This window comes from Gymnodraco acuticeps, unplaced genomic scaffold (assembly GCF_902827175.1).
Source record: "Gymnodraco acuticeps unplaced genomic scaffold, fGymAcu1.1, whole genome shotgun sequence".
NCBI classification, from domain to species: domain Eukaryota; kingdom Metazoa; phylum Chordata; class Actinopteri; order Perciformes; family Bathydraconidae; genus Gymnodraco; species Gymnodraco acuticeps.
In genome coordinates, this window is record NW_022990946.1 from 1 (window position 1) to 109,098 (window position 109,098).

The 109,098-nt window shown below is 43.7% G+C and overlaps 1 protein-coding gene across 1 annotated transcript; it reads right to left on the minus strand.

The window, feature by feature from the left end:
• Nucleotides 1-3,496: 3,496 nt before the first annotated feature.
• LOC117558541 (NACHT, LRR and PYD domains-containing protein 14-like) lies at nt 3,497-98,061 on the minus strand (the record flags this gene model as incomplete). The annotated part of the gene is made up of 17 exons (XM_034234789.1): nt 98,034-98,061; nt 97,602-97,739; nt 96,480-96,540; nt 96,035-96,254; nt 65,994-67,866; nt 59,250-59,423; nt 52,251-52,424; nt 38,411-38,584; nt 28,225-28,398; nt 23,500-23,673; nt 22,857-23,030; nt 11,172-11,345; nt 10,529-10,702; nt 5,186-5,229; nt 4,952-4,992; nt 4,063-4,109; nt 3,497-3,714 (listed from the first exon to the last, which is right to left on the minus strand). Coding segments are annotated over exons 2-17 (4,024 nt in total), but the record flags the coding sequence as incomplete, so codon positions are not given.
• Between the last annotated feature and the right edge of the window lie 11,037 nt (nt 98,062-109,098).

Here is a 109,098-nt window from a genome sequence, read left to right on the forward strand (position 1 = left end):
TGGGTGCAGAAGAGACAGAGAGTGAGCACAAATGTGGGTGTGGTTAACAGGTGAGACAGGTGAATGGAAAACTACTGGTGAAAGATGGAGCAGGCTGTGACATTAGGAATCCAAACTATAACATATAATAAGTACCCTGTATCAAGATTGATCCAAAACAAGTGAAAGTTGATCTTTTGGGTCATTAGGGTATATTTGCCATATCTCTGGAACCTGTTGGGGTCTCCATATTAAGTTGAATAATTAAACAAAAGTTAATATAATCAAATATAATCAAATATATTCTTTTACAACCCACAATGAAAATGCATTATATTTCACTTCAATAATCACAGTATTTACAAACACAAGTGGTTTGTTAAATTGAGTTTAGGCCTATTATAGTTTCACTATGTTATATTAAGTTTTGTCAGAAGAATTTAAAAGGTACATTTTAAATGTCACACCTGAAGTGGGCCAGTTGAGGTTAGAATTGAAATGTCACGACTGAAGTGGGCCAGTTGATGTTAGAATGTAAATGTCACAACTTAAGTGGGCCAGTTGAGGTTATAATTTAAATGTCACAACTGAAGTGGGCCAGTTTGAGGTTAGAATTGAAATGTCACAACTGAAGTGGGCCAGTTGAGGTTAGAATGTAAATGTCACAACTGAAGTGGGCCAGTTGAAGTTAGAATGTAATGTAAGAAATGTAAAACTGTGAATTAAGGTTTTATATTAGAAAAGGTTTACAGCATGATACATTTTGTATGATTGTCACATTGTAACGAGAGAAGGTAAAAGTGTGGACCATTTTCTTCAAATAAAATTATCCCACCTTTTTGGATTGGGACAACTTAAAGAGGGGAGACGGTTGTCTTCCCTCGCAGCAGGCTGTGCACAGGAGGCCCCTGGCTCAATGGAAAAGTACTGGAGCCCCAAAATGTGTTTAGGCCATACCATAGGAGAATATTTCTGGACATGTCCAGTCATGCACACCTGAGGTCATGACCTTTCCTCACATCTATGGGTTTGAAGGTGGTGTCTTTGGTTTTTCTGTCCCTGTGTGCAGCATTAAAGCACTGGCTGAGAGGGAGAAAGCTCCAGAGCGGGGTTTTCCTTGGTAAGTTCTCTCAACTTGACTTTGATTTTGAATGTTTGTTGAATGAAAAGTTTTAATGTGTCTTTTAACACCGACCATTTAAGAGGATATTCCTCTAAAGTCGGAAGAATTTAAACGGTACAATGTAAATGTCACAACTGAAGTGGGCCAGTTTTAACCCTTGTATGGTATTCAGGTCTGTGGGACCCGTTTTCATTATTTAGCTAAAGAAAAATGATATGATAAATCATTTCAAACTCAATGGCCTTGGCACATTTTCTCTGAAGAACATATATCAGAACACATTTTCTATGACCACCCACTGTACCCAACATATTACAAATCGCTTGAAAATGCTATAAACAAGTGGCAACATGTGTGATGAAGGTGTTGCGCTGGCTATATCATGCAATTTAAAGTGAAACTTAAGCTCGCTCCATTAGGGAGATATTCCCGCGAGAGTGCGGAAAACTTAAATGTATTTATTTATTTCAAATGTGAAATGTTACCAATGGGACTAGAGTAGGGACTTGAGAAGGGACTAGAGAAGTGACTAGAGGTGGGACTATAGATGGGACTAGGGAATTGACTAGAGGAGGGACTTGAGAAGGGAATTCAGTAGGGACTAGAGATGGGACTAGAGAAGGGACTAGAAAAGGGACTAGAGAAGGGACTTGGGAAGGGACCAGAGGAGGGACTAGAGAAGTGACTAGAGAAGTGACTAGAGATGGAACTCGAGATGGAACTCGAGAGGTGACTCGAGAGGGGACTTGAGAGGGAACTCGAGAGGAGACTTGAGAGGGAACTCGAGAGGTGACTCAAGAGGTGACTTGAAAGGAGGCTTGAGAGGGGACTCGAGAGGTGACTTGAGAGTGGACTCGAGAGGTGACTGAGAGTGGACTCGAGAGGTGACTTGAGAGTGGACTCGAAGGATAACCCTCCTGCATGGATCACAATGGAATCCCTGTCACTTGTTGTGCCCATAAACCTTTATATTTACTCAGCAAATAAAATAAAAATAAATTAAAGAGACAAGGAGCCCCTTTCTCAAAAACACGATTTTGGTTTGGCACAGTGTTCTGAAATAATTTGGTGGGATACAGAACCTATCCCAATTCTCACCAATTGTTGGTAATGATGGATTTCAGCCAGGCAGGGCAGATCCAGACTTTAACATCTGGTCTACCAAAGGTATTGTTAAATAAGCTACATGTATGTCATTTAAAGAGCTCAGAACCACATATGGAATTCCTGCAAAGCACTTTTTCAAATATCTCCAACTCTGGAGTTTTATAAGGTCCTGCCAGGGCAGCTTAGAACTTCCCCTCAGTCCACTTTAGAAAACATAGTTTTGAGACATCAAGAAGCCAGGGGTCAAGTATCCTTATTATACAATCCTTTTGCAAATGAATGTAAATAATCCTCAAACAATATATTGCAGGCCTGGAGGAAATTGGACTTAAAACTAATTATAACACAGGAGGAATGGTCAAAGGCTTGCTCCGTGGCTCAAACAACGAACACACACTCCAAATTACTACAGTATAAATGGCTAACCAGACAGACAGTACATTACTCCAGCTAGGTTGCACCACTTTAATCCTAATATCCCTGATACATGCATTAAATGTAACAACGTGAAGGGGTCGCTCTTTCACTGTATGTGGGAGGGCCAACAAATCATCTCCTTTTGGAAAAGGGTGTTGGAGCTGATTAGTGTGTTTATTGGTAAAGAGGTACCTCTCGATCCTAAATTGTGTATCCTGAATATATACCCTCATGACTTTGTAACTTCCAAGAATGTAACGTTTCTGCTCAATGCTTGCTTTTTGGAGGCTAAACAGTGCGTAGCTCGCACATGGAAGGAGCCATCGACCTGTGAACTTTCTCAACGGCTGAAAGGGATAACTTTATACCTTGCTCTTGAAAGGATACGGCTTTTCCTTAAAAACAAACTGGATAGGTTTTGGGAAATCTGGAAAACCTTTTCGACTTCCTGGAGCATAATGGTCTACAACATGATCGGGAGAATGAAGACACTTGAATATTATTTGGGCTGTGTTTCTATTTTATTTTCTTCTTTATTTATTTTTCAGTTTTTTCTGTTTTGCTGATAGAAAGTCTCTCTTGTTTGTGTCATTTCTATGCATACAAACTAATAAAGAGATGTTTGAAATTCTTTTCAATAATGTCATGCAACACATCGACTAAATTGACGTTTTCATAATGTAAATTCTTTACATGTCTTCTTTTGGGGACAAAACTATTTTAATGTAAATAATACATTTGGTGTCTGAATTATACTGTTGTTAACTATTTTAATAAAGCTGCTTCATAACCTTTGAGCGGTAGTGGATATGAAATGGTGCCACAGAAACATTATACAAGTGTATATTTGTTAACAATAGAGGTCTTTACCATCCTCTGTCTCACTGTGTGGCAAGTGGAGCTGGCAGACGGCAGCTTCATCAGAACTCTTCACCTCGAACAGCGGCCCTGCTGCCTGCTTGCCAGCTGATTGGAGGAGACTCTCCTCCCAAGGGACCGTCCTGTACAGAAGCTCCGCCTCCTGAGCCATGACGAACACCAGGCCAGTCAAATCACACTGGAACACACCTGGACCAGGACACCTGAACCTGTAGACACACAGGGGACAAGTTACTACAACAAGCCTTCACTGGCCTGTGTTCTGACTGACAGGTGTTCATCCAGCTGGAGTCTGACCTGCAGGAGGGTTTGTTGAAAGATCTGAAACACCTGATGATTACAGCAACATCACTGAAGATGTGTTCACATGCATCAGAATGTGTGTGCATGTGTGCAAAAACAAAACAATCCTACACACAGAAGCATTATTTTATTGATGTCTGTTAGAAAGAGATTGGATGCAATACCTCATGGTGAAAGACATGAAATTAAACACAATAAAATAAACCTATATTTTGAATGTGTTTAAATAATGTTTGGTCATGTTATAGCATTACCTGTATGGAGATCCAGTTGTGTGTTCAGGTGAGAAGGATTCAGGAGCCTGGAGCAAACAAAGTTATTTATGTATTATTTGAAAAATGCAAATTAGTCTGGATCATATGAGTTCATTGTCAATTTCAAACGGTCAAAACACAGTATTGCCAGCCAATCACAGCACATAATTACCAACCAATCACAGCACAGTATTACCAGCCAATCACAGCACATAATTACCAACCAATCACAGCACAGTATTACCAGCCAATCACAGCACATAATTACCAACCAATCACAGCACAGTATTACCAGCCAATCACAGCACAGTATTACCAGCCAATCACAGCACATCATTACCAACCAATCACAGCACAGTATTACCAGCCAATCACAGCACAGTATTACCAGCCAATCACAGCACATTATTACCAACCAATCACAGCACAGTATTACCAGCCAATCACAGCACAGTATTACCAGCCAATCACAGCACAGTATTACCAGCCAATCACAGCACATTATTACCAGCCAATCACAGCACATTATTACCAACCAATCACAGCACAGTATTACCAGCCAATCACAGCACAGTATTACCAGCCAATCACAGAACGGAAGTCCAGTATAGGAATATTTCCCATTTCGTCTGGGATCCAGATATTTCAATGTATCATATACATGTATTGCATCAACTTGGTGATATGTAATCCTCTTAGACACACCTCCCATTAAAAAAAAGAAACAAACACTAATTAAATAGAAATATTCTTAACTCATAATCGAATACCTGAATCATTTCGATCAATTGCGAGCTTTATAGCGTTTAAATTGACAGCCCTAACAATTATATTTGAATTCAGTGGTGAAATAAATACATTTCTCTCGGTTCAACTGCTCCTCTCTCACCTTTCTGTCTGTCTTCGCTTCCTGTTCCACATCAGAGTCACCTGATGGAGAGAAGAGGTGACACAGAAATAATCATTAAACTTCAACAAAGAGAACATTTAGCAGCCAAAATGACTGAATAGAGCTGTAACAAAATGGAATTAAAATATATTGTTATTGTACTATAAAGACCTTTGAAGATCAGATTTAATGTAGAATATCTTGATGAATGGAGGATATGGCTTCAGTACTCACAGGTCTTCTGGATCTTTGCTCTGATCGTCTCATAATCTCTTATCCTGTAGGGATGAACACAATCCAACAGTTTTAGGGTGCGTTCACACCTGCCTTGTATAGTCCGGTTGAATCGAACCCTGGTGCGTTTAGCCGCTTGGTGCGGTTCATTTGGGTCGGTGTGAACACAATCCGAGACCTCTTAAGTGAACTAAACAACCGGACTCTGGTCCGCTAAAATAGGTGGTCTCGGAGCGCTTGCTTGCGAACTCTGGAGCGGGTCATTGCTGGTGTGAACGCAGTCTGCACCAAAACATAGGAAGCGTAGTATTTACGTGTCACAAGAAGGCGGATATCTTCAAAAATCTTTAGCGAAAGAGTCTTTCAAGACATCCGCGGTTGTTTAGTTAAAGAGTGAAGCAGAATGAAGTGTTGAACAGTGTTGTGTATAGTAAAAATTCTCAGCAGCAGCCTAATCTCTGGGGATGTTCGTCACCCAGGAGAGTTTGAGGTAGACATGAAGACTGCCTCCGCGTCTTTGTGGGTAGAGAAGCGTTGTTGTGTGCCATCAACAACAACGCAGAGGGTGCACGAGTAGAGGAGAAAGTACTTCATGTTGAGTTCACGGAGCTTGCGTTTGACTGGATCGAAGCTCCGGCGTCTTCTGGTAAGCTCGGGACTGAAATCGGGATATATGCTGATGTGTTTCCCGTTGTAGTCCAGAGACTTTTTCTCCCTGGCAAGACGAAGGATTTTCACTTTGTCCTGGAAGTTCAGCAGCTCAATCATGATGGCCCGGGCTGGGTAGGGAAGGCATCTGGCCCCAGGAGCTGCGGGATGAGCCGAGTCAGGGAATTGTGTATCCTGCTCAAGGTACTTTTAATGGGATCCATTTTTGAGTCAATGTGAGTCGGCATGTCGGTCTTGATTTGCTGAATCGCATCCCACAAAGTTAGCAGAGACATGTTTCCCTCCATAGTTGCAATTGCAAAAAATACAATAATCCAGAGACCGTAGTGAGCCTTTACTATGTATTTTATATTCAAATGTTCATGGGTTCAGATCATGTGGATCAATGACATAAGCTTTAAAGAGCTAAGTTAACAGCGACAAACATACGAGCTTGAGATGCGCTTACTCACGCTGCGACCATCTTGGATAGAACCTGATTGAATCCTGGGTATACATTTTTTAAATAGATACCTCCAGGGCTCATCACCGCACTTTACAAGCCAGGGAAGGTGCCTGAATCCTGGGTAAACATTGTTTAATTGTTTAAGTGTTTTTAAATGTATGGAACAGTGTTTTGTCAGTTTCAAAACTCTCCCGTAATTGGCCGGAGAAATTGGGTCGATTTTGTATTCAATCTGACCGTTAATATTCCAGTCAGACGAAGTACGTAACATGGCCGGAGAGATCCCATGTTCATTTTGTAACAAAACCGGGGCATTCCCTCACCTCGCCGCCTTCTTGCCCGACCTTGTGCCCGGCCTCCTGAGATCCCCAGCAGCTTTCGACCTCGAGCCCGGCCCCCTGACTCTTCCAGCCGCTGCCTTCGCCCTCATGCCCGGCCCCCTGACTCTTCCAGCCGCTGCCTTCGCCCTCGAGCCCGGGCCCCCTGACTCTTCCAGCCGCTGCCTTCGCCCTCATGCCCGGCCCCCTGACTCTTCCAGCCGCTGCCTTCGCCCTCGAGCCCGGCCCCCTGACTCTTCCAGCCGCTGCCTTCGCCCTCATGCCCGGCCCCCTGAGTTCGCCCGCTGTGGCCTTCGTCCCTTTTTTAACTCTGCCTTGGCCCCAGGCTGTCTGCCCGAGACCCCCTCCTCGAAATCTGCCTTGCCCCCGGGCCTTCTGCCCGAGACCCCCTCTATGAACTCTGCCTTGCCCCCGGGCCGTCCGCCCGAGACCACCTTCTGTTCCTCTGCCTTGCTTCTGGGCTGTCGACCCAGACCCACCCCTCCGGACCCCCTCCACCCACCCTTTTGGAAATGTTGGACTTTGTTTTGGACATCTGGAATCCGTCCCTTGAGGGGGGGTTTCTGTCACGATCTTGGTGTTAGTGTGCATCTAGACCGGGTGACGACACTACCTATTGACGCAGCAACCACTGTAAGTTATATTCTTGTTTAATTAGACTTCTCTGTTTCATTTATTCTACTCTGTATAATTGTTCTGTAGTTATTGTAGCTAAAACGGCGCTTTTGAGAGATTTTAAATCTCAGATCTGCTCAAGTGAACCTGTTACACAGGTGTCAGTGGGGCACTCAAGCCTGCATTACAATATAGGCAGAGACACTCTGCTGTCGCCCATCAGCTGTAGAGAGTTAACTAATTAAAGGGGCGTGGCCCCACAGCTTTGAGAACTCAGCAATCAGGCGTCCATTTTAGGTAGCACTTTCCTGGAGCGTCAGCTTAAGCGTCAGACAGCCGAAGACTGACAAAGACATTGGAGTCCTGCGGGAGTAAGACTGACAAAGACATTGGAGTCCTGCAGGAGTCACGAGGGTGGCAAAGAGGAGGCAACTCCTACTCTGATTGATCTAATTACCGCTGGTGTTTTATTTTCTTTAGTTTTCTAGCCCCTCATGCTATAATCATGTGTATTTTCTCCATTCCTGTTCATGTGTCTTCTCGCAATTATCACTGGCCCCGTGTATCTCCTAATCGCTATAACCGGCCTGCTCTCGTCTATCCCACATGCTCCACTGAGATCCAACATCTAGTTTCTGGTGGCCTGTGGAACTGCCAGTCAGCTGTTCCTAAGGCTGACTTCATCTCTGGCTACGCCTCCCTGCAGTCTCTGGATTTCCTTGCTCTCACTGAGACCTGGATTACTCCATCCAACACATCCACCCCAGCAGCTCTCTCCACTGCATATTCCTTCTCCCATACACCCAGACCCACTGGCAGAGGAGGTGGCACTGGTCTCCTGCTCTCTCCCATATGGAGCTGTTCCCTCTTCAAGCTACCTAACTTCACTCCTTCCACCTTTGAATTCCATGCCGTCACAGTAACCCATCCTATACAGTTAACCATTGTTGTTCTCTACCGTCCACCAGGCGCCTTGGGGGACTTCTTGGAGGAATTAGATAATCTCCTCTCACACATCCCTGAAACTGGCCCTCCCGCTGTACTTCTCGGACACTTCAACCTCCAGACAGGGAAGATAGACAAACTAACATCTCTGTTAACCGCCTTTGCTTTCTCACTGTCTCCGTCCCCACCGACTCATAAAGCTGGCAATGTCCTTGATCTCTAAAGGAACTGTACTACTTGATATTCGCTCTTCTTTTTCTGACTCACCTTTACTCACCGCTGGGTCACCAGACCCTCCTTCCACCAACACACTAACCTCCTTTTCCCCTCTCTCTCCAAGTGATGTTCTTACCCTCATTACCTCTGCCCGCCCTACCACCTGTCCTCTGGACCCTATCCCTTCAAACCTCCTTCAGACTATCGCTCCTGATATTCTACCGTTTCTCACCCATTTCATCAACACTTCTCTAACTTCTGGTCACTTTCCAAACAGTCTCAAGGAGGCAAGAGTAAACCCTCTCCTAAAGAAACCCACTCTCAACCCGTCTGATGTTATAAACTACAGGCCTGTCTCTCTCCTCCCGTTCCTGTCTAAAACACTTGAACGCGCTGTCTTTAAACAACTCTCCTGTTATCTCCATGAGAACAACCTTCTGGATCTGCACCAGTCTGGTTTCAAGGCAGGTCACTCCACAGAAACTGCCCTCCTTGCTGTCACTGAGGAACTGCACACTGCTAAAGCAGCCTCCCTCTCCTCTGTCATCATCCTGTTGGACCTGTCTGCTGCATTTGACACGGTGAATCATCAGATCCTCCTTCACACTCTCCAAGAACTTGGAGTTTCAGGCTCTGCACTTTCCCTCCTCACCTCATACCTCAAAGACCGCACCTACAGGGTTACTTGGAGAGGGTCGGAGTCCGACCCTTGTCAATTAACTACGGGGGTCCCTCAGGGCTCTGTTCTTGGTCCCCTCCTCTTCTCCCTGTACACAAACTCGCTCGGATCAGTCATTAGCCCGCATGGTTTTTCTTACCACTGCTACGCTGACGACACCCAATTAATTCTGTCCTTTCCCCGCTCAGAGACCCAGGTCGTCGCACGCATCTCTGCTTGTCTAGCTGACATCTCTCAGTGGATGTCTGCTCACCACCTCAAGCTCAACCTTGACAAGACTGAGCTGCTCTTCCTCCCGGGAAAAGATTGTCCCACTCTTGACCTAACAATCAACATCGGCACCTCTGTTGTTTCCTCGACTCAGACTGCAAGGAATCTGGGTGTGACCCTAGATAACAACCTGTCCTTCACTGCAAACATCGCTGCTACAACCCGTTGTTGCAGATACACGCTTTACAACATCAGGAAGATACGTCCCCAGCTGACCCAGAAAGCGACTCAGGTTCTGTTCCAGGCTCTCGTCATCTCACGCCTAGACTACTGCAACTCCCTCCTGGCTGGTCTACCTGCATGTGCCATCCGACCTCTGCAGCTCATCCAGAATGCAGCGGCTCGTCTGGTCTTCAACCTTCCTAAATGTTCCCACACCACTCCGGTCCTCCGCTCCCTCCACTGGCTTCCGGTAACTGCTAGAATCCACTTCAAGACACTGGTACTTGCTTACCATGCTGCGAATGGATCTGGCCCTTCGTACATCCAGGACATGGTTAAACCGTACACCCCAGCGCGTGCACTCCGCTCTGCATCAACCAAACGGCTCGCTGCGCCCTCGCTGCGAGGGGGACCCAAGTTCCCATCGGCAGAAACACGTGGGTTTGCTATCCTGGCTCCAAGATGGTGGAATGAGCTCCCCATTGACATCAGGACGGCAGATAGCTTGCACATCTTCCGGCGCAGATTGAAAACTCATCTCTTTCGACTCCACTTCGAGCGATAGAACTATTAACGAAGCACTTTTATACTAATAAAGGACTGGCTTATCTAAAGCCAGTTGAGTAGCACTTGAAATGTTTGGCTCTATGAAACCTGATGTACTTTATGATTCTGTTTTCTTCAAGGTTGTGTCTTCCTGGTCGAATGTACTTATTGTAAGTCGCTTTGGATAAAAGCGTCAGCTAAATGCAATGTAATGTCACGGTTTTAGTGTTGTCTGTCTGGTAATGGGTTTTGTTTTGCTGTTCTGTTCTCCCTGTGTCTGATTGTCTCATTGTGTTCACCTGTTGCCCTTGTGTTTCTGCCTCCCTTACCCAGCTGTTTCTCGTCCCGTGATTACCCCTCTCTGTATTTAGTCTTTCCCTGTGTTTTGATGAAGAATCAGGTTGAATAACTAATGAAACATGAGATCTCCAGCAGTAACAGAGAGTCAGTGAACTGACCTGAGCGTCTCCAGTCTGCAGTCTGGACTCTCCAGAAGATCTCTCAGCAGGTCCCCTCCTGAATCCTGCAGATCGTTCTCACTCAGGTCCAGCTCTCTCAGAAGGGAGGGGTTGGACTTCAGAGCTGAGACCAGAACAGAACAGCTGATCTCTGACAAACTGCATCGCCTCAGTCTGAATAAAGAAATCATGATGAGGATTAAAATCAGTTTATAATCCAGTCTGATGTTCAGGTCTGACATGTGTAGCTCAACATTACTGCGTCCTAATCAATGATCTTTTCCCTGAATTTCAGTGACTTTCATTCTGTTATTGTGGATCATCATTATATCAGCCTTCTGTGTATGATCTGGGAAAACACGTCTAAATGATGGGAACATAAACATTTCTATGTCAGAAAGTAAACTTTAGGTAAAACTAATATTAGTTCAGAGGACCTTCTTTATTCAGACCATTTACTAAAGAAAACATACATTTCTTTTAACAACCAACAGTGGAAGAATAATAGTTTCTTTAGGAAACAATCAACTGTTACGACAACATTTACAAACGTATGGATGTAATATAGGTATGATGAAGCATCAGGTTGAACAACTAATGAAACATGAGATCTCCAGCAGTAACAGAGAGTCAGTGAACTGACCTGAGGGTCTCCAGTCTGCAGTCTGGACTCTCCAGAAGATCTTTCAGCAGCTTCACTCCTGAATCCTTCAGATTGTTGTGACTCAGGTCCAGGTCTCTCAGATGGGAGGGGTTGGACTTCAGAGCTGAGACCAGAACAGAACAGCTGATCTCTGACAAACTGCAGTCCCACAGTCTGAATAAAGAAATCATGATGTAACTTTAGAAAACATGGTTCCTGTTTAAAATAACTCCAGGTTTAATAAACTGATCAGAGCTGAAGAAGTTTAGAAAGTAGAAACTCCAGTTGAACATTTTTCCAACCCTAAATTCAAAATGGCCGACTTCTTGTACGTTTTTTACACACCTCCAAGGCGTTTTGGTTTAGTCTCCGCACTTTTGATATGCACATTAAAATAAGAATCACAATAATAATAATAATCCTATCGATATCAGTAATGTAGCGAGCTATCTGCCGTCATGATTTCGGACTCTTTTGTGTGTGTTTGGCAGGGTCAATAGGGTCTTCACCGACCTCTGCTCTCAGACCCTAATAAGTCATCTCAAGAAAAACACTCTTATTCTAGGTTAATAAATCATACATTCACGATCAGAATCGTGCATTTGTACCTGAGTAGAGATGCAGGTAATGAATAGGTAGGCTAAGATGAACTCTTTCTGCCAGGTTAGATGCATCCCGTGCCTCTAAGCAGGACACAGAACAAAGATGAGATGCAGGTGGTTGATGGTCAGCAGGTGTGTGTTAAACAGGTAACACCCTGCTGCTGCTTCATGATAACTGAGAGCATTATATTAGTATGAGCAGAGTGCACATGTGAGCAAACTGTCCAAAGTGTGTAGAGCTGTTAAAGCTGACAGCTGATCAGCTGAAGCAGACGTGGCTTCAGTGACGCTTCAGAGGAAAGCCCTCATCCCTCCTCTAGTCTGATGTGCTCTGAGAGAACATTAAGGACTGTCTCAATGAGCCCTTCACTTCCTCTCGTGTGATTACAAAGATACCTGAACATATTTATCTAGCATCAAGTGTCTTTCACCAGACCTGGGGCCTCATTTATACGTACGCTCAAAATATGGCCTACTCCAATTTCTAAGCAATCTTTGCGATATATAAAAAACACACTCTGACAAATGCATACGCGGTACGCCCAAAAACGGGAGGGATTTTATCCAAAGCGACTTACAATAAATGCATTCGACCAAGAAGATACAAACTTGAAGAAAACAGAATCATAAAAGTACATTATGTTTCATAGAGCCAAACCATTTTCAGTGCTACTCAATAGGCTTTAGATAAGCCACTCCTTTAGTGCTTTGTTAGTATGTAAGTGTTTAGCTGGTATATAAGTGCTTTTTATTTTTTTAATTTAATTTTATGATGAAGAATTCATTTGCAAAAATCGATTAAAGCCAATCTTAAAATGATTAAACAAATGCCTGTTTGCGACTCCTCAGTGCACACAAAAACATAACTTGGATAAATAAATAAATACGGATATGTTATTGAAAACCACCTCAAATATGTTGTCTTAATGTTATGAAATGTTTTCTCATAAATGATGCAGAAAATTACGGATTACGTCTAAACTGACCGTTCGCCCAAACTTGACAAGGTGCTCATAAAACACAGGAGGTATGGAAACTAAGAACACCATATTTGGTCAATTGTGCAGCTTATTTAACACAACATATTTGTTTTATTTCCTTTAACTGGTTGATAGATTTGCTGCTGGGGGGTTGAGACGCACAGCTGATTAATTATTTTAAATAAAGAAATACATGTTCAAATAAGTATAGAAACCAAGTCAAATTTGTCAAATGTATGGAACTGGTGATCACAGTTTGAACAGTTGACAGCTATAGGCCTACAGCTTTCATGCTTAAAACATAACTTGTTTTTTAAATTAAAGGGGGATCAAACACGAACAACATAACGGGTGAGGGAATGCTCCAGTTTTGGGACAAAATTAACATGGGATCCCTCCGGTCATTGTACGTACTTCGTCTCACTGGAATATTAACGGTCAGATTGAATACAACAGACCCAATTTCTCCTGTCAATGACGGGAGAGTTTTGAAAGTGACAAAACACTGTTTTCACACATTTAAAAACACTTAAACAATTAAACAATGTTTACCCAGGATTCAGGCACCTTCCCTGGCTTGTAAAGTGCTGTGAAGCAGCCTGTTCTTTGGGTGCAGTCTGGGTGCAAGAGCCATGTGCTGCAAGGAGCTCTCTGGGTGCGCTCTGCTTCTATTCACAGCACTTTCCCCCAGGTTTCAAATACTTATTGCTGGGTAGAAAAGCCATGTGCATCACCCTGGATCTCTGCATATGTGCCTGTGAGTCTGAGACCCTAACAACAGTGAATCTGCTGTTTTTACCTTCTTGTACATTTCACGAGTCGAATGTGGACGCAATGGACAGTTTCCTGTACATTTCACGAGTCGAATGTGGACGCAATGGACAGTTTCCTGTCCATATCACCGGCTGTTTAAGCAGTCAAATGCACATTTGAATTAAAACAGTTTAATGCACTTTTAACACTCATGTACCCACGATTTGAGCTCCTTTCCTGGGTTATAAAGTGAGATGAAGCAGCCTGTCTTCTGGGTGCGCTCTGTGGGTCTCACAGCCTGCTTCTCCGGGGTGCTGGAGAGTCATTTTCAGGCTCCTCTCCACAATTGTCCCCCTAAAAATGATTTTTAATCATATTTTTTGCATTTAAATGAATTATTTTATCATTAATGTGGTTCCCTAACACAATGTGCATAGTCTGGAGCTCACTGGGGTCCTGCATATGCTTTAATCAGGCGTTTTAACACTTTTTTTTCCCATGAAAATGATTTGTATTCACTATCATGGGGCTATATAAATCAAATTCCGGGTAATTCGGAGCACTATTGTACCTTTTACTATTTAAATGTATTTGTATTATATATGTTTGGGCTATAAAAGTGAAATTGCTGGGTGACTTTGTCAGTTTATGGAGCTTATCCCACAAATCCTGGAGGTTCCAAGCCGAATTTGGGAGCTCATAGGCGGCCTGCCATGCGCCCCCACCCGTGGAAAGAAGAAACAATTAAAGAAAACTGTCAATTATATCTTAAAATAATCAAAAATTAAGTAAGTGCCAACGGAGAAGGGGCTCAACAAAGCTCAACCCTTCGGCGCTTCGGGCCGAAGCCCCGGACACTTTTCCACTCCCCCGTTGTAACTTACAACGGAGAGGGAAAACCAAGTCTCCCCTTCTCCGTCGAACAAATTAATTCATCAATTTCAGACTACTGTCTGCACGAAATTGGAGACCCGGTTTTTGAGAAGACTCAGAAAAAAAACGGCTGTGTCACTTCATGGAAGAATGTATCCGCTCCATCTGTCCTCTGGCTCGGATACATGTGTTGCCCGGAGACCCCCCATCATGGTTCTTACCAAACTTTAAGTTTTTGAACTGGTCTCTGGAGGAATGCAAGGGGAGTTTGAGGGGACTCTACCCGCATTATGAGGCACTATTTTCGGATACATTTTTTATCACTTTTAGCCCTTTTTTATGGTTCTCCAAAAAGTGAACTCAGACTTTTTCTGAGTCTGGAGGAATGTAAGGGGAGTCGACAGGGGACTCTACCCGCATTATGAGTCACTATTTTCGGATACTTTTTTTCATTTTCAACCCTTTTCTATGGATCTCCAAAAAGTGAACTCAGACTTTTTCTGACTGTGGAGGAATGCAAGGGAAGTTGACAGGGGACTCTTGCAGGCTCATGATGCACTATTTTCGGATACTTTTTTTCATTTTCAGCCCTTTTCCATGGATGAATTGAAACTTTTTCTTTTAACATTTTGGTCAATTTGACCCAGTTCTGGTACCGCATTGCCTGGAGGATAGGACCGAGAGATGACAAACTCTCTGGCCGCCTCACAAGTCACTATTGTCGGACACTTTCTTTGCTTTACCCCGGTTCTATCACTCTTTCCTCCTTTGACCATAAAACGTGTTTCCTGCTGGGGTACTGCCTGGATCCGGGGCACCCCAAACCCTCTCATGGTCGGGGCACCATGAATTGATGTATCGAACCCAATGTTGCCATCACCAGCACAGAGGAGGTGCGGAGGTGGGACCATTTAACCCGGTGGTAACCCAAGTCCTCCCTTGGTCCGTGTACCATGCATTGAAGCATCGGACCCATGGTTGCAATCACCGGTTACGCTAACGCATATAAACGGAGAAACAGAAAATAATTTAAATAGAATTCACTGTGTCTGTTTCAGTAAGGATGTCGTCCGAATGCCCGGTGTGCAGACTCTTCTATCTGGCGTTGAACAAGCACCTTAAGCACAAACATGCAGTGCGGAACTTGGAGTAAAGAGGCATCATTCTTAAAATGGCCAGTGGCAGAATAAATGTTTGGACCAAACCCTGTCCCATCACAGGGTGGTCGTATGCTGGGAAGAAACTGCACCGTCATGTCACTCATGGCCACCCTGAGTTATCCCGAGATGAAGCACATCAGGTCCTGGCAAGGCTGAAGCATAGTGTGGCCCTGCAGTTGCTCCATGACCTCAGAGAGGCTAATCCCATCATTGGAATGGCTACATCATTGGATATCAGATTTCAGATTTCAAACCTTTATTTATCCAGATAAATCCCATTGAGATCATTGAACTCTTTTACAAGGGAGACCTGCTCAAGTAGGTTCCACATGAAACATACAAACATTAACAGAACAACAAAAGGACATCTTACATCATCATCACAGGGATTACAATTTACATAACTATCCACATGTACAGGTATAGACAATGAGGAGGAATACCCGGTGCACCCTCCACCCTTCTCCCCACATACTGAGTGTAACGAAGAGGACTGCAGGCAGGTGATGCTGGAACATTTGGTATTGAGGGCTCAGAAGGATGCCCTCATTGATGAGGTGAAGACCCTGCGCTCCAGGCTGAAAAAGGGGCTAAAACCCAGGAAGCAGAGTGCCACTGCTGCTGTGCTTGAGGAAGAGGAAGAATGTATACGATTTAAGGGCCTGGCAATCTCAAGTACCTCCGGCATAAACACAGTAGCCTCCGGCAGCAATACCCCTCTCAAGACCCCGGTCAAGACTCTCATGATGTCCCCAGAAGCCTCCAGTGGTGAGACCCCTCTCAAGACCCAGGTCAAGACTGTCATGCATTCACCAGCAGCCTCCAGCAGCAATACCCCTCTCAAGACCCCGGTCAAGACTCTCATGATGTCCCCAGAAGCCTCCAGTGGTGAGACCCCTCTCAAGACCCAGGTCAAGACTGTCATGCGGTCCCCAGAAGCCTCCGGTAGTGAGACCCCTGTATGCCAGAAGACCAGTGCGTCTGTCTACAATAAGCTGAAAGCTAATCTGGCTAAGGACTGGCCCTCTCCTCACTGGTCCACTGGGAAGGGACGGGGGAATACCATGCGTGAAATCACGTTGCCTCAAAGCATGGAGACGTACATTCAGACATACAGGGATCATTGTGAGGGTGTCGCACCGACAGTAAAACGGAAAGAAAATTGTCTGTCCAATGTCAGCCGGATAAAGAACTTCCTCGTATTCATGGCCCATGGTGTTAACCGGCTGTCAGATTGGCTGTTTCTAAAAGACACGGAGAGGGTCCGTGGCTGGAGCGAGTATATTGCAAAGTCGGGCCGGGCAGTCACAACATCGCTGTTGTTCCTGAAGAATGTGAACCATTTCCTGAGGTACTTGTCTGAGTCAAAGCTCCGGGGGTTCAGGCTCACCCAGTCTTATATGACCCACATTAGAGAGGTGAAAGCCAACATGAACGATTTGACAAAGTCTGTCACTGTCCACCAGTTCAAGGTGAAGAGGAACAAGCTGGATCGTCTGCCGAGCCAGGCGAAGCTTCTCTCCGCCATGGCGGCCGCTGAGAAGCGCATCCCTGATCTCCTTGACCTGATGGCTTGCAATCTGACCTCAATCACCCAGTACCTGCTATATGGCTATCCAACCCTTCATTTGAGCCTACTGTATGGCCACCGTCCGGGTGTGTACGCAAACATGACCAACACTGAGGTCTTGGAGGCGGACAGAAGGGGCACTGCCGAGAGCTACATCATCCACGTGCAGGATCACAAGACTGCCAAGACATTTGGCGAAGCACAGCTGGTGCTTACAGTAAAGGAGTTTAGCTGGGTCATGCGGTGGATGGGGATAAAAGAGGGCTTGTCGGCTCCTCAGAATGAATTCTTCCTTTTCACAACGGGGAAGCATGCCTCCAAGAACCTGAACGCTCACTTGAAGAGGGCTTGGGCTGATGCTGGGCTAGAAACAGCCGTCACCTTCACAATCCTGCGCACTGCCCTGGCTGACAATATCAAGCATCACCAAGATCCAGAAAGCAGGTCGATTCTCGCCAGGTTTATGTGTCACGACGTAAGCACTGCAGACCGGTTCTACGCGAATACGCCTGGAATAAAGGAGGGATTGAAGATCCGCTCCATGTTCAGGGCGGCAGCAGCTGCAGCAGCATCATCGGAAGGAGTTCTACCGCCGTCAGATACCTCCGAAGCGGACTCAGGGGCGGAGAGCAGCGATACCTCTTCTTCAGGGCCGGTTGATACTCCTGACGAGGGGGCATGGGCCGTGGACTCAGCCTGTTTCCCTTGGTGCACCATACAAGTTAGATGAATAATATGGCATCATGTTTTTATTATGTATATTATATATATTGTGTATACTATTTTTGTAAAAATCATGTAATAATTCAATAAATAATAAAACATTTATATAGATTTTAAATCTCAGATCTGCTCCGGCGAAACCTGCTACACAGGTCTCAGCACTCAAGCCTGCATTACAATATAGGCAGGGCCAGTCTGCTGTCGCCCATCAGCTGTAGATAGTTAACTAATTCGAGGGCCGTGGCCCTACAGCTGTGAGAACTCAGCAATCAGGCGTCCATTTTAGGTAGCTCTTTCCTGGAGCGTCAGCTTCAGCGTCAGACAGCCGAAGACTGACAAAGACATTGGAGTCCTGCGGGAGTAAGACTGACAAAGACATTGGAGTCCTGCGGGAGTAAGACTGACAAAGACATTGGAGTCCTGCGGGAGTAAGACTGACAAAGACATTGGAGTCCTGCGGGAGTCACGAGGGAGGCAAAGAGGAGGCAAATCCTACTCTGATTGAGCTGGTGTCTTATTTCTCTTTTCTTTAGTTTTCTAGCCCCTCATGCTATAATCATGTGTATTTTCTCCATTCCTGTTCATGTGTCTTCTCGCAATTATCACTGGCCCCGTGTATCTCGTAATCGATATAACCGGCCTGCTCTCGTCTATCCCACATGCTCCACTGAGATCCAACATCTAGTTTCAGGTGGCCTGTGGAACTGCCAGTCAGCTGTTCCTAAGGCTGACTTCATCTCTGGCTACGCCTCCCTGCAGTCTCTGGATTTCCTTGCTCTCACTGAGACCTGGATTACTCCATCCAACACATCCACCCCAGCAGCTCTCTCCACTGCATATTCCTTCTCCCATACACCCAGACCCACTGGCAGAGGAGGTGGCACTGGTCTCCTGCTCTCTCCCAAATGGAGCTTTTCCCTCTTCAAGCTACCTAACTTCACTCCTTCCACCTTTGAATTCCATGCCGTCACAGTAACCCATCCTATACAGTTAACCATTGTTGTTCTCTACCGTCCACCAGGCGCCTTGGGGGACTTCTTGGAGGAATTAGATAATCTCCTCTCACTCATCCCTGAAACTGGCCCTCCCGCTGTACTTCTCGGAGACTTCAACCTCCAGACAGGGAAGATAGACGAACTAACATCCCTGTTAACCGCCTTTGCTTTCTCACTGTCTCCGTCCCCACCGACTCATAAAGCTTGCAATGTCCTTGATCTCATATTCTCAAGGAACTGCGCTACTTCTAACCTCTCTGTAAACCCGCTCCACACATCCGATCACTTCTTCATTTCATTCTCTCTACCCCTTTCCAAACATAACGAACTAATCTCTTCTCATCCTGCACTTGTCCGCCGTAACCTTCGCTCCCTCTCCCCCTCTACCTTTGCCTCGTCGGTGCTCTCATCCCTCCCTTCCTCTGACTCGTTCCAACTCCTGCCTTCAAACTCTGCTGCAGAAACTCTCCTCTCTACTCTCTCATCCTCTCTGGACTCTCTCTGTCCTCTCACATCTCGGCAGGCTCGTCAGTCCCCTCCTGCTCCCTGGTTAAATGATGCACTGTGTGCTAATAGAACCGTCCTTCGGGCAGCAGAGCGGAAACGGTGGAAATCCAAACACCGTGACGACCTCCTAACCTATCAGGCTCTCCTCTCCTCTTTCTCTGCTTCGATCTCTCAGGCAAAAAGCACTTTCTTTCAAGATAAGATCCAATCTTCCTATTCCAATCCCCAAAAACTATTTTCCATCTTCTCCACCCTCCTGGACCCCCCCAAAGCCCCTCCCCCCTCCACCCTCCTGGACCCTCCCAACGCCCCTCCCCCCTCCTCACTTCTGTCAAGCGACTTTGTTACCCACTTTGAAAACAAGGTTGACTCACCTTTACTCACCGCTGGGTCACCAGACCCTCCTTCCACCCACACACTGACCTCCTTTTCCCCTCTCTCTCCAAGTGAGGTTCTTACCCTCATTACCTCTGCCCGCCCTACCACCTGTCCTCTGGACCCTATCCCTTCAAACCTCCTTCAGACTATCGCTCCTGATATTCTACCATTTCTCACCCATTTCATCAACACTTCTCTAACTTCTGGTCACTTTCCAAACAGTCTCAAGGAGGCAAGAGTAAACCCTCTCCTAAAGAAACCCACTCTCAACCCGTCTGATGTTATAAACTACAGGCCTGTCTCTCTCCTCCCGTTCCTGTCTAAATCACTTGAACGCGCTGTCTTTAAACAACTCTCCTGTTATCTCAATCAGAACAACCTTCTGGATCCGCACCAGTCTGGTTTCAAGGCAGGTCACTCCACAGAAACTGCTCTCATTACTGTCACTGAGGAACTGCACACTGCCAAAACTGCATCCCTCTCCTCTGTCATCATCCTGTTGGACCTGTCTGCTGCATTCGACACGGTGAATCATCAGATCCTCCTTCGCACTCTCCAAAAACTTGGAGTTTCAGGCTCTACACTTTCCCTCCTCACCTCATACCTGAAAGACCGTACCTACAGGGTCACTTGGAGAGGGTCTGAGTCCGACCCTTGTCAATTAACTACGGGGGTCCCTCAGGGCTCTGTTCTTGGTCCCCTCCTCTTCTCCCTGTACACAAACTCACTCGGATCAGTCATTAGCCCGCATGGTTTTTCATACCACTGCTACGCTGATGACACCCAATTAATTCTGTCCTTACCCCGCTCAGAGACCCAGGTCGTCGCACGCATCTCTGCTTGTCTAGCTGACATCTCTCAGTGGATGTCTGCTCACCACCTCAAGCTCAACCTTGACAAGACTGAGCTGCTCTACCTCCCGGGAAAAGATTGTCCCACTCTTGACCTGACAATCAACATCGGCACCTCAGTTGTTTCCCCGACTCAGACTGCAAGGTATCTGGGTGTGACCCTAGACCCTTCACTGCAAACATCGCTGCTACAACCCGTTGCTGCAGATACACGCTTTACAACATCAGGAGGATACGTCCCCAGCTGACCCAGAAAGCCACGCAGGTTCTGGTCCAGGCTCTCGTCATCTCACGCCTAGACTACTGCAACTCCCTCCTGGCTGGTCTACCTGCATGTGCCATCCGACCTCTGCAGCTCACCCAGAATGCAGCGGCTCGCCTGGTCTTCAACCTTCCTAAATGTTCCCACACCACTCCGCTCCTCCGCTCCCTTCACTGGCTTCCGGTAACTGCTAGAATCCACTTCAAGACACTGGTACTTGCTTACCATGCTGCGAATGGATCTGGCCCTTCCTACATCCAGGACATGGTTAAACCGTACACCCCAGCGCGTGCACTACGCTCTGCATCAACCAAACGACTCGCTGCACCATCGCTGCGAGGGGGACCCAAGTTCCCATCGGCAGAAACACGTGGGTTTGCTATCCTGGCTCCAAGATGGTGGAATGAGCTCCCCATTGACATCAGGACAGCAGATAGCTTGCACATCTTCCGGCGCAGACTGAAAACTGATCTCTTTCGACTCCACTTTGAGCGTTAGAACTATTAACAAAGCACTTATATACTAATAAAGGACTGGATTACCTAAAGCCAGTTGAGTAGCACTTGAAATGTTTGGCTCTATGAAACCTGATGTACTTATATGATTCTGTTTTCTTCAAGGTTGTGTCTTCCTGGTCGAATGTACTTATTGTAAGTCGCTTTGGATAAAAGCGTTAGCTAAATGCAATGTAATGTAATGTAATAACCTTGAAGATTCTCAGGGGTTGATACAGTGCCAGGTATCAGACTATTTAAACAATGTTTACCCAGGATTCAGACACTTTCCCTGTCTTTTAACATGCAGTGATGCGCCCTGGAGGTATCAGACTATTTTAAACAACTTTTCCCCGCCTTTCAAACACTTATTCCTGGGTTTTAGCCTGTCATTTTGCACGATATGATTTAACATTGAACCTCTCCTGAAAATGCACATATCCTGTGCTTATTCATTGATTTTGGTGACGATCCGACCTCCATGCTGCTACTCTGGTTCAAAACTGCATCCACCAAACAATATGATTTATCTCGACCTCCCCAAAATAACCAAATTCTGACACGGTGTGAGATGTCTGTTTTAGCTGATTTGTCATCATTTCCTGCGATCTCCTTCCTGCAGTCAGTCAGAATGAATGAATGAATGAATGAATGGGCGTTTCTTTGACTATTTATAGGCAAATATGGGCGTTACGTGAAGCCCGCAAAAGCTGCACCGCATTTCGAGTTGATTGTGATTTATAAAGGGAAACCGGCGTAGGAAGTGCGTGTGCAGTGTTTTATAAATCGGAATACTTTTGTGCGTATTTATTTGCTTTGTCCTACGTACGCCACCTTCCCATGTGAATCTTATGCAAAGCTTTATTAATGAGCGGGCTTTTTTTCGAAAGGATTTCAGAGAGTTGCCCCCCCCCCCCCCCCCCGCCCCTCGATACTGCAACACATACTTCTCATAAATATTAAACACAACGTGCTTCTACTTCACATCTGAAACTCTGCTCCATCTGCACTAACTCATGATGTGCAGCCAGACAAACACAAACCCTCAGAAACTGATTCAACTCAAGATAATAACATTTACAAATAGGAAAAATAGGATGAATTTCAAATGTGAAAAGAACATCCAGAAGAGTGGATTCATCAAATCACAGCTTCTTCAGTGTAAACTATTCAGTCAGTAAAGCATCGTGTAGCTTCAGAAACATGTTGGAAACAGCAACAACTGAAAATACTTGTAAGTGTTTGATAGTTTTAATAAACATATTTAATTATTGTATTTCAAATAATTTGTTAAAATCATGATGGAGAAAATAGGATGTGATTCATGTGGGAATTATACAGTGAAGGTGTTTTTTGTTATATTTAAATGTAAAGATCAACATGGCGCTGCCACAGTCAGTGAACTAAACCACAGAAGAAGAATGTAGAGCATTAAGATGCTCAGTGAGGATCAGAGTGATATCAGCCTGATGTCTGCAGCTCAGAGTCAACACAACTCTCTTCACCTTAAAAAGCAAGTTGGAGATGGAGAACTGACCTGAGAGCCTCCAGTCTGCAGTCTGGACTCTCCAGAAGATCTCTCAGCAGCTTCACTCCTGAATCCTGCAGATCGTTGCGACTCAGGTCCAGATCTCTCAGATGGGAGGGGTTGGACTTCAGAGCTGAGATCAGATCAGAACAGCTGATCTCTGAAAAACTGCAGCTCCTCAGTCTGAATAAAGAAATCATGATGAGGATTAAAATCAGTTTATAATCCAGTCTGATGTTCAGGTCTGAAATGTGTAGCTCAACATTACTGCGTTCTAATCAATGATCTTTTCCCTGAATTTCAGTGACTTTCATTCTGTTATTGTGGATCATCATTATATCAGCCTTCTGTGTATGATCTGGGAAAACACGTCTAAATGATGGGAACATAAACATTTCTATGTCAGAAAGTAAACTTTAAGTACAACTACATTTAGTTCAGAGGACCTTCTTTATTCAGACCATTTACTAAATAAATCATACATTTACTTGAACAAATGACAGTTGAATAATAATAGTTTATTTAGGAAACAATCAACTGTTACGACAACATTTACAAACGTATGGATGTAATATAGGTATGATGAAGCATCAGGTTGAATAACTAATGAAACATGAGATCTCCAGCAGTAACAGAGAGTCAGAGAACTGACCTGAGAGTCTCCAGTCTGCAGTCTGGACTCTCCAGAAGATCTCTCAGCAGCTCCACTCCTGAATCCTGCAGATCGTTCTCACTCAGGTCCAGCTCTCTCAGATGGGAGGGGTTGGACTTCAGAGCTGAGACCAGAACAGAACAGCTGATCTCTGACAAACTGCAGCCCCTCAGTCTGAATAAAGAAATCATGATGTAACTTTAGAAAACATGGTTCCTGTTTAAAATAACTCCAGGTTTAATAAACTGATCGGAGCTGAAGAAGTTTAGAAAATGGAAACTCCAAACAGGTTAAAAACTGTAAGACAGAAAAAGTGAAATTGAGCTGATAGTCCGTGTTTTTTTTATTTCAATAGTTTTATTTGTTAAACCAGTAAACAGAGAGGAGACTGCAGGCTCTTTAGTTTCTGCTCTTAGTCTTACTAAATGATCAAATGATCTTTGGGGAGAGGGATGGGACTCTCAGAAGATAATGAAGAACTAAAGTCCTCGCTCAATAACGTGTGGGGAGGCTTTATAAAGAATAACATCATCAAAGCATGTATATTAATATTTCAGTGAGAAATGTCAGCCTATAGCCACGAGGCGCTGTCTGTGGTGAGGTCTGTGCTGAAGCGTTCCTCTGACGCTGCTGTGGCTCCTTTGAAAGGAAATCCAACCACTGTTAATAAACTATGGCCAGTCAGATTCAGCAGGAGAGTCAGTAAACGTCCGGTCAGCAGAGCGCTGCAGTGCTGTCTCTGCTGTATAACTACTCTATGTGACAGTGGAAGAGAGACGATGAACACTTCATATTCATAAAGTACCGCCAGTTACATATATTCAAACTTTCCCACCAAACCAACCACACTTGAATGGACAGTAAGTTCCTGAAGTTAAATCATGCTCCATCTGTTTTATTATTTTTACCCTCAGAGCAGCCGTGTTGCATTCTGGGAGCTTGTTCATCACAGCAGTGGATTTAAGCAGCAGAAAGCCGGCACGTGTACAGCCTCTAAAGCGAGCTGCAAACATCGCTCCGGTGCTCGAGCGGCACTTTGATATATACATATTGATCTCAGCACAGAAGTTAAAGATGGAGAACTGACCTGAGGGTCTCCAGTCTGCAGTCTGGACTCTCCAGAAGATCTCTCAGCAGCTTCACTCCTGAATCCTTCAGATCGTTGAATCTAAGGTCCAGATGTCTCAGATGGGAGGGGTTGGACTTCAGAGCTGAGATCAGAGTAGCCCAGCTGATCTCTGACAACCTGCAGCCCTCCAGACTAAATAAAGAAAACATGATGTAACTTTAGAAAACAATGTTCCTGTTTGAAATAACTCCAGGTTTAATAATCTGTTCAGAGTTAAACAGGGTTTTAATGTCAGAGATGATTTAGAAACAATCCATTGATAATCTGGAACTTTAACTTTGATCAGATGTTTATCAACTCCTTCATCTCCCTGACAGCTCATCAGTACTGACAGCATCTCCACTGACTCCTGGAGCACAGGGTGAGTCTGTGGAAGCTCAAACACTCTCCCTCACACATTCACCTTCTCTCTGTTACTATGATCAATATTCAGTCATTAGCAAAAGTGAGAAAAATAATTAAAATGTATTTGTTCATAGGAAAATTCAGAAAGTGATACATAAAAACAGATCTGTATGAACTGCAGTCAGTGAACTGACCTGAGAGACTCCAGTCTGCAGTTTGGACTCTTCAGTCCAGAACTCAGCAGCTCCACTCGTGAATCCTTCAGATCATTGTGACTCAGGTCCAGATCTCTCAGATGGGAGGGGTCAGACTTCAGAGCTGAGGCCAAGACTTCACATTCAGTCTCTGAGAGTCCGCAGCCAGAAAGTCTATAATAACACATAGATTACAACATGTGTTAAAAAAGAGGAAACATTATATTAAACTCAAGCATTAGATTAAAACATATTTGACATGTTCTGATAGACATTTTCTGTTATTCCATGTAATATTATATATAATAATGTATTATAATAGAGTTGAATGTGTTGTCAGTGTGATCTGATCACATGTCTGTCCTCATGCTGTCAGTGCCTGTTACCAAAGAAACAGAAATCAAATAAATCATTTGAAAATATTAGAGATGTACATATGTAAATGTTTATTAATATTTGGATTTCATGGGTGAAGGATGTTTTGGCTTCTCTGAGCATCTGAAAATGTATTGCAAACATAAATAACAAACCAATAAAGTTTCAATATTTTCAACTGAATACCATCAGATGTTCCCAGTGTATCAGCATTAAGACATAACTCTGTTATTGGTGGGAAATGATATAGATCTTACTTTAAACTCTAATACATTGTGATAAAAACGTGTCTGTTTAATGATAAATAAACTTCTACAAAGTAATAATAACAGCTTTCTCTGATAACTGGAAGTCCTGCTGTGTGGTGTGATCACATGCTGAGAAACCTCTAAAGTCCTTCATGTCTTTGACATGTCGCCTCCATCACTCAATATGAAGAGAGAAATGGTTCAATTTAAATATTATTATAAATAAATAGAAGAATATTGTTGGTTTTATTTTGCTCTCAGTATTCAAACAGCAGAAACGTGTTAGTGTTTAAACTTCTGATCCATATTAGTTTATAAAGTTAATCACATCTGGACATACACAGCCTTCCTGCAGTTCCTCACAGCTGGAATCAGTCTCTGTCGTCCCTCATCTCAAAATAAATATATATTTTGATTGTGTGTAAATAATGTTTGGTCATGTTATAGCATTACCTGTATGAAGATCTAGTTGTGTGTTCAGGCGACAACGAATCAGGAGCCTTGAACAGACAAAGTTATGTATTTATTATTTGAAAAATGCAAATTAGTCTGGATTATCTGAGTTCATTGTCAATTTCAAACGGTCAAAACACAGTATTACCAGCAAATCACAGCACAGTATTACCAGCCAATCATAGAAAGTATTACCAGCAAATCACAGCACAGTAATAGCAGCCAATCACAGCACAGTATTACCAGCCAATCACAGAAGAGAAGTCCCAGACAATCACAGTACAGTATTACCAGCCAATCACAGTAGAGTTTTACCAGCCAATCACAGCACAGTAATAACAGACAATCACAGTACAGTATTACCAGCCAATCACAGTAGAGTATAACCAGCCAATCACAGTAGAGTATTACCAGCCAATCACAGCACAGTAATAACAGACAATCACAGCACAGTATTACCAGCCAATCACAGCACAGTATTACCAGCCAATCACAGCACAGTATTACCAGACAATCACAGCACGCTATTACCAGACAATCACAGCACAGTAATAGCAGCCAATCACAGCACAGTAATACCAGCCAATCAAAGTACGGTATTACCAGCCAATCACAGTAGAGTATTACCAGACAATCACAGCACATTAATACCAGACAATCACAGCACAGTAATACCAGCCAATCACAGCACATTATTACCAGCCAATCACAGTAGAGTATTACCAGCCAATCACAGCACAGTAATAACAGACAATCACAGCACAGTATTACCAGCCAATCACAGAAGAGAAGTCCCAGACAATCACAGTACAGTATTACCAGCCAATCACAGTAGAGTATAACCAGCCAATCACAGCACAGTAATAACAGACAATCACAGCGCAGTATTACCAGCCAATCACAGTACAGTATTACCAGCCAATCACAGAAGAGAAGTACCAGCCAATCACAGCACAGTATTACCAGCCAATCAGAGAAGAGAAGTACCAGCCAGTAGGAATATTTCCCATTTCATCGGGATCCTGATATTTTAAATGGCATCTTCATATACATTTATTATGTTATATACAACTTGGTGATATGTAATCCTCTTAGACACACCTCCCATTAAAAAAAAGAAACAAACACTAATTAATTAGAATGATTCTTAACTCATAATCGAATACCTGAATATTTTCGATCAATTGCGAGCGTTATAGCGTTTAAATTGACAGCCCTAACAATTATATTTGAATTCAGTGGTGAAATAAATACACTTCTCTCTGTTCAACTGCTCCTCTCTCACCTTTCTGTCTGTCTTCGCTTCCTGTTCCACATCGGAGTCACCTGATGGAGAGAAGAGGTGACACAGAAATAATCATTAAACTTCAACAAAGAGAACATTTAGCAGCCAAAATGACTGAATAGAGCTGTAACAAAATGGAATTAAAATCTATTGTTGTTGTACTATAAAGACCTTTGAAGATCAGATTTAATGTAGAATATCTTGATGAATGGAGGACATGGCTTCAGTACTCACAGGTCTTCTGGATCTTTGCTCTGATCGTCTCATCATATCTGATCCTGTAGGGATGAACACAATCCAACAGTTTTAGATTCAGTTTAAATAAGTGTTTGTTCTTTGAGTCGGCTTCAGAGTCCTGATCTCATGCTTTACATCCCATCATATCTTCTCTGCAAACACTACGACTGACTGCCACAGCTCTCTGCTGCATCACAGGAAGTAACCAGTCATTAGAAACAAGAAACATCCCATACAAAACAGACTACCTTTTCTTCTGTAAAATCCCTTATGTCTGTTAGAGAGTTGATTATTAAAGGGTGGTTTTGCATTTTCAGCTGACCTTCTATAGTTGATGGATGAATGAGAGAGCATGCAGTCAGTGGGTAACATCACTGATCTGTTGTGATTCCCCAGTGAGAGAAACACCTCCCTGTGTTTAATACAATACTGCTGAACTAGCAGAGACCCCTTTCTGACCTGAGAGTCTCCAGTCTGCAGTCTGGACTCTCCAGAAGATCTCTCAGCAGCTTCACTCCTGAATCCTGCAGCTTGTTGTGACTCAGGTCCAGCTCTCTCAGATGGGAGGGGTTGGACTTCAGAGCTGAGATCAGAGCAGAACAGCTGATCTCTGACAACCTGCAGCGCCTCAGTCTGAATAAAGAAATTATGATGAGGAGAAAAATCAGTTTATAATCCAGTCTGATGTTCAGGTCTGAAATGTGTAGCTCAACATTACTGCGTTCTAATCAATGATATTTTCCCTGAATTACAGAGACTTTCATTCTGTTATTGTGGATCATCATTATATCAGCCTTCTGTGTATGATCTGGGAAAACACGTCTAAATGATGGGAACATAAACATTTCTATGTCAGAAAGTAAACTTTATGTAAAACTAATATTAGTTCAGAGGACCTTCTTTATTCAGACCATTTATTAAAGCAAACATACATTTACTTTTACAACCAACAGTGGAAGAATAATAGTTTCTTTAGGAAACAATCAACTGTTACGACAACATTTACAAACGTATGGATGTAATATAGGTATGATGAAGCATCAGGTTGAATAACTAATGCAATGCAAGGCAAGGCAAGGCAAGTTTATTTATATAGCACCTTGCAACACAAGGCAATTCAAAGTGCTTTACAAAAAATGAAAGACATTCAGAAAAAGGCATTTAAAATCAGTCATTAAAAAGAAAAGCTAATAAATTAAACATGAAAAGAAAAAGTACATGGATCAAAGTTACAGTGCAGTTTAAGATGTGAATAGTTCAATTAAAAGCAGCGACAAAAAGAAAAGTCTTCAGCCTGGATTTAAAAGTAGTCAGAGTTGCAGCGGACCTGCAGGTTTCTGGGAGTTTGTTCCAGATATTTGGAGCATAATAACTGAACGCTGCTTCTCCATGTTTAGTTCTGACTCTGGGGACAGAAAGCTGACCAGTCCCTGAAGACCTGAGAGATCTGGATGGTTCATCATTTAGCAGGAGGTCAGAAATGTATTTTGGGCCTAAACCATTCAGTGCTTTATAAACCAGCAGCAGTATTTAGAAATCTATTCTTTGACACACAGGAAGCCAGTGTAAAGACTTCAGAACTGGAGTGATGTGATCCACTTTCTTAGTGTTAGTGAGGACTCGAGCAGCGGCGTTCTGAATCAGCTGCAGCTTTCTAATAGATGTTTTAGTGAGACCTGTGAAGACACCATTGCAGTAGTCGAGTCTACTGAAGATAAAAGCATGGACAAGTTTTTCCAAATCCTGCTGTGACATTAGTCTTTTAATCCTAGATATATTCTTTAGGTGATAGTAGGCTGATTTAGTAACAGTTTTAATGTGACTGTTGAAACTCAGGTCAGAGTCCATGACTACACCTAGATTTCTGGCTTTATCTGTTGTTTTGAAAATTGCAGACTGAAGCTCAGCGCTAACTTTTATACGTTCTGCCTTGGCTCCAAAAACCATTACCTCAGTTTTATCTTTGTTTAATTGGAGAAAGTTCTGACACATCCAGTCATTGATTTGTTCAATGCACTTACTCAGTGTTTGAATTGGAGCATAGTCTCCTGGTGAAATTGTTACGTAAATTTGTGTGTCATCTGCATAGCTATGGTAACTTATGTTGTTGTTCTTCATTATCTGAGCCAGTGGTAGCATGTAGACGTTAAAGAGAAGAGGCCCTAAGATGGAGCCTTGAGGTACCCCACATGTCATATTTGTCAACTCAGATGTGTATTTACCTATAGAAACAAAGTTGTTTCTGTCCTTTAAGTAGGATTCAAACCAATTCAGAACTGTTTCCGAAAGTCCCACCCAGTTTTCCAGTCGGTCTAGTAATATGCTGTGGTCAACAGTGTCAAACGCAGCACTGAGATCTAATAATACTAACACTGAAGTTCCGCCACTGTCTGTGTTTAAGTGGATGTCATTAAAGACCTTTACAAGAGCAGTCTCAGTGCTGTGGTTTGGACGAAAGCCTGACTGGAACACATCAAAACAGTTATTTAAATGCAAGAAATTACTCAACTGTTGAAAAACAACTTTTTCAATGATTTTACCTAGAAATGGCAGGTTTGATATGGGCCTGTAATTGTTCATTACTGAAGCATCTAGATTATTCTTTTTTAAGAGCGGTTTAATGACTGCAGTTTTCAGGGCCTGTGGAAAAATACCTGAGTGAAGAGATTTGTTTACTATATGAAGTAGATCTGAGGCCATGCAAGGAAAAACATCTTTGAACAATCCTGTTGGAATAATATCAAGGCAGCAAGAGGAGGATTTCAGAAGTTGAATAATGTCCTCTAGGTTTTTATCATTAATCTGATGGAATTGTGTCATGATGTCTGAATTGATGTTAAGTGGAGATAGGGACAACACATTTGCTGTTCCTGATGCAGAGGCACTGACTGCTTGTCTGATGTTCTGAATGTTGTCAGTGAAGAAGGCAAAATCATTGCACGCCCTGGTGGATAGAAATTCAGAGGCTACTGACACTGGGGGGTTAGTTAGTCTGTCGACGGTAGCAAACAAGGCACGTGCGTTGTTTTTGTTTTTGGTAATGATGTCAGAGAAGAACGATTGTCGTGCGTTTTTCAATTCCAAATTATAAAGGCCTATATGTCACGCCCTGGCTCAAGGACGGACAAAGGAAGGAGACCACACATGATTCTTCCAATTGAAGTGCATTTATTTAAAGAAACTAAATTAACTATGAAGTCAGTTAATCAGTAATGTGTGTAGTGTGTGGATGTGTGAACATGCATCAGTATATAACGAAAGAACAAACCAACCAAGGTCCAGTAGAGCCAAGCAACCCAAGAGGAGAGAGAGACTGACTGCTCAGGCACCCATACTTGTAGCTGAGCAGTCAACCCAAATCAGGTGTCAGCAATCTCTCCTGATTTGGGGAGTGGCTAACCAGGGACCTGAGTCTAAGGCCTAGGGGCCGTCACACTTCCCCCCTTAAGAATGAGGTAGCACCTCAGATCCTGAAACAAAACAAGAACATTAGACACAACATTTTCTTCCAATTCATAAATCCGAGTAACACGTCTCAGAGCACATAAAAACTGCATTATAAGCCTATCAAAAGTGATACTAGGCAAAGAAGGAACTATGACAAATAGTACATGAGGTGACTACCGAAATTTGCACAAAACCCGCAATCATTACAGCCTAACCCCAGGAAAAGCAACTACTGCTGCTTAGTGGACGAAACAGGGAATGCCTGTACGGCCAAAACTTCAAGAAGAATGGGACGAAGCTCCCCTTGCCTGCACCATCTTACCCAAAGAGGTTACTGTAGCTCTCTTTCACATACTTCCGTGTGTTACAAATGTTGCACTCTGACCTTCTAGCCCAATTGACATTGCCACATGTTTTGCACTTCCAATCATTTACACTGAAGAGACCCCTGCTCCTCCCAGCCAGAGTTTTCCAACTATCTGTTCCTCCAGCTTTCATCATCTGTGCCCTCATGGTTTTCTTCTTGCCACATCTGTAACAACTGCTTCTTCTAGCAAAGTTCATTATTCCACACTTATCCGGACAAAACCAGTCCTCGCCTCTAACTTGAAAACTCTTTCCTGCAATGTTTATTTTGTTACCCCTGAATGGCTTTGCATGATCTGGCCAAACACGACCACCTGCCAGGTCATTTCCCAAAATGATGTCCACTCCAGTCACGGGCAACTCTGAACGAACACCAACCTCCACTTCTCTCTGGACCAAATCACAGGACAGAAACAGTTTATGCTCAGGCACAGAAATGGTTTGCAGACCAATCCCTCTAACTGGAACACAGCGCCCCATGTCTGAATCTGGAGAAAAAGGCAAGATGGCCTCCCTCACAAAAGTATTCAAAGCGCCTGAGTCCCTCAAAATCCTGACTTGAACTTTCTTGTCACTCCCAACTAGAGTTACAAAACCGTCAGAGATAAACGAAGCATAACCCGACTCAACCTCTGAGATATCAATTGACTTGACTTCTGTTTCACCAACTCTGGGATTATGAATAGTTGTAGCCAAACCAACTGACTTCACATGAACATGCTTTTCCCCTCGAGCAAAGGACATTCTTTTTTCCAATGACCCTGTTGATGGCAATAATGACACACATTTGCATTGCTGGTGCCATTAGGATGCTGTGCAAACTTTGGGGACAAAGATCCTGCTTTCTGAGATTCATTCCTTTCATAACGCTCACCAAAGATGCGCCTGTGCGTCAACACATACTCCTCAGCCAGTACTGCTGCCTCCCTAGGACATGTGACTTTATGTTCATTAATATAGGTTGCAATGTTCTCAGGGACAGACTGTTTCAACTGCTCCAGAATGATTAAATCACATAACTGATCCAATGTTTTTATCCCAGAAGAAGAGTACCAGCGCTTGAAATGCAAGATCAAATCAAGTGCAAATTCCACATGTGTTTTGTTACCACTCTTTCGCCAGTATCTAAAACGTTGGCGGTACGCTTCAGGCACCAACTCATAAGCCTTCAAAATAGACGATTTCACCGTGTCATAATCTTTACAGGCGTCAGAAGATAAAGCGGAGTAGGCTTCTTGTGCTTTACCTGTAAACACACACTGCAACATTAAAGTTCTGTCCTCATCAGGCCAGCCCCTTGAATCAGCAACACGCTCAAACAAACAAAAAAAAGTGTCTATATCATTTTCATTAAACTTTGGCAACAACAGTAAATTACCTGCAACATCAAAGCGTGAACTTACAAGTTCCTCATTCAATGCCGATGCAGACATTCTACCTGCCCTAATCAAAGCCAATTTGTGCAGTTCCAAATCCAGTTTCATTTGTTCTAACCTCAAAATCAACAATTCTTTCTGTTGTTCAAAAGTCAAGCCAGACACATAATTAGTGACAATGCTCTTACCTCCCCTGTCCGTCAGTACCGCACAGTCTAGCAAATGAGCCTTTAAAACACTTTTCAGGCTTTCCTTTGTTTGCTTGGAATCAAAAACAGAGTAATAATGAGCAATCTTCACCAACTGCTCCTTTGTACATTGCTCCAACAACTCATCCGAGGAACACTGAACAAAATCTTCCACAATGTTAGCCATATCAAACCACAAAAATCTAGCAACCTAGATAACCAAATTGAGGTAACATACACCACCTTTACACTATGCAACTAGTGGCAACAACAACTGGTGACTCCCCATGCTCAAACTAATTAGAGTATGTCCCTTATCTGACTAAACTCGTACCTAGTCTTCGTACAGATACTTGTGGCGGGTATTTATTCACTGAAACCCAGTGGTACTGGAAGGCAACTGTATACACAGCGATCCCACAAGAAACCATGGACGTGATCCCGAGACAACTGCTCTAGCCACTTTCTCTGTCACACTAAACCCAACCCCCGACAACAGACTCTCTATTAGAACCTGCTGCTTGGCCTCACAGTGGAGAACACCAGTCACATGCCACACCAAACATTTAGCATATTTACCTCAAAGAAAACTGGCCCAAACTAGATTATAATAAAGCTCTCCAAAACAACTACATCCATGTGTGATACTCCAACCTAAATTAGCACAGAAAATTCATACCAACAAAATGTATGTCAAAATTTGACTTTTGACTTTAGACGAGCCCCCATGTCACGCCCTGGCTCAAGGACGGACAAAGGAAGGAGACCACACATGATTCTTCCAATTGAAGTGCATTTATTTAAAGAAACTAAATTAACTATGAAGTCAGTTAATCAGTAATGTGTGTAGTGTGTGGGTGTGTGAACATGCATCAGTATATAACGAAAGAACAAACCAACCAAGAGGAGAGAAAGACTGACTGCTCAGGCACCCATACTTGTAGCTGAGCAGTCAACCCAAATCAGGTGTCAGCAATCTCTCCTGATTTGGGGAGTGGCTAACCAGGGACCTGAGTCTAAGGCCTAGGGGCCGTCACACTTTATAGATTTCAAAGTGAACCTGGAGATTTGTTTTTCGCCACCTGCGTTCAGCTTTTTGACATTCTCTTTTCTCTGTTCTCACGCTCATGGCCTTTCTCCATGGAGATATTTTCTTGCCAGACACTTCCTTTACCTTAGTTGGAGCAATGGCATCTATAACATTTTAAATTTTTGAATTAAAATGATCTACTAGCTCATTTACTGAGATGTTGGCAGGGGCAAGTGTGGAAGAAACATCCTGAGTAAACATTTCCCTAGTATTTTCAGTTAAACATCGCTTTGTGGTTACCTCTTTTTGAACATTCTTGTGAACAGAAATAGAGCTCTCAAAGAAAACACAGGAATGGTCAGAGAGTGCAACATCAGTCACCACAACCTTAGAGATATTCACACCCTTTGAGATAATTAAGTCCAGAGTGTGCCCCTTATTGTGCGTGGGCTCCGTCACATGCTGAGTCAGTCCATAGCTATCAAGAACACAAAACAGTTCTTTAGCCCCTCTGTCCTGGGGGTTGTCAACATGGATGTTAAAATCACCAACAATGACTAGACGGTCAAAGTCAATACACACTATAGACAGCAGTTCAGTAAAGTCATCAAAAAGCTTGCACAGTATTTGGGTGGTCTATAGATATTTAGGAACAGAGCTCGAGAGGAGCATTTCAGCCGAAGGGCCACATATTCAAAAGAATCAAAGTTTCCATAAGATGTCTTCCTGCATTGAAGGGAATCATTGAACAGAATAGCAACTCCACCCCCTTTCTTATGCATTCTTTCCTGACTCATAAAACTAAAGTTGGGAGGGGTTGATTCGATAAGAACAGCTGCATTGTTATTTTGTTCAATCCAAGTTTCTGTTAAAAACATAACATCGAGATTGTGCTCAGTGATAAAATCATTGATTAAAAATGTTTTTCCTGCCAAAGACCTGACATTTAATAAAGCTAGTTTAAGTTTGTTAAACACACTATCAGTCATGTTTTTTGTAACAAGCTGTGGCTGACATGGAATCACTGCTAAATTAGATACACTCACACAAACGTTTGAGTGCTTCCTGTATCTAAGCTGATTCACCGCTTTTAATCTATTACCTATCAACACAGATATCGGCAAAGCTACTGGCAGGCAGGGCCCCGACATGTCCTGGAGAGAGTTGAGAGTGCCTGGACCCAGCAGATATCAGTTAGAGTTTGTTGCATTTTGTACACACTAGGGCTGTGCATCTTCACTGGTCTCACGATTTGATTACGATTATCCTGTCAACGATTCAATTCGATATCCCGATGCATCCCGATTCATACCAATGCGTTGCATCCTCAATTTTCTATATTACTGAACATGGCTTATTTTTCATCAATGCATACATGCAGTAAATACATATGAACTCCCTTTTTATTATTTAGAAAGTGCTTCAGAAATCAATAACATAAATGTCTTGACATTCATTTATAAACCAAAATAAATGAATTGTAGGTCTAGCCTCTATAAATAATGCTTCTGCAGTCTAGCTGCAGCTTCTAGCAACGGCCTTCTGTTAAAGAAAGGACACTGAATGTCCTGTGGCATTACACACAGGACTTGAGTCTGAACACAGCAGACAACAGGAGTATTTACAACAGCATACAAACTAAAATACTGCATGTGGGTGCACACTTACATTCTCTGTCTTACTGTTACATAAATCCCATGAATGTATGAGAGTAAGTTAGCTTCATTAAATCTCAGTGATTAAGTGAATAATAAAGTTTCTATCGGGTCACTATCAGCCTGTCACTCATTATTTTCAGGGAGGGGGCGGGGCTTAGAGGAACAGAGGAGACGGTGATCGCGGAAGCTTTTTTCCTCCTGCCTTCACAAACTTTACACACGACACGTATATATCGTCTGAAAATTGCTAGAGGGCATTCATACTCTGCAATCCAAGACTTAATTAAATCCACCAAAAACCGGACATGATTGTAACGCGATTATTTTTGAAAAACATAAATCCCTGTGTCTCTGAGCCGCAGCGACACGGAGTGATTCAGAGCGGGTCCTGCTGCTGTTGGTTCTGGACTGGTGTTCTTGTGTTGGTGGATAAAGCAGACTGCTCCGTGTTTGGTGTTGCTGTGCCGCTGTCACGTCTGTTCCCTGATCTCTGCGTCACCGACCGATTTGATATTAAAGTGACAGAAAAAATAAACGTTATAGTAAAGCCGCGGCCGGAAAATCAGGAAGCAACGTTACTACGCTATAACCGATTATCTTCCGTCACTGCATCGAGACCGAATCGTCCACGTCCGTATCGCAATGCATCGTAGAAACGATTATTTTCAACACCCCTAGTACACACACATCCTTATCAGGCTTCGGAGACTGCAGATGCTTTCTTGATAAAGACGGGGGAGGTGGTGCGCGTCTCTGCTTCAGTGATTTTGGTGGGCGTCGTTGAGGAGCGGGGGTAAAGGACATGCTGCCAGCCCTGCGTATCGCCTTAGTTTGGTTATTGAACTCCAGGAAGGAATCGGTGCCAACCCTCTGTATCTCCTTCATGTGTTCAACGATCCCCAGGAGGGTGGGCGAGGGTGAAAGGGTGAATGGAGTATCCTCAAAGGCGTTGACAGGGGGGGGGGGGGGCAGTGGAGACTCCTCCATGTGTCTCATAGGTCTCCCATAATCAGAACATTCCTCAGGCGGGTGCAGTGATAATTCTTCAGGGTTTTCTGCGTGATGTGTTGTGTCTTTCTCCTGTTTTGATTCCTCTTGCCGCTTGTCCTTGGCAGAGGGAACAGATTGAGGACGCAGGCAGTTGAATATGTTAGAGATAAACAATTTCACTCCTGACTTGTTCAGGCAAACTCCATTTGCCTTGAAAAGATGTCTGCGATCCCAGAAAAAGTTAAAATTGTCAATAAAATGAACAGAATGGTCAGTACAGGCCGTCGAAAGCCAGGTGTTCAGTGCAAACGATCTGCTGAATCTCTCCACTCCTCTTCTGACTGGCGGTAGAGGGCCACTGATGAACACCTCTGCATTTAGAGAGCTGGCAGTTTCCAACGGACATTTTAAAGTCTTTTTTCAGCACTTCTGACTGTTGTTTCACAACATCATTTGTTCCAATGTGCAGTACCACATTCTTCACAGTCGGATGTTCAGCCCCAATATGCAGGATCTTCTCAGCCAAGTCAGAGACCACATCCTTGGGAAAACAGAGTACTTTGGTGTTGTTCTTATTACACAGACCTTTTACATCTCTTACAGCAGAGTCACCCACAATCAGAGTTTCAGGCCCAGTCGTTAGCTTTCCCTCTAGCCTTTTACTTTTGGAGTAGCTATTGGTCCTTACCCTGCTGCGTGAAGAGGACAGGTTATCCAGGTCATCAGATCTCCGGTTCTCGGTCAGCGGAGCGTATCTGTTCTGGATTGGCACACTTGGTGGTTTAGGAGGATTGTTTGTAGTTCTCCCTTTAGCAGCTGTCCACTGCTGTTTCCTAGTATGAATAGGGGTTGAAGAGGCGCTCTTCCTGGGTGATAACAATGCAGGCCAGCCGGTCGCATCACAGATTTCGGAGCGCTGGGCTCTGCCTGTTATCCGTCCTCCCAAATCCCATGGAAATGATTTACTCTTAGGCTTTGCACCCAGAGAGTTCCAGGGAGGACTACCACTTGTAGATGTATTACCCGGTACACAGCCCTCCTGTTCCTTGGAATCCTTGTAGCTGCTAACTAGCTTTGAGTTAGCATGCCTTTGTCCATTATTTTGCAACACTGGTGAAGTGGTGTCATTCCCACGACATAGTCCATTCACTTCCACGTTAACTTCCAACCGTTGCATTTTCATTTCCAACACAGCTATCTTCTCTATAAGTTTGTGGAAGTCATCTGTAGAGAACGGAGGCATTTTGCTACCAACTAGCTTAAGCTAAATAGCATGCAGTAGCCTACCAGGCTTTAGCTGTTGCTAGGCCACGCTACTGTAAGACTGAGGTCGTCGTAAACATGTTGAAATATGGCTGAAACCCTCCGTCTATTTACGAAGATGAACTGTCCCAGTGATAAGTTAATGTCCAGGAGCCGCTGCTCGAAGTTTTCAGAGAATAAGAATAGGAAAATCAGCATAAGAAGTAAGCAGAGGCAAGAGCAAGCAGAAAAGCGTCTGCACTGTAAGAAAGTTAAGGAAGAGCTGGAAGATAAGGAAGAGCTCATGAAACATGAGATCTCCAGCAGTAACAGAGTCAGTGAACTGACCTGAGAGTCTCCAGTCTGCAGTCTGGACTCTCCAGAAGATCTCTCAGCAGCTTCACTCCTGAATCCTGCAGAGCGTTGTGACTCAGGTCCAGCTCTCTCAGGTGGGAGGGGTTGGACTTCAGAGCTGAGACCAGAGCAGAACAGCTGATCTCTGACAACCTGCAGCTCCTCAGTCTGAATACAGAAAACATGATGTAACTTTAGAAAACATGGTTCCTGTTTGAAATACCTCCAGGTTTAATAATCAGCTCAGAGCTGAAGGAGTTCAGAAAGTGGAAACTCCAGTTGAACATTTTTCCAACGGCAAATTCAAAATGGCTGACTTCTAGTACGTATTTGTATACACCTCCAAAGGCTTTTTGGTTCTTCTCCGCACTTTTGATATGTACATTAAAATAATAATTATCCTATCGATATCAGTAATGTAGCGAGCTATCTGCCGTCATGATTTCGGACTCTTTTTGTGTGCTTTTTGTGTGTGTTTGGCAGGGTCAATAGGGTCTTCACCGACCTCTGCTCTCAGACCCTAATAAGTCATCTCAAGAAAAACACTCTTATTCTAGGTTAATAAATCATACATTCACGATCAGAATATCCCTCAGTAGAGATTCAGGTAATGAATAGGTAGGCTAAGATGAACTCTTTCTGCCAGGTTAGATGCATCCCGTGCCTCTAAGCAGGACACAGAACAAAGATGAGATGCAGGTGGTTGATGGTCAGCAGGTGTGTGTTAAACAGGTAACACCCTGCTGCTGCTTCATGATAACTGAGAGCATTATATTAGCATGAGCAGAGTGCACATGTGAGCAAACTGTCCAAAGTGTGTAGAGCTGTTAAAGCTGACAGCTGATCAGCTGAAGCAGACGTGGCTTCAGTAGGGCTTCAGAAGGACTCGCTACTATGATCATTTGAGCTTTTAGTCACATAAAAAAATACCCTTCAGTCACTTTTCTATTTAATAGTTTTGGAAGGAGAGTGCATTAAAGTGAAGGTACACAGACTTCTCATTCATATTAAACACAACGTGCTTCTACTTCACATCTGAAACTCTGCTCCATCTACACAAACCCTCAGAAACTCATTCAACTCAAGTTCACAACGTTTACAAAGAGCATAAGTCAGAATGACTTTTTACTAATGCCAAATAAAATGTGACAAAGACAACTATATTACTCATGAAATATTTCAGAAATTAATTTGAAACTTTATCAAATTAGGCTTCATCAAAGCAGCAACACACTCATTTAAACCAGACAGGTCACACAATTAACATTTCAGCAATCAGCATTGAAACATGCCGACTTACAAATTAGTGAGATACATGTGCCTGTCGGGGAGCGCAGAATTTGTTAATCCTTGGTGGCACTGAGGAGAGGGCCACTCGCAAGTCCTGTTCAACAGAGAGCCGTGAGTCCCGTGACCTCCTGTTGTTCTTCATGTAAATCAGAGTAAAGAACGCCAACTCCAGAGATGGGGTCGTTACTAAAAAAATGTAAAATATTACATATTACTTTAAAAAAAGTAATATATTACACTACTTCGTTACTATCTACATAAAGTAACTTGTTACTTTACTCGTTACTTTACTCGCCGAGCACGTACGAACTTGCGCATGCGTGAGTGGCAATAACTTTCCTTACCAGCAGTCGGCGGTAGTGTGTATTTGTCATTCAAAACAGGCAACAAGGAGCAACTTTGCATTTGTATGCGGACGATACCGTTATGTACTGTGCAGGTCCCTCGATTAACGAGGCTGTTGTTAAATTACAGGCTGTTTTTAACATTATTCAGGCTCAGCTCTCTGAGCTTAAGCTTCTTTTAAATGTGGTTAAAACCAAGGTAATGCACTTTTCTAAAGCTAAAGCTAAAAAGACACCAGAGACTGCTTTGGATATTGTAACTACGCAAGGAATACAACTTGAAGTGGTTACCTGTTACAAATACTTGGGTATCTGGCTTGATGACTGTCTTACTTTTAAACTTCATGTCAATAACCTGCTTAAAAAGCTGAGGGTTAGGCTAGGTTTCTTCTACAGGAACAAGTCCTGTTTCTCGCTTGAGGCCAGGAAAAGGCTAGTCACTGTCCCCTTTTGACCTGTGCTGGATTATGGTGATTTGTTATATATGAATGCACCTGCCTATTGCCTGAGCAAGTTAGATGCTGCGTATCACAGTGCACTGAGATTTTTGACAAATTGTAAAGCACTTACGCATCACTGTACCCTGTATACCAAGGCGGTTATGCCATCACTTACTGTACGGAGGCTCAGTCACTGGTACTTTTTCATTTACAAAGCCATGTTGGATAAACTACCATCTTATATCTGCTCCCTGATCTCTCTGCCAATTGAAAGTACTTATTGCCTGAGATCGCATGCTGTGGTTTTATTAAATGTGCCAAGTGCTAGGACTGTCTTAGGGAAGAAAGCTTTTAGATGTGCAGCTCCACTAACATGGAACAGTCTGCAAAAAGAATGGAACATTACCAAGCTAGTACCACTACATGTTTTTAAAGCTCGGTTGGATGCTACTCAATCAGATGCTGTTGGTACCTGTACATGTGGTTAAATATGTAAATTGTAATCCCTGTACATTTTGCTGTATGATGTCCTTTTGTTGTTCTGTTGTTTATGTCTTCTTGTGGAACCTACTGCTGCAGGTCTCCCTTGAAAAAGAGATCATTGATCTCAATGGGATTTTACCTGATAAATAAAGGTTTTGAATTTAACAGAATTGAACAACCGGAAGACAGAGAAGAAGAACAGACTACGTGATATAAACAAACAACAAATAGCGTGTGCGGTAGCTTCACCTTAGCATGTGTTCTTTGCAGGTGTTTGTTGAGGTTTGACCACGTGGTGTTTCCAGCAGTGGATAACAGCTTCTGGCCTGGACACAGTTTGCACCTCACCGTCACATTCCTGTCTATTCTTCGGACAAACTCAAAATAATGGGCAGACCTCCACCCCTCGAGAGTTATCGCTGACTCAGCCATGTTTATGCAGCACTGCACGTGGAGATGTGGACGTGCAAGATACGCAGATTACGTACATATAAACCTACAAAGTACTGATATAGTCAATTAAAAAGTAATTATTTTTGTGTAGTTGTATATTGCAATAATAACGTATGGTTGTCACAAAATCCCACGGCACACCCGGACTTGCCTCACGGCACACCGTTTGGGAACCACTGGCCTAGATAACATGTAAAAGTAAAAGTGTGTTAGGTCTAACTCTTAGTGTGTGTTTCGCTCCGTCACATTTTGGCGAGCTTGTTTTGCCGCGCACAGAGAAAAGTGTCATGTATTTTACGTCATCATTTTACGTCATGCGATCGGCTCTCGCGATCGGCATTTTTAGAGCGCCCGATCGATCGGTAGAGAGAGTATCGGCTGATATCGATCGCCACGCAAAAACTACTGCATTGTTACAGCTCCTTATGGGTACGACAATTTGTGAAGTGCTTTCCTCCATGGTGAAATGATCAGCACCACGGAGGAAAGCGGCAGAAAGTCACCTGGAGATAAAGAGAGCGGGGCTGCGTTGCGTGCATGGCTTCCTTCTGCAGGTAACGGGGAAACGCGCTCTGGCGGCGGTCTCGTTCAGGATCCGAAAATACAATTTTTATATTTTGCACACTTATTCCACTTATTGCTAGTGTGCCACTGGTTACGGTGCCGCGTGCCAATGGTGGCACGTGTGCCAGGGGTTGCCTGGTGTAAACTATTCAGTCAGTAAAGCATCGTGTAGCTTCAGAGACATGTTGGAAACAGCAACAACTGAAAATACTTGTTAGTGTTTTATGGTTTTAATAAACATATTTAATTATTGTATTTCAAATCACTTGTTAAAATCATTATGGGGAAAATAAGATGTGATTCAGGTGTTTAAAGGTTTAGACTCTATATTTTAGAGGGAATTATGCAGTGAAGGAAGTGATATTTATATTTAAAGTTCAACATGGCTCTGCCACAGTCAGTGAACTAAACCACAGAAGAAGAAAGTAGACTTTAGCATTAAGATGCTCAGTGAGGATCAGAGTGATATCAACCTGATGTCTGCAGCTCAGAGTCAACACAACTCTCTTCATCTCAGAAAGCAAGTTGTGTTCGGTGTGAAGACAGATTTCTGCACTTCCCACTTATTCCTGTATATATGCCTTGCTACCATATTGAACTGCGCACACTCGCGCAGACTATTTTATACTCTATGAGACCTGTGTCTATATTTTATTGTATCTAATGTTTATTTGAAGCTTCAAATAAACATCACCAGAAAGACAACTCTGTCTGATTCACCATTTATTTGTTTTGATCACTCTGACTTGTACTCTACAGTATTGGGGTTTTTAGATTTCCATAAAAATTGGCGCTGCGAGCAGGGTCTCTGCAAGTTCGATTGGGGACACCTACGGACGCTGGTGGTGGCATGCTCCAGGATCCGCGGATCCTCCTCTACCCCGACAGAAACCGTATGGGACGAGAGGACCAGCGCCGGGGGTGGAACTGATTGACTTCACGAGATCCAACGGACTTAAAAAGGCTTTTCAATACTGGGTAAGAAGTGCAGTGTCTAAATTGTTTAAAGTTAAATGTAATTAAAACTCCATGACATTTATGAGAGGGACTGCTCGAAGATAGGGTTTATCCCGTCGTAGATCGTGGGTTTACGATCAGTTTTTGCGTGATTTGTACTGAGAAACTAATATCACATCATCGACGGATGAAAAAAAAAGAAAGGTGTTTAAACACCCCTTGATTTTTCAGGGGTGGTTTGGTAACATCTAGAGACTTTGTCATGGGAGCAAAGCAGAGGGGACGAGTACACTGTCCTGAGGGTTCGATTGTAGATGTCATGCGAGCAGAAATGGTGAAAACAGTCTGTCTAAATTAAATATATGGACGGAAATGTTCGGATTTCCAAAGGGAGGTTTTTGAGTAAATTAAAAATCAAGAACCTAAAGAATAAATTACAAGAACATAAAGATGGAATAAAGGGTAAAAAAAATAAAGTTAAAGTAAAATACTTATATAGAAAACTGGACACTCACAGAAAGTGTACTCACAGAAAGTGTTAATAATAAATACTGGGAGGATTAAGCAGAATGCCGTGAAAGAAGGCAGTTGGCCTTGGGCATTAAAGAAAATATTAAGGTTGAAGATGAATGTGAAGAAAAGAAGGAAAATAAATTATTTCCAAAACCATGTAAACCCCAGACATCTCTGCGTCCTTCCATTGCAGGCTGGGTGACCTTTCCTCGACTGGGTATCCTTTCCCTCCCCCGGGGTACAACCCTGGCAATCCGGCTGGCCCACCTCAACCACCTCCACCGCCACTACAAGTCCCAGCCATGCAGTCAACAGACCCGTAAGCTCGTCCACCCCCATCAGCCCCAAGTAGAAAGGGATAAACAAACCCAAGCCCAAGCAGGTGTTTGGGCAACACACCACAGTAATGCCTTTCTCAACGGACTCACAGACACAGCGCAAGCAGGTGTTTGGGCAACACACCTCAGTAATGCCTTTCTCAACGGACTCACAGACACAGCGCAAGCTACGCAGAATGCTGGCCGGTCACAATACCGAGGGAGAGGCAGAAGAGGTTTTCCGAGGCAGAAGACGAGAAGCAAGACCTTCATTTGACGAAAGATTTTTCAAGTGTGGCAGTGTTGAACATTGGATTATGGGACTGCTCACAGAACACTGGCGAGTGGAGGCAGAGAGGGGGACAGCAAGGACGGGGCCATTCACAATCAGACTGACCTACACCAGATGGGGAGGAAGGGGCCCGATCGAGCGAGACGGAAATTCAGCCAGCAGCATCTAACCAGGGAAGTGACACACACACACACACATCATGCTATTGAAAATTGGAAAATGTAGAAGACATGCCTGTGGTTAAAGAGGGTATATATTTGAAATATGACAGTGAAACAGCATTTGAGAAATGTCCCACACTGACTTTGGCTGTCATGGGTGTTGATGTTATATTTTTTTTGGTTGATTCTTGGGCTACACATTCTATAGTAAAAAGGGCAGATTTGCCTGATTGCAAATTTAGTGGTAGATTTATTCACTCAATAGGAGCGGCTGGGGTGACTGTAAAGGAGAAGTTTTTGTATCACTTCAGAGTGGAGATAACGGTGATGATCGTCAATCCATTTCCCACATCAGTAAAAAACAGTTTATTTTATCCTCCGTCTGCCTAATACATTCACTGGGCAGAGATCTGAAACTCCGGTTCGGCTTAGGCCTCATTTATTCCACAAATGAGGGGTTTAAAGTCCGGCAGCCATCTCCTACGATGGTTCAAAAACTGGCATTTGATGATAAAGAACTGTGTGAATGTGTATCTAATGGCTGCTGACATATCCTGATTCTCAGGTGTTGTTGCGGTTTGACTGATCAACGTGTTTTCCACCTGCGGTGTTCATGGAAGCTTCTTTTTGCATTGTACTAACGTTGTTGATGATCCGTGTAAAATGCTATAAAGAGAGTTTTCTGTTAGAATGTGTGAATGAGGAGCTCATGCTTAAAACTAAGCTTGGAGTTTGCTGCGCAGCTGGTTCCTGTTGCACTCACACCCACACAAACTGTGTCAAATCCCAGGGGCGGTCCACACATTTCACTAGCCAGGGGCCCCACTGAGAGATAGAGGGATTTGGATCTAATCGTTAAAGATTTGGAGTCAGTCACTGATTGGACACCTACACACACAGAATATGTCATGTACACATGTACATGTGTCACGTGACGTGTATCAAATGAAAATGTGCACGAACGTAGCCGTTCTGCGCACATTGCTGTTGGTTGAGGATGATGAGGTCATTCTCATATCTCTGAGCTTCCTGCCGCGCTCTCAGATGTGCCATACTCACTCTGTGCAGCTCACAGATATGACGTATGTTTAATGTCCACGTTCCGTTCAAATCAACCCCCGTACCCATTGAAACGTGAAGTTGTTGATGGCATTCGGCCAGTGTTTACCTCTCTGCTTAAACAAGGGGTCATTATTCCGTGTAACGATTCCGGTACGCACTCCAGTGTTTCCTGTCAAAAAGATCAGAGACAAAACCTCCTGACGAGTGGAGATTTGTCCAGGATTTACAGTAAATGCAGCTGTGCATGCCCGCTCGTCCTAAATCCTTATCTGATTCTTTCCCAAGTTCCAGCCTCTGCAACATTTTTTACTGTCATAAGATCTCTCAAATGCATTTTTCAGTGTTCCTGTACACAAAGACAGTCAATTTTGGTTCGCATTTGAATATAATTCACACGTTTGTATCAAGGCTACTGTATACAACCAGGCATTGTGTGAAAGGTTCGCCTCTCTCCAGAACAGTGTGGAGCTGATACCATTTCCTTGTTAAAATACCTCGCAGCCGAAGGCCAGAAGGCTAGTTTGTCTAAACTCCAATATGTACAAAGAACAGTTACATTTTTGGGTCATGTCATTTCAGGAGAGGGGAAAACGCTTTCAGATAAGCGTCAGTGGCTGCTCTGTCAAAACCTGTCACTAAGCGACAGATGATGTCATTCTTGCGTATGTGTTCATAACACACGGCTGTTGTTATGCTTGCTGTGATGTTACATTAGTCCGTTCTCTGCTTGTAATTATGCCGTTACAAGTTTAATATTCTGAAAGCCAATACTTTGTTTATTCGAAAACAGATGAAAACAAACTGTCTTTTATACAAAATTGAAATATTATACAAGTAAAACTACATGTTGCTTTAATCCCATGTAATTGTAGAATGAACACAGTCTTCCTTTGTATAAGTCAGGTGTCTTGAGTAGTCAAAATTACCTACAAATCATTGGACACATTTGTAAATATTATTTTCCACTTGTTACCATTGTGAGGTTATTTGTATGCAGCGCTGCGTGATTTTGTAGCTAGAATTCAGACTAATATGCTACTAGAGGTGGAACAAGTACTCAGATCTTTTAGTGAAATTATAGGTGCTCAGGTATTGTACTTGAGTAAAAGTAGAAGTACTCAGATCTTGTACTTGAGTAAAAGTAGAAGTACTCAGATCTTGTACTTGAGTAAAAGTAGAAGTACTCAGATCTTGTACTTGAGTAAAAGTAGAAGTACTCAGATCTTGTACTTGAGTAAAAGTAGAAGTACCAGAGTGTAGGAATACTCTGTTACAGTAAAAGTCCTGCATTCAAAATGTTCCTCAAGTGAAAGTAGAAAAGTATTCTCATCAAAATATAGTGAAAGTAGCGACAGTAAAAGTATTCATTGTGCAGATTGGTCCATTTCAGAATAATATATATGATATGTTTTATAATGATTGATCATGAAAGTGTTCTCAAAGCTGGTGAAGGTGCAGCTAGTTTGAATGACTTTGTATACTGCAGGGTAGCTGGTGGATTTACTCCAGGTGGAACTAAAGTCTGATTCAACACTTGGTTAGATTTCACATCATTCATCCACATCTGTGAAGTAACTAAAGGGATTAAATACATGCAGTGGAGGAAAAGTACACCATGTACCTCTGACTTATGTTCACTGCCAACCTAAAAGTACCTAAAAGAATAGTAATCAATAATGTTTTGAGAAGTTATTTGGCTGATTGTTTTTATATCGGCTCAGCCAGGTTATATGGGAGGCCCAGTCTACGTACACTCTAAAAACAAATGCTTGGCTTAACAAAGAGAATCAAGGCAATAGGTTGCATCGATGGTTATTGAGTTAAGACAACTTCTAATGACATTTTGTTAAAGCAACAAAGTTATTTGAGTTAGGGGAAAAGGCTTTTCCTCTACAATCAGGTGTTTTCAATTACCACTTACTTAATCATTGGTAGCATAAACACAAGTTTTTAAGTTGATTACTCCGAACGTTCCAACTTGTTTTACCGTATGATTTAAATGTAATCTTAAGTTGTATGTACTTAATTACCACATGTTGAACATGAACACATGTTTTTAAGTTGACAGCCATTTGTAAATTAAGTTGCTCCAAATAATATTGTATTCAATAGTTTTTCTCTTAGCTTGTTCATGTTTTGCCTTTAAAGAAAGAAATTAATTGATTCCACAACAAAAATATTAGGCAATTCACTTTTTATTTTTGAACTGCAGTTGTTTATTTCAACGCATGATGTTTCAATCAGGAGAGTTTGAATTTCAAGTTGTATTTGAATGACAAAAGATGACACTCACCTTAAAATGTCCTTTGTATATTTCTATTTGTCTTAACTGTGGGAACTTGTCCAGGCATCTTAAGTGGGAGTGGACTTGAAATCCTTAACTCAAGGTGGAGAACAATAAGTTATCAAGCCAATTGCATTACTTACTTCAACTTGAATTTAGTTTGAAATCAATTCATGCAGAAATCAGAGTTCAAATGACACACAATATTAAGTTGATGTAATTACCAACATGATTACGTCAACACAACTTATAAATACATTTTTGCAAATTATGGGGGGATTTTGGGGATTTTATCTAAATCAATTAACTCACATGTTTATCTTGCAACCAGTGCATTTAATTAAGTGGAGGTGAAAGGTCGCCTGAATTCGGTTTTTAGACGTACAGATCACTCATTTTGATATTAATATTAAACTTAGTTTTATTTTCTTTAATTTTTCATCCTCGTGTAGAATGCTATCACGAAACACACATTTGATTGTTTATAGCATAAAGAACATCTGAGTGAGTTAATGTGAGGTGACGAACACGACTGTGGTGACGAACTTCTCATGGTGTGCACACCTAGACCGGACTTAAAAGACGTTCCTCTGACCAACGCTGACCTCATTTTGTATGTTGATGGGTCTGCCTCTCTAATCGGGTGGGTTTTCCTGTTGTTTCAGATTCTGCTGTACTCCGTTCCGGACCAATCCCATGTCTCAGCACAAGCAGCAGAGCTCATCGCACTAACTGAAGCCTGCACGTTTGCAGAAGGCAAAACCGTGACTATTTACACTGACTCACGCTATGCTTTTGGGGTAGTGCACGATTTTGTGGCTATTTGGAAGTGTAGACAATTTCTGCAAGCAGCACAGACCCAGTTCCCCTAAGAAATTGGGTCTGCTAATTTACCTGCTGACTCAGCCGCAAAGGCAGCTGCTCTGATTCCTCTCACACCTCACACTCATTTGTTAGAATGCCTGTCTCCTCCTTCACTGACAACATGTCGTCACTTCAGCAGCTAGCTACACCAGTTGAGAAGGCTCGGTGGAAGGCTGCTGGGGCTGTTTTTGACACATGGGTTGGACAATGTGTCAAAAGGGGGGATGTTAGAGGCTATAAATCAGATGTTAGAGGCTATAAATCAGGAGTGGTTCTGAAGGGGGGTAATTTGCATTAAGCAAAATTCATTTGAGCACCTAATGCTGGATTTCATTGAGCTTAGCCCATCAGAGAACATCTTAAATTAGAACAACGGTTCACATTTGTGAACGGCACAATCAAAAACAAACTAGCAAAATGCAGTGCAGACACAGGTCTGTCATGGACACAAGCTCTGCCCATTGTGCTGATGTACATGCGGATGTGGGAACGAACATGGAGCCAACTCAGCCATTTGAAATCCTTTTTGGGGCTCCTCCACAGATTGGACTCAAGGCTCCAGGATGTCCTCTTCCCTCCACAACTTTGTGTGAGGATGCTATGTTGCTATGTTGTATGTTAACCTGTCATCCACTTTAGCGACTGCCACTGGTCCACTTAACCATCTCCAACCCGGCGACTTCGTGCTGGTCAAGGATTTCCGGAGAAAGAGCTGGAAATCCAATCGTGGGCAAGGTCCTTACCAGGTGCTTCTCGTCACCCAGACAGCGGTCAAGGTCGCCGAGAGAGCTACGTGGTTCCACGCCAGCCACTGCAAGGTCGTAGTCACCAACGGAAGACGACAACAAGTGGCGTGTCCTAGTCACCACCAGCACCACACTTGCACTACATACACCAAAACACACTACACACAAGGTGTCACGAGCGAGTGCCAGCTGAGCGGTTCCATATCCCCTCTGGTTCCTCGTTTGTGTTACCGGTGTGCGGAGTCTGACTGTCCGTGTCGCAAAATCGACCGAGGGAATACACACACACACCCCATGGAGCATTTCCACCTCGTGATGAGGGCTCGCTTGGAAAGGCGACAACGCAACCGTGAGCAATGTGGATACTACTGGAGAGCCTGGACAATCATAAAATGGTTCCTCTGCATACTTGTCATGATAGTTGTGTTAGGACTAGTCCTATATTTTATGTATCCATGGTCAGCACACAGCATGTCAGCCAAAATCGAGGTATCTAAGAGGTACATGGGGAGAGCAGGGTGAACCACATGGGCAGAGGGGCTGGTCAAGACAGGGATTGGTAACATTACTCTAAGGGATGGGGAAGATAGCACAGTGCAGTTATGGTGTTTACAATATCTCGTATTGCATATTCAGTGTCCCTGGAAGAATCCTTTCTAACGTAGCATTCCCTGATGTTAACCATATTTCCCTCCAACTGGCCTGGCCCAGTGATGCTGGGTTTAGCTCGCCACAAGATTACGTTTGGTTGTGCGGCGACAAGCTCTATCAGATGCTGGCTCCCCTCTGGATAGGTACATGCACTCTAGTGGATTTGAATCCAGCAGTCACTGTCCTCATGTCCTTAATGTACATGACACATCATTACCCAGAGTTCCAACACCACGACCACCACAAGGTAAAAAGAGATCTGACGTCCGCTGGAGCTAAATTCTTTGGCGGCCTGTTCCCATGGTGGGGTACAGTAAACAATGCCCATAACATAGATACCTTACATGTTCGACTAGAGAACCTCACTTACGAGACGACGCAAGGCTTCCAGGCATTGCCCCCATTCATAATAGCCTCAAGGAACATGCTCATGCAGCACCAATTTGCTCTTGACCTTTTGTTCGCCTCAAAGGGTGGCCTGTGTCATGTGATCGGTGACTCCTGTTGCACTTACATTCCCGACGCCACCAAGAACATCACTGACACCGTGCTGCATCTTAACAACTTGTTAGCCGACATGAAAGCGGATGACATATCCAACGCAGGTGGCTGGGACTGGTGGTCCTGGCTTACATCGGGGGGGGGTGGCAAGGATGGCTGGCTAGGATAGTTACACCCCTGATAATCATTTTCGGCCTATCAATCAGTTGTACCTGTTTGATTATCCCAATACTGAAGAAAGGCTTTTCCAGCCTGGTATCCTTAGCTTTCGTTCAGTATACTGCTATTCCATTACACGACAATCCTTTGCGCCACAGTGAGATAGACCAGCTAGAATCAGAAGAGTCTGATTCCGACACTACAATATAATCAATATAATCATGTGAATCGAGTGTACTCTCCTCTTATGCTTACATTATATTGGAGTCTGTCCTCCACAAAAACAGCCAGTTTTCTATGATATATTTGTGATGTGTTTACTTAAACCAGTGATGGAGTGTATTCATTGATGTGTTGTATCAGTCTATCCTGTCATTTGTTTTTTTTATTGATCAAGTATGATCAAAAGGGGGGAATGTAGTGGACATTGTTATTATATCCTGATATGTTTAAACCAAATGCTTCTCATTTCCTGAGATGTGCTGTTTTCCTCTATCTACTCTACTTCAAGGCCACAGAGCTGTTTTGGCTACTGGGTTGAGACTCACACAAAGTCACACGAGAACTTCTACAGCTCAAGGCCAGGTGTCTAATAACAATGTGACTGTGTGAAGACAGATTTCTGCACTTCCCACTTATTCCTGTATATATACCTTGCTACCATATTGAACTGCGCACACTCGCGCAGACTATTTTATACTCTGTGAGACCTGTGTCTATATTTTATTGTATCTAATGTTTATTTGAAGCTTCAAATAAACATCACCAGAAAGACAACTCTGTCTGATTCACCATTTATTTGTTTTGATCACTCTGACTTGTACTCTACAGTATTGGGGTTTTTAGATTTCCATAACAAGATGGAGAACTGACCTGAGCGTCTCCAGTCTGCAGGCTGGACTCTCCAGAAGATCTCTCAGCAGCTCCACTCCTGAATCCTGCAGATTGTTGTCACTCAGGTCCAGATCTCTCAGATGGGAGGGGTTGCACTTCAGAGCTGAGATCAGATCAGAACAGCTGATCTCTGAAAAACTGCAGCTCCTCAGTCTGAATAAAGACAAATGATGGGAACATAAACATTTATATGGCAGAAAGTAAAGTTTACGTAAAACTAATATTAGTTCAGAGGACCTTCTTTATTCAGACCATTTACTAAAGAAAACATACATTTATTTTAACAAATAACTGTCACGATCTAGGTGTTATGTCACGGTTTTAGTGTTGTCTGTCTGGTAATGGGTTTTGTTTTGCTGTGCTGTTCTCTCTGTCTCGTGTTTTCCTCCTGAGTCTGATTGTCTCATTGTGTTCACCTGTTGCCCTTGTGTTTCTGCCTCCCTTACCCAGCTGTTTCTCGTCCCGTGATTACCCCTCTCTGTATTTAGTCTTTCCCTGTGTTCCCCTGTCGGTTCATTGTTTTTCCTGTCTCCCTCCATGTCAGTCACGGCCAGTTTTGGTAGTATATTTTCCTTGTGCTACTATGTGTTTTATGTTATGTCATTTGCCATCAGCTTTTGGAATAAAGCTCACCTTTTGTTTATAGACTTTTTACCTTTTTTGTTGTCTGCTTTTGGGTCCTACCTTTTCCGCGATCATAACAATAACAGTGAAAGAATAATAGTTTATTTAGGAAACAATCAACTGTTACGACAACATTTACAAACGTATGGACGTAATATATGTATGATGAAGAATCAGGTTGAATAACTAATGAAACATGAGATCTCCAGCAGTAACAGAGAGTCAGTGAACTGACCTGAGCGTCTCCAGTCTGCAGTCTGGACTCTCCAGAAGATCTCTCAGCAGCTTCACTCCTGAATCCTGCAGCTTGTTGTGACTCAGGTCCAGCTCTCTCAGAAGGGAGGGGTTGGACTTCAGAGCTGAGATCAGAGCAGAACAGCTGATCTCTGACAACCTGCAGCTCCTCAGTCTGAATAAAGAAATCATGATGAGGATTAAAATCTGTTTATAATCCAGTCTGATGTTCAGGTCTGAAATGTGTAGCTCAACATTACTGCGTCCTAATCAATGATATTTCCCCTGAATTTCAGTGACTTTCATTCTGTTATTGTGGATCATCATTATATCAGCCTTCTATGTATGATCTGGGAAAACACGTCTAAATGATGGGAACATAAACATTTCTATGTCAGAAAGTAAACTTTACGTACAACTAATACATTACATTACATTACATTGCATTTAGCTGACGCTTTTATCCAAAGCGACTTACAATAAGTACATTCGACCAACAAAATACAACCTTGAAGAAAACAGAATCATATAAGTACATAAGGTTTCATAGAGCAAAAACATTTCAAGTGCTACTCAACTGGCTTTAGATAAGCCAGTCCTTTATTAGTATAAAAGTGCTTCGTTAATAGTTATATCGCTCGAAGTGGAGTCGAAAGAGATGAGTTTTCAGTCTGCGCCGGAAGGTGTGTAAGCTATCTGCTGTCCTGATGTCAATGGGGAGCTCATTCCACCATTTAGGAGCCAGGACAGCAAACCTACGTGTTTTTGCCGATGGGAACTTGGGTCCCCTTCGCAGCGAGGGCGCAGCGAGTCGTTTGGCTGATGCAGAGCGGAGTGCACGTGCTGGGGCGTACGGTTTAACCATGTCCTGGATGTAGGAAGGGCCAGATCCATTCGCAGCATGGTAAGCAAGTACCAGTGTCTTGAAGTGGATTCTAGCAGTTACTGGAAGCCAGTGAAGGGAGCGGAGGAGCGGAGTGGTGTGGGAGAATTTAGGAAGGTTGAAGACCAGGCGAGCCGCTGCATTCTGGATGAGCTGCAGAGGTCGGATGGCACATGCAGGTAGACCAGCCAGGAGGGAGTTGCAGTAGTCTGTAGTAGGCGTGAGATGACGAGAGCCTGGACCAGAACCTGAGTCGCTTTCTGAGTCAGCTGGGGACGTATCATCCTGATGTTGTAAAGCGTGTATCTGCAGCAACGGGTTGTAGCAGCGATGTTTGCAGTGAAGGACAGGTTGTTATCTAGGGTCACACCCAGATTCCTTGCAGTCTGAGTCGGGGAAACAACTGAGGTGCCGATGTTGATTGTTAGGTCAAGAGTGGGACAATCTTTTCCCGGGAGGAAGAGCAGCTCAGTCTTGTCAAGGTTGAGCTTGAGGTGATGAGCAGACATCCACTGAGAGATGTCAGCTAGACAAGCAGAGATGCGTGCGACGACCTGGGTCTCTGAGCGGGGAAAGGACAGAATTAATTGGGTGTCGTCAGCGTAGCAGTGGTAAGAAAAACCATGCGGGCTAATGACTGATCCGAGCGAGTTTGTGTACAGGGAGAAGAGGAGGGGACCAAGAACAGAGCCCTGAGGGACCCCTGTAGTTAATTGACAAGGGTCGGACTCAGACCCTCTCCAAGTCACCCTGTAGGTACGGTCTTTGAGGTATGAGGTGAGGAGGGAAAGTGCAGAGCCTGAAACTCCAAGTTTTTGGAGAGTGCGAAGGAGGATCTGATGATTCACCGTGTCGAATGCAGCAGACAGGTCCAACAGGATGATGACAGAGGAGAGGGAGGCTGCTTTGGCAGTCTGCAGTTCCTCCGTGACAGCAAGGAGGGCAGTTTCTGTGGAGTGACCTGCCTTGAAACCAGACTGGTGCGGATCCAGAAGGTTGTTCTCATGGAGATAACAGGAGAGTTGTTTAAAGACAGCGCGTTCAAGTGATTTAGACAGGAACGGGAGGAGAGAGACAGGCCTGTAGTTTATAACATCAGACGGGTTGAGAATGGGTTTCTTTAGGAGAGGGTTTACTCTTGCCTCCTTGAGACTGTTTGGAAAGTGACCAGAAGTTAGAGAAGTGTTGATGAAATGGGTGAGAAACGGTAGAATATCAGGAGCGATAGTCTGAAGGAGGTTTGAAGGGATAGGGTCCAGAGGACAGGTGGTAGGGCGGGCAGAGGTAATGAGGGTAAGAACCTCACTTGGAGAGAGAGGGGAAAAGGAGGTTAGTGTGTTGGTGGAAGGAGGGTCTGGTGACCCAGCGGTGAGTAGAGGTGAGTCAGAAAAAGAAGAGCGAATATCATCAACCTTGTTTTCAAAGTGGGTAACAAAGTCGCTTGACAGAAGGGAGGAAGGGGAAGGGGCTTTGGGGGGGTCCAAGAGGGTGGAGAAGATGGAGAATAGTTTTTTAGGATTGGAATAGGAAGATTGGATCTTATCTTGAAAGAAAGTGCTTTTTGCCTGAGAGATCGAAGCAGAGAAAGAGGAGAGGAGAGCCTGATAGGTTAGGAGGTCGTCACGGTGTTTGGATTTCCACCGTTTCCGCTCTGCTGCCCTAAGGACGGTTCTATTAGCACGCAGGGCATCATTTAGCCAGGGAGCAGGAGGGGACTGACGAGCCTGCCGACATGTGAGAGGACAGAGAGAGTCCAGAGAGGATGAGAGAGTAGAGAGGAGAGTTTCTGCAGCAGAGTTTGAAGGCAGGAGTTGGAACGAGTCAGAGGAAGGGAGGGCTGAGAGCACCGACGAGGCAAAGGTAGAGGGGGAGAGGGAACGAAGGTTACGGCGGACAAGTGCAGGATGAGAAGAGATTAGTTCGTTATGTTTGGAAAGGGGTAGAGAGAATGAAATGAAGAAGTGATCAGATGTGTGGAGCGGGTTTACAGAGAGGTTAGAAGTAGCGCAGTTCCTTGAGAATATGAGATCAAGGACATTGCCAGCTTTATGAGTCGGTGGGGACGGAGACAGTGAGAAAGCAAAGGCGGTTAACAGAGATGTTAGTTCGTCTATCTTCCCTGTCTGGAGGTTGAAGTCTCCGAGAAGTACAGCGGGAGGGCCAGTTTCAGGGATGTTAGTTCGTCTATGTGAGGAGATGATCTAATTCCTCCAATATTAGTTCAGAGGACCTTCTTTATTCAGACCATTTACTAAAGAAAACATACATTTATTTTAACAACCAACAGTGGAAGAATAATAGTTTATTTAGGAAACAATCAACTGTTACGACAACATTTACAAACGTATGGATGTAATATAGGTATGATGAAGAATCAGGTTGAATAACTAATGAAACATGAGATCTCCAGCAGTAACAGAGAGTCAGAGAACTGACCTGAGAGTCTCCAGTCTGCAGTCTGGACTCTCCAGAAGATCTCTCAGCAGCTCCACTCCTGAATCCTGCAGATCGTTCTCACTCAGGTCCAGCTCTCTCAGATGGGAGGGGTTGGACTTCAGAGCTGAGACCAGAACAGAACAGCTGATCTCTGACAAACTGCAGCCCCTCAGTCTGAATAAAGAAATCATGATGTAACTTTAGAAAACATGGTTCCTGTTTAAAATAACTCCAGGTTTAATAAACTGATCGGAGCTGAAGAAGTTTAGAAAATGGAAACTCCAAACAGGTTAAAAACTGTAAGACAGAAAAAGTGAAATTGAGCTGATAGTCCGTGTTTTTTTTATTTCAATAGTTTTATTTGTTAAACCAGTAAACAGAGAGGAGACTGCAGGCTCTTTAGTTTCTGCTCTTAGTCTTACTAAATGATCAAATGATCTTTGGGGAGAGGGATGGGACTCTCAGAAGATAATGAAGAACTAAAGTCCTCGCTCAATAACGTGTGGGGAGGCTTTATAAAGAATAACATCATCAAAGCATGTATATTAATATTTCAGTGAGAAATGTCAGCCTATAGCCACGAGGCGCTGTCTGTGGTGAGGTCTGTGCTGAAGCGTTCCTCTGACGCTGCTGTGGCTCCTTTGAAAGGAAATCCAACCACTGTTAATAAACTATGGCCAGTCAGATTCAGCAGGAGAGTCAGTAAACGTCCGGTCAGCAGAGCGCTGCAGTGCTGTCTCTGCTGTATAACTACTCTATGTGACAGTGGAAGAGAGACGATGAACACTTCATATTCATAAAGTACCGCCAGTTACATATATTCAAACTTTCCCACCAAACCAACCACACTTGAATGGACAGTAAGTTCCTGAAGTTAAATCATGCTCCATCTGTTTTATTATTTTTACCCTCAGAGCAGCCGTGTTGCATTCTGGGAGCTTGTTCATCACAGTATTTGTAATGTTCAGAGGTTTTTGTGTTTAATATTCATCAGAATATTTTTCATTGATCAAATGATAATAAACACACATTTGCATAAAGAATATATGTCCACTCATATGTTGATAAGAGTCTTCAAAATTGTAATCGACTAACAGCCCTAATAAATACATATTGATCTCAGCACAGAAGTTAAAGATTGAGAACTGACCTGAGAGCCTCCAGTCTGCAGTCTGGACTCTCCAGAAGATCTCTCAGCAGCTTCACTCCTGAATCCTGCAGATCGTTGTGACTCAGGTCCAGATCTCTCAGATGGGAGGGGTTGGACTTCAGAGCTGAGATGAGAGCAGAACAGCTGATCTCTGACAACCTGCAGCCCTCCAGACTAAATAAAGAAAACATGATGTAACTTTAGAAAACAATGTTCCTGTTTGAAATAACTCCAGGTTTAATAAACTGTTCAGAGTTAAACAGGGTTTTAATGTCAGATATGATGTAGAAACTGTCAGGGTTGAGAGAGGCAAGCAGTACCCAAATGCAGATTAACAGAAAACACAAAACTACGGCCAACAGGGTGGGTGGAGGGGGTCTGGAGGACGGGCTTGGGCTGACAGCGGAGGGTCTCGGGTGGACGGCCCGGGGGCAAGGCAGAGTTCAAGGAAGGGGTCTCGGGCGGACGGCCCGGGGGCAAGGCAGAGTTCAAAAAGGGGGACTCGGGCGGACGGCCCGGGAGCAAGGCAGAGTTCAGGGTGGGGCGAAGGCCAAACAGCTCCGGAGGCCGGGCAGGACCCGGTGTAGGCCGAACAGGAACCGGAGCCGGTGGCACAGGCCTTGGCAGGACCCCCGGCGAGACAGGTGATGGCGGGGTCTCCAACGGAACAGGACACGGGGTTGGCAGGACCCCCGGCAGAAGAGTTGATGGCGTGACTGGAGCCAAAACTGGAGTCGGGACCCTGGCTACTGGGGCCGGTACTGAAGCCGGAATCATGGCTACTGGGGCCGGTACTGAAGCCGGAACCATGGCTGCTGGGGCCAGGACTGAGGCTGGAACCATGGCTGCTGGTGCCGGAACCATGGCTGCTGGGGCCAGAACTGCGGCTGGAACCATGGCTACTGGGGCCGGTACTGAATCCGGAACCATGGCTGCTGGGGCCAGGACTGAGGCTGGAACCATGGCTGCTGGGGCCATAACTGGGGCCGGAACCATGGCTGCTGGGGCCAGAACTGGGGCTGGAACCATGGCTGCTGGGGCCTGTACCTGAGCCGGAACCATGGCTGCTGGGGCCAGAACTGAGGCCGGAACCATGGCTGCTGGGGCCGGACCTGAGCCGGAAACATGGCTGCTGGGGCCAGAACTGGGGGCTGGAACCATGGCTGCTGGGGCCGGACCTGAGCCGGAACAATGGCTGCTGGGGCCAGAACTGGGGGCTGGAACCATGGCTGCTGGGGTCTGTACCTGAGCCGGAACCATGGCTGCTGGGGCCGGACCTGAGCCGGAACCATGGCTGCTGGGGCCAGAACTGGGGGCTGGAACCATGGCTGCTGGGGCCGGACCTGAGCCGGAACCATGGCTGCTGGGGCCAGAACTGGGGGCTGGAACCATGGCTGATGGGGCCTGTACTGGAGCCCAAAGCATGGCTTCTGGGGCTAGGGCTGCTAGCATGGACCTGCGACTCCTTCTCTTAAGAGCCTTTTGGAGGCTTCGTGGACCTCCAAAAGCCAGACGAGTTCCAGAGAATGGCTCCTGGACAGGAGCAGGAACTGGGGAAGAAGCAGAGGCCGACTCCAGACGGAACACACCGAGGCGTACAGCGCCAGTTTGGGAGTTGGGAGGCAGGGAGCTAGCATGCCTGGGGCTAGCAGGCCGGGAGTGACACACAGAGAGGAAGTCCAAAATCCAGCCAGGTAAGAATTTCACTAAACCTGACTTCTCCATAGCCATCTGGTGCGCCTCAGCCAGAGCAGCCTCTCGCTGCTGAACTCCAGACGCTCCCCTCCACTTATCAGAGCAGCCAGCCAAAGAAAAAGAAAAACTGAGTAATTCCAACTCAAAAGGATCTGCTGGGCCCATCATTGGTTAGTTCCTACTGTCAGGGTTAAGAGAGGCAAGCAGGACCCAAATGCAGAATAACAGAAAAAATACCTTTATTTCAAGGCTTCAAGACAGAACTCTTCCCCGTGAACAACGTCCAACAACAACAAGGAACTAACAAAGACTAACAGAAACCACAGAACCTAAATGCACACAGGACTAATCAAACAAACAAGAGACAGGTGAGGAGGGAGGAGAAAACACAAGGGCACCAGGTGAACACAATCGGGTAATCAGGGAGGGAAAACAGACAGAAAGCAACAGGCAGGAACGGGGGGTGAACACCTTTCAAAACAAAACAGGAAACCAAAGACAGAAAAAGACAAGACAAAACACAACACAGACAGATCTTGACAGAAACAATCCATTGATGATCTGGAACTTTAACTTTGATCAGATGTTTATCAACTCCTTCATCTCCCTGACAGCTCATCAGTACTGACAGCATCTCCACTGACTCCTGGAGCACAGGGTGAGTCTGTGGAAGCTCAAACACTCTCCCTCACACATTCACCTTCTCTCTGTTACTATGATCAATATTCAGTCATTAGCAAAAGTGAGAAAAATAATTAAAATGTATTTGTTCATAGGAAAATTCAGAAAGTGATACATAAAAACAGATCTGTATGAACTGCAGTCAGTGAACTGACCTGAGAGACTCCAGTCTGCAGTTTGGACTCTTCAGTCCAGAACTCAGCAGCTCCACTCGTGAATCCTTCAGATCATTGTGACTCAGGTCCAGATCTCTCAGATGGGAGGGGTCAGACTTCAGAGCTGAGGCCAAGACTTCACATTCAGTCTCTGAGAGTCCGCAGCCAGAAAGTCTATAATAACACATAGATTACAACATGTGTTAAAAAAGAGGAAACATTATATTAAACTCAAGCATTAGATTAAAACATATTTGACATGTTCTGATAGACATTTTCCATGTAATATTATATATAATAATAGAGTTGTTGAATGTGTTGTCAGTGTGATCTGATCACATGCCTGTGCTCCTGCTGTCAGTGCCTGTTACCAAAGAAACAGAAATTAAATAAATGACTTAACAATATTAGAGATGTAGGTAGTTATAAGACACCAGTATGAGTCCAAATGAGATTAAGTACCTGATAAGAGAGTGATTTATGACCCTCAGAAGTGATTTATGACCCTCAGAAGTGATTTATGACCCTCAGAAACCTTATTCTCGCCTCCAAATCCCTTTGATGTGGCACCTGTCACTCTGACATCCCTGACCTTTGACCTTTTTATCTTTTATGACTTGTTTGTTTATTGTTGTATTGCCCCCTCATAAAGGATGTTGCTCAATAGGGGGTGATAAGACTTTATTGCCTCTTTGATGTGACACCTGTTGTAGTATCCCCCTAGTAAGCCATTATAGTCATTGATGATACTATGACTTGTTTCGGTCACCTGTTGAAATGCCCTCTATAAGGTAGTGTTCTTTAACCCTTCTCTTGCGTTTCAAGACCTTATGTTATCCTCCACAGTAGGCCACCGCCATAGGGAATGAATGGTTATGAGTGTGTTATGTTCATCCTGCAGATGGAAAACATCTCCACACACACACACACACACACACACACACACACACACACACACACACACACACACACACACACACCTTAATGTAGGTAAAACTTCTACATCTGGTAGAATATTACCTCATTCACACCAACGGTGTTTCAGGGCCGGTTCGGAGCTGGAGCTTGAAAAGCACTGGGTTTTCCTGTTCACACCGCAGCGGAGCCGCCTCTTAGCTCCGGAATCCGGTTTGTTTCAAGCACCAACAAATTGTCCGGCTATAATCATCTTCCTTTTCCCCACTCTAGGGTCCCTGTGACTCTGTAGAGTCAAAACACCTCCCCCTCTAGACCCGCCCCCTTCTTTTTACCTCCCTTTCCTGTTTTATGCTCAGTCCCTGTGACTCTGTCTCTGGCAGGTGTCCCCACACTGTTGGTTTAAAGAAAACAAATCTTTCAGATAATCTAGTTCCTTTCTCACAGTATGGGTTTTAAAAAAAGAAGAATATACATCTCTCAGGGATGTAACATCACAGTTTTAGTGAAAATCCTATCTTTACATGGCACTTAAATGTATTGTTAAATTAGTTAATGGTTCACAGGGACTGAGTTCTGAACATGTCTTTTAAAGGGGACCTATCATGCAAAATGCACTTTTGTACGTCTTTGATACATGAATATGTGTCCCCGGTGTTCCAGGGAATTCACCAAGTGTCAGAAAATACAACCCTCTCTCTTTTCCTCCTTACCCAAATCTCTAGAAAAAGGGGCCTGTAAGTGGCGCTGCATGTAGTCTGCCACAAAAGCAGCGAAGAAGACTTCCTGCGCATGGTTGCCATGGTTGCCCTTCTGTTTATTCTCCGCTCTGGCTCTTTTTCTCCCTCCCGCTGCTGTAATTATCTCCGGTTAGTCCACCAGATGAAAAACAACCACCTCTCCGCCTCTTCCAAGGAACGAGGGGACCGTGCAGCAGAGTTTCAGTTAGATTTTTTCAACATGTCCGTTAAAGTTTAAATCTTCTGGACAAAATTAGAAAAGTGTAAAAAGTGTAAAAGCCGGAGTCAATTGAAGTCACGGAGCTCCTCATGGGTCAAAAGCAACCCAGCATCCCAACTTTCTCCGGCATCACGACTCCAGTGACACAGCCAGGTCAGGGTCACCCGCCTACACAGTAGCATTTTAAATGCTGCAGCCATTGTCAGTGCGCAATCATCCTCCACCAGCAGGACATGGCCATCCTTCCGTACCCCTGTATTGCTCAGGAACACCGAAGCTCGGCGCGCTAGACAGGCAGTGGTCCCCGTGGCTGGGAAAACGTCACCCACACCTCCCAGGCCCTCTGGTAGTGGGCGGGTGAGAAAAATGTGGCACATAACCCTTCCACCCAGCATGGAGGCGGTAATGACAGAGTACCGGTACTACAACACAGGGATCGATCCAGACACAAAGTTGTCAGAAAATGTGCAGTCTAAGGTGAGCCGGGTCAAGAATGTTCTACTATTTATGGGGCGAGATTCTCCCCATCTGTCAGACTGGCTGTTCCTGAAGGACACTTCAAAGATCCGTGCCTGGCCACATGACCTGAGAGAAAACAGCAACCTTGCCGTCACGACTGTTGCCTTTTATATAAAAAATATACTGCAGTTTATGCAATACCTGATGGACTCGCATGTAAATACGAACCGGCTCAGTCAGTCTGACATGCATACCATAGTGCGGGAGTTGCAAGGTTGCCTGGTGCGCCTGCACAGGGAGGTGACAGTGCACCAGTTCCATGTGAAGAGGCGTAAGCTGGACAGCCTGCCCAACTATGGTGATCTTGAAAAGTGTCTTTCTGCCTCTGTCAAGCGCATCCCTGAACTGTTGGATCGAATGGAGCGTTCCCCCTCTGTAGAAGCCCGCTACCTACTATACGGCTATTTATCACTCCATTGGTCCCTGCTCTATGGTCACCGTGCAGGAGTCTACGCAAACATGACTAATTCAGAGGTGAATGATGCGGAAAACAGGGGCACCAAGCACGGTTATGTCATCCATGTGAAGGCACACAAGACCGCCAAAACCTATGGAGTGCAGGTGCACTGTACTACGGAGGAATTTGGCTGGGTCCAGCGATGGATGCAAATCAAAAAGACGGTGGTTGGGCATAAGAATTGCTACTTCCTCTACACGGCGGGGGACGGCCCCTCGGAGAACCTCCACATGTTTCTCAACCTTGCATGGACTGATGTAGGGCTTCAGGGGTCGATATCTCACACCCTGCTCCGCACTGCCCTGGCAGACACTGTGAGTTTGGTAATGACTGCACATGTAACTGTTACCAATTCCAGTTTTACTAATTATCCGTATCTTTCCAGGTGAAGAGATACCAGGACCCATCCAATCGCGAGGTGCTCTCCCGGTTCATGTGCCACGACTTAAGGACGGCTAACCGGTACTACGCCAGCAACCCGGGTGTTAAGGAGGCCTTGGGCATCAGATACATGTTTCAACAGTCGTTTGCGCAGGCGACAATGGATGCACAAGCCGAGGCCGGGATAGAACCTGAAGCAACTTTCCACTTTAGAGATACAGGAAGCCATCAAATCTATGCAAAATGGGAAATCCCTTGGTCCGGACGGCTTCACAGTCAAATTCTACAAGGCATATTTGTAAAACAGTTTGTAAACTGTACCCTGTACATTATGTTGTATGTCATCCTTATTGTTGTTCTGTTGTTTTTATGTTACATGTGTAACTAATGTCCTGCAGGTCACCCTTGAAAAAGAGATCTTTTGATCTCAATGGGCTTTCACCTGGTTAAATAAAGGCCACAAACATATTCATCTCTTTTGGCCCCAATTCTAGCACGGATGTATAATGATTCCCTTAAAGAAGGCAGATTACCTCAAACCCTGTCCATGGCATCCATCTCTCTACTATTGAAGAAGGATAAAGATCCTACTCTTTGTGGCAGCTACAGACCAATTTCCCTCCTAAATGTTGATTGTAAAATACTGGAGATTTTGTCCCTCCGCCTCCAACTCGTGATACCTTCTATAGTTCCGCTTGACCAAACAGGCTTTATGATAGGGAGACACTCTTTCTTCAATACCAGGAGGCTACTTAATGTTATTTTCTCGCCCCCGTCCAATGTCCCCGAAGTCATAGTTTCACTCGATGCGGAAAACACTTTTGATAGGGTGGAGTGGAGCTACTTGTTCTTCATTTTAGAAAAATGTGGCTTTGACACAAATGGCATTCAATCATCTGCCTTCCTTCTCCAACGTGGGACACGCCAGGGCTGCCCGCTTTCTCCCCTATTGTTTAATTTAGCCATTGAGCCTCTAGCTATATGGCTCAGAGGCCACAATGGGTTTGAGGGCATCACTCGCCATGGTATAGTTCACAAACGTTCCCTTTACGCGGATGACCTTCTCCTATACGTCTCCAATCCTGTGTCCTCTCTCCCTCCTATATTGTCAATCCTTGAGCAGTTTGGTCGTTTATCAGGCTACAAATTAAATCTCCAAAAGAGCGAACTATTTTTTGTAAACCAACTGGCGAAGACACTCCCCCAACCGCTTTTCCCTTTAATATTGCATCAGACGGCTTCAGATACTTGGGGGTGTCCATTACTAGCTCCTTTAAAGATCTGTTTCCCAAACATTTCCAACCACTCTTAGCTAAATGCAAATCGGATCTATCTAGGTGGTCTTCCCTTCCCTTATCCCTTGTTGGCTGTGTCAATCTTATTAAAATGGTAATTCTGCCGAAATTCTTATATCTCTTCCAGCATATCCCAATTTGCATCAATAAATCTTTTTTCATCAGTCTTGACAGTCAACTAAATGCGTTCATTTGGGATGACAAAAAAAAAAAAATTCTTCAGCTCCCCAAGTCGGAGGGCGGCTTGGCACTCCCGAACTTCCGTCACTACTACTGGGCCTCTAATATTAACCGACTCCTTTACTGGACTGGCCCCAAGACTCCTAACTCCAGCCCATCATGGGTTCACATGGAGATCTCCTCCTCCTCTAGCTCCTTACACTCTGTGATTTGCTCCCAACTTCCCGTAAGGACGCACAAAATCTCAGTCAACCCAATTGTTACCAGTACTATTATGATTTGGCTTCAATTCAGAAGGCAATATGGTTTACACAGAGCCTCAATCCAAGCTCCGATACTATATAATCACTCATTCTCTCCATCCTGCTCAGACCCCACCTTCCGAATGTGGGCTGCCAACGGGCTTGTCACAATCAGTAATCTTTACAAGGATGGGGTTTTCTCTGACTTTGCATCCTTGTCTGCCAAACAGTCATCTGTTCCGCTTCTTCCAAATTAGGCATTTTGCCTATAAGCCAATACAAATATTTTGAAAAAATAAAAAATCCAGAGTTTCTTCCATAACCCCATGGACAGCAGGCGCATGTGGCAGGGAATTCAGTCCGTCACTGGATACAAGGCTGCTCCACCACCCTGTGACAATGATACTATATTTCTCAACAACCTCAATAATCACTTTGGTCGCTTTGAGGCACTTAATAACACCACATGAAAGCTGTCCCCAAGCCGGGGGAACAAAGACTTTGCCTTGACACAGCTGAAGTTCGGAGGACCCTGAGGAAAGTCAACCCCCGGAAGGCAGCAGGCCCCGACAGTATCCCAGGACAGGTGCTCAGTGACTGTGCGGACCAGCTGGCCCATGTCCTCACAGACATCTTCAACACCTTACTGGACCTGGCCATTGTTCCATCATGTTTTAAGACAGGAGCCATTGTACCTGTGCCAAATAAATCCTCAGTGACCTGCCTGAATGATTACCGGCCTGTAGCACTCACCCCCATCATGATGAAGTGTTTTGAGAGGCTGGTAAAGAACCATATCATCTCCATACTTCCCCCCACACTTGGCCCGTTTCAGTTTGCTTACCGTCGATAAAACAAAAGAGATGATTGTCGACTTCAGGAACAAAAAGCACTGTCACCCACCACTCCACATCAACGGCACAGCAGTGAAGACTACAGACAGCACCATGTTTCTGGCATATCACAAGCAGTCTGACCTGGTCCACTCACACGACATCACTATGTAAGAAGGCACAGCAGCGCCTACACTTCCTGCGCAGCTCCCTCCTCCCATCCTCACCACGTTCTACAGAGGAACCATAGAGAGCGTGCTGACCATCTCCATCTGGTCGAGAGACTGCAACGCCAAAGACTGGAAGTCTCTGCAGAGAGTGGTCAGGACAGCAGAGAAGATCATCAGAGTTTCTCTCCCTCCCATCAGAGACTCAGAAACGCTGCCTGACAAAAGCCCAGAACATTTTGAAAGACCCCACTCATCCTAACCATGCTCTGTTCTCCCTGCTGCACTCCGGCAAGAGGTTCCGCAGCATTAAGAGCAAAACAGCCAGATTCTGCAATAGCTTTTCCCCCAAGCCATCAGACTGCTGAACAGCAAGTAGACCAGTAAAGAGCACATATTTTCTATATAGTATGTCTATTTTATTTATATGTATAGTAAGTCTTTATATTTTAAACGCACACTTTATCTTTAATTTTCTTAGCACCATGTAATTTAAAAGTATTTAATTATATGCACAATTTTAGCAAGTTTTGATATTGTCCTGTTCCTGTAAACCAGTACAACGCAATTTCGTTTTAATAGTACACTCTGTGTCTTGTTGAAATGACAATAAAGTATGTCTAAGTCTATATGAAGAGAGAAACGGTTCAATTTAACCATTATTATAAATAAATGGAAGAGCAGTGTTGGTTTATTTTGCTCTCAGTATTTAAACAGCAGAAATGTTAGTGTTTATTTGAATAATTAAACTCCTGATCCACATTAGTTTATAAAGTGAATCACATCTGGACTTACTTGGCCTTCCTGCAGTTCCTCACAGCTGGAAGCAGTCTCCGTCGTCCCTCATCTGTTGTTTTGTACTTCTTCAGGTCCAACTCATTCAGAACCTCCTCTGACATCTGCAGCATGTAGGCCAGAGCAGAGCAGTGGATCTCAGAGAGTTCCTTCTCTGATCTGTTCTCTGACTTCAGGAACTCTGTGATCTCTTGATGTACTGAGAGGTCCTTCATCTCTGTCAGACAGTGGAAGATGTTGATCATCCTTTCAGGAGAGATTTTAGAACTTCTCATCTCCTTCAGGTTGCTGATGGCTCTCTGGATGGTTTCTGGACGGATTTCTGGACGGTTGTGTGTGCGACCCAGCAGTCCTCTGACGAGTCTCTTGATTATTTTTGGACGCTTGTCTGAGCGACCCAGCAGGCCTCCTAACAGTCTCTGGTTGGACTCCAGAGAGAGGCCGTGGAGAAAGCGGACAAACAGGTCCAGGTGGCCATTTTCACTTTGGAGGGATTTCTCCATGGCTCCTTTTAGAAAGACATCCAGGGATGGGTAATCCTGATCACTGTTATACCTGTTGCTATAGTCTCCCTGCAGGAAGTCCTTCAGTACCGCTGTGTCTCTGTTGGTGTAACAGTGCAACATGTAGACTGCAGCCAGAAACTCCTGAATGCTCAGATGAACAAAGCAGTAGACTGTTTTCTGGAAGATCACACTCTCTCTTTTGAAGATCTCTGTACAAACTCCTGAGTGCACCAAGGCCTCGGTGACACCAAGACCACAGCGCTGCAGGTCTTCTTGGTAGAACATGATGTCTCCTTTCTCCAGATGTTCAAACGCCAGCCTCCCCAGCTTCAGAAGAAGCTTCCTGTCAGCCTCCGTCAGCTGCTGTGGACTCGTCTCATGTCCCTCTTTATACTTCTGCTTCTTCCTCTTGGTCTGGACCAGCAGGAAGTGTGAGTACATGTCAGTGAGGGTCTGGGGCAGCTCTCCTCTCTGGTCTGTAGTCAACATGTGGTCCAGAACTGCAGCAGTGATCCAGCAGAAGACTGGGATCAGACACATGATGTGGAGGCTCCTGGAGCTCTTGATGTGAGAGATGATTCTGCTGTACAGGTCTTCATCACTCGATCTCCTCCTGAAGTACTCCTCCTTCTGGGCGTCAGTGAAGCCTCGTACTTCTGTTACCCTGTCCACACACTCAGGAGGGATCTGATTGGCCGCTGCAGGTCTGGAAGTTATCCAGACGAGAGCCGAGGGAAGCAGCTTCCCCCTGATGAGGTTTATCAGCAGCACGTTGACTGAGGACTGCTGAGAGACATCAGACACAACCTCATTGTTTCTGAAGTCCAGAGAAAGTCTGCTTTCATCCAGGCCATCAAAGATGAGCAGCACTTTGCAGACAGCCAGCTGCTCTGCTGTGACCTTCTGTAAGGTTGGATGGAAAACATGGAGCAGCCTGAGAAGACTGTACTGCTCTCCTTTGATCAGGTTCAGCTCCCTGAAGGAGAGCGGGATCACCAGACTGACATCTTGGTTTCCCAAACCCTCGGCCCAGTCCAGAGTGAACTTCTGCACTGAGAAGGTTTTCCCAACTCCAGCGACTCCGTTGGTCAGGACCGCTCTGATGGGAGTCTGTTGGTCAGGTGAGGCTTTAAAGATGTCCTGGCACTTGAGTGGAGTGTCATGGAGGGACTCTTTCTTGGAAGCGGTCTCCAGCTGCCTCACCTCATGTTGGGTATTAACCTCTTCACTCTGGCCTTGTGTGATGTAGAGCTCAGTGAAGACGCTGTTGAGGAGGGTTTCACTTTGATCAGTTCCTTCAGTCACACGTTCACATCTCCTCCTCAGACTGATCCTATGTTCATCTAGAACCTTCTGCAGACCACTATCTGCTGAGAGAGAAGGAAACATGAGAGACTCAGAAAATGCTTTTAACCTGATAAACCCCCCATCCCCCCGGAAAAACGCATAATCTGCAGAAAACAGCGTCTGAGGGCTTCTTAATATTTAATAAACTATGAATGTTTCATATCCATGTAACAGGAAGAAACTCAGCTAACTGATGATATGAACAATGTTTAGCAAAAAAAAAACACAAGACTAACGCTGAGCCTCTGAATTAGCCCGGAGCGAAAAAATGTTAACTGGGTTTTTAATGCAGTTGGCTTTTCTTAATGGTTACATGATGCTAATGCTATGAGTTATATCTGAAGCAAATTATGTTTCTGAAGATGTGTAGTCAATTCCACCCTACAATGTAGCATAAATGTGAACTCTCATTATAGGAACAATACCGGAAACAGACGTAGGAATTATCCTCAGCTCGCTGATTGGATGTTTTAGCCGCAATGCACGTTGGGATATGGTTTTTATGTGATGTGAAATCCGAAAACATTTTTAAAAATTAAAATAATACTTTATTCCGAGTGTGCTTGCTTTTCTCTTTGGAGGTCATCACATAACGGCATTGTAATACACGGTTCGGCTGCATTAAATATTACATATCTGCCGTAGTTCTGTATTTATAGAGCCCTGATGAGAAGACTTCTAGACAAACATGAGGAACTGAAAACGTGACGTGGATCATAAATATATCAGCCATTAAACAATATCTTACATTTCTTTTCACACAATACGTCTCCTTGCAGTATCAACACTAATTCGGCTGACTTTTATATTTGATCCAATGGTAGATAGGTTATATTTACACCATAACGGTGCACAGCTGATAGAAAAGGACTTGTAGTTTTTAAAGATATTACTGATTTTCTTTGAATATAAGAATGTAAATACTGAGTTGAGCGAATAGTCAGGGGATTTGGGTGATGGGAGACACATCTATGGAATCACAATTTCAATAGCTTACCATTAAATGACGGATATACCTTTCTGTCTGTGATGTTTTACAAATCAGATATTAAAGTGTAGAAGTAAAACAGGAGAAATAGTATAGCAATATCCTGTAAAATTATGTAAAATCATGAATAAAACTAAATATCTTCAGATGTTATACATACATAAGTGTCCTACACTAATAATACAAAGTTATTATTATTATGCTGTGTGTACCTTGTGTGCACCGCCTAGTGGTTAAAGCACCTTGAATGAATTATTTTTGTTGAATAATGTTATTTTTGTTGAATAATGTTATTTGATGAAAAACATATTAAGAGTACATACTTTCATAGGGGGAAGTAGAAGGTCAATGATAGAAATATAGAATATAAACAATCAAGAAGATACTGTAAGTGATCTCTACAATAAAACAGTTTAGTGCACGATGTACAAAGATATTAATATGAGGAGGTGCCAAACAGACAAACTAATTAACCTTTATTAACACATTAAAGAATACTTTAGGTTAAGGTCTTCTTTCAAATAAGAAAAAAGCTTTGGGGGTATCTATCTACAGATAAATATTAAGCCTGACAAAGTACTTAACATCTAATATATTGCTTCCTGCAATGTTAACTATGTTGAAGCACTTATTTGTTTATTATTTGTTTATTATTAAACTGATATTATACATATGAATTATACTCTTATGTAGATAGAATAAGAAATCTGCAGATTATGACAGTTTAATGGTGGAGGTACACACATATTGATAGATGTCTTGTAATGCGCTGTTGAGGAACCTGTGACCCAAGTGTTTCATTCATTGCATAACTACACCGTAGTTGTGTATATGATATGTCAATAAACCTTAGAACATCTTGAAATCTTGAAAGGGATGTGCAAAATAGCAATTATATACAGTTTTTAATTAACTATTAGTAGAGAATAACGAGTCATGAATATACTTTATAGAGATCTGCAGATACATGTTTAGTCTTCTCAAGCACCAACTATGAAATATCTCTCCTGATTGTTGGCACTTGACAATCACCTTACCTGAATGTTACTCAGGTGTAACTAAAGTCTGATTTAAGGGTTGTTTATATTTCACATCATTAATCAGAATCTGCAAAGTAACTCAAATAAATGTAGTGGAGTAGAAATACCAGGTTAACCTCTGAATTGTAGTGGATAGAATTACAAAGTAACAATGAGCTCTCATGTGGGTATTAATGCTGCGCATTATGGACACAAGCGATTTTCACCCATTTAGTAATTACATGTTTTAAATGTGTACACACCAATGTGTTTCCTGTCGCCTAAACCTCCAGGGCTGTACACAGTTTAATACTGTCAACTTCTAATTTTGGGAAAAATTAAAACGTCTTTTAAAACTACGAGACAGTCGAGACGTGCCATAGAGAACATGTTGCGAAACACATTTCACACACATTTCACATCCATTTCAAAGAGCTTGACGCTCGGCGTAACCTTGGCGCACTGCCACTCCAACATCCAATCCCAGAGCTTGAAGATTAATCACGGGGTTTGTCAACGGGACTGTAGTCCCAAACGATAGCTGGGGATTATGGGTAGTGTAGTGTCTTCGGCCATCCTAAACTCTGCATTTTTTTCGGATATCTTATCGCATTAACACCTTATCCCAACGTGCATTGCGGCTAAAAACATGCAAAAACAAATTGCTAAATAAAAAGATAGAACACTGGCATGTAATTTACGTTAGAATAAATAGAATGGTTTTGAATAATAGATGAGAGTAACATCTACGTCACTTTACAGCCCCGCCCACTTTTGGGGAAACCAACGCTGTCATTTGAACGGCGATCAAGCCTGAAGCCACAGAGCTCCTTTTTTCTTAGAGGAAGTACAGAAACACTTAACTCTGGATTTGTTTTAATGTTTGAGACTGTGACGAAGGAAACTTCACTGTGGACTGACGGCTTCGGGCCTTGTAACATTGCACATGTGGTTTGGTTTGGGGGTGTTCCCCAAACCCGTTTTGTCTGTTGCTCCTGATTGTGTTCACCTGGTGCCCTGTGTTGTCTCCTCCCCCCCCACCTGTGTCTAATTGCTGATTAGTGTGTGGGTATTTAGGCTCTGTTTCCCTGTCTGTGTGGGGGGTAGTGTGTGTGAGATCCTTGTGGCTGGTGACTGTGCTCACGTGAACAGCAGATTGGGGCTGTGTCATATGTTTGTGAGTAATAAATGCCCACACCGGGTTGTATTTTGGACGTTCTGCCTCTGCCTCCTTGCTTGGTCGGGCCGCTCAACGGTCAGCTTCACAGAGATACGTTCATAACACACGTAACATGGGAGAAAATACGTTTCTAGCTAAACGTAATTGAGAATACAGTTTAGTTCTGTGGGAACGTAATTTTTAGGAGACAGGGTTGTAACAGCACTCGATAGCAGCGTCCATGGCAACCACCTCAGCAACGATGAAAACGTTGAATGTGTACAATTTCCTTTAGTAATCTTCATAATAACTAGCAAACTAAAGACCATGTACATCCACTGCACAAATAATCTGAAATAACAATGACATCAAAACCAAACTAACCTTAAAATAGGCATTTTCGACCGAGAATAAAACGAAGGTCGGTCATGTTTTTTTTCCTGCTGCTACAACTCAATTTGGTGTTTCCGCACCGCCGGCCGTAACACGCCTTATTTGGCCTTTCATGGCCTTTCATGGCCGTGCGTCGGCCACAGGCAGTCGGACAAAGAAATCCCTCTGATTGGCTGTTCAGCTAGCGAATCAGTGCATGAGAAGTGAAATGGTTGCTTGAGAACGTCTTCCACGAGCAACACTCAAATGGCTGAGCTCCAGTACCGCACGAAACATGTTTACGATGGACGAGAGTGAAAATGGAACGCACACGCTATTTGTTGTTTGTTTAGATCACGCAGTCTGTTCTTCTTCTCTGTCTTCCGGTTGTTGCCTCTTTTGAATGACGAATACACACTACCGCCGCCTGCTGGTAAGGAGAGTTATTGCCACTCACGCATGCGCAGTTCGTACGTGCTCGGCTGAAGTCTCCTTGCGGTGTGTTCCAGTGCGACACATGGCCAAGACGCAGGAGAACACGGCGACGCAACAGTCGGCGTCGGCGAGTTCTCTGGTGACTGCTGGGTGTGTCGGGGCCTTTACTAGTAAAGCCTAGGCTTGCAAAATCGAACAACTGCAAAAAGAACGTCAGTCAAATGTGAAGAAGATTAAAGGACGCACACAGGAAATCAAACATCTAATGAAAAATGATGAAAATGCAAAGGATGTTAAACTTAAACTGGACAAATGAATTCATCAATATGAAAATGCAAAAACAGCACATGAATCAGTTATTATGTTGCTTTCGGAAGACGAACTGGAAATACAAAATAACTGGTTTCAACAAATAACAAAACATAACAATGATTTCATGGAGGATGTACAACAATGGCTATTGGAAACTGGGAGGCCTCTATTACTACTTACTACAACTCTATATCTATCTAACACCCCTCCTCCCCTCCTCCCCTCCTCCCCCTCCTCCCCTCCTCACCTCCTCCCCTCCTCCCCTCCTCCCCTCCTCCCCTCCTCCCCCCACAATGAATATTGACCAAGCACGTTCTTGCTTGATTTGCGGGACCAGCGTTGCAGTCGGGAAGAAAAGCAATGTGGAGCGGCAGCTCACACTTCATAAGGAGTTTGACCGTGATTTTCCTTCTGGCAGAATCAACACTCACATCAGCCCCATTGAGCACATGAGGGCCAGAGTTTTACTGTGTGTGTGTTGCAACTTGCATATATATTTATTGCACTTGACGCACACACACGCATGGTGTAATTTCCACTGGGGACAGGGGGGACACTTTTCAAAATCCCGTTTGTGTCCCCCCACTTTATACATTTTTTATTTTATTTTTTTAACGCAAGCCGTCATTGCCACGGAGGAGCACACAGCCTCTCTGAGTGAGCGAGACAAAGAGAGAGAGCACACCTTTATCTATTTAACCCTCCTATTGTCTTCGTTTCCCCCCCTTACTTTGGTGTACGTGGTCAAATTTGCCGGTCTTGTTTGAACGGCTATTACATGAACACAAAAACCATTAATCATCACCAAATGTCATTTAAAACTGTAAATATTGTATTAGACTACATTTAACTTCAACATTTAAAATAAATCTACCTGGGGGAGCATGCCCCCGGACCCCCCTAGAGGATGTGAGTTCCACCCCCAAATAAAGCAGGTTAAAATAATTGAATTGCATACTTTTTCTTTTAGTAAACACTGAAAACGGGTCCCACAGACCCAAACAGCACACAAAGGTTAAAGGTCAGCATATAATAATGTTACAATGTGCTAAATATATACACTGCAAAAAACAAAAAGAGGAGTAAAAGTAGCCCCCGATTTGTTTTATTTTTTGAAAGTAGCTCTCATCCTAAAAAAAGTTGGAGACCCCTGCTCTAGACTTTTCGCTGTCCGTCATTTTGAGGGGTGGACGCCTCGTGAACTGTTAGCGCCGTGTTATGCATGCCCACTGCACCTCGCGAGAGTGCGCACAGCGTAAGGCAAATACTCACAGACATTTCAATCAATCAATCAATCAATGTTTATTTATAGCCCAATATCACAAATGTTGCATTTGTCTCAGTGGACTTCACAGTTTGTACAGAATATCAGTATGACAATACGACACCCTCTGTCCTTAGACCCTCTGTCCTTAGACCCTCTGTCCTTAGACCCTCTATCCTTAGACCTTCTGTCCTTAGACCCTCTTTCCTCAGACCCTCTGTCCTCAGATCCTCTGTCCTTAGACCCTCTGTCCTCAGACCCTCTGTCCTCAGACCCTCTGTCCTTAGACCCTCTGTCCTCAGACCCTCTGTCCTTAGACCCTCTGTCCTCAGACCCTCTGTCATCAGACCCTCTGTCCTTAGACCCTCTGTCCTCAGACCCTCTGTCCTTAGACCCTCTGTCCTTAGACCCTCTGTCCTCAGACCCTCTGTCCTCAGACCCTCTGTCCTCAGACCCTCTGTCCTCAGACCCTCTGTCCTTAGACCCTCTGTCCTCAGACCCTCTGTCCTCAGACCCTCTGTCCTTAGACCCTCTGTCCTCAGACCCTCTGTCCTTAGACCCTCTGTCCTTAGACCCTCTGTCCTTAGAGCCTCACATCGTACAAGGAAAAACTTCCAGAGAAAACCCACAGTTTAAAGGGAACATGGGAGAAACCTCAGGGAGAGCGACAGAGGAGGGATCCCTCTCCCAGGACGGACAGATGTATTCGCCAAAGTTAGTTTTGGAATCGGTATCATTTCCTTTTGGGCGGCCATCCATAACAAGACATAACACCGGAGCCCCGCTGCGGAGAAACTTTGGCGCTGTTCTGAGTTTGTTCTAATCTGTCAAAATGAAGGACGGCTTCCAGATTTTTCAGTCATTGTTAAAAATAATCCGTCATAGACGGAAAATATTCGGTTAACGCGACCTCTGGTAGGCAGCCCCCAGGGGATCAACTAATTGTTCTATATCATCTAATGGCATGCAGTCATATTTTTAAATGGGACAAAGGGAAATACAGTTTGTACCATTAAACCAACCAATCATAACCACCACAGACAGAGCTGTCACTAACATTGATTCAGCTCCCCTAATACCAAATTCAGGCATCAGGAATCTTCAGATCCAGTAGCTGCCACAAGCAACAGTGACAAGTGCAAAATATTTTCAGTCATGGAAAAACAAAATGAGTAACCACTTTATGAATCCAGCAACAGTGTCTATCATCCATGCCCAGTGTTGGGTGTAACGCGTTACAAAGTACTTTTTACTTTTTACGTTACTGTAACGCGTTACAAAGTAATGCGTTACAGTAACGTAAAAAGTAAAAAGTAGTGTAACGCGCTACTACGGAAAATTTGGTAACGTAGTTTCTTCTTCAATTCGCCGCAACGTTACTTTTCCCAGGGAGAGTGACAGTGCCTACTCAGCTGTGTGCTTACGCATTAGGCACGAGCTCTCATTCCACACTGTACGTGATAGAGGCTGGCCGCTGGTGGTGGCATGAAGACTGAAGAGCAGCAAGCGAGAAGCAGGCGCAGCCAACGCTAACATTCGAGGGATGGAGGTATTCCCATTACTTCGAACTTGTTGAAACTAAGGGGGAAAATGTGAGTATAAGGTGTAAGTTGTGCCCTGGCCAGAAACTTGTGTCCACTGCCGTTAACTCAACAGCCGTTAACTCCACTGCCGTTAACTCCACTGCCGTTAACTCCACTGCCGTTAACTCCACTGCCAACCTCACCAAGCATTTGAAAGGAAAACATGCTAGCATGAAGCTAGTAGCTCAAGATCCCCGGGGAAATGATGATATTTCGAGTCCAAGCCTATTTAGTAGCCTATTGATATGATTTGCACTAGCTGTGCACCTATTTTGGGGCTAGTCTGTAACCCTTAATGATTATGATTGTATATTGATATTGTTTGATATTATTGTTTAGTGGTGGTGTTCACGCCTATAGCCCAATGTTTTGTTAAGTGCTCTGTGGCATTTTTTTATAATAAAGAGCACAAAAGACATATCTGTTCTGTCCTCCATAGTAGAACTTTATGTAAGCCGACACATTTAGCAACAGAGATGGAGTTCTGCCCAAAGTCGAGCAACATAAAAGTAACGTAAAAGTAACGAATAACGTAAAAAGTTACTTTCCTTGGAGGGTAACTAAGTAAAGTAAGGGATTACTTTTTTAAAGAAGTAACGAGTAACGAGCAAACACTACTTTTTAAAAGTAACTTCCCCAACACTGTCCATGCCCAAGAAAGACATTCCAGTGTTTTACATTTGTACCAAAAAATGCGCTCGTGGATCTCACATCTCTGCTCGTGGATCTCAAATCTCTGCTCGTGGATCTCACATCTCTGCTCGTGGATCTCAAATCTCTGCTCGCGGATCTCAAATCTCTGCTCGCGGATCTCAAATCTCTGCTCGCGGATCTCAAATCTCTGCTCGCGGATCTCAAATCTCTGCTCGTGGATCTCAAATCTCTGCTCGTGGATCTCAAATCTCTGCTCGTGGATCTCAAATCTCTGCTCGTGGATCTCAAATCTCTGCTCGTGGATCTCAAATCTCTGCTCGTGGATCTCAAATCTCTGCTCGTGGATCTCAAATCTCTGCTCGTGGATCTCAAATCTCTGCTCGTGGATCTCAAATCTCTGCTCGTGGATCTCAAATCTCTGCTCGGGATCTCAAATCTCTGCTCGCGGATCTCAAATCTCTGCTCGCGGATCTCAAATCTCTGCTCGCTGGATCTCAAATCTCTGCTCGTGGATCTCAAATCTCTGCTCGTGGATCTCACATCTCTGCTCGTGGATCTCAAATCTCTGCTCGTGGATCTCAAATCTCTGCTCGTGGATCTCAAATCTCTGCTCGTGGATCTCAAATCTCTGCTCGTGGATCTCAAATCTCTGCTCGTGGATCTCAAATCTCTGCTCGTGGATCTCAAATCTCTGCTCGTGGATCTCAAATCTCTGCTCGCGGATCTCAAATCTCTGCTCGCGGATCTCAAATCTCTGCTCGCGGATCTCAAATCTCTGCTCGCGGATCTCAAATCTCTGCTCGCGGATCTCAAATCTCTGCTCGCGGATCTCAAATCTCTGCTCGCGGATCTCAAATCTCTGCTCGTGGATCTCAAATCTCTGCTCGCGGATCTCAAATCTCTGCTCGTGGATCTCAAATCTCTGCTCGCGGATCTCAAATCTCTGCTCGTGGATCTCAAATCTCTGCTCGTGGATCTCAAATCTCTGCTCGTGGATCTCAAATCTCTGCTCGTAGATCTCAAATCTCTGCTCGTGGATCTCAAATCTCTGCTCGTGGATCTCAAATCTCTGCTCGCGGATCTCAAATCTCTGCTCGTGGATCTCAAATCTCTGCTCGTGGATCTCAAATCTCTGCTCGTGGATCTCAAATCTCTGCTCGTAGATCTCAAATCTCTGCTCGTGGATCTCAAATCTCTGCTCGTGGATCGTCTTTTTACACACACGGAATTTTGAGACATATGTTCCGCCGGTCTCGGCTAAAATCTACTCGTGTCACTCGGTGATTTTCGGAATCCACTTGATGGCATTTCCGCATGGTTTAAGCAAGAGCATGATGGTTTGTTTCATGCTCTGTTTTTTTAATGAACAGCGGAACGTTAGATGCATTCTTCATCACCATCATCATCATGTTATAGTGATACACTAGTTTGTGTTGGTTTATTGGTTCAACTTTCTTCATTGTTTGTTGTGTATTCAGTCAAGCCAGTGAAAGTTACAAAGCACTTCACATCTTAGTAATCGGCCTAGTTTTACCTTACCAGTGCAGTGGATGTAGGTCAGCCTTCATAGTAAGGCTACATTACATGTTATAATATTCATCGTGTCCTTTCTACTGCCCAGAGATATCTGTTATTGGAATATATGGTGTGTCTGTCATAAACATTCGTGCAACTATCCTATCTTTGTTCTAAAGAGAATGATGGAATAAAAGTGTTGAGATGTTCTCAAGAGTTTTCACAGCTCTTTAGTTTTTATTGAAACAATGAAGTGATAAGGACAGAAAACTGTTCCGTGATGATTTCTTTAGGTTTTAGCTTTAGGAATGAAGATTACATTTTGTGAGGAAACCTTTCCACCAATAATTCCTTTAAGTGTATTCATTAACTGAAATCAGATTACTTGTTTTTAAAAATAGCGCTAAATACAGTTAGTTTTGTGTTCTGTTACAAATCTAACCTGCTTGTAACACAAGTTAGATACACAATTTGAAAAAGAATAGAATAAGCAAGTGGATAAAAGATGAATCTATAGTGGTTCCTTGTTTTGCTTTTTGACTTAGAACTGAAGTAAAGGTAAGAAGTAAAGAAGGAAGACCTTTTTGGTTTCAAATGTAAGAAGATTTTAAAGATGAAGTTTATTTTATTTTCCTGACTAGAATTTTAGAAGCAAAACGTCAACTAGAATGTAGTTGTACTACTTTTAATGAAGTAAAGGATCTGAGCAGACTACTACCATTAGTGTACATGTTTCAGCATTCCTGACCATAGAGACACTCAGCCGTTTTATTTTGTAACCCTTTGGGGGAGAGATTTAAATTGAGTTTTTCTCCAGTAGCTGATTGGCTGTGATTACAGCAGCACTGGATAGTTGTGCGCCACCTTTGGGTTGTACTCTGGATCAGTGTGTTGGTGAAGAGTTGCTCACTACAGAAACAGAAGAACTGTGCAAAGAACGCATCTCTGAGGAGGGTTTGACATTTTGCTTGGGCCTCGTTGTCAAGGCAACAGTGGTGTGAAGAGGAACTGCAGTTTTTGGGGATTCCTGCTGTGCAGAGGACAACGTGTGTCTGCTGATTGTACCAGAGATGGGGACTCGAGTTTGTGACTCGGACTCGAGTCGCGCTTAAGTCGCACACACAGAGACTTCAGACTTGACTTGGACTCCTGCTCAAAAGACTTCAGACTCGACTTGGACTCGTGTTTTGGGACTCGTGAACAATCATTGTGTTTTCTATTTTTGGCGTATTAAAGGTGGGGTAGGTAAGTTTGAGAAACCGGCTCGAGATCGCTAGAATTTGAAAATACACAACCGGAGAAAATCTGCCACTTCCTCACAGAGCCCCTCCTCCAACACACACGAACGCGCACATGACCAATGAGGGCACGAGATAAATTTGTGCCCCGATGGGAGGCTGACAGACAGGTAGGCCATCCAGTTATTTTTACAGTATTACGGCTTCCACAGATGACATTTTTTAATGGATTTTTTGTCAAAGCACTTATGGACGGTTAGCAAACATGTTTAGCTCAGCATCAGCTATGTCATGTTAACTTAGCTTGCTACTAGCTTTGTAACTGAATATTTGAAAAGATGAGTGAATGTTTGCTTGTCACACTTGTTTGCGTTGAGTGGCGTTGACATCCAACTCTTGACATGACATAAAAGAGGTCGGTAACGTTAATCATTACGTTCCGCTGCCACCATCTACTGGCTAACGTTAAACGTAGAAAAAGACATAGTTACATACATAAATACATCTGTCGGTTTATAGGCAGGTTACAGGTTTATTGTTGACCACGTAACGTTAATGTTACAGGTTTATCAGGTTACCATTACACTGGGTTTGAGTGAGAGGATAGAGGAATATGTTTATTTATAGTAGACTTAAAAGATGTCATTAGAGACCCAGTGTAATTAAACAATACGGTTGCAGAGGTCAAACTGGCCAAATGGCTAGCCTAGCCTCATGTTGAAATGTTACCAGCCACTCAATAGATTGCCATTGTTATTTGTGGCTGGTGCGTGCAACATACAGAACCAGCCACTTGCATGATTTACCAGCATCTGGCTGGTAAATGGTGTTAATGGTAGATATCTCTTTTGGAACAGGTCATGTTTTAATCTCACCAGTTCAGTATATTTCAGATAATATTGCAGCAATAGTTTTTTAGTTGCAAATGGCACAGAACAAATGTTTACTTTTAAGTACTTTTAACACAGTTTCCCTGCGGGGATTAATAAAGTATTTGTGATACTGATTTGTGATTCTGAAGTGTTTTGCTTATAAGTTGTTTGCATTTAGCTAAAGTGTGATGTTTGTCCTCACATTGCAATAGCCTGTTTAAAGTGATCATATAACAAACAACTAATCAGTACTGATACTGTATGCTAATAGATATAGGAGTGATAATAATACAGTAAATGCTTTGAATTTCTTAGATATAGCTGTGCAGTATTCTTAACAGACTGGATAGCAGCAGACAATAGAAGGCTTATTACAACCAGAAGAGACATGAGACTTTTATTTTTTAGAGACTTGAGACTTGACTTGGACTCGTGACCAAAGACTTGAGACTTGATCAAGTCTCACCCCACAAAGACTTGAGACTTGACTTGGACTCGTGACCAAAGACTTGAGACTTGACTTGGACTCGTGACCAAAGACTTGAGACTTGACTTAGACTTGCAAAAAAAGACTTGTGAACATCTCTGGATTGTACCACATTGATCCAGAGGTTCCTCCCCCCTCAGGACATCCCAGTGCCAAACAAGAGTTTCATTGATCCCACTGACTACAGCTGCAGAGGACAACGCATCACTGACTGTTCTCGTTATGACAAGATCTGAGACAGGCTTGTCTCAGAGTGTTCAGGCTCGGTAGAAATGATGCGATGATTTTACAGCATAACTGTGCAGGAGTTTTCCAGAGGGTGGTGTACAACATTATGCTTAGTGTTTGAGAAAAGAGGCTGCTTGTTTAACGATAGTCTGGAATACTGAAAAGATTAAAGTTGAATATCCTTGTTTAGCAAACAAGACATCTGATTATTATGTCACACATAATAATCTTGACATAGAAACTGTCAGAGAATAATTCTCCCTTACTCCTAAGATATTTAACTTTTCTGCCTGTTGACGTTTTATGACCAACCCTGACTCTGTTCTCTCAGTTTATGACCGGTCAACTCTCGGTCACAGAGCCTAAGAGTCAGGCAAGTGATTCAGTGTCTCCAGATGTTGGGGATATCTCCAGTGTTCCCAGCTGTTGATTAACTCTCTGTAAAATAGTTAAAAGGTCTATCTAGAGAGAGGCTGGTCAGAATTGATGTGGCAACTCTCCGGGCAGTCAGAACCTCTGGCTGCTGTGACTTGTGATGTGAAATTCTCCGGCCGATACTTGTAATAAACCACCAGTGTTTGCCATCAAAGCTCCAACTCTCCTCGTGTCTCTCTGAGTCCTGACTCTCCATTGCTGCAGAAGTTTCCCTTACAGAAACTAGCTATGGGTAAAACGTGTGGTTGTTATGCCATTGTTATCATGAACTAAAACATAAATAGGGAAATGGTATCTGGTTAAAGACGAACGGATTTCATATCCTAGAGAGGATTAGTTATATTGTGAATACTTCACAAAGTATTTACTAATGTATTTTGAAGAACAAATAACAAGGACACGAGTCCAGTTTTGTTTTGTTTTGAGATTAAATGGTCCATTACCAAAACTGTTCACCTTAGGTCTAGCTTTAGACTTTGATAGGAAAGGAGTATTTAGGCTTATTTTTATCTGACATTGTTAAAACATGTTGGCTATTCACTAGATAGACATTTGTTAAGAACATTTCTGAAGATTGAATATTTGTTCCATTTCTAATACTCCTATTTAAAAACGTAATGTTAGAGTAAAGAAGGCTGATGCTGAACTTGGAAACATGTGTTAGTGATCTGCATGTCGTAAACAAATTGATAAAATTGATTATTGTTATTATTATTGATTAATTTGGAATATTAATTAAAAAGGCCGTTATCCGCAGGTTCACTTAGGAATGCTTGCATGCACATTTGTCAGGCTTTGTGTTTCCTAGGGGCAGCACATCAATGAAGACTATTGATCATTTGTTTGTTTAAACATCTGAAGAAAATGGTGCTGCGAACACTTTGTTGCATTGTTTGACATCAAGGCAAGGCAAGGCAAGGCAAGTTTATTTATATAGCACTTTTCAACACAAGGCAATTCAAAGTGCTTTACAAAAAATGAAAGACATTCAGAAAAAGGCATTTAAAATCAGTCATTAAAAAGAAAAGCTAATAAAATAAACATGAAAAGAAAAAGTACATGGATCAAAGTTACAGTGCAGTCTAAGATATGAATAGTTCAATTAAAAGCAGCGACAAAAAGAAAAGTCTTCTTGCTGGATTTAAAAGTAGTCAGAGTTGCAGCGGACCTGCAGGTTTCTGGGAGTTTGTTCCAGATATTTGGAGCATAATAACTGAACGCTGCTTCTCCATGTTTAGTTCTGACTCTGGGGACAGAAAGCTGACCAGTCCCTGAAGACCTGAGAGATCTGGATGGTTCATCATTTAGCAGGAGGTCAGAAATGTATTTTGGGCCTAAACCATTCAGTGCTTTATAAACCAGCAGCAGTATTTAGAAATCTATTCTTTGACACACAGGAAGCCAGTGTAAAGACTTCAGAACTGGAGTGATGTGATCCACTTTCTTAGTGTCAGTGAGGACTCGAGCAGCAGCGTTCTGAATCAGCTGCAGCTTCCTAATAGATTTTTTAGTGAGACCTGTGAAGACACCATTACAGTAGTCGAGCCTACTGAAGATAAAAGCATGGACAATTTTTTCAGATCCTGCTGTGACATTAGTCTTTTAATCCTAGATATATTCTTTAGGTGATAGTAGGCTGATTTAGTAACTGTTTTAATGTGACTGTTGAAACTCAGGTCAGAGTCCATGACTACACCTAGATTTCTGGCTTTATCTGTTGTTTTGAACATTGCAGACTGAAGCTCAGCGCTAACTTTTATACGTTCTGCCTTGGCTCCAAAAACCATTACCTCAGTTTTATCTTTGTTTAATTGGAGAAAGTTCTGACACATCCAGTCATTGATTTGTTCAATGCACTTACTCAGTGTTTGAATTGGAGCATAGTCTCCTGGTGAAATGGTTATGTAAATGTGTGTGTCATCTGCATAGCTATGGTAACTTATTTTGTTGTTCTTCATTATCTGAGCCAGTGGTAGCATGTAGATGTTAAAGAGAAGAGGCCCCAAGATGGAGCCTTGAGGAACCCCACATGTCATATTTGTCAACTCAGATGTGTATTTACCTTTAGAAACAAAGTTGTTTCTGTCCTTTAAGTAGGATTCAAACCAATTTAGAACTGTTTCCGAAAGTCCCACCCAGTTCTCCAGTCGGTCTAGTAATATGCTGTGGTCAACAGTGTCAAACGCAGCACTGAGATCTAATAATACTAACACTGAAGTTCTGCCACTGTCTGTGTTTAAGTGGATGTCATTAAAGACCTTTACAAGAGCAGTCTCAGTGCTGTGGTTTGGACGAAAGCCTGACTGGAACACATCCAAACAGTTATTTAAATGCAAGAAATTACTCAACTGTTGAAAAACTACTTTTTCAATGATTTTACCTAGAAATGGCAGGTTTGATATGGGCCTGTAATTGTTCATTACTGAAGCATCTAGATTATTCTTTTTTAAGAGCGGTTTAATGACTGCAGTTTTCAGGGCCTGTGGAAAAACACCTGAGTGAAGAGATTTGTTTACTATATGAAGTAGATCTGAGGCCATGCAAGGCAAAACATCTTTGAAAAATCCTGTTGGAATAATATCAAGGCAGCAGGAGGAGGATTTCAGAAGTTGTATAATGTCCTCTAGGTTTTTATCATTAATCTGATGGAATTGTGTCATGATGTCTGAATTGATGTTAAGTGGAGATAGGGACAACACATTTGCTGTTCCTGATGCAGAGGCACTGACTGCTTGTCTGATTTTCTGAATTTTGTCAGTGAAAAAGGCAAAATCATTGCACGCCCTGGTGGATAGAAATGCAGAGGCTACTGACACTGGGGGGTTAGTTAGTCTGTCGACGGTAGCAAACAAGGCACGTGCGTTGTTTTTGTTTTTGGTAATGATGTCAGAGAAGAACGATTGTCGTGCGTTTTTCAATTCCAAATGATAAAGGCCAAGTCTCTCTTTATAGATTTCAAAGTGAACCTGGAGATTTGTTTTTCGCCACCTGCGTTCAGCTTTTCGACATTCTCTTTTTTCTGTTTTCACGCTCATGGCCTTTCTCCATGGAGACATTTTCTTGACAGACACTTCCTTTACCTTAGTTGGAGCAATGGCATCTATAACATTGTAAATGTTTGAATTAGAATGATCTACTAGCTCATTTACTGAGATGTTAGCAGGGGCAAGTGTGGAAGAGAAATTCTGAGTAAACATTTCCCTAGTGTTTTCAGTTAAATATCGCTTTGTGGTTACCTCTTTTTGAACATTTTTGTGAACAGAAATAGAGCTCTCAAAGAAAACACAGGAATGATCAGAGAGTGCAACATCAGTCACCACAACCTTAGAGATATTCAGACCCTTTGAGATAATTAAGTCCAGAGTGTGCCCCTTATTGTGCGTGGGCTCCGTCACATGCTGAGTCAGTCCATAGCTATCAAGAACACAAAACAGTTCTTTAGCCCCTCTGTCCTGGGGGTTGTCAACATGGATGTTAAAATCACCAACAATGACTAGACGGTCAAAGTCAATACACACTATAGACAGCAGTTCAGTAAAGTCATCAAAAAAGCTTGCACAGTATTTGGGTGGTCTATAGATATTTAGGAGCAGAGCTCGAGAGGAGCATTTCAGCCGAAGGGCCACATATTCAAAAGAATCAAAGTTTCCATACGATGTCTTCCTGCATTGAAGGGAATCATTGAACAGAATAGCAACTCCACCCCCTTTCTTATGCATTCTTTCCTGACTCATAAAACTAAAGTTGGGAGGGGTTGATTCGATAAGAACAGCTGCACTGTTATTTTGTTCAATCCAAGTTTCTGTTAAAAACATAAAATCGAGATTGTGCTCAGTGATAAAATCATTGATTAAAAATGTTTTTCCTGCCAAAGACATTTAATAAAGCTAGTTTAGGTTTGTTAAACACACTATCAGTCATGTTTTTTGTAACAAGCTGTGGCTGACATGGAATCACTGCTAAATTAGATACACTCACACAAACGTTTGAGCGCTTCCTGTTTCTATGATTCACCGCTCTTAATCTATTACCTATCAACACAGATATCGGCAAAGCTACAGGCAGGCAGGGCCCCTGTCACAATCTTAAGGAGAACCCAAATGCAGCACTCGAGAAACCAAGGAGAATTGGTAATACACTTTATTGGAGATTCCACTGGATCTGAGGAATTCCAACCGAGCAGTTTAACGCACCGGAGGACAGCGGGCAGAAGGTGAGTCAGGGACAGGCAGAGAGTCAGGGAGTAAGCGAGGCGGTCAGCGGGGATACAGGCAGGGTCGGATAACAGGCCAGACAGGATAGTCGAGGGACAGGCAGGATCAGGGAACAGGCAGAGCAGGCAGATCGAGGACAGGCAGGGTCGGAACCGGGTAGGCAATCTAGTTTCAAACGCGGGAAAGACAAGCATGAGGCAAAGTACAATCTGGCAAAGAGTGTGTGTAAGGTGCGGGTTTAAATACTGGCAGAAGCTAATGGGTGCAGAAGAGAAAGAGAGTGAGCTAATGAGTGGGTGTGGAAAACAGGTGAGACAGGTGAATGGAAAACTACTGGTGAATGATGGAGCAGACTATGACAGCCCCGACATGTCCTGGAAAGAGTTGAGAGTGCCATACGCCCTTGAGCCTGGACCCATCACATATCAGTAAGAGTTTGTTGTGTTTTGTACACACACATCCTTATCAGGCTTCGGAGACTGCAGATGCCCCCTCGAAGGGAGGGGAGGTGGTCGACGTAGGCACGGTGATGGAGACGGGCGAGATGGTGCGGGGGTAGAGGACATGCTGCCAGGGGGGGGAGGTGGTTGACGTAGGCGCGGTGATGAGGACGGGGGAGATGATGCACGTCTCCGCGGTGATTTTGGTGGGCGTCGTTGAGGAGCGGGGGTAAAGGACATGGTGCCAGCCCTGCGTATCGCCTTCGTTTGGTCTTTGAACTCCAGGAAGGAATCGGTGCCAACCCTCTGTATCTCCTTTGTGTGTTCATCGATCCCCAGGAGGGTGGGCGAGGGTGAAAAGGTGAACGGAGTATCCTCAAAGGCGTTGACAGGGGGGGGGGGGGCAGTGGAGACTCCTCCATTTGTCTCATAGGTCTCCCATAATCAGAACATTCCTCAGGCGGGTGCAGTGATAATTCTTCAGGGTTTTCTGCGTGATGTGTTGTGTCTTTCTCGTGTTTTGATTCCTCTTGCTGCTTGTCCTTGGCAGAGGGAACAGATTGATGACGCAGGCAGTTGAATATGTTAGAGATAAACAATTTCACTCCTGACTTGTTCAGGCAAACTCCATTTGCCTTGAAAAGATGTCTGTGATCCCAGAAAAAGTTAAAATTGTCAATAAAATGAACAGAATGGTCAGTACAGGCCGTTGAAAGCCAGGTGTTCAGTGCAAACAATCTGCTGAATCTCTCCACTCCTCTTCTGACTGGCGGTAGAGGGCCACTGATGAACACCTCTGCATTTAGAGAGCTGGCAGTTTCCAACAAACATTTAAAGTCTTCTTTCAGCACTTCTGACTGTTGTTTCACAACATCATTTGTTCCAATGTGCAGTACCACATTCTTCACAGTCGGATGTTCAGCCCCAATATGCAGGATCTTCTCAGCCAAGTCAGAGACCACATCCTTGGGAAAACAGAGTACTTTGGTGTTGTTCTTATTACACAGACCTTTTACATCTCTTACAGCAGAGTCACCCACAATCAGAGTTTCAGGCCCAGTCGTTAGCTTTCCCTCTAGCCTTTTACTTTTGGAGTAGCTATTGGTCCTTACCCTGCTGCGTGAAGAGGACAGGTTATCCAGGTCATCAGATCTCCGGTTCTCGGTCAGCGGAGCGTATCTGTTCTGGATTGGCACACTTGGTGGTTTAGGAGGATTGTTTGTAATTCTCCCTTTAGCAGCTGTCCACTGCTGTTTCCTAGTATGAATAGGGGTTGAAGAGGCGCTCTTCCTGGGTGATAACAATGCAGGCCAGCCGGTCGCATCACAGATTTCAGAGCGCTGGGCTCTGCCTGTTATCCGTCCTCCCAAATCCCATGGAAATGATTTACTCTTAGGCTTTGCACCCAGAGAGTTCCAGGGAGGACTACCACTTGTAGATTTATTACCCGGTACACAGCCCTCCTGTTCCTTGGAATCCTTGTAGCTGCTAACTAGCTGTGAGTTAGCATACCCTTCTCCATTATTTTGCAACACTGGTAAAGTCGTGTCATTCCCACGACATAGTCCATTCACTTCCACGTTAACTTCCAACCGTTGCATTTTCATTTCCAACACAGCCATCTTCTGTATAAGTTTCTGGAAGTCATCTGTAGAGAACGGAGGCATTTTGCTACTGACTAGCTAAATAGCAGTAGCCTACCAGGCTTTAGCTGTTGCTAGGCTACGCTATTGTAAGACTGAGGTCGTCGTAAAAATATTGAAATATGGCTGAAACCCTCCGTCTATTTACGAAGATGAACTGTCCCAGTGATAAGTTAATGTCCAGGAGCCGCTGCTCGAAGTTTTCAGAGAATAAGAATAGGAAAATCAGCATAAGAAGTAAGCAGAGGCAAGAGCAAGCAGAAAAGCGTCTGCACTGTAAGAAAGATAAGCAAGTAGGCAACACATTGATGTCACTAGAAAGCTCCGGCTGGTAGAATATCAAAGTGCACTGCTATAGGACATGAGATCTCAGACTGACTGAGACTTTGCAAAGACTGAATGAATGTGAATTGATTTGTCAATTTCTGACTGCTACAGTAACACTGACCCACTGACCCACTGACCCACTGACCCACTGACCCACTGACCCACTGACCCACTGACCCACTGACCCACCGACAAGGGGATTTGATTTTGGCAGTGGATTTCTGACTCTGCCATGTTAGCTGAACCATTGTGAGACATGACGCATGCACGTTGTCTGACTCTGCATGATCCCTGCATGGCTCGATGACTATGTAGCTTGATTTCTAACATTGCTGATTCTTTTTGACAGGAGAAAGTTTCCTGATGATGAGTCACAGGACTTTGAAATAACATTGTGTGAGCAGAGCATCTTATTTGGGAAACATGGTCTCTATGGTTTGGATGTTTCCAGGAGGGGTAAAATGGGTTTATTGTTCAATTTAGTCATTTCATTTTAAGATGTATTTGATAATATGTTGTTTCCATCCCAGGTGAACGTTTTCATTATTTCTTCTGTGACACATTGGTTTCAGATGGATTGTAATTCTTGTCACGTGAATCTTTTAACCCTCACATGATCCAGAGGGCAAATGAAACAACTTTTCGCCTGAAACACTTTGTTCCCACATGGTCAAGCTCTCGATTGGGTTCTGCTAAAGACAGGTATGATTAAATGTGTTGTTCAAAGTTGGGATCTGATTGGTTTCTGCACCATGGCTAAACAATGTTGCAGGAGATGTTTGTTGTGTGTTTAGGAAATGGTGGGTAAGTAAAAACACAACACAAACAACATTTGATGGTTTCAGGAAGTTTAAAAATGATAGATAAGACTCTAAGACCTAGTGGTCGACTGCAGGCTGTTAACCCAGAATGCAAGTGCTATTTTCTACCCAGGTCAAAGCTGGTTTTCCCCTTGCAATGTTGAGGAGGGAAGATGGATCATTCTGAGGCAGACTGGAGTGTCAATGAAGGCAGCTGGATGACTTCCAGCTATTCTTCCACTGCTATTGTCTTATGGGTTTGGGTCAACACGAAGAACAAAACCCAAAACATCTGAGATGATTTACAGCCAAGTATATTAGTGATCTCAAACTCCAGAGAACATATAGAAGATCTACCGTTAACTGTTCTTTTACAGAAGCCTCAGTTTTCTGACTACAGTTCCGTCCAATTCAAATGGTAATGATGTTGCTTCAGATGTCATCAAGGGATGTTGCTATGAGATGGGACATTACAGCATGAAGGCTAAGACAGATATTCCATCTAAAGGCTACGCATGGAGATCGGAACGTGCACACCCTGAAGAAGTGTTTACTGGACAATATAACAGAAGTAGAACGAGTGGACGACAGTTACATCTTGCTATAAGTGTTTTGGAAGAGTTTTCATTATGTATGTAAGTTTGTTAAAATGGGACCAATAGATGTTTTCCTCTTAAGCATACTGAGGTTTTTTTAATGATTTTCCGTTTAAGTAGAGTAGATTAGCACAATTGTCTTTTCTTCCACTCTTTGTGTTATAATCAAAGAGGTGGTTTTTTGGCTATTGAGAGTAGGTAGAGTACAGGTGACCTGTGACTTCTGCCTTGAGTGAAATGATTACCCATTGATGCATGTTTCTCAGAAAGTCATTTTGGGCTTTTGAGGGTGGAACTCAGGTTACTTGTAATAATAATCGTTTTTGATTAAGTGATCTTAATTAATAAAAAGAGAGAGTGTTATAGCCAGGCCTGCACATAACTGGTGCGCAGGAGAAGAGAAGAGAGGAGAGAGAGAAAGATATTTGCGAGTTACATATGAACTCAGGGCCGGCCCGTAGCACTGGCGTAATAGATGTTCGCCTAGGGCGCCAGATCTGTGGAGGCGCTGCGCTGGCAGTTCTGGGAGAAAAAAACACGTTTTGACCGTTGGGGCTCATCCTAATGTTCGGCCTTGATGTAACAATATTCATAATTAAGTAAATATAACACCCTTTTCACCCCGGTTACACGTTTCATTTGCCCTGTACGATGGGCGCTGTAAGTGATGAAAATGGGGGATGTTAGCTTATCTGGCGCCCGCAGCTCACAGCCAAAATGCGAGTGAGCGTGGGAGTGAGCGAGGGAGAGAGGGAGGGTGCACCTCCCGGTACCAGCGCTGTTGTTATTAGAATCTGGTGCTAGCTGCTCTAACGGAAGAAGAAGATGTGTCTACAATAATGTGGAGGGAGAGTCCTCTCCAGTCAGACTGAGAGGCTGATAACTACAGCTCAGTGAGGTAAAGGACTCTGAGTGTTTAGATAGTTCACTTTAGTCTAAATTATCTCAGTGGGTCTCAAACGTTTGGATCTCAATTTATGTAAACACATATTTCCAAGGCACTCCTTTATAATTATTGGGATAAAACAGGTTTGAAATAATTCCAATGCATACTATAGGACAGTAACCAAAACAATCCTTTAAAACTGGAGAGATTACAAAAAATGCTATATATATATAGGATATTGTGGAATTCCTTGAAAGGCTATTAAAAATCGCTACAGATCACATATTTGGGGACATTAAAGACCCCACTCCCGTAAGCAGAGACATAAGAAGGCCACAGGAGGAAGCATCTTTGCAACCAATGTGAAAGTTACAGAAAATAAATATGACAGAAGCACTGCAGAGAAAGGGATTGTGTCTGCTGTGGAAAACTGCTTGTGTTGTAGATGTGAAAATGCTCTGGAGATGTGTCTACAGTTAGGAAAGAGGACGCATCATGAAAAAAATCTAATTTCTCAAAGAAAATTGTATTTGTTTCGGCTGCCTGTGTAAAGGACACATAAGTAGAGACTGCAGGAAACTAATGGGGTGTGTTATGCTTTGTTCGTTATTCTCGCGTCCAGGAGAGAAGCTTTAAAAAGGGAGACGAATGGAGTCTCTGAGAAGGTTCAAACGGGTACTTTAATTAATAAAAGGCGCGGTAATGTTACAAACAGGATATTGTTCAGTGAGGAGAGAAAGGCTGCAGCTTCCTCTCGCAGTGGTGGCCGTGCAGAAGAGAGCTCACAAGCCTTGGTCCTTCCCGCTTGCTGGCTGTTTGCTCCTCCTCTCTGGGAGCTGTGGTGACGTAGGAGACTTCCCCCCTCGTTCTTCTGTGTCCGATATCGCGTTAAACAGAGGATTTCGACATTTTACATTCATTGCTTACTTCCACATGACTTTTCTCCTCCTTATCTCTTTCATAACTTTATATGTAATACATGTTAACGGCGTCAATAGCCACTTTAAAGATACTAATGAACGGTAGTCCCGGATGTCGTCATGCAGGATTTTCAGAATAAAAGCTTGGTATTGAGAACTTCCGTTTTTTTCCAGAATAAAATAGCATTTAAACTGTTTAAGCTACTTTATGCCATAAAACATTGATTTTAATTTCTAACAGGTGCAACATATGCAATCTAAATCATCCCAGAATGCACATCTACCAACAAAGAAAGGAAATGGAAAACGAGCAGGTAGAAATGGAAGAAGCATCTGCAAACACTGCTGAAGCCTCAATTCAGACAGGTGGCCTTACAGGGGCCGGGGAAGATGGTTGCAAACTCTCCATAGTACCAGTCCAAGTTAAAGCCAAAAAGGGGAACACAACAGAGCAAACCTATGCATTTCTTGACCCAGGCAGCTTTGTTTTGTACATTAGGGCTTATGAACACACTTAACCTCCAAGGCAGAAGGTCAACCATTCTGGTGAGAACTATGGGTCAAAGGAAGGTCATTGAAATCAGCATTGTGTCAGGCCTAGAGGTTGCTGGACTGGATAACAGTGACTTTTGTTAACCCCCCCGGCATATACCTGCGGTCTTCAGACTCTGGTCTGCTCACCACCCCCCGCACCAAACTGCGACCCTTCGGGGACAGAGCCTTCAGTGTGGCAGCCCCCCCCCCCCCTGGAACGCTCTCCCTGCGGAGATCCGCAACATCCCCACACTTGACGCCTTCAAAAGGCCCTCAAGTCCCACCTGTTCACGAGGCCTTTGGCCCCTAATCTATCTGTTGTTTTTGTCTGACTGACTGGTTGTCTGACTGCCATTTGTTTTGCCCTGTTCTTCCTTGTAAAGCGACCTTGGGTCCCATGAAAGGCGCTATATAAATCTAAGCTATTATTATTATACACTCAGAAGACTGCCCATGCACAGAGGAAACATTCCACGTCAACACGACATCAATCAATGGTTGTATTTCAGGGATGTTTGTCTACCTGAAATTGACGCTGAAATTGAGTTGCTGATTGGTTCAGATGTTCCAAAGGCCCTTGAACCAATTGAGGTAATCAGGAGTGTGGGGGATGGACCTTATGCCGTAAAAACCATGCTCGGATGCACAGTTAATGGACCATTAGGAGGATGTCTAAGTCTGCCTTCTATCACCTCAGGAACATCTCCCGTCTACGACCATCACTCTCTGATTCCGTGGCCGAGACCCTCATTCATGCATTCGTCTCCTCCCGGTTGGATTACTGCAACGGAGTCCTGTTCGGGGTTCCCAGTAAAGCCCTGGACAGGCTCCAGTATGTGCAGAACTCGGCTGCCAGGGTGCTCACTCACACCAAGCCCTGGCAGCACATCACCCCCACCCTGATCCACCTACACTGGCTCCCAGTCAAGCACCGTATCACCTATAAACTCCTTCTTCTGACTTACAAATCCCTCCATGCCCTCGCCCCCCAATACCTGTCTGACCTTCTCCGCTACCACACTCCATCCCGGAAGCTAAGATCATCTGGACAGGATCTCCTCTCCACCCCCCGCACCAGGTTGCGGACTTTTGGTGACAGAGCCTTCAGTGTGGCATCCCCCACCCTCTGGAACTCTCTCCCCCCCGAAATCCGCAGCGCCCCAACCCTGGACATTTTCAAAAAAGCCCTCAAAACGCACCTTTTTACCAAGGCTTTCGCCACTGTATAGTTAGTTTAATAGGTTTATTTTTCCGCTACTTCCCCCCCCCCCACCCCCTTAACCTGTCTGCCTTTTTTCCCCTACTCCCCCCCCCCCCCCCCCCTACCCGACTTGTAAAGCGACCTTGGGTTTCCTGAAAGGCGCTATAAAAATATTATTTATTATTATTATTATTATTATGTCCTGATGATACTCAGGACAACACTTCAATAAGTGTAAACGGAACATCAGTTGTGCAACTTGACAAGCTGTGGGAACAGCAATTTCAGACTGACTTTCCCGAATGTGGGAGAGACAACCAAGAACCTTCCAGGGAACACCAACAGTTCTTGGATCTGGTTTCAAAATCTGCCCACCTAGTCAATGGACATTATTCTATTGGATTACCATTTAGAGAAAAGGAAATATGCATGCCCGACAATAAAGGTGTTGCTGAGCAACGCACTCTGAACCTAAAAAGAAGATTTAAGAGAGATCCTTCCTTTCATTCTGATTATACCAACTTCATGTCTGAGATGATATCTAAAGGCCACGCAGAGAAAGTACCGGATCATGTCTTGGAACGTAGAGACAGCAACAAATGGTATCTACCACATCACAGAGTTTTGCATCCACAAAAGAACAAACTTCGAGTAGTGTTTGACTGTGGAGCAACACTTCGGGGAGTTTCACTGAATCCTCAGCTCTTCCAGGAGCCGGATCTGACTAGTACTTTGCTGGGAGTTTTGTCAAGATTCCGTAAAGATCCTGTTGTCATCACTGCAGACATCGAAGCCATGTTTCACCAAGTGAAAGTTCCAAGTGAAGACCGTGACTTGATACGGTTCCTCTGGTGGCCTGATGGAGACTGCAGTCGGAGCCTGGTGGAATATAGAATGACTGTGCATCTCTTTGGAGCAACCTCATCCCCAAGCTGTGCAAATGTTGCCCTTAGGAAATGCGCTGAAGACAATCTAGAACAGTTCAGCCCTCAAGCTATAAACACAATTATGAATAACTTTTATGTAGACGACTGCCTCACTTCAACAGCTTCAGAAGAAGAGGCAACAGCCCTTTATCATGAACTACGAGCCATTTGTTCAAAGGGAGGCTTTCTACTGACAAAATGGATAAGTAACAGTCGGCATGTGTTGGCTGCCATACCTGAAATGGAGAGAGCAAAGGAAATACAAAATCTGGATTTGGACCATGACTTTAGATTTTGTTTATTAAATATCGTAAAACTATCTTGCTTCAGTATTGACTTTCTCTTTGTCAACGCATCACAGTTTATAGCCAAGCTTAGCCTCTTGGCGACTCAAACTGAACTGGAAATTGAGCCGCCACACATACCATAGGAGAATATGTCTGGACATGTCCAGTCATGCACACCTGAGGTCATGACCTTTCCTCACATCTATGGGTTTGAAGGTGTGTCTTTGGTTTTCTGTCCCTGTGTGCAGCATGAAAGCACTGGCTGAGAGGGAGAAAGCTCCAGAGCGGGGTTTTCCTTGGTAAGTTCTCTCAACTTGACTTTGGTTTTGAATGTTTTGTTGAATGAAAGTTTTAATGTGTCTTTTTAACACCGACCATTTAAGAGGATATTCCTCTGAATTCTGTCGGAAGAATTTAAATGTCACAACTGAAGTGGCCCAGTTGAGGTTATAATTTAAATGTCACAACTGAAGTGGACCAGTTGAGGTTATAATTTAAATGTCACAACTGAAGTGGGCCAGTTGAGGTTAGAATGTAAATGTCACAACTGAAGTGGGCCAGTTGAGGTTAGAATGTAAATGTCACAACTGAAGTGGGCCAGTTGAGGTTAGAATGTAAATGTCACAACTGAAGTGGGCCAGTTGATGTTAGAATGTAATGTAAGAAATGTAAAACTGTGAATTAAGGTTTTATATTAGAAAAGGTTCACAGCATGATATATTTGTGTGATTGTCACATTGTAACGAGAGAAGGTAAAAGTGTGGACCATTTTCTTCAAATAAAATCATCCCACCTTTTGGACTAGGATAACTTAAAAGACATCTGCGCTCTCCTCTCCTGCTTCAAAGGTAAGAGTGCACCCTGCCACACTCACACTTAGGTAGGGCCACACCTCATTACTGATATCAAAATCCTTCGGGATCGCTTAAACAGATTTAGTGCGTCGTCTGAATTGAAATAGCAGTTCATTGAACCTGGTTCTTCAGGAGTTAGTAGAGGTGAGATCTTGCTGATCCAGGTGGATGCGAGTCTGGCAGTAAACTTACATAGACTTAATAGCTTCTGTTAGGTCAATTAGTAGGTCAGAGTAATTGCCGGAATAAATTAACAGGCGATTTTGGTGATTGACATCTATTTTGAACCGTTAGAGCCAATAGAATCGAGGGGGTGTTCCTAAATTACATTACATTACATTACATTGCATTTAGCTGACGCTTTTATCCAAAGCGACTTACAATAAGTACATTCGACCAGGAAGACACAACCTTGAAGAAAACAGAATCATAAAGTACATCAGGTTTCATAGAGCCAAAACATTTCAAGTGCTACTCAACTGGCTTTAGGTAAGCCAGTCCTTTATTAGTATAAAAGTGCTTTGTTAATAGTTCTATCACTCGAAGTGGAGTCGAAAGAGATGAGTTTTCAGTCTGGAAGGTGTGTAAGCTATCTGCTGTCCTGATGTCAATGGGGAGCTCATTCCACCATCTTGGAGCCAGGATAGCAAACCCACGTGTTTCTGCTGATGGGAACTTGGGTCCCCCTCGCAGCGAGGGCGCAGCGAGTTGTTTGGCTGATGCAGAGCGGAGTGCACGTGCTGGGGTGTACGGTTTAACCATGTCCTAGATGTACGAAGGGCCAGATCCATTCGCAGCATGGTAAGCAAGTACCAGTGTCTTGAAGTGGATTCTAGCAGTTACTGGAAGCCAGTGAAGGGAGCGGAGGAGCGGAGTGGTGTGGGAGAATTTAGGAAGGTTGAAAACCAGACGAGCCGCTGCATTCTGGATGAGCTGCAGAGGTCGGATGGCACATGCAGGTAGACCAGCCAGGAGGGAGTTGCAGTAGTCTAGGCGTGAGATGACGAGAGCCTGGACCAGAACCTGAGTCGCTTTCTGAGTCAGCTGGGGACGTATCCTCCTGATGTTGTAAAGCGTGTATCTGCAGCAGCGGGTTGTAGCAGCGATGTTTGCAGTGAAGGACAGGTTGTTATCTAGGGTCACACCCAGATTCCTTGCAGTCTGAGTCGGGGAAACAACTGAGGTGCCGATGTTGATTGTTAGGTCAAGAGTGGGACAATCTTTTCTAAATCCATCTAAACATTACCATTGAGGAGTGAGAGTGATGCGCACGCAGTTTGCCCAAACCGAAAGCTATGTTACGCTCTATAGAAAACTATGTTTATTGCCATAAATATGATGATGGGTTATCAGTAATCATTTCAAAGTGACACAGCGAGATTGGACCAACCTTCAGCAGCGTTTATATGTGTTTAAATGCCATTGAACACAGCTTTTGATCAGAAAACAGCAAAGGTAAGATGTATTTGCAGTTTTGGCCCCGTAAAGTGAAGTTGCGTGTTGTCTTTCCTGGCTTCGCTGCTGTGAGTTATGTACAGTACTAGCTAAAAGATTGGAGCCAATTTTACCTAAAATGGTTCATTCTGACCAAAATGGATTTGTACAAGGAAGGCAGGGCTTTCACAATGTAAGGAGGGTGCTCAATGTTCTCTTAATCACAGCTCACATTGTCCACTCCTCAAGCCTCAAAGGGCGGAGCAGCGAGCCCCCCAACGTCGAGCTGACCAATCAGAGCACAGTGGGCTCACAGGGAGGGGGGGGGGGGGGGTAGGAGCTCCAACAAGCCGTGTAGGACAGAGAGTGAATACACATACTATACAGAGATGCTGTGTGAGAAACCAATGAGAGTTTGGAACAATGTGAATCTATTCTAGTAGACCTCAACAATGGAACTATGATCAGTAGAAATGGCCATCTCTGAGCCAATGAGAATTCATCCAAGAGTAGAGACCCAGCGCCCCGACGGATCTAAAGACGCTGAATGTGTTCGGCCTCTTACCTCGTACAGTGCTGGTCTGACTGGCTGTCTGCAGGCCAGCTCTGGTTCTGGATCTTTCTCCACACTGGGGACAGGAGGGGTCTCCTGATGGAGGGCGCTGCTCCCGGTATGAGGTGATGCACTGTCTGCAGAACCAGTGTCCACAGCTGGTAGAGACTGGATCCTTCAGGACGTCCTGACACAGAGCACAGCTGGTAGAGACTGGATCCTTCAGGACGTCCTGACACAGAGCACAGCTGGTAGAGACTGGATCCTTCAGGACGTCCTGACACAGAGCACAGCTGGTAGAGACTGGATCCTTCAGGACGTCCTGACACAGAGCACAGCTGGTAGAGACTGGATCCTTCAGGACGTCCTGACACAGAGCACAGCTGGTAGAGACTGGATCCTTCAGGACGTCCTGACACAGAGCACAGCTGGTAGAGACTGGATCCTTCAGGACGTCCTGACACAGAGCACAGCTGGACAGCTGCTCCTCCACAGGAACAGGACTCTTCCTCTTCCCTCTGTGGAGATGAACACATCATTTACAGCACTTTACATTAGAGGAGCTGATTCTCACCAAAGGTACAACAAGGGGGCAAATTCTAGTTTAACATTTAAAAAGGTCTATCTCTATATAATATATCTTAGTGATCAGGTAGATAGTTTACACTTCACATTATTATAAAAGCAAAGCTCTTCCTGTCTGGATTCATCACCCAGAGGAGCACATGTTCCCTGTCTCTATAGACACACACAGCTGTATTAACCTGGTGCACTATAGCATTACAAACACAATTCACATAGAAGCTGCTGTGAATTAATTACAATAAACATAGCATAAAGAGCATAGAGCATACAAATATTTAAAATGTTTTCTGAACCGGTTTGATTAAAGCTAGGCTAACACTGTAGCTGCTCCATCAACACTCAGAATGACTTCATGTAGTACAGCAGTGAGTATATTGTTAGCACCACAGACAGTCTCCGGTTTAAACAGGACCATGAATAACCCTGATTGAATACGAGCTGCTGTCGAGCTCTGCTCTCCTCTCTGATCCCCCTCAGACCGTCAGAGACCACAGGAGCACAATCTCAACTCTGACAGCTTTTTGGAACAGAGAGTCACAAACTTTACCCTCAAGTTGAAATGTGTCACGCTGCACGAATACGCAGGTGACATGAATTTCACTTCTTCACTTCATTGGTGTTGCCAGGCACGGATCTGGGTCTTTGCATTGACTCTACATGTAACCTCTCAAAACTCTGTTATATCTGCTAATGTTGAACACAACCAGCTGACCAGGTTATCACTATTATTAACATCTTAAAAATACACATCATAAACATGCCCAAGTCGTACATTCATGTTTTGGACGATATGTTTAGTTTTAAGAACAGTTTTTATCTATATTTTAGCAATTTGAAACCATTTAATAACACTAACAATGATAATGTAATTGCATATTGAAATATCCTTAAATAATGTTAGCTTACTCTACTCTGCGCACATGACATTATTAAAGAATAGATCTTAAGAACAAGCTGAATCCTCTTCAGGTCAGGTCACAGCAGAAACTCTTACTTTGTGTCTGAGGGTCCAGGTTCATCTTTGAAGTCTGGAGGGTCCTCTGTAGACCGCCCACTCTTCAGAGACAGGCAGCTGGAGACTGGAGACTTGTCCTCTTCCTCCTCATCTTTGAAATCACTCATCTTCTCCACTCTGAGAGATGAACCAGTAACACCACACACACACACACACACACACACACACACACACACACTTATTTCAATCATAACATTATAAACTTGGTTAAAGCACATTAAACGAGTCAGACTGTCACATGTTATGAAACTCTGAAGGCTCAAAAACCAAGAAATAAAAAAAGTTCACAACATTTGAAGAGTCCTCATTGAACTCTAGGAAATATATATATTTATGAACACATTATGTTCTGAAATCCAGTATAACAGAGTAAATAGTGTGTTAAAAGCATATCCTGGTGTTAACGCTCACCCTGTTGTCCTCCTGCTCTGTCGAAGTTTAAAATGGCGTCTGGCAGTCTGACTTCCTGCTTTCACCTTAACGCCCTTCCTGTCTGCAGCTCCTCCCTTTGTTTCATAACCAGCTGAACAGGTTCATGTTTAAATCAAATCAAGTTTTATTTATATCGCACATTTCTAAACGATGTGTGGTGGAGCCAAAGTGCTGTACATAAAATAAAAAGAGCCTAGAGTAGAGACACTTTACAGCAAATACAACAGCACAGACCCTCTGTCCTTAGACCCTCTGTCCTTAGACCCTCTGTCCTAAGACCCTCTGTCGTTAGACCCTCTGTCCTCAGACCCTCTGTCCTCAGACCCTCTGTCCTTAGACCCTCTGTCTTCAGACCCTCTGTCCTTAGACCCTCTGTCCTCAGACCCTCTGTCCTTAGACCCTCTGTCCTCAGACCCTCTGTTCTTAGACAGTCTGTCCTTAGACACTCTGTCCTTAGACCCTCTGTCCTCAGACCCTCTGTCCTCAGACCCTCTGTCCTTAGACCCTCTGTCCTTAAACCCTCTGTCCTCAGACCCTCTGTCCTCAGACCCTCTGTCCTTAGACCCTCTGTCCTTAGACCCTCTGTCCTCAGACCCTCTGTCCTTAGACCCTCTGTCCTCAGACCCTCTGTCCTCAGACCCTCTGTCCTTAGACCCTCTGTCTTCAGACCCTCTGTCCTTAGACTCTCTGTCCTTAGACCCTCTGTCCTTAGACCCTCTGTCCTTAGACCCTCTGTCTTCAGACCCTCTGTCCTTAGACCCTCTATCCGTAGACCCTCTGTCCTCAGACCCTCTGTCCTTAGACCCTCTGTCCTCAGACCCTCTGTCCTCAGACCCTCTGTCCTCAGACCCTCTGTCCTTAGACCCTCTGTCTTCAGACCCTCTGTCCTTAGACCCTCTGTCCTTAGACCCTCTGTCTTCAGACCCTCTGTCCTTAGACCCTCTATCCTTAGACCCTCTGTCCTCCGACCCTCTGTCCTTAGACCCTCTGTCCTTAGACCCTCTGTCCTCAGACCCTCTGTCCTTAGACCCTCACATCGTACAAGGAAAAACTTCCAGAGAAAACCCACAGTTTAAAGGGAACATGGGAGAAAGCTCAGGGAGAGCAACAGAGGAGGGATCCCTCTCCCAGGACGGACAGACGTGCAATAGATGCCGTGTGTAAATGGAAGAGATAATACATTTTACAGCATATAGACCGAATGTTAGGAAATGCATGTGTCTGTAATAAGAAGATGTAAGCTACAATCCTGTGGAAGCCATCAGGGAAGCAGCATGACGAGACCCAAGGCAGGACCGCAGAGACAGGTTCAGCCACGACCCGAAGTCCACGACTTAATCCAGAACTCAGGATAGAGGATCCAAGACACAGGACCACAGCAAGAGGATCAGCCTCGCCTCCGGATCCCGGCGTAGATATAGATACAAAACAAGAACATTTGGGGGCGGCTGGGTTAATCGGAACAAGAGAATACACAGACACAGACAGACAGAAGGAAGAACAAGCACTCCCTTAGGATAGGTTGAGGGAAAAGGTAAGCAAGTAAGAGAGAGTAAGAAACATAGGTGGAGAGGCACACTCAGGGAACAAGGTCCCTGATTGGAATTGGTGAGAAGTAGGGAGGTACACTGTGTCTACGGTCATAACACTCCCCGGCCTGAATAAGCCACTCTGCAGCCTGTTACCCTCTAATAAAACCACGAAAGGTCAGAGAGGGAAAAGGTGTTTGGATAAAGAGAGGATAGAAAGAATAGATTACAGGAGTAGAGAGTATGAGAAGTAGAGAGAAAAGATTTAGAAGAATGAGTAGTAGTAATAACTTTAGATTTATGTGAAAGAGCAAAAACCAAAATGTAGGTGAAGAGGCACAGCGTATCTACGTCAAAGCACTCTTATTAGATTATTTTATCAGCTATAAGCTTTATCAAAAAGGAAGGTCTTAAGCGTACTCTTAAAACGGATAGGGTGTCTGCCGCCCGAACACAAACTGGAAGCTGATTACACAAAAGTGGAGCTTGATAAGAAAAGGCTAAAAGGCCAGAGAGAAGAAGTGGGTTTTAAGTGTGGATTTAAAAAACCCTAGGGTCTCGGCCGACCTCACATGGAGGGGCAGAGTGATCCAGAGTTTAACCCGTTATGGAACCTTCCCTGGTGGTAGTTGATCTATTATATGAATAATGAGTTTAGTATCTAAAGTATCTAAATCTCTAAGGTGCCCCAAACTCAAAATGCACAATAAAGGTTAACTCTAATTCTAGGTTTGTTTAGGATATTGGTTTAGCAAACTCTATATACAAGTTAAGACCTCCAGCCGACACAACGACACACAGGACCACAACTTAGGAACATAGACAATAATTGTGTATTATTGTATCAAAACATATAGATCAGAGAAAATACAATTACTCACAGAATGTATAAAATAAAAATGAAATAAAATGTATTAAAATGTTTCTGATAAAGGAAGAATAAAATGCTTTCTAAATGAATCACAGATCTGTTTCAATGTTCAAAATAAAACTCCAAAGAAAGGTGTTCTTTAACCCGTCCTTACCTTCCTGTGGATCAACATCCACATTTCATCCATAGGAGACGACATCCACATATCATCCATAGGAGACACAACATCCACATATCATCCATAGGAGACACAACATCCACATATCATCCATAGGAGACGACATCCAGATATCATCCCTAGGAGACGACATCCACATATCATCCATAGGAGACACAACATCCACATATCATCCATAGGAGACACAACATCCACATATCATCCATAGGAGACACAACATCCACATATCATCCATAGGAGACGACATCCACATATCATCCATAGGAGACACAACATCCACATTTCATCCATAGGAGACACAACATCCACATTTCATCCATAGGAGACGACATCCACATATCATCCATAGGAGACACAACATCCACATATCATCCATAGGAGACGACATCCACATATCATCCATAGGAGACACAACATCCACATATCATCCATAGGAGACACAACATCCACATTTCATCCATAGGAGACACAACATCCACATTTCATCCATAGGAGACGACATCCACATATCATCCATAGGAGGCGACATCCACATACCATCCATAGGAGACGACATCCACATATCATCCATAGGAGGCGACATCCACATATCATCCATAGGAGACACAACATCCACATTTCATCCATAGGAGACACAACATCCACATATCATCCATAGGAGACACAACATCCACATATCATCCATAGGAGACGACATCCACATATCATCCATAGGAGACGACATCCACATATCATCCATAGGAGACGACATCCACATATTCCCATTGGAGACAACATCCACATATCATCCATAGGAGACGACATCCACATATCATCCATAGGAGACAACATCCACATATCATCCATAGGAGATGACATCCACATATCATCCATAGGAGAGGACATCCACATATCATCCATAGGAGAGGACATCCACATATCATCCATAGGAGACACAACATCCACATATCATCCATAGGAGACGACATCCACATATCATCAATAGGAGAGGACATCCACATATCATCCATAGGAGAGGACATCCACATATCATCCATAGGAGACACAACATCTACATGTCATCCATAGGAGACACAACATCCACATATCATCCATAGGAGACTACATCCAGATATCATCCATAGGAGACGACATCCACATATCATCCATAGGAGACGACATCCACATATCATCCATAGGAGACACAACATCCACATATCATCCATAGGAGACGACATCCACATATCATCCATAGGAGAGGACATCCACATATCATCCATAGGAGAGGACATCCACATATCATCCATAGGAGACACAACATCTACATGTCATCCATAGGAGACACAACATCCACATATCATCCATAGGAGACTACATCCAGATATCATCCATAGGAGACGACATCCACATATCATCCATAGGAGACGACATCCACATATCATCCATAGGAGACACAACATCCACATATCATCCATTGGAGACACAACATCCACATATCATACATAGGAGACGACATCCACATATCATCCATAGGAGACACAACATCCACATATCATCCATAGGAGACACAACATCCACATATCATCCATAGGAGACGACATCCACATATCATCCATAGGAGACGACATCCACATATCATCCATAGGAGACACAACATCCACATATCATCCATAGGAGACACAACATCCACATATCATCCATAGGAGACGACATCCACATATCATCCATAGGAGACACAACATCCACATATCATCCATAGGAGATGACATCCACATTTCATCCATAGGAAACACAACATCCACATATCATCCATAGGAGACGACATCCACATATCATCCATAGGAGACGACATCCAAATATCATCCATAGGAGACGACATCCAGATATCATCCATAGGAGACACAACATCCACATATCATCCATAGGAAACGACATCAACATTTCATCCATAGGAGACACAACATCCACATATCATCCATAGGCAAGGCAAGGCAAGGCAAGTTTATTTATATAGCACTTTTCAACACAAGGCAATTCAAAGTGCTTTACAAAAAATGAAAGAGATTAAGAAAATGGCATTTAAAATCAGTCATTAAAAAGAAAAGCTAATAAAATAAACATTAAAAGAAAAAAGTACATGGATAAAAGTTACAGTGCAGTCTAAGATATGAATAGTTCAATTAAAAGCAGCGACAAAAAGAAAAGTCTTCAGCCTGGATTTAAAAGTAGTCAGAGTTGCAGCGGACCTGCAGGTTTCTGGGAGTTTGTTCCAGATATTTGGAGCATAATAACTGAACGCTGCTTTACCATGTTTAGTTCTGACTCTGGGGACAGAAAGCTGACCAGTCCCTGAAGACCTGAGAGATCTGGATGGTTCATAATTTAGCAGGAGGTCAGAAATGTATTTTGGGCCTAAACCATTCAGTGCTTTATAAACCAGCAGCAGTATTTTGAAATCTATTCTTTGACACACAGGAAGCCAGTGTAAAGACTTCAGAACTGGAGTGATGTGATCCACTTTCTTAGTGTTAGTGAGGACTCGAGCAGCAGCGTTCTGAATTAGCTGCAGCTTCCTAATAGATTTTTTAGTGAGACCTGTGAAGACACCATTGCAGTAGTCCAGTCTACTGAAGATAAAAGCATGGACAAGTTTTTCCAAATCCTGCTGTGACATTAGTCTTTTAATCCTAGATATATTCTTTAGGTGATAGTAGGCTGATTTAGTAACAGTTTTAATGTGACTGTTGAAACTCAGGTCAGAGTCCATGACTACACCTAGATTTCTGGCTTTATCTGTTGTTTTGAACATTGCACACTGAAGCTCAGCGCTAACTTGTATACGTTCTGCCTTGGCTCCAAAAACCATTACCTCAGTTTTATCTTTGTTTAATTGGAGAAAGTTCTGACACATCCAGTCATTGATTTGTTCAATGCACTTACTCAGTGTTTGAATTGGAGCATAGTCTCCTGGTGAAATTGTTACGTAAATTTGTGTGTCATCTGCATAGCTATGGTAACTTATTTTGTTGTTCTTCATTATCTGAGCCAGTGGTAGCATGTAGATGTTAAAGAGAAGAGGCCCCAAGATGGAGCCTTGAGGAACCCCACATGTCATATTTGTCAACTCAGATGTGTATTTACCTATAGAAACAAAGTTGTTTCTGTCCTTTAAGTAGGATTCAAACCAATTCAGAACTGTTTCCGAAAGTCCCACCCAGTTCTCCAGTCGGTCTAGTAATATGCTGTGGTCAACAGTGTCAAACGCAGCACTGAGATCTAATAATACTAACACTGAAGTTCTGCCACTGTCTGTGTTTAAGTGGATGTCATTAAAGACCTTTACAAGAGCAGTCTCAGTGCTGTGGTTTGGACGAAAGCCTGACTGGAACACATCAAAACAGTCATTTAAATGCAAGAAATTACTCAACTGTTGAAAAACAACTTTTTCAATGATTTTACCTAGAAATGGGAGGTTTGATATGGGCCTGTAATTGTTCATTACTGAAGCATCTAGATTATTCTTTTTTAAGAGCGGTTTAATGACTGCAGTTTTCAGGGCCTGTGGAAAAATACCTGAGTGAAGAGATTTGTTTACTATATGAAGTAGATCTGAGGCCATGCAAGGCAAAACATCTTTGAAAAATCCTGTTGGAATAATATCAAGGCAGCAGGAGGAGGATTTCAGAAGTTGAATAATGTCCTCTAGGTTTTTATCATTAATCTGATGGAATTGTGTCATGATGTCTGAATTGATGTTAAGTGGAGATAGGGACAACACATTTGCTGTTCCTGATGCAGAGGCACTGACTGCTTGTCTGATTTTCTGAATTTTGTCAGTGAAGAAGGAGGCAAAATCATTGCACGCCCTGGTGGATAGAAATTCAGAGGCTACTGACACTGGGGGGTTAGTTAGTCTGTCGACGGTAGCAAACAAGGCACGTGCGTTGTTTTTGTTTTTGGTAATGATGTCAGAGAAGAACGATTGTCGTGCGTTTTTCAATTCCAAATTATAGAGGCCAAGTCTCTCTTTATAGATTTCAAAGTGAACCTGGAGATTTGTTTTTCGCCACCTGCGTTCAGCTTTTCGACATTCTCTTTTTTCTGTTTTCACGGTCATGGCCTTTCTCCATGGAGATATTTTCTTGCCAGACACTTCCTTTACCTTAGTTGGAGCAATGGCATCTATAACATTTTTAATTTTTGAATTAAAATGATCTACTAGCTCATTTACTGAGATGTTGGCAGGGGCAAGTGTGGAAGAGAAATTCTGAGTAAACATTTCCCTAGTGTTTTCAGTTAAATATCGCTTTGTGGTTACCTCTTTTTGAACATTTTTGTGAACAGAAATAGAGCTCTCAAAGAAAACACAGGAATGGTCAGAGAGTGCAACATCAGTCACCACAACCTTAGAGATATTCACACCCTTTGAGATAATTAAGTCCAGAGTGTGCCCCTTATTGTGCGTGGGCTCCGTCACATGCTGAGTCAGTCCATAGCTATCAAGAACACAAAACAGTTCTTTAGCCCCTCTGTCCTGGGGGTTGTCAACATGGATGTTAAAATCACCAACAATGACTAGACGGTCAAAGTCAATACACACTATAGACAGCAGTTCAGTAAAGTCATCAAAAAAGCTTGCACAGTATTTGGGTGGTCTATAGATATTTAGGAACAGAGCTCGAGAGGAGCATTTCAGCCGGAGGGCCACATATTCAAAAGAATCAAAGTTTCCATAAGATGTCTTCCTGCATTGAAGGGCATCATTGAACAGAATAGCAACTCCACCCCCTTTCTTATGCATTCTTTCCTGACTCATAAAACTAAAGTTGGGAGGGGTTGATTCGATAAGAACAGCTGCACTGTTATTTTGTTCAATCCAAGTTTCTGTTAAAAACATAAAATCGAGATTGTGCTCAGTGATAAAATCATTGATTAAAAATGTTTTTCCTGCCAAAGACCTGACATTTAATAAAGCTAGTTTAAGTTTGTTAAACACACTATCAGTCATGTTTTTTGTAACAAGCTGTGGCTGACATGGAATCACTGCTAAATTAGATACACTCACACAAACGTTTGAGCGCTTCCTGTTTCTATGATTCACCGCTCTTAATCTATTACCTATCAACACAGATATCGGCAAAGCTACTGGCAGGCAGGGCCCCGACATGTCCTTGAAAGAGTTGAGAGTGCCATACGCCCTTGAGCCTGGACCCATCACATATCAGTAAGAGTTTGTTGTGTTTTGTACACACACATCCTTATCAGGCTTCGGAGACTGCAGAAGCCCCCTCGAAGGGAGGGGAGGTGGTCGACGTAGGCACGGTGATGGAGACGGGCTAGATGGTGCGGGGGTAGAGGACATACTGCCAGGGGGGGGAGGTGGTTGACGTAGGCGCGGTGATGAGGACGGGGGAGATGGTGCGCGTCTCCGCGGTGATTTTGGTGGGCGTCGTTGAGGAGCGGGGGTAAAGGACATGGTGCCAGCCCTGCGTATCGCCTTCGTTTGGTCTTTGAACTCCAGGAAGGAATCGGTGCCAACCCTCTGTATCTCCTTTGTGTGTTCATCGATCTCCAGGAGGGTGGGCGAGGGTGAAAGGGTGAACGGAGTATCCTCAAAGGCGTTGACAGGGGGGGGGGGCAGTGGAGACTCCTCCATGTGTCTCATATGTCTCCCATAATCAGAACATTCCTCAGGCGGGTGCAGTGATAATTCTTCAGGGTTTTCTGCGTGATGTGTTGTGTCTTTCTCGTGTTTTGATTCCTCCTGCCGCTTGTCCTTGGCAGAGGGAACAGATTGATGACGCAGGCAGTTGAATATGTTAGAGATAAACAATTTCACTCCTGACTTGTTCAGGCAAACTCCATTTGCCTTGAAAAGATGTCTGCGATCCCAGAAAAAGTTAAAATTGTCAATAAAATGAACAGAATGGTCAGTACAGGCCGTTGAAAGCCAGGTGTTCAGTGCAAACAATCTGCTGAATCTCTCCACTCCTCTTCTGACTGGCGGTAGAGGGCCACTGATGAACACCTCTGCATTTAGAGAGCTGGCAGTTTCCAACAAACATTTAAAGTCTTCTTTCAGCACTTCTGACTGTTGTTTCACAACATCATTTGTTCCAATGTGTAGTACCACATTCTTCACAGTCGGATGTTCAGCCCCAATATGCAGGATCTTCTCAGCCAAGTCAGAGACCACATCCTTGGGAAAACAGAGTACTTTGGTGTTGTTCTTATTACACAGACCTTTTACATCTCTTACAGCAGAGTCACCCACAATCAGAGTTTCAGGCCCAGTCGTTAGCTTTCCCTCTAGCCTTTTACTTTTAGAGTAGCTATTGGTCCTTACCCTGCTGCGTGAAGAGGACAGGTTATCCAGGTCATCAGATCTCCGGTTCTCGGTCAGCGGAGCGTATCTGTTCTGGATTGGCACACTTGGTGGTTTAGGATTGTTTGTAATTCTCCCTTTAGCAGCTGTCCACGGCTGTTTCCTAGTATGAATAGGGGTTGAAGAGGCGCTCTTCCTGGGTGATAACAATGCAGGCCAGCCGGTCGCATCACAGATTTCGGAGCTCTGGGCTCTGCCTGTTATCCGTCCTCCCAAATCCCATGGAAGTGATTTACTCTTAGGCTTTGCACCCAGAGAGTTCCAGGGAGGACTACCACTTGTAGATTTATTACCCGGTACACAGCCCTCCTGTTCCTTGGAATCTTTGTAGCTGCTAACTAGCTGTGAGTTAGCATACCCTTCTCCATTACTTTGCAACACTGGTAAAGTCGTGTCATTCCCACGACATAGTCCATTCACTTCCACGTTAACTTCCAACCGTTGCATTTTCATTTCCAACACAGCCATCTTCTGTATAAGTTTCTGGAAGTCATCTGTAGAGAACGGAGGCATTTTGCTACCAACTAGCTTAAGCTAAATAGCAGTAGCCTACCAGGCTTTAGCTGTTGCTAGGCCACGCTATTGTAAGACTGACGTCGTCGTAAAAATGTTGAAATATGGCTGAAACCCTCCGTCTATTTACGAAGATGAACTGTCCCAGTGATAAGTTAATGTCCAGGAGCCGCTGCTCGAAGTTTTCAGAGAATAAGAATAGGAAAATCAGCATAAAAAGTAAGCAGAGGCAAGAGCAAGCAGAAAAGCGTCTGCACTGTAAGAAAGATAAGCAAGGAGCAGCCATAGGAGACGACATCCACATATCATCCATAGGAGACGACATCCAAATATCATCCATAGGAGACGACATCCACATATCATCCATAGGAGACACAACATCCACATATCATCCATAGGAGACGACATCCACATTTCATCCATAGGAGACGACATCCACATTTCATCCATAGGAGACACAACATCCACATTTCATCCATAGGAGACAACATCCACATTTCATCCATAGGAGACGACATCCACATTTTATCCATAGGAGACGACATCCACATTTCATCCATAGGAGACGACATCCACATATCATCCATAGGAGACGACATCCACATATCATCCATAGGAGACGACATCCACATTTCATCCATAGGAGACGACATCCACATTTCATCCATAGGAGACGACATCCACATATCATCCATAGGAGACGACATCCACATTTCATCCATAGGAGACGACATCCACATTTCATCCATAGGAGAGGACATCCACATATCATCCATAGGAGACACAACATCCACATATCATCCATAGGAGACAACATCCACATATCATCCATAGGAGACGACATCCACATATCATCCATAGGAGACGACATCCACATATCATCCATAGGAGACACAACATCCACATATCATCCATAGGAGACGACATCCAGATATCATCCCTAGGAGACGACATCCACATATCATCCATAGGAGACACAACATCCACATATCATCCATAGGAGACAACATCCAGATATCATCCATAGGAGACGACATCCACATATCATCCATAGGTGACGACATCCACATATCATCCATAGGAGACACAACATCCACATATCATCCATAGGAGACACAACATCCACATATCATCCATAGGAGACGACATCCACATATCATCCATAGGAGACACAACATCCACATATCATCCATAGGAGACGACATCCACATATCGTCAATAGGAGACACAACATCCACATATCATCCATAGGAGACACAACATCCACATATCATCCATAGGAGACGACATCCACATATCGTCAATAGGAGACACAACATCCACATATCATCCATAGGAGACGACATCCACATTTCATCCATAGGAGACGACATCCAAATATCATCCATAGGAGACGACATCCAGATATCATCCATAGGAGACGACATCCAGATATCATCCATAGGAGACAACATCCACATTTCATCCATAGGAGACAACATCCACATTTCATCCACAGGAGACGACATCCACATTTTATCCATAGGAGACGACATCCACATTTCATCCATAGGGAATACGACCTTCACATACAGTCCATAGGAGACATA